A 119,366-nucleotide genomic window follows, 5' to 3' on the forward strand; every position below is an offset into this window, starting at 1 on the left:
CATCGGCAAGTGCATACACACTTGCCAATGCCGCCAGCGACGAAGTGACGGCAGGGGCCATGCTGCATTCTGCAGCATGGCCTTCGCTAACAATGTCACCCATTGGACATGCATGCATCGGAGCGCATATCGTCAGCGGGTACACACTGGTCGGTGTGCCTAATATGTTGCTCCAATACGCTTGATCGGACAACACATCGCTTAGTATGTACCTGGCATAACTCTTTTATAACATTGCCAATATATGTATAATGTTATTGATAGGGGCCCCCACAAGTTTGTTGCCCAGGGGCCCCCACAGATCTTAATCCGGCCCTGTATATATATATATATATATATATATATATATATAAAATCTCATAAACATACCAGAGGATTTGCAAAAATTAAAGTGTATTTTTAAAACATTACAATACAGCGTTCAAGTATAATCTCACCTAGAAGGAGGCTGACATTTCATGGGCACTGAGTGTAGTTATATCAAGACGTCATACAGCAGAGGAGATGCAGAGTAATATATAGCTGTGCGGCGGTGCCGGACCCTGGAGACTCTGAATGGATGCTGCGCGCATACGCGCGGCATCCATTCAGTGACGGGAGAGGGGCTGGGGAAAGCCCAGCTAGTGAGTCTCCCCCCAGCCTATGGTAATTAGGCCACACCCCAATTTGAAGCCATAGTGAAGGGCATAGTGAAGAGGGCCGGCACAGGGTGCTCCGATCCCTGGAGCCGGCCCTGCCTAAAGCTGCCTAATTGAGGGATCGCATTTCCCATGATTCATTAATACATATGGGGATACTAATTATGTGCAGTTATCCCCAGACAACGGGTGTTTTCGAGGAATATGCCATAAATAGTTAATGATAAATGGTCCCCCTAATGTTTTACTTCACAGTTTGGGAGAACAGAGAAAATTTCATAGCTACTGTGCCTATTCCGTGGATCTTTAAGGTGCCTACACAATAGACGATGTGGTCACGATGCGATATCATGAACGATTTCCCTTGAACTCTCCCCGGCAGCTCTTAAAAGTGTCCAATCTGAGTAACGATTGCGTCGTGTCCGAGATTGGCAGATCTTGCCTGCAGTAGGCAACATCTGAAGATACGACGTACGACCCATTGTATACCCGTCGTATAAAACATCTGAAGATATGACGTACGACCCATGGGTCCGTGCATCGGCATCACTATTGTGAGTGGAAACTTACGATTTGCACATATTTTGCACGATTTGTCTTTCCGATACGGCGAAATCGTGCGAATCGTGCAAAATATCGTCTAGTGTAGGCACCATTAGGTTAACATCTGTTTGAGCCATTTCTACACATTCTATAGTTTATCAGGAAGATCAGTATATAATAATTCTGTTACACTTGCTGAAGAGGCAACCCACCCTCCCCCCGCCCTCAACAATCTGCTGGATGCTCAAGACAACACACTCGAGCGAGGAAGACGCTAGACACAGGCCGAGACATGCAGCTTGGTGCAGTTTACTCCATTATTTAACATTTCTGATTAATTTTACCATAGTTTTCATAGTGTTGACACCATTGTTTTAATACTGCTGTTTTATGCCTTTGTGTTCAGCTTCTCATTTTATGATTTTTTTTTTCTTCTCTCCGTCTGGATGTTAAATTTCCGCTAATTGCACACCCTGCCTGATGTAACTTGTGCAGTTCGCCCCAGATGGCTGCCTTGGATGGTTCTTTCTTGGGCAGGATGAACAAGTGGATCAATTCAGTCAGTGCATATCATAGTTTTAGTCACCTGTATATGTTTTGGTTTCTTTTATGCCTTATCTCACATATTGTAACCTTTGTAGTGAACCCAAGTTGGTTGTCTTGACTAGTACACCCATGGGTGAGATGTAAAATACTTGGAACTGATGGTAATATAAGGCTTTGCTTCTACCTTTAGTACTCTGGAACTTCCCCATTTTTTTTCATAGGTGTTGCCTATTCCACCCAGGGTAACCTATGTAGTGTGCCAAAATGGCTGCCTCGCCTTGTATCTTTCGTGGGTTGGGTAATGTAACCAGTGAATTTATTAAGTTCATTGTTCCCATTATGTTCACTATGTACATTGGCCCTCATTCAGAGCCGTACGCTCTGAGCAGAGCGCACGCTCTGAATGAGGGCCGCCCTCCATAATTATGGAGCGTCCTCCTGGACGCTCGTATAGCTGTGGGTCACCACCCACAGCCTATACGAGCGTGCAGTTTGATGGCCGCGATGGTCTTGACCATCGCGACCATCGCCACTGCGAGCCGGAGCCTGCGGTTGAGTTTTTCAACCGCAAGGCCCGAGTGATTTTGGCTCTATCAGAGCCAAAATCACTCCCACTGACATCACTAGTGATGTCAGTGGGCCGGCTTCTGACGGTAGGCGTTCCCTTGGGAACGCCCCCGTCAGGGAGGCACGCCCCCGGCACGCCCACCAAAGGGGGCGTGCTGTCAATCAACATCGACAGCACGCCCCCTTTGATCAGACACAACGAGCGAAGGAAAGTCCTTCGCTCGTCGCGTCTGGCGCATGCGCACGACGGAGCTCCCGCCGTCGTGCGCATGCGCAGTGCACAACATCGACCCACTTGCGAGCGGACAGCCGCTTGCGAGTGGGTCTGAATCAGGCCCATTGTTTTTTGTTTTTTTCTTGCTGTTATATTAAACCTCTGTGGTATGCGTTCGATGCTTGTTAAGAGACTTTGAGACTTGCTGGAGAAAAGTGCTGTATAAATAAAATTATTATTATCAGGGCTGAAAGGAGGGTGGCGCAGCCAGAGCTGTCACCCAGGGTGGCATGATCCCGGGGCAGTACCAGTCGTATTCACCCAATGCTAAAGTATGTAAACCATTCTCAAGCTACACATTCTCACTACTGCCTTGCAATTCGGTCTCACTCAGATCAGCTGTTTTTTTTTTTTTTAAAGTATGTTAAGGCCCCCATACATCAGCAATTTCAAATTGCACAATTGCTGAAATCAATCGATTGAAAAAGGGAAACATTTTTATACACAATCAATTGCAGATTGCAAAATTGCCACAATCGATTGAAAAAGGGAAAGATTTTTATACACCATCGATTGCAAATTACACAATTGCTGCAATCAATTGCTGATGTATGGGGGCCTTAATGCATTTCCATCTAGCAAGCTACATATTGTAAATTACATTTCTGTCTCATGGAATTTATCTATGTTTGCAAAGATTGTGATGTAATGACTTTATTGTAATTGGTATTACCTGGGTGGGGGATGTTGTTCAGTGATGCCAAGCTTATTGTAGGATATTGCTTGTGTTTACTCAAACTCAGTGCTATATTTCTTCTTTGATTAGTGGGGCATTTGTGCTCAGCTGTAGCATGTCCCAATCAGACTGACTTTAAGTTTAGATTCAGTCTAGAGCAGAGGTTCTCAAACTCGGTCCTCAGGACCCCACACAGGTCACATTTTCCAGGTCACCCAGCAGGTGCACAGGTATATTCATTACTCACTGACACATTTTAAAAGATCCACAGGTGGAGCTAATTATTTCACTTGTGATACTGTGAGGAGACCTGAAAAACATGCATTGGTTTGGGGTCCTGAGGACCGAGTTTGAGAACCTGTGGTCTAGAGGTAGCCGTGTACTATAAGGACTAAGTGTAATTTATGTAACAGTTAAAAAAAAACAGTTGAACAAACGTTGAACAACATCTACAACCAGGTAAAATGAAAAAAAAACACATAATATTACAAATGTACTGTCTGAACATGCCTAAAACTAAGACAGTCATGGTACAATGAAAAACATGACTGGGACATAGCTACAGTCAGGTGCATAAATATTGGGACATTGACAGAATTTTCATATTTTGGCCTCTATTCACCACCACAATGGCTTTGAAATGAAACAAACAAGATGTGGTTTAACTGCAGACTTTCAGATTTAATTTGAGGGTAATTACATCCAAATCAGGTGAACGGTGTAGGAATTACAACGGTTTCTATATGTGCCTCCCACTTTTTAAGGGGCCAAAAGTAATGGGACTATCAACTCAAAAGCTATTTCATGGACAGGTGTGGGCTATTCCCTCGTTATTTCATTATAAATTAAGCAGGTAAAAGGTCTGGAGTTGATTCTAGGTGTGACATTAGCATTTTGAATCAGTTGCTGTCGACTCTCAATATGAGATCCAAAGAGCTGTCACTATCAGTGAAGCAAGCCATCATTAGCCTGAAAAATCAAAACGCCTGACTGTATACCGGGATATATTTTATTTAGAAAAGACAGAATGAGAAAGATTGGAGGAGGGGTAGCAATGTATTTGAAAAACAACATAAAAACTACTTTACAAAATATTGCAGAAAAAACTGAGGCCCTTTGGGTGACCATAGAAACAGGGGAGAAAAACATTATTCACACTGGGGTGATTTACAGACCACCAGGCCAGGGGGAGGAACTGGACAGGACAGGAACCTCTTGCAAGACGTCACTAAGATAATTTTAAAAGGAGAGGTAATAATCATGGGAGACTTTAATCTACGAGATGTAAATTGGGAGGGCTCTTTTGCAAGTTCCACTAGAAGTGGGGACTTTCTAAATGTCTTGCAGGGAGCATCCCTTAAGCAGCTGGTGAGGGAGCCCACTCGCAAAAATGCTATACTAGACATCATACTCACAAATGGCAATAGGATATCAGATGTAAGCAGGGCCGCCATCAGGGGGGGACTGCCGGGCCTAAAGTCCCAGGCCCAGGCAGAAAGGGGGCCCGGGTGGAAGGCTGGCAGCAGAAAGGATAAGCGCCGGTGACATATTTGATTGGCTGCCAGCCACGAGCCAATCGGAGCTCGCGGACCAGCAGCCAATCAAGAGCACCCACAGCGGCGGCTCATGATTGGCTGCCTGTCCGTGTCCTCCGATTAACTTGCAGCACCAAATTAGAAATGCCGCTGTTACCCGGGCCCCTTTCTCTGGCCGGGTGAGTGTCAGCGGCGTGCCTGGAGAAGGAGCCGCAGTCCAGCAGCCATCAGAAGAGGCCGAATAGAGAGCAGACGAGGAGACGAGAGTGAGGAGCCGCATCAGCGGGGGGAGAAGCTACATACATCCACTGCAGCATGATGGTGAAAGAGATGGGCAGGAGAGGGGGATCCCACTTCCCATGTAGTGGAGACAGACCAGGTACAGATATCCTGCTCTTCCATCCTCACCCTACTCTCCTACCCTCAGCCTGCTCTGCCACCCTCAGATTGCTCTGCCACCCTCAGCCTGCCCTGCCACCCTCAGCCTGCTGTCACACTTTCTCCCTCTTCTCCCACCCTCACCCTGTTCACCCACACCGACACACCTACTCTGCTTTCTCACCCTCACTTCTATATTACAGATTGACATGTTAGCACCCACCACAGCCCAAACTTTGATATTTTTTATTAAACTGGTTTATGCACAAATTAAAGCCCCACCTCTGCTGGAGCTCCACCCACATTATCCACAGCAATGCCCACTTCTGAAAATCTGCTCCCCCCCCCCACCCAAGACGAGGGGCCCTGCCTATTTTGTGAGTCCCGGGCCCCACAATCTCTGATGGCAGCCCTGGATGTAAGTGTTGGAGAGAACCTAGGATCCAGTGACCATCAAGCAGTATGGTTTAGTATAAAGACAGGATTTGGCTCATGCCACACAAAAAGGTGTTAGATTTTAGTAAAGCTGCTTTAGCAGAGATGGGGAGATGTGTAAGCGATTCATTGGCAGATTGGAGGAACTTGGAAGAAGTGCAGGAGAGGTGAGAAGAATTAAAAAGTGCAATAGAGAAAGCAACAGATCTTTGTATCAAAAGGGTTAGGAAAGGCACATGGAAAAGGAAGCCAGTATGGTTTACAGAAGAAGTATCAGCTAGTGTGAAAGCAAAAAAGAGGGCATTTAGGAAATATAAGCAGACTCAGAATAGTGAAGACAAAGAGGTGTATCTTGTCCGAAGGAAGGAGACCAAGAAGGTGATCAGACGTGCAAAGGCACAGGCTGAAGAGAAAATGGCCCAGTCAATATGTAAAGGGGCCAAATACTTTTTTTAAGTATATAAATGAAAGAAGAAAAGCAAATGGTGGAATAATAAGAATGAAGACAGACAGTGAGAGTCTTGTGGAGGGAGACAAGGCCATAGCAGATCATCTAAATGGTTATTTTTGCTCGGTTTTCACTACAGAAGGAGAGGGAAAGGGGCCACAGTTAAGTTGCAAGGATATACATGAGGTAGATACAAGTATATTTACAGAGGAAAAGGTCCTAACAGAACTTTCAAAACTGAAAGTGGACAAATCAATGGGACAGATGGGATACATGCAATGATACTAAAAGAGCTTAAAGGGGTCCTGGTAACACCATTAACTGAATTATTCAACCACGCTCTAGCTACAGGAGTGATTCCAGAGGACTAGAAAAGAGCAAATGTTGTCCCACTGCACAAAAATGGAAGCAAGGAAAAAGCAAGTAACTACCGACCAGTGAGCCTTACATCAGTAGTAGGGAAAGTAATGGAATCACTATTAAAAGAAAGACTTGTGAAACATCTCAAATCCAACAATTTACAGGATCAAACAGCATGCGTTTACTAGGGGGAGATCATGCTAAACAAATCTTATTGATTTTTTTGACTGGGTGACTAAAGTAATAGATCGGGGGGGGGGGTGTAGATGTAGCTTATCTAGACTTTAGTAAGGTTTTTGACACGATCCCACATTGGTACTGCATTTGGAGATGGTTAAATGGATAAAAACTTGGTGGCAGAATAGGAAACAGAGAGTTGTAGTAAATGGAGTGCAGTCTCAGGAAGGAATTGTGCCAAGCGGTATACCCCAAGGTTCTGTACTTGGACCAGTGCTTTTAATATATTTGTTGGTGACATTGCAAATTGTATTAAAGGGTAAGTATGCCTTTTTGCAGATGACACAAAAATATGCAACAGGTTAGACAGACCTGGAGGGGTAAGACAAATGATGGAGGATCTAGCTAGTCTAGAGGAATGGTCAAGAACATGGCAACTACAGTTTAATGCTAAAAAATTAAAAATTATGCACTTGGGTCTCAAGAACCCAAAAGCTAAATATAGTATTGAGGGTACTCTAATGGAAATTACAGAGGAGGAAAGGGATCTAGGAGTCACTATTTCAGGTGATTTAAAGGCAGGTAAGCATTGAAACAAAGCAATGAGGAAGGCAAGTCAGATGCTTGGTTGCATAGGGAGAGGAATCAGTAGCAGGAAAAAATAAGTAATAATCAGGCCCGCCAAGAGCCGTGGCGGGCCCGGGTAAGAGGGGGCGTGGCCTAATTGTGGGAGGTGTGGCCACGCCCCCTTCAGGAAAAAATGTTTGTGCGGCGCTGCATGCTGGCAAGGGCGACGCTCTGGGCCCCCTCAGCCCAGCGCAAAGCCAGGGGGCACGATCTGTGTGATCGCTCCCCCCCACAGGCATAGGAGACTGCTGTGGCTGCTGCTCAGCAGCCACGAGCAGTCTCCCACTGCAGCTCAGCACATGCTGTGTGCTGGGCTGCTGTGAGGGAGGGGGGTGGTGGCTTCGGACCCGGGCCCCTCAGGAAGCCCAGGCCCGGGTAATTTGTACCTGCTCCCCCCCCCCTCTTGGCACCCCTGGAAATAATGCCACTGTATAGGTCATTGGTACAGCCTCATCTAGAATACTGTGTTCAGTTCTGGAGGCCACATCTCCAGAAGGATATAAATACTTTAGAGACTGTACAAAGAAGGGCAACTAAAATGGTGCATGATCTACAGCATAAAACTTATCAGGAAAGACTAAGAGTTCTCAATATGTATAGTCTGGAACAGAGAATGGAAAGGGGGGACATGATAGAAACTTTCAAATATATCATGGGTTTTAACAAGGTGCAGGAGGGAGACATTCTTCAAAAGAAGAGAAGTACTAAAACACGAGGACATGCACTGACACTGGGGGGAGGTAGATTCAAAGGAAATTTGAGGAAAAATTACTTCACAGAAAGTTTAGTAGATAAGTGGAATAGCCTCCCATCAGAGGTGGTAGAGGCTAAGACAGTAGAACAATTTAAACATGCTTGGGATAGGCATAAGAATATCCTTACAAAGAACTGAGGATCACATAGGGTTGAGGTTACCAAAAGGTAAAAAAGGGCAGAGTAGATGGGCCAAGCGGTTCTTATCTACCGTCAAATTCTATGTTTCTATGCTGCAACCAGCACTCTCCGTGCTGACTCACAGTGCCCGCGCTGTGTTGGGAGAGACAGTGCCGTATGATATGGTCTGCCACTAGGAGCATCTATAGGATACTGCAAGCAGCATACGAGTGCGCTGAAGAAGGCGCTCCTGCTCACCCACGCCCAGGGGTTCTTAATTATGAGGGGCAGCTGTAGCACAGGGCACAGTGGCACTCTGTTACAGGGATGATTATTAATATTTCAATAGCAGCAGCCTGACACCCAAGGTGCATGTCTACTCTCCACTCTCAAAAGAGGCCTCTGTGAACTAGAATTATGCCTAGCCCTGCAGAGGAGGTAAAAATCTCAAAACCTCCTATCAGAAGACCAAACTCCTGTCACTTTATAATCAACACTTTCTTTGAGTAAAACTTTTCTCCTGAAGATGCTCAGGCAGGGGCAGAACTATGGGAGACAATGGAGGCACCTGCCGCCGGGCTGCAGCTCTGAAGGGGCACCTCCTCCATTGTCCACAACATATTCATCTCACTTAGGGCTGTAACTATGTACCCGGAGTGTACTGTCATGGCCGCCCAATACATGGCACCTCTTCCCGGCACCTGAGAAGCCACCATACACTAGTGAAGAGCTCCGTGTCAGACCATCAGCTGCTGCCTTCGTCTATCTATAGCCTGTCTGCATGCGAATTGCTACATTACAGTGTCAACAGCTGTGACGGGGGGTTCTGGGATGAACTTACGCCACTGTGCTCAGGTTAACATTATTCACTTAAATTAACTGTGAGAGTGTGTGGACATCAGAACTGACTTCAGTTCATGTGTTCAGCACCATAACTAGGGGTGAGTGAGTGGTGCCGCCACACAGAGTGCAGAGCCCTGTGGGTGGCTCGGTCGCTGCCCCACTGCCACTGCATCTGGCTGGTAAGGTGCTTGGAATGGCACCCTATAGCCAGAATCGCTGCTGCAGCGTCACCCGGAGCGTCCTCTGAATCCTCCAGACATGCACACTGAAGCAGGTACAGCCCCTGGAATATCCTGAGGATGCCCTGGGCTATAACTCCCAATGCTGGTGGCCCTGCCCCCCATTACATCATGTGCTCAGGTGGCAAGGCCGACACAGGGCGCAAAAAAGACCTGTTATGGCACTGAGTGTGTTATTTGGCCAAAGTCCGTCTAGAAATGTGCTTCTTCATCAAATTGAAACTGGAAGATGAGAAATGCTTTCCATTAAAAAAATATATGGTGAAACCCATTCAGTTATGTTCTAGTTCAGCGGTTCTCAACTGCAGTCCTCATGTACCACCAACTATCAGCATTTCCAGATTTCTTTAATCATGCACAGGTGAGTTGATCTATTTTGTTGGGTCAGTAAAACACAAAACCCCAAAACCATGGTGCTAGTGAGCAAATCTCAGACCAATCTTGCATGAAGTGCACCAGTCCTCCACAGTAGGAGAGGGGCAGCCCAACTTGTATACCAAGTTGTAGATGAAAAGATCTAAACAACAAACAGATGTCTCCTTGTGCAATATTTCCAAATTAACACCAATTTGATCAAAATATATATTAAGGTGATAAGCTTTATACAATTAATTTGGGGCCAATTTGGTTATCTTAATCAAAAATTCTAATGGACCACATGTTCTTTTCACTTCCTCCAGTAATATATTTAATGCTCAGAAGGAAAGATGAAAAGGAGACATCATAGCGCATCCATATTAAAAACATACATTTAGGGGCGCCACAAAGCTTTTAGTGGGGGGCAAAACATAATTTCATTTTGGCAATCCTGTGTGTGTGTGTGTATATATAAATATATATATAAATATATATATATATATATATATATATAGCACAGACCTCAGTGCTGGTTAGCAATACTGCCTCACAGCACTGAGGAGGTGGGTTCGATTCCCACCACGGACCTAACTGTGTGGGGTTTGTATATTCTCCCTGTGCTTGCCTGGGTTTCCGCTGGGTACTCATGTTTCCTCCCACATTCCAAAAATATCCTGATTGGTTAATTTGCTCCCAACAAAGGGTTGTGGAGAGGGAGGAGGTGGAGCAGCTGGAAAGGGGTATATCTCCTTGCCAGGCCCCATATGACCCAGTACAAATACTGGCGCCTCTTAAATTTGCCAACATTAAATTTCCAATAATACAATAATATCACCTCCCATTTAATTATGTAATATATAAACAGTATATATATATATACATACATACATACACATACACACACAGAAGATATCATGTTTTTGTGAGTCAATGTAAGGACTGGTCAGATGGGAAGACTTTCAAAGAGTTGGATGCTTAACAATTTATTGCAATTTATTTTTGAACCAATAATCCATGGATTGAAATGAAATACAGTCTGAGGTGTAATTAGCTGCATGAAAAGAATGTTTTATGTAACTGGTGTGGTCACATATCTCAGGCACTGTATATGGTTGGGTGCCGATACACATTTATAGCAGGTGTACGCTGATACACTGATTTGAACACCAATCATTTTATCCCTTATTTATGCACTAAACTTTTGAGCTATCAGAGTTAGTGAGATCTGTGAGCACCTTGTCATTCAGTTACATTACCCTCTATCTTAAATCACACATTTCTCAGCAGTCATACCTAGTACTTCAGTGGCGCACAAGGGTGTGTGTGTGGGGGGGGGGGGGGACAGAGGAGAGTCTGAGTCAGTGGCGTTACAAGGGGTGCTGGCCGCACCCGTGTGTCACCTGTCCAGGGGTGACACCAAAGTGCCGTCTCCTCCTCAGTGACATGCACTGTAGCATTATGTGCAGCACTCAACACGGTGAGGGAGTCGGCACTTCACACAGGCTGGTCCCCGGGGGCAGTCTGTACCTCCGAGACCCCTGATGTGACTAAAACGGGGGTTTGGGGTGCAAGGCCACGCCCCTACACGTGGCTTTGTCGCTCACAATACTATCTCCTTTCATGGGCCCGCACCAGGTGTCACCAAGGTGAGTGACGCCATTGGTCTGAATACCCAGATGCTTAAGTGTTTGTGCGTATGTATGTACATATTTGTATGTGTGTGTGTATATATATCTATATGTGTGTGTGTATATATATATATATATATATATATATATATATCTTATATAGATATACATTAGTAATTTATATTTTTTTGCAGGGTGGCTGGTTATTTCTATGTATATGTATATATATATACACACACACACACACACACACACACACTTTATATATGTGGAAACCCCACTTTACAAATCCTGTGTTTGCCACTTTACTTGTTACCACAACCTCACAAATTACAGTCAGACACCTAATGGAGCATACACACGGTCAGATTTGTCAGATGAACGATTTGACCAACGATTTGAACAATTTGAACTATGAATGATTTTTGACTGCATTAAAATGAATGGAATCGTCCAAATCTGACTGCAAACACATTAGATGTCAGATATCGTTATCTGACCATCGGGAACGCGCATCGTTCATCGTTCAGACATGTCAGATATGTAAGATTTTTCCTTCAGATATGAACGATTGAACAATTTTTTAAATCGTTATCATTCAGATCTGAAGAAAAATCTGACCATGTGTATGCACCATAAGGCTGGGTACACACCTAAACGACCGGCAATCGTGCCGATGTTCAGGGCGATTTGCCTTCATCCTGGACATCACATGATTGCCGGTACACACTGCACAATTTAATGAACTACGGAACGATTACTTGTTCCATCCTTCATTAATAAGTATGGCGCCGCATGCGATATCGTTTGAGTGACTGTGCAGCACAGCCAATCACCCGATAATACATGCGACCAGCAGGATCACGCAATTGTGCATACACACTAGGCGACATACACGATTTGTCGTGCCGATACGCCAAATTGTGCCTATATCGTCCTGGTGTTTATGCACCCTAAGTGTGGCTGCACACTACATAGATCTGTTTAGCTGTAATGGTTTTACAATGACCATTACAACTAGCTTTGTTTAATTAGAACTCCCAGGCTTTCTATGGAGGAGCAAATAGCTCCATGTGTAAGATGTCTGACTGCAATGTGTCAGGTCATGGGTGACCCTGACTGGAGATGAAGAACCACTGTTCTAGTGCAAAAATCAAGTTCTTTTGCGGTGTGGAAATAATTGTGCTCACTTCCAGATGCTATAGTCCCTAAAATTCTACCCTCTCCACCCTTTATCTAATTTCAACAATCTTGAACTACAAAATTAAATTGCTCTGTAAAAGCAATTATCTAGCTGTACTTTAGAAAAAACATGTAATTTGTTTATATAACAATTTATTTTGTTTTACTTATTTTAATGCATTGTATTAACAGCAACATGTCAACTATTTGAATAAAGGATTTATAGGGCATTTCAGCAAGAAAAGTTTTGTTTAAATAAATAAAAAAGTATCGGTTTGTATTGGAATGGCTGGTGAGAGTTACAGAGACAAAATTCCCATGGACTGCAATGGGATATAACATGTATTTCACCAAATCACTTGGAAAAATAACTTGTGCTGTACAATTTTAGTGTGTTTGTGTGCATCAGTGCAGTTACAGCCGTAAAGCCTTTATGTGAAGGGGGTACAAGGTAAAATATTCATGCACATAGAATACACAGATATGATAACATTGGACCATTAATGATACAGTTGGCACTGTTGGTTTCTTTAAAAACCAATCCATTAAATCAAGTAGAATACTGGATGGGTAAATGAACAAGTTCATCATAAGACATAAAACACATAAATACATATAAACTGTATTCAAAGTACCAGTATAATAGAAAGGTAAGTAGTGCAGGAGGAGGTATAACGGAACCACTAGGAGAACGAAACTCGGAAGTCATGTACAATATGTAACATGCATTTCCTTCTCTAATATAAGTGTCTGTAAGTATAATAGGGGTGACAAGCGTTCCTTGTTGCTCGCATACTGAAAAACAACTACCCTGAGAACTGTGGTTGATATATTAGTTATGTGAAGGGCCTGTTAAGACTGAAGGTTACACTCTGTTATGATCTCAAAAACCATTGAGAGAAGTGATATTGACTTGTTTGTCAAATAAAGTTGTTTTTGATGAATAATATTTAAAAATTCAGATTCTGGTTGTGAAAAAAGAACTTGTTGGGTTTACTCCGCTATAGTACCACCTTAGTTTGGGTGTTCTATTTATGACTGGTCTCCTAAGCTTACCAAGCACGTAAAACCATGTTATGCCCCCACCTAAAATATGTTCTACCCTTAGCAGGATTATTAATCACTCTATTAAATACCCGTCAACTGATAAATTGCTTATATTTCTTAGCTCATTAGACAGACAACACATATTGTATCAGGTGAATATTTGGTTGGATGTGAGTAGATAACCCCAGTGTATCGCTATCTCTGCTCATAGCTGTATTCTACACATCACAGTTTTCTTTCTTTGTTAGTCCACAAGAATAATTATTATTGACTATTTATTTAATATCTTGAAAATTCCGGGAAGAAACTTCTATTCTATTATTGCACAAATCCTCTATGAGATAAGTCACATGAAGGGTGCCAGTTCATGCACACACAGGTTTGTCTTTCACATCAGTCTGTAGGCTCCTTTATGCCTCCCAACAGTCACAAAGAAGCCCATCATGGTTGCCCCATGCAGGGTATCACATTTATAGGAGTGGGATGGCACATTATGAGTCAGAGCAGCAGGAGTAACTGGAAGAATGACCTGTGCTTTATCCCATAATAGAAATACTGAGAAGTGGCATGGGCACAGCACCTCCAGGATAGGGACAATATGGCAGATGTGGACACTGCCCTTCCAAGTCCATGACCTTGGGTGGATTCAGTCACAGCTTCACCAAAACGGTGCAGTCAGATGGGTGACGTGGATGCTACTTCCCCAGACGTCAGCGAGACATCATACGGACAAACTCTAGCAACAAAAAATAAATATGTCAGTTGAAACAACCCTCAGTATAACTAACCATCATGAGAGACAGAACATCTGACAAACTTATCTGTCTACCACAGGTACATTGAATTTTTTAAATAAACAAAATAAATCCTAATTTACCTTTCTAAATGGCCAGCGACACATCCAATACTACAATAGACTCCAACCATCATCACTGATATAAAGTTGTAATAACAGTGATGGGTATGCACATTATACTCACCTTCAAAGTCCACTTGTCCATCTCCATTCAGGTCGACATCACGTATAATATCCTCAATGTCCCTGTGACCAACCTGTTGTCCAAGCAGCTTTTTCATGGCCTCCCGTAATTCAGTTGTACTGATCTCTCCATCTCCATTGGTGTCAAACTGAATACAGATGTGCAGATATTTATTAATGTGATGACTAATTTATTCAGTAGTAAGACCTCAACATTTATAAATAATATAAAAAATAGCCACCATTTCTCTCTTTTTTTTTTTTTTATCCTAGTCAAAATAAACCCATACAGTCAGGTTGTGAGTTAGAAAGGATCCTCTCACCTCCTTGAAGGCATCTCGAAGCTCCTTCACTCCAATCATATCAGCTGTTTCCGCAAGAAGCTTGGGACCCATAAGCTCCACAAAATCATCAAAGTCCACATGTCCTCCAACTTTACATAAGAAGCATGAGAAAATAAAAGTGGTGAAGTATTAAATAATTATCTTTATAGCCCATATGGTATTTGACATATTGGTAATTCCTGGGATGTTAGAAAGCCATTGCAGACATTTGGAATAGGAATGGACATCGGAAACCAATGTTCTTGATCCAATGGAAGTACTTTCTTCTATCGAATTGCAGGTTTTCAATGATTGCTAGTCATCAAATGCTGCTTTCCAATGCCCATCTGATGGCTGACTTCTTTATTCCGCAGCAGACAGCTCAGCTAATGTGCGCATGTGCGAAGCTCTGACTGCTTCTGCGCGCAATATAACAATTGATCGTTATTCCAACAAATAGTTTTGATGCGATGACTAGTAACCTTTGCATTACTTCATTTGATGTTGGAAGCCCGGTATACATTCAATGCTGGGTTACCGATGTCCATCTCTAGTATGGATTTGTGAGCTGTGAGATATTACATATAATGGGCCTGATTCAGCAAGGATCGCAACTGCAATTACACACGCGATCGGACGATTGTTGTGTTCTGCTGATGCGTATGCATCGCAGTGCGTGTGTGCGAACCAGCCACTGCGATCGGGACTGCCGTTGCAGGGGTGTGCATAAATTAGCCACGGTGATGCCATACTCAAGCATGGGCTTTCACGGCGTGCGATGAGGTTAGCAATTTCTGTGTAAGATCTGAACTTGTGCAAGTGTGCGTGAGGCTCCGATGGTACTTGATGTTACCGATGGTTTTGCAGTCCTGCAAAGTATTACGGATGTGTGTGTAAGGTAAGGTGGGCGTCCTTATGTAATGGTGTGATGGCATAGAGATCGCAATGGATTAGCATATCATCGCAGTGAGACAGCGTGTGTAATCGCACCCGCAATCGCATTTGCGATCCTTACTTAATCAGGCCCTATATGTCATGTGACTGCTATAGGTTTAGAGGTAAGTTATAGGTTGGACATGACTCACGGTTCATATTTATTTGTTGAGACAGTTCTATTAACTCCATCTCTGTGGGCATGTATCCCATGGTCCTCATACAATCGCCTAGGTCCTTGCAGCTGATGTAGCCATCTTTGTCTTTGTCAAACTCTTTGAAGGCTTCCCTAAGTTCTGTAGAAAATAACTTATTTAGTACAATAGCTTTGAACGGACTGAAACTTAACGATTGTTAACATTATGAACTTTTCACATTAACCAATTTGATCTCTGGCTACAAATGTTAAAAGTGAGAAAATGTTAAATTTCTCACTTTTTAAAAGCATGTGCCCAAATGTAACAGCCTGCAAGTTGATGGCAGTGGTGAGATTTCCACAATGTGTCCTCAAGATTTAAATGCCAATTCTTTTAAAGGCAAAACCAGGTTGGTTTTACCCATTAGAAAAAATTGCTGCTTTAAATCTAGAGGACACATCGCTGTAATCTCACCACTGCCAGCCTCGGAGGCTGTCACATTTGTGCCGTAGTCTCTAAATGATTGTTATGCGCAACCAAAAATGTATAAAGTTTTAAGGAGGCAGGAAAATCTGCTGGGTAGGTGATGTATCTGCATTGTGTCATCAGCCAACTACAGTCCCTTTTACAGTCTGGTTATACTAAAATTGTAATTCTCCAGTATGTTTTCTAAACAGCTATAGTTCCTCACTGATTCACCCAATTTACCAGTTCAACCCATTGTGAATGGCAAAATGTGTTACCAACTATTATGATGATTTGGTCTATTTTATAGACACTTTAATCACGTTACTGTTGACACCATCTTTTTTTCATCCATATTTTTGCAGACTTCCTTAAACTTGCCAGTTTGTGTTCTATCATAAACAGGATCATAGAGGGTGCAGTGTGGCAATGGGCGCCAGCACCGTGTCCTCTGCAGCCTGTGCTAACTTCTGGCCCAGGCCGCTCAGACGCGGCCTGGGCCATGACCTATAAATGGATATGCGGTAGTGTAATGTCATTGGTCACGCAGCTGCACGCCTTCGCATTCGCACAGTGCACTGCAGTGACTGAGTCATTGAGGCTGCTCTGTGCTGCGGTGAGGGAGAGACTGGTAGCTCCTCTCTACTGTATCTGCAAGATGAAGTGCAACTAGTTCTGCTGTGCAACAATCCTGGCAATGCCAACAGTTACATGACCATGATGATTCCCGGCTTCCACCTTGAGACATAAAACTAGTCTAAGGTCAGTCTTCTGTGGGAGAAAAAGTATGTGTTTTTAATTTTTTTCCTGTTGTGGGAGCAATGAATGTGTGCTCTTTTTTTTCCTGTGGGGGACAATGTGTGTGTTTTTTTTCCTGTGTTGGCCAATGTATGCGTATTTTTTCCTGTGGTGGACAATGTGTATGTATTTTTCCCATTGGGGCCAATGTGTGTGGGGTTTTCTTTGTGTGGGGCAGGGGCGGAACTAGCAGCGGTGCAGCCGGTGGTTTGCACCAGAGGCCCAAAGCTGCCGCTGCACCCGCCGCTAGTGTAGGGCAGACCGCAGTGATAGCTGTCTGCACTACACAGTAATAAACACACAACCGGCAGCGGCTGCTGTGTGTTTGTTATAGCAGCCGATGAGTCAGAAAGACTCTCATTGGCTGCTGCGTCCATGGAGGGAGCCGGCTGGAGCTCACTCATAAACTCCGTCTTCCGGCTCCCCCCACAACGTGTGATGGGAGAGAAGTCATGACGTCTCTCCCTTAGTGCAGGAGAAGAGCGGGCCGGGACTCGGAGTGGACAGCTGCTGTCGCATCAGGAGCAGGGATTCAGGTTGTTGTTTTTTTTTTTTGTATGTTTGTGTGTAAGGGGCACTCGCACTGCATAGGGGGGTGCTACAAGGGGCACTGTATAGGGGGGTCGCTACTGGGGCTCTGTATGGGGGGGCGCTACTGGGGGCACTGTATAAGGGGGGCCGCTACTAGGGACAATGCATACGGGGGACTACTACTGGGGGCAATATATAGGGGGGACTACTACTGGGGGAAATGCATAGGGGGACTACTACTGGGGGCAATGCATAGGGGGGACTACTACTTGGGGCATTGCATAGGGGGGACTACTACTGGGGGCAATGCATAGGGGGGACTACTACTGTGAGCAATGCATAGGGGGGACTACTACTGGGGCAATGCATAGGGGGGAATACTACTGGGGCAATGCATAGGGGGACCACTACTGGGGGCACTGTAGATGGGGCACTACTGTGGGCACTGCATAGAAGGACCACTACTGGGGCACTGTATATGGGGGGCACTGCATAAGGGGCCCAAAGCATATTCTTGCACCTGGGCCCACCACTCTTTGTGTGGGGGCCAATGTGTGCATTTTATTTCCTGTAGGGGACAATGTGTGTGTTTTCTTTTACCTGTGGGGAAAATATAGTGAGGGTTCACTCCAAAATATCTTGGTGCTAGTAGACCTGGGGCTGGCCCTGATAAGAATTATCTACATTCAGCATATACACATTCACCAGAATCTTTACGACCCACCTACTGCATTCAATAATCTTGCACCTATAATATCTTACTCCCCAACCAATATATTATATATATATATATATATATATATATATATATATATATATAACACTTTAACAATTCTAGCAATCTTACACCAGGATTATGCATCCAAAATTCTTACACCTTACAGTATCCACCAAAATTACTCCAAACCCATTACAGGTTGAGTCTCCCATATCCAAAATGCTTGGGACCAGGGGTATTTTGGATAATGGAATATTCCGTATTTTGGAATATTTGCATTTAATAATGAAATGTCTTGGGAATGGGACCCAAATATACACACAGAATGCATTTATGTGTTATACACCGTATACACACAGCCTGCAGGTCATTTTATACAATATTTTCAATAATTTTGTGGCTCAAACAAAGTTTGAGTACAGAAATTAAATTCATTTATGTTTCATATACACCTTATACACAGAGCCTGAAGGTAATTTTATACTTTATTTTTAATAATTTGTGCCTTAGACAAAGTTTGTGTACATTGAACCATCAACAATCAAAGGTTTCATTATCTCAGACATGCCAAAAAATTCCGTATTTCGGAATATTCCGTATTTCTGTATATTTGGATATGGGAGACTCAACCTGTATATCCAATATATATTTTTTTATTATTATTCTTTATCAACTTCTAAATGCATTGTACAGAAGTAAAACACATGCCAAACCAGGTGGAAGCGATAAAGTTTCCTCCTAATCGTTCCTGAGTACGTTAATCTCTTCACCACACAGGATGAATCTAGCATTCTTATACTACAGTCAATATATTCATCATTCATGTAATCTTCCATGCGTCCAACATTCCTACATTTCATAAGCAGTATTTAGCATTCCTACTTCCTGTGACATCCAACATAATGCACACCACCCATTACTTTTAGCTTTCCTACACTGATAACACAGCATTCTGCATTATTAGTCTCCCCATTACATCCTACTTTCTTACACTAAAGACATAATATATTGAATTTTAACTTCTCCCACCTAAACATTGTTAAAAATCTCTGCCTCCCACCTTGTATCATATCTCCTGCATAAACATGTACACATCTCATATACTCCCAAAGCATGACATAATCCTCTGCAGTTTATACTGTATATACCTAAAGCATTAGATATTCCTCCAGACTGATTTGTTTTTGCATTAAACTGCACTTTATTTACCTTCGATCTCTTCTGGACGCAGCTCTCTGTCCTAAAAGAGAACATATTGAAACAAAGATTAGGGCATAAAGGAGGGAGCATTAGAGTCAGTGAATGAAAAGGATTACATGGTTGAACTACAATAATCTGTACAATAATCACGAAGAAACGTCTGTGGGTAAAGGAGTTATGTCTGTGTCAGCACTGTATGTTTGTCCATGTGCACTGTAGTCATTTGTATATTGTATTATCAGTCTACTTCCTTTGGCACACATTAATAAGATTATGGCAACTATTCATAGCATTTAAGTATACAAGGGAAGCCCACACTGTTATATTCAATGGTTACTGATTCCTGGTTTGGCTTCCACTAATGGCTTGTTTTGTTTATTTAAAGCTGGGTACACACTAGACGACATGTGTACACAGCAATGTGACCGCTGACGGACTGACATATAATGTAAGACATATTCTTGCCCTGAAAGAGTAGTAAATATTGAAAGACTGCAACTGTATACATAAGGAAGAGGATACAGGGCCTGATTCAGACCCGCTCGCGAGCGTAAAGCGCTCGCAAGCTGGTCGATGTTCCCCCGCTGCTCATGTGCCGCCTCTGGCGTGCGCATGCGCAAGCCCCAACGAGCGAGGGCAGCTCCGTCGCTCTGGGGCTCACTACAAGACGGGGCGGCTGTCGATGTTGATTGACAGCTCGCCCCGTTTTGTAGGCGGGGAGGAGGGGTGGCTGCACAAACGCAGGCGTTCCCTTAGGAACGCCTGCCGTTTGTGAGCGGCCCTACTGACATCACTCGTGATGTCAGTAGTGGACTTCCTGCTCTATTAGAGCAGGAAGTCCACTCAGGCTTGCTGAAGCCGAGACCCTCCTGCAGGGTCTCGATGCAAGCCCAATGGTCGCGATAATCGCGACCATCGCCAGGCCGCTCGCACTAGCTGTGTGTGGCCTGGAGGCCGAAAAAAACAAACAAAAAAACGTCCTGAATCAGAGCTGAGCGCTCGCAAACAGCGAGCGCCTCTGAATCAGGCCCACAGTCAGTATCCCGGCAGCTGCGATGCCGGCATTGATATTACCGGCGCCAGAATCCCGACACCTATCATAATCCTGGTGCCAACATCCCGAACGCCAAGATACCGAAGGTAAGCAGCAGTGTGGAGGGGATGGTTAGGGTGCGGGGTTAGGGCTAGGTACTAGGGGTAGGGTTATCGTTAGGCACTAAGGGAGGGAGGGTTAGGTTTAGGGTGCGGGGAAGGGGGTTCAGACACTAGGGGGGGGCAGATTAGGGTTAGGCACAAAGAGAGAGTGTTAGGGTTAGGGTAAGAAGAGGGGGAGGTGTCAGGATTCTGACAGCCGGGATCCAGACTGCCGTCATCCCATACCGATTCCTAAGGAAGAAAGTACCCAATAGCTAAAAACTATTAATAGATTATAAAACAATCACATCTTATACAAAATCAGTTATCGGATAGAGAGAGATACTGATGAGGATAGAAAGTGTGGAGGTGTCTCACATACAGGACCTGATTCAGAGATACACGGAGTCTCAATGCCGCAGGTGGCCAATGCCTTCAGTCTGCACGTGAGTCCGAGTCTCCCAAAGGTTACTGCCCTAAGACGCTGATAGAAATTGCACACAGATTGATGGAACTTCAGTGGGCGGTTCAGGGTGGAAACAGGGATACGGGCGTGTTGCGGTCAGCATCTAAAGACACAGTTGTACTGACACCGATGGCCATGTCAGAAGGAGAATCTGCGTCACCGTAGGGCTAGTGCAATCTTCAATGGTGGCACAGACGATGGGACCGATGGTGTGTCTAAATACGCACAGTGACGGATTAGCACCACAGGCGGTGGGCGTCCCACTAGGAAGACCATCGGCTGCAGCATTAGCATAAAGACGGCTGCAGCAAAAGGTGCAATCGCAGATGTAACTGCTTACTCCTCTGTATCAGGCCCATATTGTTGCTGTCAGGAAGTACATTGGCCCCCATGCACTGTTGGACTGGGGGGAGTAAAGTACAGTAATGGAACTAAGAAGTTTAAGTTTAGTTATTATAGGTGCAATAATTGGTTGGGCTCTGTATGTAATATGTGGCATATTCAATTTATCATTTAAATATATAAGAATATAATTTTATTTTAGCAATTTTTTTAAATGCACAAACAAAATACAGTCAAGTTTTCAGTGTTTGACCAGCACTGTGATAGAATCAACGTCTGTGAAACAATGCACTAAATATATTTGGTGTCTGCATGATGTGATGCAGAATAATGAATGCCTGACTCATCCTCACAATCACATAATAGAAGTCAATCTGCATTTGTACTGACATATTCAGTGACTCTGGTAAGCAGCACTGTCCTAACAGTCACATTTATAAATACTATGGGCCTGATTCAGACCCACTCGCGAGCGGCTGTCCGCTCGCAAGTGGGTCGATGTTATGCACTGAGCATGCGCACGATGGAGGGAGCTCCGTCGTGCGCATGCGCCAGACGCGACGAGCGAAGGAAAGTCCTTCGCTCGTTGTGTCCGATCAAAGGGGGCGTGCTGTCAATGTTGATTGACAGCACGCCCCCTTTGGTGGGCGTGCCGGGGGCGTGCCTCCCTGATGGGGGCGTTCCCACGGGAACGCCTCCCGTCAGAAGCCGGCCCACTGACATCACTAGTGATGTCAGTGGGAGTGATTTTGGCTCTGATAGAGCCAAAATCACTCCGGAGCTTGCGGTTGAAAACCTCAACCGCAGGCTCCGGCTCGCAATTTCGATGGTCGCGATGGTCTCGACCATCGCGGCCATCACAAAGCACGCTCGTATAGCCTGTGGGTGGTGACCCACAGCTATACGAGCGTCCAGGAGGACGCTCCATGAAAATGGAGCCCGGCCCTCATTCAGAGCGTGCGCTCTGCTCAGAGCGTACGGCTCTGAATGAGGGCCTATGTAAGGAGAACTCATTGCAGATTTGTAAAAGGAAATGTGAGCATCTCGTTACCAGGACCAATTTTCTGAGTAAGATAAATCTTTGTAAAGCTTTCCTAAAATGCTTACATCCAGCTGACACAATCAGACTTAGGGCCTGACACAATCAGACTTAGGGCCTCACAAGCGGGCCGATGTTTGCCCCCTGCGCATGCGCGGCCAGCGTGCGCGAGCCCCAGCGTGCGACTGAAGTTCAGTCGGTGCGGGGCTCGCTACAAGACGGGGCGGCTGTCGATGTTTATTGACAACTCGCTCCCTTCTATTAGAGCAGGAAGTCCACTCGGGCTTGCGGGAGCTGAGACCCTACTACAGGGTCTCTTCGCAAGCCCGATGGTCGTGATAATTGCGACCATCTCCAGCCCGCTCACACAAGCTGTGGGTGGGCACCCACAGCTTAACAAGCGGGCAGGAGAAAAAATTAATTTAAAAAATCCCCGCCCTGATTCAGAGCAAGCGCTCGCAAACAGCGAACGGCTCTGAATCAGGCCCTTAGACCATATTCAGCTCTCTGCAATCATGTCCTTAGCCAGAAATCCCAGTGTCATAGAATAAGGTAGACTGAGTATTTGTTCTGGGGGTAAGGAAATGCTACCCAGAAATTAGGTAATCAAATAGAGGAGAGACGTGCAAGGATGACCTGGTAGTTTACATTTTGCGCAGCTCTTGGGCAGAAATGATTCGGAGCGCAACACAAACTTACATTCCAGATTCCAGCAGAATGACTGCTTCAATAGCAAATACCATTCCCCCCCCATTTCTTTGTCAGGAATATCATGATAGATGAGTGAAGGGTCATGAGATTTATAAAAACATTTAAGGGTAGAAGCTGGTTCTGGTCACACAATAACGAGGAAGGCAGAGGGCACAGAACTCACGTACAGGCTGCCGATTCTCAGCGAATCCCTTTCGGAGAAAAATACAGGCTGGACCCAGCAGGTTGTGCATCACTGCGCAGTTCTGTGCCAGCAGCATGAGGGGCCCCTGAGCACCCTCTTCCCCTGTCTGCGCCGGTCTGAGACTGCTTCTCTCCTCCTGGTGCATCTTACAACATACAGAGTGTTACTAGCACACTAAGGGAAAGTAATGAAAAAGTGATTCTACCTGTCTTGTTACTTATGTATATGTGGCCTATGGATTTATTTTGTATTCTATGAAAGGCCTGTGTCTTTCCAGGTGGCTTATAGCTTTAGGCTTCACTCCGAAATTCTCCCACAGTGTACTACTACCATAGGGTCATGTTCCTGGATACTTCTGTAGCCCCTCATTCTAGCTTTTCCCAATCCCACCTCTCCCTTTCATTCTTTTCTCTGGCTATAGTTTGGGGAAGAAACACCTTCCAAGCCTCTCTATTCCATGTTATTTATTTTCCCTCCCTCCCTATATCTCTTCTCTAAATAAGGAACTGTTTTATCATTCTGGTCCTATCGTACCCTTCATTCCCACGCCTTTATAAATCATAGTTTCCAGTGCCATTTCTCTGAGCCCTTAGGGATTATACAAACAGGTTTGAAGGCCATATTACAAATTGTGGATATCATTCCAACTTTAAAAATAGAACTGATTTTAAAGAAAGCTATGTATGCAGAATATCCACATTTCACTGACATAGGAGAGAGAGAGCAACTGATGTATATCTACATTATGCCTAATCTAAGAGATAGAGACTCACTGAAAGGGTCTAGTGTAAAAAAAGGCATCAGGTGGATCAAACACCTCTACTTGCTCTCCTTAGGGTACCTGGGACGTATTTTATTTCTATTTAAACTAAAGGGCTTTAAAAACATTTATTTATGAATGATCTCTACTACACATCCTTTCCCTTACAACTACCTCCCCTCTGTGATTTCTGTTGAACCCATAAGCCCAGTGTTATCTGTTCCTGTAGGGTTACTCCATTGGGAGACATACCTTCTGTGAGAGGTTTCGAAGCGGAGACTTCACACAATTCCCCATAACACACAGTGCAAAGCAGAGGACGAGTTTTTCCAAGGGGAGAGAGATGGAGAGGGCAGCTGCCAGCGAGGCATCCCGCACAGTGAGCGCCTCAGAGCCTTGGGGGCAGTCAGCAGCGTCCCACAGATTAGACCCTTTGAGCCGCAGATTGTTTCTCTGATAGAGCCTCTGATTACAGCAGATAAACTGCAGCAGAAACTATTCCCTGATGAGCTCAGAGAATCCAGCTAATTTGGAGCTGGTCCCCCTTCCCCCATGAGCCTTACAGCTTTTCAATGCCCTGATGTGGGACAGATCAGCTGGAGGCGGACACAGGATTCATGACACTGACGTCGGCTCAGAACAGTACCAAGGACCTTCTGATTTTGGGATTTGGCTGGAAACCTTGTGCCTTTATTATACTAGCTATATTGCTGTCAAAGGAACAACAATATTCTTCTATCCCATGAAAGAGTTAAGTCCTTTTGATTTGCTATGTTTCCTGTGGTTGTGTCAAGGGATGTATGCTCACCAACAGGTATAAAGTAGAGCGACATGGGCTGTCAAAGGAAGGACAATGTGCTTTTCATAATAGACTTTGACTGAGCATGTCCCACTAATGACTACTCCAATACTACATATCTGCATGTAGAAAATATATTAGGAGACACTGTCTCAATCCACAATTCTGGAACCATTGGAAGCTGTGATTCTATTAAAGACCGGCTGCAGGCTCAGTTGCATTATATATAAAAAAGACAACTACAGGTCTATCTGAGCTGCAAGAGCTGAAAAAAGGATAACAACCATGGTGATCACCAAAAAAACAGCCTCTCACTTAACACAGAGGTAAATGTACAGGAATGTAAGCAAAGCCTATGTATGCAATATACAGACCCTCCAACATGACCCATTCCATTAGGTACAAAATACTCTGCTCCTGGACTTCCCTCTTAATTTATAATTGCAGCCACCTGTGTTGAAACACCTGTCTCATCAATTAACTAGTTCAACACAGGTGTCTGCAATCATAAATTAGGTGGGAAGTCCAGGAGCAGAGCATTTTATACCTAATGGAACGGGTCATGTTGGAGGGTAGGAATATATATATAACAAGGTCATCAAGAAACATAAGCAGAGCCGTTAGTCGTTGATTGTGCACCATTTAGCACTATTATACAACAGGTTAATTTAATTTCATACAGCAAAACAACAAATAACCTTGACAATGTGACTTGAAGACTTGTCACACAGAGATGTGACAAATGTTTTACAGCAACACAAATGTAATCTGCTATCATCAAATTAATGTTACACAATATTTTAGAATGCATAATTCTACACATGACCCCAGTCAATGTCAGACAAACCCTTTGGGGTTATAATGATGCTGATGAAAGTCTGCTAAATGGCATCCCAATTAAAATGGGTCTGTATTAGCTGTTATTAATAAGTCAGGCACATCAAATTCACATTATACTGTAGGCCAAAATGAGTTGGGGGATGTACACTGGAAGTAATGACGCATCCTACCGAGTTTATTTCAGGAGTTAGTAAACCTTGTTTCTATTTTTAAGATTATGTGATCAGCTACATTTCTATTTGTACATAAATGACATTTGTATTTCAGCAGTGTGATTATCTACCTCTTCTCTAACTCAAATTCTGAAAAAAACAACATTCTCTAGATCAGAATTTTCATCCCTGTGGGTAAATAACATAAGCCTCTACATCAATACCAGAAATCTAGTATATTGTTAAAAGGTGTTGGCAGTATTTAATCATACTTACCTAATTTTAAATTGTTCTCTGTGGAATATCTATATGGGGAAGAAGATGTGGGAAGGTAAAGGCTGTATGGTGCAACAAATGACATCATCACAGCCCAGTCACCTGGAATGCTGCAGCATCAGGCAGCTGGTGACAAGGTAATGATGACACAATTCATCACAAATCACATCATCAAGTCCCCGAAACAGCCACTTCACTGGGGATGTGGACAACTCTTTAATGCTACATATTGAAATATCCTTTATTTATATGGCGCCACAAGGGTTCTGCAGCGCCTTACAAAGTACATAAACAAATGAGCACACAAGAAGCACAGTTATTAACAGTACAAACAATGAAGGACAAATACATGATTTATAAACATTACTGCATAACACTTAAATAAGCAGCAGGGTGCCAGCAACCAATTGTTAGGTGCTGTTGTAAATTAAAATATAAGTAAGGGAAGGAGAAGCACATGAGGGAAGAGGGCCCTGTTCGTGAGAGCTTACATTCTAAAGGGGAGGGGCAGACAAACAGGGATGACACATATGGGCTGGATTGTGAGGAAGGAACATGGAGTAATGGGGTTAGGATGAGCGATGGAAAGCTTTGAGGAAGAAAGGGGTCTTGAGAGACCATTTGAAGATTAGGAGCCAGGAAGCAAAGTTATCAAGGAATATTGAGCTAAGACCAGGGGGACAAAAAAGGCAACTACTCAAAGAAGTTGGAAGAGGCGAATATCATGAGTATTGAATGGAAAGAATGAAATGGAGAGTATAGCATGTAAGAGTTGGCAGGAGTGACCAGACGATAGAAGTACCCCAACACCATGGCAACTTCCAAGCCAGGGAGTGTGAAAGAATGTGAAGCCCCCAAAGGAGATAGCTGCAGGAGAAGTGGTGTCAGATGGGTAAATCCAGGATTTGGTGATGGCTAGGAGATTCAAGGATTTGGAGATGAAGCTGTCATGGATGGGGACCAGTTGATTATAGACAGAATTGGCGTTCCAGAGAACACAGGAGAGAGGGACAGACTTAGGAGGAGAGAGAAGAAGGAGATTGTTAGGGTTGCTGTAGTCTTGGGTTGAGACAGATTTAGAGCAGGGAGATAAGGATAGTGTGGGTATGTGGTGGTGGGATTGAGATAGATCAAGAGCAGGGAGATAAGCATAGTGTGGGTATGTGGTGGGCTTCAGAATGAGGAAGGGTGACAGCCGGTGGTGGACAAGGTGGAGGTTTAGTGTGCTGTGGGTGGAGAAGAAGAGAGGTAACTTGGAGAAAAGGGAGGGTGCAGGGCTTAGTGGTGGTATAACAGGAACATGGTGGAATAGGAGTAAATAATAATGGAGATACGGTGGAGAGTACTAGATGGGATGAAGGGAGACAAAGGAGAGGATGGAGGGGGAGGAAAAGGTGGAGGAGGCTATGGAGTTAGGAAAGAGAAGGGAACTTGTTGTAGAGGAGAGAGTTATATAGCTGTTGAGTGAGGGGGGGAGAAGAAGAAAAGAGAGACATAGTGTAGATGAGAGAATTGGGAGAGAAACAGCACTAGTAGTGATGAGAGTGAAATACAGGAACAGTACAGTTAAAATGTCTATAAATCAGAGAAAAGGAAGAACAATGGTGGTAGATGTTAAGGCACAACTACAATAGTATCTAATAAACAAAATGAGTTAGGAGCTGTTAAAAGTTGGAGGACTTATGCTTAAAGATGTATAGGTGTTAAACAATGGTAGATACTACAGTGGTATAGAGATAAATTGACAGTGGTACAGGAATGAATTTAACAGTGTAGAGTCAAAAAACATACATACAAAAATGCATGTGTAGCAAACTTGTAGTTGCTTGCAATGCTTAAGCATTTCATTTTTAACACAAATCAAGTGTATGTAAATGCGTCACAATAAAAGTAATTGCACCTAATGCACCATTACACCCAGTGGCGTAACTATAAATTTTGCCTCCCCCCTTGCCAAAAAAGTTTCTGGTGCCCCCCCCCATTCCACCCCAAAAAAAAAATCCAAAGAAGATTTTTTCTGCACGAACCTCCGGCAAGCTCACTCCAGATAAGGATGTGTGGTTTCGTAATACGGTAATGCCCCTTACACATTATGCCACACTAAGTAATGCCCCTTATAACACATTGTGCCACATCGTAATGCCCTTATAACACATTGTGCCACACTGTAATGCCCCTACAACACCTTATGCCACACCATAATGCCCCTTACAACACATTATGGCACACCATAATGCCCCTTATAACACATTAGGCCACATAGTAATGCCCCTTATAACACATTAAGCCACACTAAGAAATACCCCTTATAGCACATTGTGCCACACAGTAATGCCCATTATAACACATTATGCCACATAGTAATGCCCCTTTTATACATTATGCCCCTCCCTCCCTCTCTTCCCCTATAGCAGCCTCTTACCCTCCCCCTCCCTCCTCCAGCAGCCTCTTACATTGTTCCTCTGTGTGCCTGCATCAGCAGGTATTGATTTAGCGTCGCATTGGCAGCCAGCTGCTTGCAGCAACCCTTGAGACTAGAGATACAGCACCACCATCATTCTAATACTGGACGTGAGCCAATCGGAGCTGCTGATTGGCTGCCAGTCCACAAGCTTTGATCGGCTTGCGACCGGCGCCACATTAGAAGATGGCAGTGCTGTGTCTACATTCTCAATGGTTGCTGCGAGCGGCTGGCTTCCAGTGCGACTCCAAATCAACACCTGCAGCCACCCAGGCCCCCATCTCCTCTGTGCCTCCCTCAATCCGGGGCACATGCCCCCTTAGCCCTTTCTTATTGTGGCCCTGCCGTGAGAATTGTAATGCAGAGGGGGGAAACCTCCCCCCCTCGGTGTTCCAATCTTCACAGTTGCCCCCGTGCTCCCCCTTAATCCGGCCCCCAACACTCCCAAGCCACAGCGGGGTCTGCAGGGGGCGTTGCTACACCACTGATTACGCCAAATATGCATTTTTACATGCATTTAATTAGCATTATGCTGCTTTAATTAAATGCATCTTGTTCAGTTACAGTGCATGTTATGCACATCTATGTAGTTAAAAACTATACATTCATCTCTAAAGGAGATGAACCAAGCCTTTGAGAGATATAAAGTACCCAGAGCAACCAATCAGCTTCTAACACTTATTTCAAACACTGTGCGAGATAAATGACCGTTAGAAGCTGATTAGTTGCTTTGGGCAACTTCTCCACTTTATCTCTCTCCAAGGCTTGGTACATCTCCCCCTATGTTTATAAAATCTGCACATAAACACAACATGAAACACAAAATGGTTTATATACATTTTCACTTGTGTTTTAACTTGCTCATAAAAAATGCATCTAAAACACTGGTCGGGGAACAGGGGTAAATTACCCCAAATGGGGTAAAAATGAAATTCCTGGGGGTAATGGATGGACAGCCGGGCATGCATATTAATCATTGCATACCCGGCTGTCCGTCCATTACCTCCAGGAATGGAGGTCACTGGCGCCGGGTACGGTGCCAGTGTCCTCCAGCCCGGCGCCGCAGGGAGGCTCTAAGCCGGATGCCCGCTGAGATGTTATTACCAACGGGCACCCGGCGCCTTCCATGCAGCACCGCATTAGCTGGAGGCTGGAGTTCTCTTCTGAACTCCAGCTTCCGGCTCTCCCCATGCACACTATTGGAGAGACGTCATGACGTTTCTCCCATAGTTCCGAGGAGCAGCCAGGCGGACAGGATGGCGGCGGATGCAGGAGCGGGGATTAAGGTAAGTGTTTTTTTTTTTAATTGTACAAGCGGCACTACAGGGGCACTATATGGGGGCACTACTAAAGGGGCATTATATGGGGGCACTGCTACAGCTGCATTATATGGGGGCACTACTACAGAGGCCCTATATGGGGGCACTACTACAGGGGCCCTATATGAGGGCACTACTACAGGGGCCTTATATGGGGGCACTACTACAGGGGCATAACTATGGGGGCACTACTACAGGGGCATAACTACGGGGGCACTTCTACAGGGGCATAACTACGGGGGCACTACTACAGGGGCATAACTATGGGGGCATTATATGAGGGCACTACTATATGATTTTCTTCCCTTCAAATCAAGGGGGTAACATCGGCGTATCTAAATATATTTTGGGGTAAAAGGTAAAAAAGTTCCCTGACCCCTGATCTAAAATGTTGTGTATGTAGCCTAATGCAATAACAAAAGTTGCTCAAGGCTAATGAGAGAGAGGGCAAATTCCCCAAACCCCATTTCAACAAGCATGGCTAAATTGGATATAAGAAACATAATTAATGATGTCTGGGGACAGCATATTCACAAAGGTTTTATTTTCTGAGCCAGGAAAGCAAATAACAGAAAAAAAGAACATTACAAATATGAATCCGCTGTTCAGAGATCAATGGTATCTAGCCTATACATGATATCAACTATTTACACTTCACCACCAGAAAGGAAGAAAACTAACACAACAAAGAAGTAAATATGTTGTGTGCAGTTTGTTTTCGGCACAGTAGAGGGCATGTCTATAATATGGCACAGACTTCGTGCAGTTTCTCTACGGGTGACACTACAAAGCTCTGCTGAGCTGATAGATAAAATGTGCAGAGACTGGCTGTACGCTAAAGGAAATGAGGACACTCAGGCTCTCTCTGGAGAGAATACATCAAAGTACATTTCATATATCACTAAGATATAGCTAGACAGATTCTACAGACTCTCACTGAAGTTACCTGTAATCTCTGTGCAGGTTGTGGGATGAATACATGCATGCACTGATGAGATGAGATACTCCATTATAACTAAGCATAAGGGGTATAAGCATTCGGGGATGTAGTTAGCAGACCGGCGGACGGCATGCTGCCGGTCTGAATCCCGACGGAGGAAGCCCAACATGGGTCTTAAGATAGGCGTCAAAATACAGACGGCTGTCTTCTTAGTCCCGATGCCGGAATACAGTCAGACGCCACCTCAAACGAGGTAAATCGGGGGCGCCTTAGCTATTAGCCGTGGGGGAGGGGAGTGTTAGGTTTATGCAGCATAGCGGGGTTAGAGTTAGGTTTTGGGGGGGTGGGATTAGGGTAGGAACCCCTAGGGTTGGTTAGGGTTAGGCACCACTCGGGGGGGGGGGGTTAGGAACCCCTAGGGTTGGTTAGGGCTAGGCACCACTGGGGGGGGTTTAGGGTTAGGGTTAGGCACTAAGGGGAGAGGGTTAGGTTTAGGCTTGAAGGGGGGGACACTTCAGTTTAGGCACGAACGGGGAGGGTTAAGCTACAAGAAGGGAGTGTTAGGGAGAGAAGGGGGAGGGTAAGTATAGTTACCCTACCTCTGTCAGGTTACCGACCATCGGAATGCTGCTGTCTGCATTTTGACAGGAGGCATCCCGACTGCCAGTATTACATGCCCATTCCAGCATTCAGAATCTCAGAAACATAACCATTTAAATCTCCAAGAACATGTCAGAATCCCAACAGTACATGTCTCATGCACTGTGCACTATCATTCAGCTCCATCCACCTTATAAGAATTACTAGTAAAATGTTTGACACATATTTTATATTCTGTTTTAGTTAGCATGTGGGCATTGATATGCCCGCCTCTGAGGGTAGCAGTATAGCTATATAAAGCCCTGTGCAAAGCCAGAATATATGCCTGGTTCATTGGGCAGCTAGAAATACCCAGTTGTTTGGGGACATCTCCAGTGAAGCTTTATGGAAAATGCTACAAATTTATCATACTGTACAGAAGTAAATGTTTTAATTGTTATTTTACTACATTTGTTCAGTGTACGAACATATAAAAAAAAGAATTATTATGTGAGATGTGTACAGTGAACACATACATTACAGAAGATACACAGTAGTATTAAAGGTCAAAATTTCCATTTTTAGAAGGTCACATAAATTGTTCAGTAAGTCTGATATTCTGCTCCAGCTTTCTTAAGAATAATGTGTAATCCCCACACTTCATTACTGAATGTCCTAACAGAATGTGATCTGGCCCTCTCAGTCAGAGGGCTGGGAGGAAAGTTATTGTGCTGGATAACTGTTTATGGACTAATCACTTTCTTTTAAAATAGTGTGTGTCATTTGCAGGGCCGGAGCTACCATTAGGGCTATTTCAAACCTGCCGGTTCTAGCCGGCCCGGCAAAAAAAACGGACGTTTTTCTGCCAGGTGTTAAATTTAGTTATACATGGAAGCAGGTGGGTCCTTTCACACGGCACGGGCACCATGTTACAGCCGGGAATATCCACTGAGAAGGACGGCTGCCGGTACGTCCCAGCAAGCCAGTGGTGTATAGGAAACAATGTTTCCTTTCACACACAGTGGCCAGCTTTTACAGCAGCTGCTGCTGTGCATGCCCAGAATATGAAGTAAAAAAAACCCCAAAAAAATAAAAACGGCTCTAAGCCATGTGAAAGGCACTGAGTACCTGAAAAAAACGGCAACACCGGCAGGTGTGAAATAGGCACGAGGCAGCTTTAGGCGGCTGCCTAGGGGTGGCGGCCACTGGAGGGCACTGTAGAGTACACACACAAAAAAAAAGCAAGGATGTCTCTTTCAGTCCTGTCTGGCTCTACTGATAACCAAGGCTGACGTGTGTGTGTTAGAATTTGGGGCATATGTACTAGGGGCATTGTATAGCATAATTCATGGCTATGTGGCATACAATACATTTTGTGCACAGCTGTGTGGCATATGTATTGGAGGCACAAATGTGTGGCATATTATGTAGACTGTGGGCCTGATTCAGACCCGCTCGCGGCTGGAGGCCGCTCGCTAAGCTGTGGGTGACCACCCACAGCTTTTGCGAGCGGCCTGGAACCCATCGCGATTATCGCGACCATCGGGCTTGCGAGGAGACCCTGTGGTAGGGTCTCAGCTCTCACAAGCCCGAGTGGACTCCCTGCTTTAATAGAGCAGGAAGTTCACTACTGACATCACTAGTGATGTCAGTAGGGCCCCCACAAATGCCAGGCGTTCCTAAGGGAACGCCTGTGTTTGTGCAGCCACCCCCCCTCCCCGCATACAAAACTGGGCGAGCAGTCAGTCAACATCGACAGCCACCCCGTCTTGTAGCGAGACCCATAGCGACGGAGCAGCCGTCGCTGGATGGGTCTTGTGCATGCGCACGCCGGAGGCAGAGCCGGCCCTAGCCAATTTGATGCCCTAGGCAAGATTTTGGTTGGTGCCCCCTAGCAGATATTCCCACCACATATATATATATATATATATATATATGAAGCCCGCTGCTGTCCGGCACTCAACTCCACTATATGATTATAGTGCCAGACCTGTAGTAATCATATCCAGACCGCAGTGGACGGCACTACAAATGATTTATTAATATGAAAAAACCCCACAGACTATGCTGCTTCTGCCAATGTTTCAGAGTGGTCACCTCTTTTATGTCTTGATAAAAGAGGTAACCCCTCTGAAACATTGGCAGAAGCAGCATAGTCTGTGTTTTTTTTTCACTTTAATAAATCCTTTGTAGTGCCGTCCACTGCGGACTATGTGTGTGTGTGTGTGTGTGTGTGTATATATGTGTATATATATATATATATAATATATATATATATATATATATATGCATGCTGCAATAAGACTGGCACTCCAGCACAGAAATAAACATGGACCCGGGTGCTTACCACGACGCGGACACGCCAACATGCACAGAGTTCAATACAACAGGTCACACTCCTGGGCTTTATACAACATGTAATCCGACCTCTCTTCCCTTTTATAATAAAAGGGAGAGCACAGAGTACTTGTTGAATCGAAATCTGTATATATATATATATATATATATATATATATATACATACACATATGAGACCAAATCGGAATGGCACTCACCCTAAGGGTTTTCCATAATCCACTATATCAGCACAAACAAGCGGCGGCACTTGGAGACTATGGTGTCACATGTATATATATTCCTAAATACACGTTTTCGCTTGTTTGTGCTGATATAGTGTATATATATATATATATATATATATATACACATACACACATATATATACACACATATACACACAGGCACACACACACAGGATGGAGGGAGGGTTAGGTACTAAGGGGGGAGTGTTAGGTTTAGGCTGCGGGGAGGGGGAGGTTAGGATCAGGCACTAAAGGGGGAGGTTAGGGTTAGGCAGCAAAGAGGGAGGCTTAGGGAGAGGATGAGGGTTAGCATGTGCTAACCCTGTCGGGCTTCTGACCATCAGGATCCCATACATAGTGCAATTAAAAACAACAGGTATGAAACTATTTGAGGCAACTCATCCACCCCCGCTTGACCTTATGCCACCCCAAGGGGGTGAACCCCTGTGCTATGCAGTACAAACAATAGTTCAACTTCTTACCGATAATAACATTAATAATTTTATTTTCCCATTTCAGTATTGCAGACAAAAAAAATTGTTTCAGTCTGTACCTTTCTGTAAAATTCATTTCCATAGGCTGCAACCATCACCCCATGACTGTTTGCACTGCCCTCACAAGAGGCACTATGGGCGATAGAGACTGCCAGGTGGACCCTGGCTCCAGGATGAAATCCCCATCAATGAGATAGGTGATCCCCTATCCAGATTGTGTTCCACGCGCTCCCAGCCTGCGGACCCTACAACTGCCGTGGATGGGCGGGCACCGACTGAGTCCTGGGGATGACACCTATTTTTGCCGTAGCTCAGGCTGGGAGATTTGCAGCCACTGCCCAGTCGCTGTGTGATCCCCGAGCCATCACTCGCGGCCATCTTAAATGCAGCAAGAATGAGCTTCTGCACATGTGCAGAAGCTCATTCTGACTGCTGCACTGCCCGATCGGAGCTCAGCTCCGATTGCGGTAGCTGCAGGCGGGCCGGCGTGGAACCTGTAGTCACTGCGCCGTCACTATGGCGCAGGCGCAGAGCCGTGGGTGCCCCTTAGGCATTCCAGATGCCCTAGGCATTGGCTTAGAATGCCTATGCCTAGGGCCGGCTCTGGCCGGAGGCAGCGCATGCGCAATGGGGGACCATCGATCCGCTTGCGAGCGGGTCTGAATCAGGCCCAGTGTCTTCTTGCGCTGTGTCAATGTATAATAAATTAATAAGTGTGTCAGTAAGGGTGTGTCAGTAAGTGGTGTTAGTAAGTGCATGTGTCAGTGCGTGTGTCAGTGTGCATGTCAGTAAGGGTTATCGGTCAGGAAGTGGTATCTGTGTCAGTAAGTTGTATCTGTGTCAGGAAGGGGTGTCTGTCATTAAATATGTATGATAATGTGCTAATAAGTGGTGTCACGGGTATCTTTCAGTATGTGGTGTCTGTGTCAATAAGTGTGTTTGTGTCAGTGTGTATTTGTCAGTAAGTGTTATCTGTCAGTAAGAGGTGTCTGTGTAAGTAAGTGTGTCTGTAAGCGGTTTCTGTCAGTAAGTGTGTTTGTGTCAGTAAGTGTGTCTGTATCAGTGTCAGTAAGGGGTCTGTGTCAGAAAGTGGTATCTGTCAGTAAGGGGTGTCCATATCAGTAAGGGGTGTCTGCGTCAGTAAGGCATTGTGTGTGTTTGTGCATTCAGCTAGGGGCAGTGTGTGTATGTATGTGGTTATGGGGGCAGTGTGTATGTGTGTGCAGTTATGGGGGCAATGTGTGTGTGCGACTATGGGGGCCATGTGTGTGTGGCTATGGGGCAGTGTGTGTGGCAATAGGGCAGTGTGCGTGTGTGTATGCGGTTATGGGGACAATGCGTGTGTGCGGCTATGGGGGCCATGTGTGTGTATGCGGCTATGGGGCAGTATGTGTGTGTGTGGCTATGGGGTAGTGTGTGTGTGTGCGGCAATAGGGCAATGTGTGTGTGTGCAGCAATAGGGCTGTGTGTGTGTGCGTGTGTATGCGGTTATGGGGACAATGCGTGTGTGCGGCTATGGGGGCCATGTGTGTGTATGCGGCTATGGGGCAGTGTGTGTGTGTGTGTGCGACTATGGGGCAGTGTGTGTGTGTGGCTATGGGGCAGTGTGTGTGTGTGCGGCAATAGGGCAGTGTGTGTGTGTGTGCGTGGCTATTTGGCAGTGTGTGTGTGTGCGGCTGTGGGGGCAGTGTGTATGTGTTAAATTGCATGCAGTTGAGGGAGTGGGGCCCCAACCTGATATCTTGCTTCAAGCCCCCTTAGGTCTAAATCCGCCTCTGATACACTATGTAGACAAAAGTGATTGGACACCCCTGCACAAGCGATATGCACACCATTGCACACGAGTTCCAGATGGCCACTACTGTGGCGGTTTGACAAGAACACTTCGTAGGGAGGCCCATGCACTTGCAGTTCTACGGAAACAACAACTGTTTTCTTCAGGATGGCAATGCCACCTGTCATGTATCATAGTGACGCTGGACCGATATACAGAAAATTCGGTAACCCAGATTGACTGGCCAGCTCATAGTCCAGATCTTAACCCCACTGAGAACCTCTGGGACAAATTGGAGTGAAGGGTGCATTCTAGGCCGACTTGACCTTCTTCAGTGTCACTGTACTTAGGACCTGATTCAGACCCGGTCGCTAAGTTGCGCTCGCTCGCTCTGAGTGATTTTCGCCAGTCTGCGCATGCGTATAATTCGCAGTGCGTGTTCGCCACTATCAGGTCGCTACTCTGAGTGACAGCTAGTGCCGTTTGTGGGTGGTAACAGGAAGGTGCTTGTAAAAGGGGGAGTGGTGTTGCGGACGCAGGCGTCAGGCCGTCAAAACGCTGTTTAAAGGGCATGTACTATTAGCAAAGTAACGTCATTGTACACGTCACCTGCATGTATTTCAGCCTGCTCTGATCGCTGTGCTTGTGGCGCGTTAAGGCAACCTCAAGGGCTGCGAGCAGCTCCGATGGCTCTCGATGTTCCCGATTAATCCTACATTTCCCGGAGATGACGTGTGTTGCGAGTGGCAAGGGGGCGTCTTTATACACTTGCAAGCGCACTTTGCCGTAGCTTGCAAAGACATAGAGGGCATCCTTACACGACGCAGTGCGAGCGCTTAATTTAAATATCCGGCTCCTTTTTGCTAGCGAGCGGCCGCAACTTGATGAGCTCCTTAATGTGGAATGGCAAAACTTACTGCCTGCTGTCGTCCAGGAACTTGTGAACAGTTTGCCAAGAAGAGTGTCTACAGTAATCACTGCACGTGGTGGACAAAGTACTGACATCAATAAAATCTTGTGATCTATTTGCTGTCAGTGTCCAATCACTTTTGTCTACATAGTGTACAAACAGAGTGAAGTAAAGTTGGACACAAACCCAGCTGGTGAGTGCAAAACCTACACCTGGTATAAATCATATTAGGGCCGATTCTGACGCATCTGCAGCTGCATTTCTATCCAGCTGCTACATGTGGAAGGTCAGCCCACCCATGTATGCTTAGTATCTGAGCATCTGTGTGTTTATGCCCGGCCTTCCCATGTTTTCTGGGAATCTGTGCATCTACGTGTTTAAGGCTGGCCTGCCCATGTATGCTGAGTATCCGTGTGCCTACATCTGGAAGGCCGGCCCACACATCTATGCTGAGTATCCATGCTCCTGTGTGTGGAAGGCTGGTCTGTCCATGTATGCTGGGTTTCAGTGCGCCTGTGTGTGGAAGGTCAGCCTGTCCTTGTATGCTGAGTACCTGTGTGTCTATGTGTGGAAGGCCGGGCCACTGGTGTATTCTAAGTATCTATGCGTCTGCATGTGGAAGGCCGGTCCGACCAATTATGAGTATCCGTGCGTCTGTGTGCTAATCTTGGGGGCGTGACCGTATGTCACACCCCCTGTTCTCTGCACACAGTGGGCTTACCCAGCGCTCCCTGTCCCTCTCTGCACAGCAGAGCAGCTCTGCTATTTTGGTGTCACCCCCTCGGATGGTGTCACCTGGTGCGGCCCGTAACCCCCGGACTCCTAGTGATGCCAGTGGTTTACACTCCCATGACACTGACACAAGACAGATCATTTCCGTGCGATTGCAAAGTCTCTGCCCAGTTACTGTCCACAAATGCTCATTTCAGGGAAAGATTTGTCTGTCAACAGACAGCTCAATCAGGGCCTGATTCAGAGCCGGACGCTATTTGCACTCGCTCGTTCAGAAAAAGGGGCCGGCTATTTAAATTGAGCGCTCGCTCTTTGCGGTCTGTTGACGCCTCTATGTCTGAGCGAGCGAACGAAACATGCGCTCGCTATTTTGTAAAGACGCCCCCTGGCCGCTCGCATCATACGTCATCTCCGCTATTTATTAGATTAATCGAGTACATCGAAAGGCGTCTGAACTGCTCGCAGTGCTTGTGGTTGGATTTTCCTACCGCAATCATGTGAACAGTTCAGGCTAAGAAACAACCAAGTGACGTGGTCGATGACACTGCTTTGTTAATTATGCACACCCTTAAAACGCCTGTTTTGACCGTTTGGCACGCCTGCGTTCGGATCTCCACTCCCCGTTTTCAAGCACCTTCCCCTGTTACTACCCACAAACGCCTCATCCTGTCACTCAAATTAGCAGGCACTCGCAATTTTGCGAACACACGTTTTCCAACCGCACTGACTGGTTGGCGCATGCGCATTACGACCCATACGCATGCGCAGATGTGCGAACATCGCTCGGAGCGAACGAGCGGCCGCTTACGAGCGGCTCTGAATCAGGCCCTCTGTCCGATCTTGCAATATCTTACCCCATGGGAATGCATGGTTTGGTGCACATTCAGTCAGGGATCATTTTCTAAAGCATATGAGCACTTTACAGATATCTGCGAGATCCCTGTGCATTTCCATTTGCGTCCAGGCCCGGCGATAAGGGGGTACCAGGGAGACACTAGTACTAGGAGTCTGCAGATTACCTGTAGTACCTGACTGCTGTCATCTGCCCAGTCTGCCTGTTCTGCTGCAGTGTATACTATCTGCAGGTCTCAGGCATCAAGAGAAAGTTCAGCCCCAGCACACAGAAGGCTTTTTTTTATTTTTGCAGCACAGCAGGCGTGATGTCATGATGTCATGTCAATCCGTAGATGGGAAGAGGAGCCACAAAGAAGAGAAGCAGAAGACAGACAAAATAAGTGTGGGTTCTGTAGAGACTTGGGGGGGGGGAGCTTTGTGCTAGTGCCAAATAAAGGGGGGAGGGTATGGGATGTCCTGATGCCGGCACATGGGGCAGTTGAGGGGGGTGTGAAGCCGGATAGGGCTTGCTGGTGCAGGATACCTACAGTGACGGGAGGGGGTTGGGTTTGTATCAATGGGCGACCAGCCTGTACCTTCAGGGATGGATGGGGGCCCCAAAACCATGAGAATACTTCCATTGCTGGCCCTGCTTGCGTCCAACTCAGAATCAGGCTCATTTAGCACAACCTGATTTAGCTCAACGAGGAAGGCCTGACCTACGAAGCTCTAAAATGCATTGCAAAAATAGAGCTGTCCATAATGTGTGCACAACATTAAACAGCATACAGTAATTGCCCTCCATGCATTTACAGAATTTGCAGTGTGCAATATGCTTTGCTCAGCTGGAAGTTCAGACCTCAGACAAAATATGAACCTAATGCTAGATCAGCCCCATTGTGTGTACGAAGACACAGACTGACATAACTTAAGTACATTCGTTCTACTGGATGCTGAATTAAGATCCAAAGTGGGCACAGGACACAAAACATTTGTCATGCATTTTATATTTTGGGATCCATTTAGGAATGAGTCATAATTCCTTTATCACAAGATAAATGAGTTATGACAGACATTCAGTAATTATGGCTGTACAGCTTGTGTCATCTATAGATGATGTTATCAGTACAGTCACCCAGCAAAACCTGTCTCCGGGTTGCAGTACGAAGCACATGTTGTGCATTAGTCAGCAACCCATTGCCAGCTGTGGTAGGCTGCTGTCAGCTCAGCAGAAGACACCACATAGGAGGAGGACACCGCAGGACCATGCCACACAGGTAAGTTATGGTAAATACCAGATGCATGTTTGTAAGTATCACAATCATAGGTCTGCACACCCCTTATGCAGCCCCAAACTCTACCTAAAGTGTATACATGCATCCCAGCTGGCTCCCAGGCAAGAGGAATCCAAGATGTCCGATGTTTTTCCATGGGAGCCGGCTGAGAATGGAGGTGTGCAAGGGCGGTAGTCTATGTCCCGGAGAAAGGGGGGGGGGCATTAGTCTATATTCCAAAGAGAGGGTCATACACCCCTTGCCCGACCTCTGCGCATGCCTATGTTCACAGTGAATCTAATCTAAATATGCAGCTGAGGCCGGGAATAAGTACCGTTGTTAAGTGCAGCCCAATAACATATAACAAGCCAGAAGACCCCGGCGGTTTGGTTGTGGTTTGGCTGCGGTTTTGCTATCCGCAGATTTACTAAGGCCAAAACCACTGCAAAACCACTGTCAAAACATATTTTAGAGTAGAATAGAACAGGGCTGTCATTTAGAAACCGCCACCAAACCCCTGGGGTTTAGAACCCACCGACGTGAGACTCCGGAGTGGTGAGTATAATATGGGTGTAAGGTGTGCAGTGCGGACCCCCCCCCCAGACCCAGGGGCCCCTGTGCACCCTGCACCCATTACTAATACGCCCCTGATCTTGACACCCCTTTATGTAGTAGTACAGCCTCAAATGCTGAGTGCTCAGTGGCCCAAATATTTTCATTTAGCATAAATGGGCATTGCTGGTGGTTTCCAATTTATGGTAATGATTTGTCTTAGCATAGAACAGCAAATAAGACAGTATGGTGTGCTCAGATACAAGTCTGTCATACCTCAAGCTCAATAGACACACAGCACTTTTCATAGGTACATCTGTGCTTAAACCAAGTGGATTTTTTAAATTATCTGTTGCCATAATTTGTTTGTATGGGGACAATTCCAAATCGTATGTATTAAAGTCTCCACCTCCACACAGCACCTACTAAGATAGCTGACCCCCCACCCATACATTTATATGTTTTTGTGTGGTTACATTTAATAATAATATGTATAATATTTATAATAATAAAGTTGTGGAATGTTTATAGTGATTGACTTTGGAACCTCCAAATTATCTTCCCAGTCCTCGCTGTTTATGGGCAAGGTGTGCAAGGAGAGGCTGAGACTAACCAGTTGTAGGCAAATGCAAATCACTACCACAATCTCTTATGGAATTCAGTTGCTAAAATATGCTAATGCCTGCCAAAGCACAGCTGACATAAAGACGCCCACTGCTGCCTTCTCATACCCGTCCAATGTCACACTGCTGCGTAAACATCATACCATCAACACACAACATGCAGTCACGCAGCATTTACAGCAGGTCTGACCTGTCTCAAACAGAGCAGCTCTCCTGATACACAGAGAGCTCTCATTCTGCGAATGCAATCGCAATGGATAACTTATGCACATCCATGAAATGGCGTTCAAACGGACAGACACACCTGCGTTTTTCAGACCACCCCCCATTACCTCTCCCAAACGCTGACCACCTGTCACTTTGCGAAGTATTCCACTGTGTGTCCGTAATTGCATTGCGATTGCTGTGTACGCACAGTGTGGCAAAAAAATCACTTGAACTGCGTAAAATTCGCCATTGCAATTGCTGCTGAATCAGGCCCTTATACTGCCTGTCTGTGTAAAATTTTGCTGATACTTATTAGCATTGAAAGTGGCAGGGTTAGAGATCACGGGACAGCTACTTTCAGAGCTGTTCTGCAACCGAAGCAATATTGAATTGCTAGGGTACATTTGTATCTGTTACCACAACTCGTATATTGGGGGGAGAAGAACTCTTAAATTATCCTTGGCTCACTGGTTTTACTTACCAACATTTAATCAAGCAAAAATGGTACAAAATGCCCCCCTTCCCCCAGCCCTGATACACCCAAAGTTTACCCATATCCAGCCAGAAACACCCACTTTTGGTCAAATTTTTACCCCTCTGAAGATCTGCGAATCTGAACTGTCCTGGTAAAATGGGGACAGTTGGAAGGTACCAAATTATGAAGGCTTATGTTATCCTACAGAGCAGTGGCAGGAAAATAGTCAGTCAGCCCCAACACCAGGGAATGTGATTTCCCCCCCCCTCTACATTGCCATTTTCACCAGCTCTGTTGTACTAAAAAAAAGAGTCAGCAACAAACAAATTGCCAAGTGAACCTGCTATTTGCACATCTACCAGAGCTATTCATTATAATGGTAACGCATGATATATCACGGATAACTCCTGTTTACCTTGTAGAACTGAAACAAACCACTGTCCCTACACTAGTATAGGGAAGCAAATTCAACAAACTCGAAAAACTGGTTTTAGGGCATGACTACGGGAACTGATGCCATCTTCAGATGGGGTTAGCCGGCTGAGTCCTCCCCCTTCCTATCCGGTTTGTAAAGCCGAGCTACACCACCAGTGTAAACCCGGCAATATAAACTTTTGCCATTACTAATTAGCAGTGAAAGTAGCAGTGGCAGTGCTCACTGGGACAGTTGCTTTTCGGAGCAGCAGTTCCTACATTGGAGAAATACGGAATTGGTCTGGTAAATTTGGATCTGACGCCATGACTCATGGCGAGTCAGATCCATAAATGTTGTGGGTCAATTAGAATTAGTAATGACTATGCCCTTATGATGGCTGTAGAATTAGTAGTGATCCATGGATAAATGCATACTTGCCGATCTTTGGGAAAGGGGAAGCCAGGTTAGCACTGTGGAAGGCGTGGCGCAACAGAAGTGGGCAGTGCTGGGGGCGTGATTGCATTATCATGGCCCTGCCCCTGCTATACAATGCTGCGATTGCTGGCATTGTGAAGCATGCAACGCCCACTCTTCCAGGTGGCCGGGAGCACCACCCGATTTTCGGGAGAGTAGGCAAGAATGGATAAATGTTCTGGAGTTGTGCGACAGGAAAGGTTAGGCCACTTAGCAGTCTATGTATTAAGCAGTGTTGACATTTGACACTTCACCATACTTGCCGACCCTTGTGCTGCCCCCTCCAGGAAGGGGCAACCAGGTCGACACTGCGAAGCGTGAGGAGCTGCATAAGTAGGTGGTGCTTGGGGTATGGTGACGTGATCACATAATATTGACCCCGGCCCCATTAGACAATGCCGCAATTACCAGCATTGTAAAGCAGAGGACGGGGCCAAGATGTCACGATTCAGCATGATTGGCATCATTGGTTGCCTGTACTGCCTACTTTACTCGGGGAGTGGGTGGCAACACCCGGTGGCGGCCTCCCAGAGACTTGGCCACTCTTTTGGGCGGCCTGGAGAGCCACTAGATTTTGGGGAGACTTCCGCCCGTTCCGGTGTTAACACAGTTATCAAAATGTTAACACCGCTGAAATTACATATTTCTACAGCTTTAACATAGTATTCATAAATTATAGCTGGACAATAAAATTACCACTATCTCTGGATAGCGTTATGCAGTACTTTTCATAGTCAGCAGCTTCACCAAAAAGGAGTAGCGCAGCTTGGTAACCACTACACTAGCCAATCACAGACTAGCTTGGTTACTAGGCTACTTGAGCCACTGATGCACAGTAGAGTGAAAGGGGCCGGACCGGAAAGCAAGCAGAGAAATATTGTACAAGTTGGTAAAGTGTTCGCCAGTACAGCCAGTTTTCAAAGGCACTGTCCCGACTAAGCTTTTTCTTGGCATTGTCTCGTGTTCCGACTAGACTTTTCAGTGGCACTGTCCCGACTAAACTTTTCAGTGCCACTGTCTAGACTTTTTGTTAAAAAACACCAATAGGTAATTACAGAGCCGTAGCTAGACTTTTTGGTGCCCTGTGCCAGAAAGAGCATTGGCGCCCCCTCATTTTTCAAAGGGACATAATGTACCCAAGAAAGGGGAATGGCCTCATGGGGAAGGGCCAGGGAAGAGATAGGGGCAGCCAGGAGATGCTGGGGGTGAAATTAGAGGAAGCTACAAGTGAGAATTATAATAAACAGAAATTTGACAGGCCCAAACAGCACCCCCTGACCTGTGGTGCCCTGTGTGATGGCACCGGCTGCACTACCCCAGCTACGGCCCTGGGTAATTATACTTTTTCCTAACATTTTTGCCTTATTAATAAAAAGAACACTTAATACTACAAAAATTTTGGACAATCTCATACCCAGATCTAACTATTTCTCTACATTCCAAATAAAGGTGGTTATCAACTTTTTTACATATTTTCTAAAATTGATGACTGTATAATAACTGTGGAATGACAAACATTTTATAAAGTATACCCCAGCATATATGGCTAGTAGCAATTCCCACAGAACACCAGTTTTTGCTTGATATGTCTGAACAATGATGGAACAGTAAGAGATTTAAGGGGAAGATTTTTCAAACCTTCTAAAGAGGACAAATGGAGGTGGTGCCCAAAGCAACCAATCAGCTTCTAGCTATTATTTATCTAGTGCATTCTATAAAATATAGTTAGAAGCTGATAGGTTGCTATGGGAAACACCTCCACTTGTCCTCTTTAGAAGGTTAGACAAATCTCTTCCTTAAATTCTCTGATTTCAAGGACATATGTATGTAAAACAGTCAACCCAGATTAACCCATAATCGTCAGAGTGGCTGTCTTTAGCTTCTTCAAGTGCAGAAATATTGGATTTATCTTGCTTTATAAGCAACCTGATGTACAGTATTAACAAAACTTGGTGACTTCTTGCAGCATACTCTGAACAGATGAATGGGCACTTGTTAAGTACAATAGCATATAATATGCCATATTGTTAGAAACATATCTAAATATGACCTAATAATACTAGACAAAAAGATCGAATCTGAATTATTTAAATTGATGCAAAATCACCGATGCTGCCTTTATATATGAATCTGCCAGTTCACACCATAAGATCCTGCTGTGCAGTCTACAAAACTATGGGTCACTGTCTGCCTGCACCTTCCTACTAACATGGCTACCTGCTGCAAAGGGGTGAAAAAAGAGCATGATAAACATATATAGCCAATTGGTTTTCTTGTCTAATTAATAGGTGCCCCTCATGCTACCGATTTATAACAAGCTCCCCATTATAGTCATTGTTTTGAGGTTTATAGTTACCTGGTTGGTGAAGACAACACTAATCAAGCAGCATACTGTATATACAGGGATTCCCAACCACAGTCCTCAAGGCACACTAACAGTCCAGGTTTTAAGGATAGCCATACTTGAGCAGAGGTGACTTAATTAGTACCTAAGTTATTTTGATTTAACTGCTTGTGCTCAAGCATGGATATCACTAAAACCAGAACTGTTAGTGTGCCTTGAGGACCGAGGTTGGGAATCACTGATATAGACACTAAATTACACCTAGCTGCTTGCCTCCACTTTGAGAAGAACTACCTGGACCACCAGACTCACTTTTCCATGCACCTGCTTAATTGCTGCAATATATTGTGCTATATATAATACCACATTGGACGATAACCTTTTACTAAACTGTGCTATAAATTATAGCAGCTCTGTCAAACTATTTTCTTGTCTGCTGTTAAGTGGTGTGCTCTGTCTACACCCAATACAGCAGCAATGTACTCATCAGCTGGGTAAGTACATAAACAAATTTGATCATTATAGTAAGGTGGGGATCATAAAATAAATTGTGTGGACAGCCCCGGGATTTTCAAGGTATATTGTTTGGATTAAAATTGCTCTGTCATAAATATATTAATGTAAACTATTGTATTTACTTGCTTTTCAAAATTCTGCCCCACCTCCCACACATTTAAGCTTCACAAAATGGGATGAAAAGTTAATTGCAATTATTTATTAGAGATTTATCACACAGTCAACTAAAAAAAAAATGATTTGATGTTTTCAAACAAACAAAGGTGTCTTAGCGTTTTAGCCTTGCGACAAGAAACATGAACTGGGAGAAGAAGAGGTTGTAGGCAGCTATCTATGATATAAGTGGAAAGACAAACAGAACTGTAGACAGAGGTCATGTGGAGCAACATTATGAGTTTTGTGGAGCAGTAGGAATCTTGTTTCAAAGAAATAACAAATGATGGATTGTTACTTGTGGTATAACTGAAGAGTTTACATAAACTACAGTAAGGCAATAAGGTGCACCGATCCACAAGAACATTATGTGCATCCTTTACACAAAACCAGCCCAATGTAAAAGTCATTTTCGGCACAAATGTTTTTGGGCTTGTTACACCTCTTTTTATGCTTAGATTTGTGCACTAACTTCGATCACTGTCCTTCTTCAATCCAGGCATATGTTCTAAAACATTTTCATATTGCTGCACATATAAACTAATGTACAATAAATTGGTCATATTAAGTGCTATGACTCTTGCAATGAAGGCGATCTGGTGTCTTATTTTCCTTTGTTATGTTATGCAGAAACTTAAATAAGGGTTAAATAACAATACTTCAGTTAAAATTAGAATCATTGAGGTTGGTGGTACAAATGTGCTAGTAGGTTCTGCTCTCAGGTGAAATTTCAACGTTTGCAAACCAAGTTTTTTAGTGGACGTACATATGCATTGGTTGTAGTAATGTTTGGGCAGAATGAGCAAGACATTGATGCCTTGGTTTGTGACCATATGCACTCTGTAAAACCAGGCACAACTGCTATAAGAATGCAATGCATCGTACTACTGTGGCAGTGTAAATGACCATTAATATATGTTATATCAGGGACACTAATCATAATTGTAGTGATCAACCCAAGGTCATTTGATAAAAATTTTTTTTTAAAGTTGTACAGTACCTATATAAAATATCTTGGGCAGCACAGACGGTGTAATGGTTAGCGTTACTGCCTCACAGCACTGAGGTCATGGGTTCGATTCCCACCACGGCCCTACCTGTGCGGAGTTTGTATATTCTCCCTGTGCTTGCGTGGGTTTCCTCCGGGTACTCCGGTTTCCTCCCACACTCCTAAAATATACTGGTAGGTTAATTGGTTCCTACCAAAAAAATTAACCCTAGTTTGTATGTGTGTGCGTATACATGTGATAGGGAATATAGAGTGTAAGCTCCACTGGGGCAGGGACTGATGTGAATGGCCAAATATGCTCTGTAAAGCGCTGCGGAATATGTGTGCGCTACATAAATAACTGGTAATAAATAATAAATAAAATAAATCTTACATTTGCTAACAAGGAATATTTATTTTGTTTATTTGATACTTTTATCTATTTGCAAACTATTCTTGCAGGCAGTTATATAAATAATGTATTACACCATGGCACAACTGGCTGACACCTTTATACAGAACTGCCGTATGTGGAGATACAGGGGCAGGATCAGAACTTCCTGGAGGGGGCAGCACAAGGGTCGGCAAGGATCAGAACATTAATGCGCCACAAAAAGCATCTAATTGACGAGTAGAAATAACAGCAGTAACCTTCCCAAGTAGGTGCGTATAAGCAGTAATGTCCATGTGGCCATGTGTGCAATATTATACATACTACTCTGCAAAATCACAGTCCTGTCATGTTTGGAAATCAGATTATTCTGAGACAGGTTGGGGACGCAGTGAGACATATCGTGCCAGAAAGGGTATAGTGGGGCCAATTAGTGCCATCACAGAGAGGCTATTACACAACAAAGGAGACAGGTGAGAGCACAGAAGAAAGAAAACAGGATTGGGTTATGTTGGGGCAAGATGAACAATCAACGAGTGAAAGACACTCACCTGCCCAAACACAGAGCTAAGGATGGGGTGCAGCTCCACAAACAGAGGCTCGGAGTCCGGCTCAGGGTCGCTGTCACTGCTTTTGGTCGGGGGAAGGTTATTGGCTGCAGGCTGCTGGGTGGAGGCAGCCTCTGGACCCTTCCCAGGCTCCTTCCTTCTTGCCCTCTGCTCGTGGTTGCTCTCTGGTTGCTCCCTGTGACTAGGAGAGATGATCTGTTTTGGGCTAGGTGTGTGCTCCCTGTGACTAGTTGGGTAGTCCCTATAGCTGGACTGGTGCTGCCTAGGGCTGTGAACATGGTGTCTGGGGCTAGGGGATTGCTGCTTGGGGCTGGGAGAGTGCCTGTAGCTGGGTGGCATCATGTGTCCAGGGACATTGGTGCTTTGAGTATGACCATGGTGAGGGTGGTGAGTGGGGGTATGCTGATGATGACTTTGGTAATTGGGGTGGTGCTGAATACGACTGTGGTGATCCAGAGGTGGGCTGCTGGACTGGTAGTTATTGGAAGGATACTGGGAGTAAATGGAAGAATGCCGGTGGTGACTATCGGGGTACTGGTGATAATGTGGGTTACTGGGGTGCCTAGTTCTTCTGCTTCCCTCCTGCTCAGGAAGTCTTCTCATTATGGGGGGGCTCTCGGTGGCCCGTGGGGACTGACGTCTCCTTCCCCCAGCAAGTCCAATATCCCGGGGATGACAAAGAGGCCTCCTGAAGCTGGGATCAGCCTCATGGGGCAGCTGGTATCTATGGTGAGGTCTCCGGGTCTCCCCCGCACTGAGCAGGGAGCTGCTGGGCTCGCTCATGCCTGTGCACCCTGCTCGCTTCCTGCCATAGGCTGCTTAGAGCACGGAGGGTCCGAGAGCTGCTGATGTTACACTGAGCCCGGCTGCTCAGCACCACAGTGCCGGGGACAGCTCCAGCACACAGCGTGAATGGGAAGAGGCGGTGGCTGTACTGAGGAGGGATGGGCGGGGCGGAGGAGGGAGAAGGTGGTGGGCAGCACACTAGCACAGTGGAGAGAACTGGTTGGAGACAGAGCCATAAACAAGGAGAGTAGCGTCACACGTAACTTTCTTTAAATAAGAGCTAAGCCCTCATATATGAAAGATCATCATTCTTGTCAAGGTACTACAAGAATCTGTTATCATCGATATAGCACAATTGTTCTGTTGTGTCCATTCTGTATACTCTGCAATCATCATTTCAGCCCTCTATAAAAGTGATGTCTGCTACATATTAGCAACCTGATTCTGAGTCGGATACATCTGCAGCCTCTTTTCCATTTGGCTGCAACAGCCTGCTTGCTATTTTATGCTAATGCAAGTATCTGCACATCTATGTCCATTATCCGTTTGTTAACGTGCAGTGGGCCGGCCCTACCACTGTTTTCTGCCCTCAGCTAGGACTGGTGCTAGGGTGTTCAGCGCCCCCCTGCAAACTATAAATTTGCTCCCTCCCTCCCATCTTTTATAAAGAAACAGCCTGTAAGAAGGGGCATGGTCTTACAAGAAAGGGGCGAAGGGGCGTGGCCACACAATAGTACCCCCAATTCAAATTGTGCCCCACAGTAGCACAATCTTATTCACATTATGCCGCACATAGTGCCCCTGATTAACATTACAGATTACACCACATACTAGTGTTCCTTATTCACGTTACAAGACACAGTAGTGCCCCTTACACGCAACGCCCACAGTAGTGCCCCCTATGCAATGCCCACAGTAGTAGTGCCCCTATACAATGCCCACAATAGTGCCCCTATACAATTCCCACCATAGTAGTGCCCCCAATACTATGCCCACAGTAACTGCCCATTATACAATGCCCACAGTAGTAGTGATCATTTACAATGCCCACAGTAGTAGTGCCCCTTACACATAAAGACACACAGTCACACAACACAACACAGTACTTACCTGAATCCCCGCTGCTGTCCGACAGCTCCTCACACTTGGCACTGTGGGAGAGACATCATGACACCTACATCTACTGCGGGAGCCAGAAGGCAGAGCTCAGGAGTGAGCTCCAGACCCCGGCTGCAGGGAGGGAGCTGCCGGGCACCCGCTGTTAACAAAATCTCAGCAGGTGCCCAGAAAATGGAGAAGGCGGTGGCACATCTCAAGCCATCATCATTAGTATCAGCACTTACACCCTGCTGGGTGCAATACAAAATAGTGGTTGCTCATATCACCGTAATGTTTTTCCACAGGTGCTTATAAAGGGGATTACTTTGTACTACAAAAAAGTTAAAAAAAAGTTACCCTCCAGCACACTGCAAATAAAACCGGCAGAAAGGCTTGACTACTACATGAATAGAAATTCAGCAATTTTTGTTGCATATATTTGCAAATACATGGTTAAGCACCGGGCCGTCTCAAGGCTCCTCTGTACCGGTGTCTCTAGCACCCACTCTGGGGGGGGCCTATTCATTATACCTAAAATACAGATGGAGGTAATTAGGTTTAGAACTGGCATGGAGTTCTACCTAATTACAGGAGGAATTCATAAATTTCTCCTCTCCATAAGTATCTATTCCGAAAAGCTGTCATTTTTGCGATGACAGCTTTTCGGGAAATAGATACTTTTCCCTCACTACACTAACTTATCGCAGCTGGAAAGAGTGCTGCGCATGCGCTGTTACATCTGTAAAACCAGCGCATGCGCAGCACTGCCTACAGATGCGGTGAGTTAGTAATTTTCGGAATTTGATGAATACCATAATTTCCATATCCCCATACTAATGTATGGGGAGTGTGGAAATTAACGCAGGGGGGCTTAGCAAGGAGATATCAGTGATATCTCCTGTGCTAAGTGTGTTCATGAATACCAAAATAACGTTATTTAAGGAAAATGTCCTTAAAAATGTTATTTTAGTGTTGATGAATAGGCCCCTGGGTCATAATTGCATACAGTTGTGCCATATGATAATAGCTCAGGAATAAATATATTTAAGTTGAGAGCCAACTCACCTAGGAGGTATCCCAGAAACCTCCAAATAGCACTACAGGAACCAGCACGCCCTCCCTATGGTGGTCCCATCTATGCCTCTCAGAACAGCAATACAAATAGTAGTTGCTTATATCAACTTAATGGTTTTTCACAGGTACTTGTAAAGGCTGACTCTGAAGTACAGAAAAAAAAAGACAAAAGTCTGCCTCCAGCACACGGCAAAAGAAACCATCAGAAAGACTTGAATACTACATGACAATAGAAATCCAGAGATCTTTGTTGCATATATTTGGTTAAGCACCGGGCCCCACAAGGTCCTCTACACCGACGTCCCTAACGCTACATAATAATAGCAATCACTCTGGGTCATAATTGCACAACACATGCAAAAGAGCCATCGTAAAAAGCACAGAAGTTGGCCTACAAGCCTATAACACTCCCATGACACTCCCACAATATGGACCAGTTCCGTGAAATTGCCCAGAAATTCCCATTTCATGAAAGGAGTAAGCCATAGAATTACACTCAGCTTATTCTGGCCGAGGGCATGACAGGAAAATGCAGGTCCTGGCTTCAACATAGAATAAATCCCCTAAATCTGCAAAAAAACCCCAAAAGGCCGCCATACCATTTATCTGCACACCCCCCCTAATGATGTAATGTCCCAGTCCCTGATGATGACTAATGAATTGTTAATTAAACCAGGAAACATACTGGGTCTGCCCATGTAACTTTTAACCTAAGTACAAATAACTGTACATAATTTCAGTTGTGAAATAGCTACACGAAATATGGTATGTTCACACTAATCTCTATTATTTAAGTTATAAAAATGAATGTAAACAACATTATTGGTTAGATACTCAATTTCTCCCAAATCACATGCCCTAGTGACACCCAAATCACACCAGACCAGTGTACAGGCTTTAGGTATATTTCTATGAGTTTGTTAGCTACTAGCTGTGGAGCAAATATACATTTTTAGTCAAACCAGTTAAAATATTATAAAGTTTTTGATCCCTTTTTATGTTTAGTCACACCATTTATTTGGTTAGATGGCTGTTTGAAATGAAATACCCCCTGCTGTGTTGGGAGACAGGTAAACATACTCACGTTCTCTAAATGCAGATAAAGATGAAAAAGCTTTTGTCTACCCATCCTGTCCAGGTAATTGCTTTTCCTGCTGACATGTTACCATAATTGATTGTACATTTTAATGAAACTACTCAATGATATACCTGCTAATGAACACCTCAATGATATACCTGCTAATGAACACCTTCCATGTGCTATACATTCAATCAACTTTGAAATTCCTATAACAAAATCTAACAAAAGGGCACTCAGATTACCAGCCCTCAATGACCTTACATTTACAAAAACTGGTTTAATATATACAGTTATCCAGTGGCGTCACTAGGGGGGTGCGGGGGGTGCGGCCCGCACTGGGTGTCACCCTTCAAGGGGGTGACACCAAGAAGAGCAGCATGTCACACCCACGGGCCGCACACCCACGGCACCACCGCCGACCATGCTATTGGAGCCGGAGGAGACACTTTTTAATGTGTATGCAGGTCCGTCCTGCCGCACGCTGGTCCTCTCTGCTCTGTGCGCCGCTGCCGGAGTGAGCTGCACATTCTCTCACCGCGGCTGGCGTCCAGAGCCACACACAGGCACAGAGAATCTCTCTGTGCCTGTGTGTGGTTCTGGATGCCGGCCGCGATGACGTCATCGCGCACGCCGGCTCCGCTTGTTCTTCTGGGAGCCGCTCAGCCTGTGGGGAGAAGGAGGAGGGACTAGGTGCCTCTGAGCGTGCTGCGTGTCAAGAACAGAAGAAGGACTCAAGACAAGTGAGCACCCCACCCGGGCACACCCAGAGGTAAGTACTGACTCACTGCACAGGGGTGGCACAGCATAAGGGGGATTACTGGGGACCGGGGCCACTGCATAAGGGGCGCTGGAAGCACAGCTTAAGGGACATTGCTGGGGGCACTGTATAAGGGCACTACTGGGAGCACACCGGGCACTGCATAAGAGGCGCTACAGGGGGCACAGCTTAAGGGGCATTGCTGGGGGCACTGCATAAGAGATGCAATACTGGGGGCACTGTATAAGGGAACTACTGGGGGCATAGCTTCATTGCTGGGGGCACCATATAAGGGCACCACTGGGGGCACACCAGGCACAGCTTAAGGGGCACTGCATAAGAGGTGCTACTGGGGACACAGCTGAAGGGGCATTTCTGGGGGCACTGCATAAGAGAGGCAATACTGGGGGCACTGTATAAGGGCACTGCTGGGGGCACAGCTTAAGGGGCAATGCTGGGGCACTGTATAAGAGGCGTTACTGGGGGCACAGCATAAGGGGTATTGCTGGGGGCACTGCATTAGAGGCGCTACTGGGGGAACAGTATAAGGTGCACTTCTGGGGGCACTGTATAAGGGGAAATGTATAAGACGCACTACTGGGGATGCTGTATAAGGGGCACTACTGGGGGCACAACATAAGGGGCATTACTGGGGCACGGCATCAGGGGCATTGCTGGGCCCACTGAATAAGGGGCACTAATGGGGCACTGCATAAGGAGTGCTACTGGTGGTAAAGTATAATGGGCGCTACTGGGGGAACTGTGTAAGGGGCACTACTGGGGGTACAGCATATGGGGCTCTAATACAGGGGGCATTGCATATTGGGCACATCTACAGAGGGCATTGCATAAAGGGGCACTACTACAGGGGGCATTGCATATTGGGCACATCTACAGAGGGCATTGCATAAGGGGCACTACTACTGGGGGGATTGAATAAGGGGCATTCCATAGAGGTAATGCGAGTGTTTGTCCATCTGCAAATGGAAACTCTTGCTGCCCATTGATTTAACATATATTTAGTGATAGTACAAAAACAGCACTAAGGATTCCGTGTGGTGTGATACAAGGCCAATGTGGGGGGGGTGGGGGGTGACAAATGAGCTACAACACCGGGTGACACCAACCCTAGTGATTCCTCGGCAGTTATCATTTGAGCAATATTTGAATTATTATTAATGACATATTTTTTCCTTTCTGCAATGACTTGATTGTCACAGTATATATAAAATTATAGATGTATGTAATATGTGTGATATATTTTTCATCAAACCTTTTAAACAAGATAGTGAGCTGAATGACTAAAACTACTCATTTCATACTGTTCCATAAATTGACAGTTGTATAATGTTGCATACATTAATAGCTGTAGCCAGATACGGAGCATGTGCGGAGCAACCAGAGCTCGGGCTCCTGGTGCCAGCCGATCTGTTGGGCGCTCCGCAGGCTCCTGCACAGCTGTGAGCCTAATTCAAAGCTGAGCAGATATAGCAATCCCAGCTTCAGTTACAGGGGTAGATTCAGTCTCCAGAGCCTCTCCCCGTGGCAACCGTGTGTGTGTGTGGTTGGAGAGGGGGTACTATGGGGTTTGAGACCCTGCCTATGCCACTGGCTATAGATAACGTGTGATTTCATGTTTTTCATCAAACTGTTTAAACAACGATAAGGAGCAGAATGATTAGATCTACACGTCATAATGAGCGTAGTGTTGCATGCATTAATAGTTGTAGGTAATATGTGTGATACTGTTTTTCATCAAACTGTTTAAACAACGATAAGGAGCTGAGGGCCTGATTCAGAGCCGGACGCTCAGCGCTCGCGAGCGGGTCTGAATCAGGCCCAGAATGACTAGATCTCTTACATGCAGCCTCATGTGAGTTTAACCTATGAACCTAAAACAGAATGCCATATAATGTCACATATAAAAGTACATGTCTGTGGGTGTGTGCATGTGACTAGTCAGGGATTTAATAATGATGTTTAAAGAATAGAACACGACTACAAACTAAACCAGTGTCACTGATATGTACAGAATTACAATGAACTGGTCAGCCTTTGAGATCAATAGACAAATACTCTAGGTTTGCACAGTACCCCTGATAATACATAACATATTCTAACAATTATGTGTACTCAACCTTTACACAAATTATGCATGCAATGCAGTGACTATGTATATATCCATAAACATACACATACTGTATAGAAAACTATTAGACATGAGTCTAGGATATGACTGCTAGGGGTAAATTTACTAAAGTGAGAGTTTTTAGAAGTGAGTTAGCAACCAATCAGATTCTACTTAACATTTAACTAGCACCTTCTAGAAGATAATAGCTAGAATCTGATTGGTTGCTATGGGCAACATCACTTTTAAAACTCACTTCTAAAAACTCTCACTTTAGTAAATTTACCCCCTAGTGTTATATGTTCCCCTTTACTCATTGCAGCTTGTGATTAGAAAATGGCACATAACAATAAAAGAGGATGAAGGGTTAGTGACAGCACAAATACAAACTAAATCATATAAGAGAAACAGAGAGAGGTAGAAATACAACACTGATATACAGAGTGAAGCCGGGTACCATTAGACAATGTGCAAACGACGCAATGGTTGTCACGATATCCCTTGAACTCTAGAACAAATTATATAGGGCCTGATTCAGCTCGATCACAATTGCGATCGCAGCTGCGTAATCACATGCAATGAAGCTGGGAAAATATGCTAATGCCTTCCACTGCTCAGCCAGCATAGAGACGCCTACTACTACCTTCTCACATCGTAATACCTCGCAGTCCTGCGTATACATCGGTAACATCGGAACACATCGGCCCCTCATGCACAATTACAGCAGGTCTGACCAGCTGCAGAAATTGCAAGTCTCGTCGCACGCAGTGAGTACTCGGCTGCGTAGGCAATCGCAGTGGCTAATTTATGCACGCCCATAAAATGGCGTTCAAACAGACATGCACGTCTGCGTTTCTTTGGCCCTTTCCCCCGTCACCACCCCCAAATGCTCACAGCCTGTCACTCACTCTGTGATGGATTCCTGTCTCCGTACGTAATTGCAGTGTGAACGCTACGCACACGCAATCTGGCTTATACGCATGTGCAATGGCTAACAATCACTCAATCTGTGTACACAGTTGCAATTGCGATCCATGCTCAATCAGGCCCATAGTGCATATACATTGTGCAATCCTTCAAATACCCGAACAATATATCTTGCATTGCTTGGTCGTTAGATCGTTAACTATATAACATTAACATACTGTCTGGTCAATCGATAGTGCGTACACACTGCACGATTTCCTCAAAATCGTTAACGATATCATCAGCTTGGCCTGCACTACAGGCAGATCTGAAGATGTGAAGAACAACTTATAGGAGCTCGCAATAGTGTGTACACACACTGGACGATTTGTCGTTCTGATTAATCGGAAATCGTGAAATCATCCAACATATGGTCTAATGTGTACCCAGCTTGAGAGATAAAGGAAGGGAGCAGACAGAGAATGGAAAGATTGGAAGTAACAGATAGAATGTGACTCTCTAGACTAGAGTAGAGTGCTGCCATCTGACACTAGAAATTGGAAGCCGGCTACACTTGTTCTGTTATGTCTATATTATGTTTCAGACACACATTAAAGAATAACAAATAAAAGGGTTATCTCTATCATCCTCTCCATCCTAATGACGCATACACACTAGACGATAAGTTGGACTTAATGAATGATAACGATATCATTATCAATCATCGCGTTCAATACCGTCCAGTGTGTATGCAAGACATCGTTAACGATACGCACTCCCGCGGATCGTTAATGATGTCTTTCATTGCTGTACTTGCAGGGCAACCTGACGATATAGTCAGGTTCTGCAAGTACGGGGATGAGGGAGGGTGCCGTCACTGAACGATATCATTATCGTTCAGTGTGTATGCCTAAAGTTGTTAACGACATTAAGCTAGGCAGTGCAGGGGAAACACTTAATGATATCGCTCATGGAGCATATCGCTAAGTGTGTATGAGCCTTTAGCTTTGTTACATATTTATCCTAATTCTATACCGTTATATCATCGTTATGTACTTGGGCATATTTGCATTGTGGCTCGCGGTGCATTAGCTCAATGTTGGAAGCAGCTTTTACCCCCCCTTTCCGATTATAAAAGTGTTTCATAAAATTCATTTTAATTTTTTGATGGAGACAGAATCTATGCCATATTCCACTTCTGCCTCTTCTCCATTGGTGAAATGGAGAGCTTGGCAGGAATATGTGATAGATGGAGAGGGCGCAGCTCTTTTATCTAAATCATCTTTGTCGGACCCTTCACAATTTAGTTTAAATGAATCTCCCATTTCCAACTAATATTTATCCATGACTGTATTTTGGAGGTCAAAAAAGTTAAAAGTTTAAAAAGTAAAATAAAAAAAATAAAATAATTTTTTGGTGCTGTATCCCACTGTGTATACAGGCACCGTGACTCCTTGGGCCTTAGACCTCTGGGCCTGATTCAGAGCCGCTCGCAAGCGGCCGCTCATTCGTTCAGAGCGATGTTTCCACAACTGCGCATGCGTACGGATCGTAATATGCATGCGCGAGCCAGTCAGTGCGGCCGAAAATCGTTTGTTCGCTAAATAGCGAATGCCTGCTATTTTGAGTGACAGGAGGAGGCGTATGTGGGTGGTAACAGGGGAAGGTGCTTGAAAACGGGGAGTGGAGATCAGAACGCAGGCGTGCTTAAAGGTAAAAAACGGGCGTTTTATGGGTGTGCATAATTAATACAGCAGCGTCATTGACCACGTCACTGGGTTATTTTATAGTCAGAACTGCTCGCATGATTGCGGTAGGAAAAACCAACCACAAGAATAGCGAGCAGTTCATACGCTGGTCGATGTACTTGATTAATCTAATAAATAACGGACATGACGTAGGATGCGAGCGGCATGGGGGCGTAGTTTTCCAAAAAACGACCGCAAGTTTTGTTCGCTCGTTCAGACTTAGAGGCGTGAACAGACCGCAAAGAGCGAATGGTTCATTTGAATAGCCACCCCTTTTTTCTGAACGAGCGAGCGCAAATAGCGTCCAGCTCTGAATCAGGCCCACTGTGTATTCAAGCACCGTAAGTCCTTGGATCTTAGCCGTCTGTGTATACAAGCACCGTGACTCCTTGGTCAGTAACCCTCTGTGTATAAATTTAAAGCACCGTGACTCCTTGGGCTTAGCCCTCTGTGTATACAAGCACCGTGACACATTGGGCCTTAGCCTTCTGTGTATACAGGCACCGTGACTCCTTGGGCAGTAGCCCTCTGTCTATAAAAGCACCATGACTCCTTGGGCAGTAGCCCTCTGTGTGTTAAAGCACTGTGACTCCTTGGGGAGTAACCCACTGTGTATAAAAGCACCGTAACTCCTTGGGCCTTAGCCCTCTGTGTATACAAGCCTTGTGACTCTTTGAGCCTTAGCCCTCTGTGTATACAAGCACCGTGACTCCTTGGGCAGTAGCCTTCTGTGTATAAAAAGCACCATGATTCCTTGGGTAGTAGTCCTCTTTGTATAAATTAAAAGCACTGTGACTTCTTGAGCAGTATCCCTCTGTGTATCAAAGCACCGTGACTCCTTGGCCCTTAGCCCTCTGTGTGTCCATAACACACAAGTACTGTGGCTTCACCAATAATGGCGAAAATAATATTATGAACTGTGAGGTGGTCTAAATTGACTGTAAATGACTGGAAATGAATGTTATTGAGGTTAATAATACTCTAGGAACAAAAAAAAGCCCAAATTATTAGCTTTTTTTGGCAATTTTTGTAAAAATTCCAAATCCAAATCAAAAACCAGTCACGGCAGGTTTGGCAAATTAAAATCCAAAGCCGGACGACGAATCAGAGCCAAATCCAAATCCAGCATAAATGGTCCGGTGCACATCCCTAGTTTAAACTTACCGGCTTCATGTGACACTGTGACTGCGGGTTGGTCCTAGTGCCCGACTGCTCATCGACTCAATCTAAACTGACGGAGACAACACCTGTGCTGTTGCTGCTCTACATAAAAAAAAAAAACGGAAACGACTGGGAGGGGGCGCGGTGCGAGCGGGTGGTAGAAGCGGGCCCCCCCCCTTTTGTGCTAAGTTTCTGGGCCTGGGACTCCAGTTCCTGCAGTCCCCCCCTGATGGCGGCCCTGACCTCTATCAAAATTTCTTTCAATAAAAAATTATTAAAGTTAAAAAATAAATAAACAAAAAAACAAGCTGTCAACACTAATAAGTGTATGTAGCACAAATGAGAGGAGAGGAAAGATCCTGCTTAATACAACCTGAAAGTGTGTGTGTGCGTGCATGTGTGTGGGGAGAAGGGGGGTGGGGGGTGCTGGTAAATGCACAGGTGCATGTGCTTAGGTATAGTGGGTGCAGGGAGTGCCATGGGGCCCAAAGGCTTAGGGGGCCCAAATCTGGAGCCTGACTGCACGCAGATCATAAAGTTGTCTTTATTGGCTGGAATTGCCCGCTATGCACTGTCTGGCATAATGTGTATTGGGGCACTGTGTGTCATGTGTAGTGGCAGCAGTACAATGTGGTATATTGTTAACTTTCGAGCGCTATAATAGGCATATGAACTGGGTGCACTGTATGGTATATGTGAATGGGTTTGGTATAAAAGATCTACAGTAAAAAGATAGACAATGTCTAGATATACCCCAAATGATAGGTAGACAAGGAAAAAAGGTTGACAGGGACAAAAGGTTGACACACAAAATGTCAACATGGATGAAGACAGGTACAAAAGGTTGACAGAGTCAAAATGTCGACACAAAAATAGTTGACACGTTTTTTTTTCTATCCCTAATCATCACCCTAACCCTGCCCCTAATGCCTAACCCTAGCCATCAGGGTAAGTGCCTAACCCTTACTGTCCCTCCTAGTGCCTAATCCAAACCCTCCGGTAAGTGCCTAAAGGTGCCTACAGACTAGGCGATCTGGTCACGATCCGATATCGTGTCTGATTTCTCCCTCGGCAGCTCCCCGGCAGTCGTGGGCACAATTTGGTGTTAAAAGCTATTCAATTTGGCCCACGATCTATCGTGCATCCTAATTATTCCAGTGCATTGTGACAGAGATTTACGACCAGCGGGTACGCGCATCGGCATCTTGATCGTGAGTGGACACTCACGATTAGGACATATTTTACACGATCTGTCGTTCTGATGCGTCGGAATTGGGCGGATTGTGTAAAAAATCGCCTAATGTGTAGGCACCTTAACTCTAACCGTCCCTCCTAGTGCGCAAACCTAACCAGCAGGGTAAGTGCCTAACCTTAACGGTCCCTCCTAGTGCGTAAACCTAACCAGCAGGGTAAGTGCCTAACCTTAACTGTCCCTACTAGAGCCGAATCCTAACCCTCCAGGCATAGGAGACTGCTGTAGCTGCTTCTTAGCAGCCACGAGCTGTCTCCCAGTGCAGCCCAGCACACAGCAGCGTGTGCTGGGCTGCTGTGATGGAAGAGGGAGTGGGAGCAGTGCCGCCGGGCCCCTCCAGCAAGCCCGGGTATTTAGTACCCGCTCCCCCTCCCCTCTCGGCACCCCTGACTAGAACTAGAACAAAAGGATTTCAGGGTTTCTCCATTTAACAATCCAGCTGGCCATTGATGTACTTTTCCTCCACCAATGCCCACTGTGCACTTCACTTCCTGGATGAAGAAACACAGAGGAGCTGTTAAAGGAGACACAATTAAAACAAGGACTGACAGATACATATGACAGATAACATGCATATTTGTGTCAGAGTACGGTAGGTCACTAGCTCTTAACCTGTGGGTTATGACCTATAAAAATGTGTGCAAGACACTATTATATACTTTAACATTTAAGTAAAACATATAAATCAAATTTTTATATTATTCATACTGTAACAAAAAGTTGTATTTTAACTAGGACTAGACAGAAACGTATTGCGCTACTATTCCAAGCTGTACCATACTTTCTGATGCTGACTCCCAAGTCCCAGGCTGAAAAAGGTTGGGAAGCCTTAGATTAGAGAGAAGACACAAGCATAGGGTATAGTTATGTGATTTGTGTGAGTATAATCACTGCTTCTTTAGCATGTTATTATCTGTATAAAGGCACAGACTGCCTGGCAACCCGCCAGTTCCAATTGCCAGAGGAAAAGACCAGGGAGCCTCAATGAGGACAAGGGAATGCGTGCTCACGCGGCTTGTGTCATCAATCATGTGATCATGCATTCAGGTGTGTGGAGCTATGTGCCTGCCGTGTAGACACTAAATGAACACATACACACACACATACAAACACACACACACACACACACACACACACACGAACATCGGTGTCTGCAACCTGTGCTCAGCTGTCTATAAATAGCTGCCTGCAGATTCTCCACCCCTTATAGAAAGCTCCGGAATTGTCACTCTATCTAAGGCCTTGGGGAATGAAGTGAGTTTAACGTATTCAGACCTGTAGAGACAGAGAAGAGGTAGGCAAGAGATAGCCACAGAGTTGTATGAAAATATACATTAAGAAAAGGGAAGAGAAGACAACAAGAGTCATTATGCTGCCACATTTTGTTTCTTAGATATTTTCTCACTGTCCCCATATTAGAAAAATGAATGCAATGGGGGCTGATATTCACCACTAACACTTACATAAAAAATGTAGGGACATGCCATCTTTAAAAAATTTTTGTAAAAGCAATAACACATCAACGTGAGACATTACCTCAAGCCAGCAGTGTGACCAGGTATTTCTCCCGAACAGGCCGCCACTTTTATTTTGGGGCTTTGGACACAGATAGACAATTTTGGGACTGATGCTGAGTTAGCTGCGGCTGATTCTTTTGCTGCAGTCACACCTGTGTCATTATACTATTGCTGCAGTCACACCTGTGTCATTATACTATTGCTGCAGTCACACCTGTGTCATTATACTATTGCTGCAGTCACACCTGTGTCATTATACTATTGCTGCAGTCACACCTGTGTCATTATACTATTGCTGCAGTCACACCTGTGTCATTATACTATTGCTGCAGTCACACCTGTGTCATTATACTATTGCTGCAGTCACACCTGTGTCATTATACTATTGCTGCAGTCACACCTGTGTCATTATACTATTGCTGCAGTCACACATGTGTCATTATACTATTGCTGCAGTCACACCTGTCATTATACTATTGCTGCAGTCACACCTGTGTCATTATACTATTGCTGCAGTCACACCTGTGTCATTATACTATTGCTGCAGTCACACCTGTGTCATTATACTATTGCTGCAGTCACACCTGTGTCATTATACTATTGCTGCAGTCACACCTGTGTCATTATACTATTGCTGCAGTCACACCTGTGTCATTATACTATTGCTGCAGTCACACCTGTCATTATACTATTGCTGCAGTCACACCTGTGTCATTATACTATTGCTGCAGTCACACCTGTGTCATTATACTATTGCTGCAGTCACACCTGTGTCATTATACTATTGCTGCAGTCACACCTGTCATTATACTATTGCTGCAGTCACACCTGTCATTATACTATTGCTGCAGTCACACCTGTGTCATTATACTATTGCTGCAGTCACACCTGTGTCATTATACTATTGCTGCAGTCACACCTGTGTCATTATACTATTGCTGCAGTCACACCTGTCATTATACTATTGCTGCAGTCACACCTGTGTCATTATACTATTGCTGCAGTCACACCTGTGTCATTATACTATTGCTGCAGTCACACCTGTGTCATTATACTATTGCTGCAGTCACACCTGTGTCATTATACTATTGCTGCAGTCACACCTGTGTCATTATACTATTGCTGCAGTCACACCTGTGTCATTATACTATTGCTGCAGTCACACCTGTGTCATTATACTATTGCTGCAGTCACACCTGTGTCATTATACTATTGCTGCAGTCACACCTGTCATTATACTATTGCTGCAGTCACACCTGTGTCATTATACTATTGCTGCAGTCACACCTGTGTCATTATACTATTGCTGCAGTCACACCTGTGTCATTATACTATTGCTGCAGTCACACCTGTGTCATTATACTATTGCTGCAGTCACACCTGTGTCATTATACTATTGCTGCAGTCACACCTGTGTCATTATACTATTGCTGCAGTCACACCTGTGTCATTATACTATTGCTGCAGTCACACCTGTGTCATTATACTATTGCTGCAGTCACACCTGTGTCATTATACTATTGCTGCAGTCACACCTGTGTCATTATACTATTGCTGCAGTCACACCTGTCATTATACTATTGCTGCAGTCACACATGTCATTATACTATTGCTGCAGTCACACATGTCATTATACTATTGCTGCAGTCACACCTGTGTCATTATACTATTGCTGCAGTCACACCTGTGTCATTATACTATTGCTGCAGTCACACATGTGTCATTATACTATTGCTGCAGTCACACCTGTGTCATTATACTATTGCTGCAGTCACACCTGTGTCATTATACTATTGCTGCAGTCACACCTGTGTCATTATACTATTGCTGCAGTCACACCTGTGTCATTATACTATTGCTGCAGTCACACCTGTGTCATTATACTATTGCTGCAGTCACACCTGTGTCATTATACTATTGCTGCAGTCACACCTGTGTCATTATACCATTGCTGCAGTCACACCTGTGTCATTATACTATTGCTGCAGTCACACCTGTCATTATACTATTGCTGCAGTCACACCTGTGTCATTATACTATTGCTGCAGTCACACCTGTGTCATTATACTATTGCTGCAGTCACACCTGTGTCATTATACTATTGCTGCAGTCACACCTGTGTCATTATACTATTGCTGCAGTCACACCTGTGTCATTATACTATTGCTGCAGTCACACATGTGTCATTATACTATTGCTGCAGTCACACCTGTGTCATTATACTATTGCTGCAGTCACACATGTGTCATTATACTATTGCTGCAGTCACACCTGTGTCATTATACTATTGCTGCAGTCACACCTGTGTCATTATACTATTGCTGCAGTCACACCTGTGTCATTATACTATTGCTGCAGTCACACCTGTGTCATTATACCATTGCTGCAGTCACACCTGTGTCATTATACCATTGCTGCAGTCACACCTGTGTCATTATACTATTGCTGCAGTCACACCTGTCATTATACTATTGCTGCAGTCACACCTGTGTCATTATACTATTGCTGCAGTCACACCTGTGTCATTATACTATTGCTGCAGTCACACCTGTGTCATTATACTATTGCTGCAGTCACACCTGTGTCATTATACTATTGCTGCAGTCACACCTGTGTCATTATACTATTGCTGCAGTCACACCTGTGTCATTATACTATTGCTGCAGTCACACCTGTGTCATTATACTATTGCTGCAGTCACACATGTGTCATTATACTATTGCTGCAGTCACACCTGTGTCATTATACTATTGCTGCAGTCACACCTGTGTCATTATACTATTGCTGCAGTCACACCTGTGTCATTATACTATTGCTGCTACACAGTTCTTCCCTGATGTACATCCATGCATCTGAATGTGCAAGAACTGAGACACCCACTGTCAGCATCCATAGACACTGGTGTGTCTTTAGAAGCACCATCCAAACTCCCTATGCAGTCTCTCCACCTGAGTATTGTGAGCGGTTACGCGTCTTTGTACGTAAACGCTTTCAACGACACTCCCATAAGGTGCAACATCTTTTTGGCCATCCCCTTTACTTCCCAATCACAAGGCACGCCCCTTACTACTGTGCATCCAAATCTGTACTGCGACTCTGTATGTACAATATAGGGACTAATGTGTGGTGCCTCCCAGATGCATGCACAGAAGAAAACACATTGGCCGGTTGTGTGAGCATAAGGCTCTATATGTATGTATTATTATTATTGCTGATTTGTAAGGTGCCACAATACTCCATAGCTTCAGACAGTGAGGACAGTACATAAAACATAGAGCCTGATTCAGAGCTGAACGCTCTGACCAGAGCGCTCGCTCTGAATCAGGGCCCTCCTCCATGAAAATGGAGCGGCCTCCTGGACGCTTGTATAGCTGTGGGTGATGATGTATAGCGTCTATGATGATGGTCGCGATGGTCTTGACCATCGCGACCATCGGACTTGCGACGGAGACCCTGCGGTAGGGTCTCCCTGCCACAAGCCCTGGAGTGATTTTGGCTCTATCAGAGCCAAAATCACTCCCACTGACATCACTAGTGATGTCAGTGGGGCCGGCTTCAGACGGTAGGCGTTCCCATGGGAACGCCTCCGTCTGGCAGGCACACCCCCGGCACGCCCACCAAAGGGGGCGTGCTGTCAATCAACATCAACAGCGAGACCCGGAGCGATGGAAAGCCCGTCGCTCCCCGGGTCTCGCGCATGCGCACGACGGAGCTCCCTCCGTCGTGCGCATGCGCAGTGGGGAACATCGACCCGCTTGCGAGCGTACTGCCGCTCGCGAGCGGGTCTGAATGACCCCCATAGACATAGAGGGCCTGATTAGACATAGAGGGCCTGATTCAGAGTCACATGTACATCTTATGCTAATGCCTCAGCCAATTTCTCCAAAACTGAGATGCTCACTTGCAGCTACTTGCGCTATTGAAAATCAGTCTCGGTGCTTCCTTACGATGCATCATCATGGAACCATCAGAAGCATCATTGAAAGTTTGACGGATGCCGGTACTCTGTGTATGGTGTCCTGTGTGAGCGGTTGTGCATCCTGAGATGCAGCAGCTGTCAGCGACAAGCCCACAACATGTGCACGTCTGCCTAGCCACCTGCCCTGTTACCTCCCAGGAACTCCCACTAAAAAAACACACTCCCTGCGTCAAAATTCATTCTTCATCTCGTAGTGCGGTAACAATCGGGAAAAAAATGCGCAGTGCGACTCCGATGCATGTAGCCAACTGCGCTCATATCGGCATAGAGTGTGACTCTGAATCAGGCCCATAAGGTAGACAAAATAAATGCAGACATGAGAACTAATGATTGGAAGAAGGGATTGAAATGGAAAGATGTGTCACTTGAACCATTGATGGTTTTCTGATGATCGTTGGGTAACCCTGCAATGATGAGGCGCCAGTGTTTCCTCACCAACACTGTTTTTTTCAGATGTTCGACCAATATTGGGGCAGGTTTGTTTGATTGGCTCCCGCATCCGGTGGTGTAGCACGTACATACAGGAGATATGTGCAATGCAATGCTGACGCCGGAAGCCCGAACAAGCAGAATCTTGAAGGCTAAAGTAAGTACCCTATCCCTACCCCTCTCCCTCCCCCTAACCCTTCCTTAGGGGTGCCTAACCCTAAGTCCCCCCGGGGGTGCCTAAACCTAACCCCCCCTTCCCACACCTTAAACCTAACCCTCCCAGGGGGGTGCCTAACCCTAACCTCCCCCTAGTGGTGCCTAACCCCAACTGCCCCTTCCCCTAGCCCCACAACTGTCATAGGAGCTTTTCCTCCCTTATGATGTTATTTTGGCCCTGTCACCTGTGTGTGTGTGTGTGTATATATATATATATATATATATATATATATATATATATATATACACTGTATAAGGAATACAGAAACACTCACACAGCACTGTGCAGATGGCATGTATATGCATACTTGCCTACTTCTTTGACTTTGGAATGTTAGCAGGCTCGTCATCACGTCTGCATGGGTCTGGAGCTGAAAATAATCCAGGGCCTTTACTAAAAAAGGGGAGGAGCAGTGACCAGTGTTATGTGGGTGTGGCGAGTGCCATGTGGGCGTATATACACCCTACACTATAAGCTCCAGTGTCTCCCTAAGTAAATGGAAAACTTTCATCATTTTGTGAGAAAACTAGATTTTATACTGATGATGATTTATAACTGAATGTGTAGGCAGCTAGTCATAATCATGTTGTCATGGTGATGCTCTGTCCACCCCATTGGTAATCTGGCCCTGCATGTAAGCTCTCACGAGCAGGGCCCTCTTCCCTCATGTGCTTTTCCTTTAACTTACTTATGCTATCATATACTACCTACAAAGGCACCTAACACTTGGTTGCTGTCGCTTATTTGAGTGTTATTATCGCGGATGCAGCAATTTTATAAACCATGTCCTTGTCCTGCATTGCTTTCTACTGTTTGTACTGTAAGTTTTGTTTTGCCTATTTGTAAGGTGCTGCAGAACACTTGAAGCACCATAAAAAAAGGATAATAATATTAACAACTTCTTTTTACTCCCCTCAGGAAGAGTTTCGGATGGGAAGATGCAGGTGGCACAATCAGCACATCACACAGATGTGGTAAAGCCATGCTGATACCATATGCTTAGAATCTCATCATTATACCCTGTTCTACCCATATGACTAGGAAGTGGGCAGGATGCAAAAGAGTAACCTGCACTCCCTGGAGTCCATGGGGGCAACATTGTAAGTAGTGTAAATGAGCATACTCTGCTCCATGTTCTGTTCCTCTACAACAGGGGTGGGGAACCTTTTTTCTGCCAAGGGCCATTTTGATATATATAACATTATTCGCGGGCCCAGGGCAGACCATGCCCCCTCTGTGTGATGTCACAGGGGCGGGCCACAATCAGCGGTGATTACAGCAACGCCCGGATCATCCTGAGGATGCTCCGGGGAGCTGTAAGGGCAGCGGTGTGACCATCTGAAGCGTTCTAAGGACGCTCCTGGCAGCACTGCTGCATAGATTCTGGCTGCAGGATGCCATTCTAGGCACCCTGCTAGCCAGATGATGCTAACAGAAAAAAGCTCAGAGGGCCCAGTGGCGTATCCAGGGGGGGGGGGGGGCGATTGGAGTGATTGCCCCCACCCCCCCCTCCTAGCACAGACAGTCTGCATCATGCACATCATGAGCAGTCTGTGTTCAGCCTGTGCTGTGATTGGAGCCTGTGTAATGCACGGAGAGCGCAGAGCGCATTACACAGGCTCCGATCACAGCACTGGCTGCACACAGACTGCTCAGCTCAGTGCACGATGCGGACTGTGCGGTAGCCGGAGGCTGGAGTTCTCCCCTGAAGTCCAGCTTCCGGCTCTCCCCACGGGCACTACAGGGGTATTACTAATGGGGCATTACATTATGGGTGCTGCAGGGGCATTACTATGGGGTCATTTCCATATGGGGACTACTACAGGGGCATTACTATGGGGGCGTTACCATATGGGCACAGGTGCATTACGATAGGGACATTGTTATATGGGCACTACTACAGGGGCATGGGGAAGGAGGGCACAGAGAGATGGCTGGGGAAGGGGGGAGCAGGGAATTGGTGGGGGGAGTGGAGAGCTGGGGGAGGGGGGAGCAGATAGATGGCTGCTGGTGCTCAAACTGTGTATTCACACATAGTGAATACATAAATATATACATTGTAATAATAAATGTGGCCACAAATAAAACTTGTAAAGGGGAGGCATTGGGAACAGAAAGGGGAGGTACCAATACAGGTAGAGGCAGGGTTGTCTTAACAGCAGTGTGGGCCCTGGGCAAAGCAATGCACTGGTGCCCCTACCCATCCATTCACGGGAAAAAAATTTAAATGGTCAATAAAATTAAACCCTCCAGCATGCTCATCAGAACTCCCAGAAACATGCAGAGAGACTCTGGGTCTCATTCAGACTCGCTCGCGAGCGCAGGACGCTCGCAAGCGGGTCGATGGTACTCAAATGTGCATGCCCGCGATGGAGGGAGCTCCGTCGTGCGCATGCGCGAGACCCGGATAGCGACAGCCAAGCTGTCGCTCCGGGTCTCGCACCAAAGGGGGCGTGCTGTCGATGGTGATTGACAGCACGCCCCCTTTGGTGGGCGTGCCGGGGGCGTGGCTGCCAGACATGCCATGGGAACGCCTACCGTCTGGGGCCGGCCCCACTGACTTCACTAGTGATGTCTGTGGGAGTGATTTTGGCTCTGATAGAAAGGGGGGGGGGTAAAAGCTGCTTCCAACATTGAGCTAATGCACCGCGAGCCACAATGCAAATATGCCCAAGTACATAACGATGATATAACGGTATAGAATTAGGATAAATATGTAACAAAGCTAAAGGCTCATACACACTTAGCGATATGCTCCATGAGCGATATCATTAAGTGTTTCCCCTGCACTGCCGAGCTTAATGTCGTTAACAACTTTAGGCATACACACTGAACGATAATGATATCGTTCAGTGACGGCACCCTCCCTCATCCCGGTACTTGCAGAAACTGACTATATCGTCAGGTTGCCCTGCAAGTACAGAGATGAAAGACATCATTAACGATCCGCGGGAGTGCGCATCGTTAACGATGTCTTGCATACACACTGGACGGTATTGAACGCGATGATCGATAATGATATCGTTATCATTCATAAAGTCCAACTTATCGTCTAGTGTGTATGCGTCATTAGGATGGAGAGGATGATAGAGATAACCCTTTTATTTGTTTAATGTGTGTCTGAAACATAATATAGACATAACAGAACAAGTGTAGCCGACTTCCAATTTCTAGTGTCAGATGGCAGCACTCTACTCTAGTCTAGAGAGTCACATTCTATCTGTTACTTCCAATCTTTCCATTCTCTGTCTGCTCCCTTCCTTTATCTCTCAAGCTGGGTACACATTAGACCATATGTTGGATGCTTTCACGATTTCCGATTAATCAGAACGACAAATCGTCCAGTGTGTGTACACACTATTGCGAGCTCCTATAAGTTGTTCATCACATCTTCAGATCTGCCTGTAGTGCAGGCCAAGCTGATGATATCGTTAACGATTTTGAGCAAATCGTGCAGTGTGTACGCACTATCGATTGACCAGGCAGTATGTTAATGTTATATAGTTAACGATCTAACGACCAAGCAATGCAAGATATATTGTTCGGGTATTTGAAGGATTGCACAATGTATATGCACTATGAGCCTGATTGAGCATGGATCGCAATTGCAACTGTGTACACAGATTGAGTGATTGTTAGCCATTGCACATGCGTATAAGCCAGATTGCGTGTGCGTAGCGTTCACACTGCGATTACGTACGGAGACAGGAATCCATCACAGAGTGAGTGACAGGCTGTGAGCTTTTGGGGGTGGTGACGGGGGAAAGGGCCAAAGAAACGCAGACGTGCATGTCTGTTTGAACGCCATTTTATGGGCGTGCATAAATTAGCCACTGCGATTGCCTACGCAGCCGAGTACTCACTGCGTGCGACGAAACTTGCAATTTCTGCAGCTGGTCAGACCTGCTGTAATTGTGCATGAGGGGCCGATGTGCTCCGATGTTACCGATGTATACGCAGGACTGCGAGGTATTACGATGTGAGAAGGTAGTAGTAGCCGTCTCTATGCTGGCTGAGCAGTGGAAGGCATTAGCATATTTTCCCAGCTTCATTGCATGTGATTACGCAGCTGCGATCGAGCTGAATCAGGCCCTATATAATTTGTTCTAGAGTTCAAGGGATATCGTGACAACCATTGCGTCGTTTGCACATTGTCTAATGGTACCCGGCTTCACTCTGTATATCAGTGTTGTATTTCTACCTCTCTCTGTTTTTCTTATATGATTTAGGCCCTGATTCAGAGCCGGACGCTCTGACAAGAGCGCTCGCTTTGAATCAGGGCCCAGCTCCATTAATATGGAGCGTCCTCCTGGACGCTCGTATAGCTGTGGGTCACCACCCACAGCATATACGAGCGTGCAGGATGATGGTCACGATGGTCTTGACCATCGCGACCATCGAAACTGCGAGCAAAAGCCTGCGGTTGGGTTTTTCAACCGCAAGGCCAGGAGTGATTTTGGCTCTATCAGAGCCAAAATCACTCCCACTGACATCACTAGTGATGTGAGTGGGGCCAGCTTCAGACGGTAGGCGTTCCTTTGGGAACGCCTACGTCTGGCAGGCACGCCCCCGGCACGCCCACCAAAGGGGGCGTGCTGTCAGTCACCATCGACAGCACGCCCCCTTTGATGAGACACTCCGAGCGAAGGAAAGTCCTTCGCTCGTCGAGTCTCGCGCATGCGCACGACGGAGCTCCCTCCGTCATGCGCAGTGGGGACCATCGACCCACTTGCGAGCGGACAGCCGCTCGCGAGTGTGTCTGAATGAGGGCCTTAGTTTGTATTTGTGCTGTCACTAACCCTTCAGCCTCTTTTATTGTTATGTGCCATTTTCTAATCACAAGCTGCAATGAGTAAAGGGGAACATATAACACTAGGGGGTAAATTTACTAAAGTGAGAGTTTTTAGAAGTGAGTTTTAAAAGTGATGTTGCCCATAGCAACCAATCAGATTCTAGCTATTATCTTCTAGAAGGTGCTAATTAAATGTTAAGTAGAATCTGATTGGTTGCTAACTCACTTCTAAAAACTCTCACTTTAGTAAATTTACCCCTAGCAGTCATATCCTAGACTCATGTCTAATAGTTTTCTATACAGTATGTGTATGTTTATGGATATATACATAATCACTGCATTGCATTTATAATTTGTGTAAAGGTTGAGTACACATAATTGTTAGAATATGTTATGTATTATCAGGGGTACTGTGCCAAACCTAGAGGATTTGTCTATTGATCTCAAAGGCTGACCAGTTCATTGTAATTCTGTACATATCAGTGACACTGGTTTAGTTTGTAGTCTTGTTCTATTCTTTAAACATCATTATTAAATCCCTGACTAGTCACATGCACACACCCACAGACATGTACTTTTATATGTGACATTATATGGCATTCTGTTTTATGGAGCGTACACACGGTCAGATTTGTCAGACTTGTCAGATTTGTCAGATGAACGACTAAACGATTTGAACGATTTGAACGATTTTTGACTGCATTAAAATGAATGGAATCGTCCAAGTCTGACTGCAAACCCATCAGATGTCAGATATCGTTATTATCTGACAAACGGGAACGCGCATCGTTGATCGTCCATCGTTCAGGCATGTCAGATATGAACGATTTTCCTTCAGATATGAACGACTGAACGATTTTTAAATCGTTATCGTCCATATCTGAAGAAAAAATCTGATCGTGTGTATGCACCATTAGGTTCATAGGTTAAACTCACATGAGGCTGCATGTAAGAGATCTAGTCATTCTGGGCCTGTTTCAGACCCGCTCACGAGCGCTGAGCGCTTGCAAGCGGGTCGATGGTGCCCTAGTGCGCATGCGCACGACGGAGGGAGCTCCGTCGTGCTCATGCGCGAGACCCGGGGAGCGACGGGGAAGCCGTCGCTCCAGGTCTCGCACCAAAGGGGGCGTGCTGTCGATGTTGATTGACAGCACGCCCCCTTAGGTGGGCGTGCCGGGGGAGTGGCTGCCAGACGGAGGCCACTAGTGATGTCAGTGGGAGTGATTTTGGCTCTGATAGAGCCAAAATCACTCCAGGGCTTGCGGTCACCGAGACCCTACCGCAGGGTCTCGTCGCAAGCCCGATGGTCGCTATGGTCTTGACCATCGCGACCATCATCATGGACGCTCGCATAAGCTGTTGGTGGTAACACACAGCTATGCGAGCGTCCAAAAGGCCGCTCCAAATTTAAATAGGATGTCCCTGATTCAGAGCGAGCGCTCTGGTCAGAGCGTCCGGCTCTGAATCAGGGCCTCTGTCTGACTGGTCTGAAGCCGGTGGATGAAGTGAAACTGGGACTGAAGTGAGTACTTGTCACTGGGGGGGGGTTAGATCAGAATACAGCGCACTGGCAGCCGGCTTATAAAAAAGATCACAAATTAACCAACTTTCCGCGGCTGCAGGGGCAGAGGCGGCGCTAACCAATTTGGTGCCCTAGGCAAGATTTTAGCTGGTGCCCCCTAGCAGATGATCCCACCACACTACACTCTACAGACACTCTCCCCCACATCTTCAAACATCAGTTTCCACTTACCTCTTAGGTGTTGCTTTTCTTTTTTTCTCTTTCTTTCTTTCTTTCTTTAGGAGTCTGGCAGAGGACATAAAATTGTGATTCATTTGCCCCCATTTTGACATATTTATTACATCTCCCTTTCTCTCTGTAGATAGATATATAGCTACATGTACACACACACAGGGGCGGATTGGCCTTTAAATTTAGCGGGCATATTCCCGGTGGGCCGACACACTGTGGGGCCGGCCGCCAGCCTGTTTTTATTAACTTTCTATTAAAAAACAAACAAACAGGTCAGTGGGGCCGCGGGTGACAGCGTGTGGGGGAGGGACCCGCGGGGACAGCGTAGAAGGCAGGGCCGCGGGTGACAGTGTGGGAGGCAGGTGGAGCCGGGCTACGAGAGCAGCAGCAATTGGTGGAGAACAGAGCAGTCCAGCTCCGACGGCAGTGAGAAGGAGGCTGGTGGTGGGCGGAGCCGAGTCAGCACGCAGCAGCAGCATCATGGCGGAGAAGGAGAAGAACCCTCCGCCATGTACAGCAGGAAGCCGGAGAGGACAAGGTAGTGCCCGGTGAAGCCGCACATGAAGCCGCTGTCTGCTCACAGTCAGCCCTGCCGCAAACTGACAGAGCCAACAGCTGGGACAAGTGACTCCTGTGAGAGGAGGTAAGGGCCTACTGAGGCCATGCTGATACAGGGGCAGGGGGGATTGCTCTTACCAGGGGGGCAATTATTGGTGGGGCATGGGGGCACTAATTGTGTGTCATACAGGGGAAGGGGGAGGGCTCTTACCAGGGGGGCCATTATTGGTGGGGCATGGGGGCACCAATTGTGTGTGATGCAGAGGGGAGGGCTCTTACCAGGGGGACAAGTATTGGTGGGGCATGGGGGCACTAATTGTGTGTCATACAGGGGAAGGGGGAGGGCTCTTACCAGGGGGGCAATTATTGGTGGGGCATGGGGACACCAATTGTGTGTGATGCAGAGGGGAGGGCTCTTACCAGGGGGCAAATATTGGTGGGGCATGGGGGCATTTATTGTGTGTGATACAGGGGCAGGGAGGGCACTAGCTGAGTGAAACGGGCAGGGAGGCACTTACTGTGGGTGATATATGGGCAGTAGGGCACTAATTGTGGGTGATGCAGGGGAACTTACTGTGGGTGATATAGGAGCAGGGGGCACTTTCTGTGGGTGATATAGGAGCAGGGAGCACATAATGTGGGTGATATAGGGCCAGGGAGCACTGAGGGTTATATAGGTGCAGGCGGGTGGCACTTACTGTGGGTGATACAGGTGCAAGTTACTGTGGGACACAGTGTACGAGTATACAGTGTAATATAATAGAGCACTGGGGCCCTGGGAAATGGCAGTGGGGGTCCTGGGTAGCTGGCGCTGGGGGCACAGAGAGGAGACCTGAGAATGGTGCAGGAGAGACACAGGGATGGTGGAAAGACACATGGGGAATGGTGCTGGAGACACAAAGGTAGGACCACTGGTAGGTTTAAAAGAAAAAGCTGGGAAACGGTAATCTTCAGTAAGACACAATTCTAAAGAAACCATATTATTGATATAAACTATACAAAATTAGCAAATATATTTTATATATAATTGCTTTATCAGGGAAACTCCTATTTTGCCCTGAACCAAAACTCATGTTACTATGTATTATCTGATTGAACCTCTGTTGCATGTTGATGACATTGGCTTTATTCCTATGCAAACAGGCGGCTTTCAGACCATGTGACTTCCTGCATGAATAGTGAATATGAATAAAGACACTGACTGACCAGGAAGGATCAATTTCTTCAGAGGTTCCCTGTTGCAGAGAAATCAAGGTAAGAGAATACTTAACCACATGCCCGCTGTGTTTATTCACTGCAGAGAAGGGCTGGGGGCATATCCATCTGCTCTTGGAGCGGTGGACATGCCCCCAGCATGATGAATACAAGGAAAGTAGCTTGCAGGCATGGCATTTCACACAAGACCACGCCCCTTGCATCAAGGCCACACCCACTTTTTTTGACCGCCCACCTTCGGCGCGCACATAGGGCCACTGTCAGGATTGTTTTCCAGGGCCACTTTGAATTCCCAATCCGCCCCTGCACACACATATATACAGCACACACACACATATATCCAGTTGCTGCAAACCTCACAGCACCACATACTTACCCCTTCACTGCCCGCCTCACAGAACAGCACCCCTCTCAACACAGCCGCCCTGGCCTCATCCAGTACCCCTTTCCCAGCATAGCACCCCTGGCATCATCCAGCACCCCACATCCAGAACAGCACCCCTGGCCTCATGCACCCCTTATCAAGCAGTCAGAACCCCTCATTCAGCATGGTAGTGGATGGCTCCCCTTTCAGTATTTGTACCCTGATGTTGTCAAGTACTGCCCAAAGTCATTCCCTACTATCCATGTGGGCATAAAGGGGGAAAACCTGTGGTGAGTAAAGCGAGCCACTATGCCCGAAGCGTGGCGAGCGAAACAAGCCCGCAAGTGGACAAATTTTTTATTTTTGTGGACTGTATGGGCATGGAACTTCCACTCTCACTGCATGTCATTTCCAGGTACAAATATTGAAGGAGATCTATACAGTACCCATTCAGCACAGCACCCCTGTGCTCATTAATTATGCACACCTTTCCCAGCACAGCACCCATCAGCCATCCAGCACAGTCAGCATCCCTGGCCAGGCTGGCCTCTATGCACCCTTTCCCAGCACAGTCCGCAGTTATCCAGCAGCACCCCTCTACCAGCTGAGAGCTCAGCTGACTTCTTAGGGCCCCATTTATCAATGATGAATAACCCCTACAGCGCTCGCTAAAAGGGTTATGTCATTCTTTCTGTATTTAACAAACAGTGGTAATCTAAGATTACTGCTGTTTGTCACAACATCGTTCACGCCATCTTTAGATGGCGAGAGTGATGTGGTCCCCATTGCCAGCAACGGGGATCCAGTGCTGCCTTTCCGGCTTCAGCGAAGCCTTCCAGGCACTACCGGGTCCCTTCTGGGTTAAGTGGCAAGCACATGTGCAGACAGACCGTCGTGCATACGCATTACACAGAAGCCCATCGCTGGCAGCCTAATGTGGAGCGGAAGACGTGGCCAACAAGGAGGACTTTGCTGCAACTCGCCGGAGGGACATTTTTGTTTGTGCCACTGCCACTCTAAATAAAAAAATGCTTTTGGTGTTTAGCTTTGTTAATAAATGGGGCCCTTATGCCGACTACACACTAGACGTTATGTCGTCCAATCTAGTGGATCGGACGACATATTGTCCACAATGGCCAGTGTGTACCCGCTACGTCACTGAAGATAGCACGTGCCAGCGCATCGATAGCAGCATCATCCATTGAACCTGCATGCAGGTCCGACAGCCGATATCATCAGCAGGGGCTATGCTGCGGAATGCAGCATGGAACCCTGCCGTCGCTCCCGCCACCGGCAAGTGTGTACGCACTTGCCGATACTGGGATCCCTCCTGGGTCTTGCTGGTAGCGATATCGTGCTGAGTACACATCGTTAAGTGTGTAACCAGCTTTAGACTCACTCTCTTTAGGGCTATTGAGGCAGTCGCGCCCCCGCCCCTGCTTGTTTTTCCAGCTGGCCTCTCCCTGCTGGACTTGGTGGGTGCTGGGCTATGGATGGAGGCGGAGCGCCATATATCAGTAGCACCATATAATGCAGAGTGCAACGCAGAGGTGCCATATAATGCAGAGAGTGTCGCAGTGAGTGGCATATAATGCAAAGGCGCCATATAATGCAGAGAGTGTCGCAGTGAGTGGCATATAATATAGAGCATTGCAGTGAGCGCCATATAACGCAGAGAGCTGCAATGAGTGCCATATAATATAGAGAGTGTCGCAGTGAGTGCCATATAATATAGAGAGTGTCGCAGTGAGCGGCATATAATATAGAGAGTGTCGCAGTGAGCGGCATATAATGTAGAGAGTGTCGCAATGAGTACTATATAACGCAGAGAGTTGCAATGAGCGCCATATAATACAGAGTGTCACAGTGAGTGGCATTTAATGTAGAGAGCGTCGCAGTGAGCGCCATGTAACGCAGAGAGCTGCAATGAGTGCCATATAATACAGAGAGTGTTCACAGTGAGCGGCATATAATGTAGAGAGTGTCGCAGTGAGCGCCATATAACGCAGAGAGCTGCAATGAGCGCCATATAATACAGAGAGTGTTCACAGTGAGCGGCATTTAATGTAGAGAGCGTCGCAGTGAGCACCATATAATGCAGAGAGCTGCAATGAGCACCATAAATGCAGAGAGTATCACAGTGAGCGGCATATAATGTAGAGAGCGTCGAAGTGAGCGCTATATAACACAATGAGTTACATATACTGCAGAGACCCGCAGTGAACACCATATAACAGAGAACATCACTGACCCTCATATAACTTATAGCACAGATAATATGAACAAACCCCTCACACACACACGCACATAGAATTAATACAGCACCCACCCCACACAGGCTACATTAATACACCCCCTCCCCCACACACACTACATTAATACACACACTACATTAATACACCCTCCCCCACTCACACATTACTACAACACCTCACCCACACACACACATTAATACACCCCCTACCCCACACACTACATTAATACACCCCCCCACTCACCCACTACACTACCACACCACCCCACACACTACATTAATACACCCCCTACCCCACACACACACTACATTAATACACCCTCCCCCACTCACACATTACTACAACACTTAAAACACTTTTTAAATGTGGCAGGTTTCTCTTTAAACTTATTGGTCTTAGATTTGATACATTGAATGGGAGAATGCATTATTGTCTGTTTTGAACCTCAATGATTGTGATATTCATTTATGTTAATTTTTAGAATCGGCTGGAATTATTTTAAATTTATTTAATATATGTTTTACATCGATTAAAATGGGATACTGGGCCTGATTCAGAGCCGTTCGCTATTTGCGGTCGTTCGTTCAAAAACAAGGGGTGGCTATTCAAATGATCCGTTCGCAAATTGCAGTCTGTTCACACCTCTAAGTCTGAACGAGCGTGCAAAACATACGCTCGTTTATTTGTTAAAAACGCCCCTGGCCGCTCGCACCATACGTCATGTCCGCTATTTATTAGATTAATCGAGTACATCGAACAGCGTATGAACTGCTTGCTATTCTTGTGGTTGTTTTTTTCAACCGCTATTTTGCGAGCAGTTCTGAGTTAAAAAAAACCAAGTGACGTGGTCAATGACGCTGCTGTATTAATTATGCACTCCCTTAAAACGCCCGTTTTGACCTTTAAGCACGCCTGCGTTCGAATTCCACTCCCCCGTTTACAAGCACCTTCCCCTGTTACCACCCACATACGCCTCATTCTGTCACTCAAAATAGCAGGCACTCGCTATATAGCATACAAACGATTTTCGGCCGCACTGACTGGTTCGCGCATGCGTACTAAAAACCGTACGCATGTGCAGATGTGCGAACATCGCTCAGAACGAGCGTACGGCCGCTTGCGAGCGGCTCTGAATGAGGGCCACTAACTGTTGGTTAGCGCTTCTTCGTTTTTTTAAACTATTGTTCATTTCCCTACATAAGGTCAGTTCCTTATGTGTAGTAGCAGCAACCGATTTTTTTTCAGTATCAGATATTAATTACATTATAAGTAAGTAAATTTGAGTCACATTAGCGCTTTGGTGAGATAATCCTCTGTGTATCTTGACTCATTATTAGTACTTCTGGCTGCGGGCCCTGCTGCCGAGTGGCAGGATGTCTCTAAGGCATTGCAAATGCCCTAGGCATTTGCCTGTAATGCCTATGCCTAGGGCCGGCTCTGTGCAGAGGGGCGGGTTGGCGGACCCCTACGAGCTTCGGGCCCTTGGGTCTGAGGTTCCCCATCCCTGCTGTACAACCAGATTTACTGAAGAAGCCCTCGCAAGACAAATAATATTAAAATATTAAATAAAATACACATTAATTTCTCCCAGAGAAGACTGACCTGATATGAAGAAGGTCTGTCAGAGTTGTCGTGTTGCAGAACTTGCAGCTCGGGCTGGCTCCTCATCCCCTCCATTGCCCTCAATGGCAGCCTAATCAAGTCAGTCTGCAATCAGTGTGCAGTGCACTGTGTAGTGTGTCACAGCCCGGACAGTGCCTGAGCTACCCGGAAGATGAGCCCAGTGCTGCCCAGGCCAGACGTTCGTTTATTTGGTGAAATAAACTGTAAAAAAAGCGCTCCGTGGTGTTTAAGGGAGATATAGTGGCCTAACACCTTAAATTAAATGTTCAAAAACCCGTAATTATATATAAGAACAGTCACATTGGGAGTAATAAGAAGCTGGTATGCAAAAACTTGAGGCCGGGTGTTCAGGACTCAAGTCCCTGGAGGCACAGATGAGTTTATATGACGGAGAGTGTTTCGTATTTAGGAGTCAGTATATAATATAACGATATAGAGGTCAATATCCAGGTGGGCAAGAACTGTCGGCCGGGTATTGATCTTATAAATAAATGATTAAATCAGTTGGGCAAAAACTGTTGGCCGAATCTTGCAAAATAACATGTGCTTTGTCCAGGATTTGGATAGAAATGGCCTCCTTCTCCACTGCTTGCAATACCTCAGAAAAGGAACGCAGTATCAGAGTGACAGGTACACTAGAATGCAGTGTTATGGGTAAGGAATGATTGCTTACCTGATCATGATGTCTGCTGGTCCTGCACGTATATGCGTCTGCAGATGCTGTATGCAAGTATCAGTGGGTGGCCTATAGTGGGTAATGAAAACTGGATATGCTGGACTTAATAGAAATTCAACTGTTTAATAAACAGTATATGGACAGGTATACCCTTCAAACAGGGATTGCGAATTTAAAAGTACATAGATAAGGAAAGTAATGTCCCAACACGTTTCATCTCCTTTAGAGACTTCTTCAAGGGCAAATGTCCTTTAGTGTAACTCTGTCTCCTTATATACTAATTGTGGTAAACCATCTATTACTCTCTGCTCTGTTAGCGCCGCACTTCCGGGTGTTACTTCCGGGTTGCGCGCGCACACTTGCAGCAGCTGGTTTGTCAGGGTGTCCCCTAGTGTGTGTAGCCTGTTTCAATTGGACTCTTGTGGCCGCGTGATGTCCGCGTCATTGTTTGTGATGATGGGTGGAAGCTTAGCAGCGTTTTAACCTGCTTCACTGTCCTCATCAGTGGCGGCGGCCATCTTTGGTGAGACCAGTGCTTTAATTATTCGCGAGATATCGCGATAACTCGAATGCACTCTCGTAATAGTAAATGAGAATGGCATGTTATTCTAACTTGCCTCTGTATCCTTATTCATGCTGGCAGCCTACTTAGGTGGAATATAGTGCATAAATTATAACAATCATATGCCAGAAAATTATAGTTGCAGCTAGGATCATAACTATGAGAATGTGATGCATGTCGGTAAATGCACTGAATCACACATAGCTAGAGTGACTATCCCTAATGGAATTCAAGACCCATATGTCGGCCTTACTGATGAAGATTAATGAAAATTAATAAAAATTAATAAAATTTACAAAAGAGAACCCAGACCTCAAAGATGTATAATAGAGTTAATTAATTAATTAGCCAATTACTCAATCAGTCAATCGGTCAAATGAGTAGTCCCCAATCCAAAAGGGGAAATATCAAGTAATGTCAAGGGTGAAGGGCTGCTTTAAAGATACATGGAAAATTCATGATAGTGCCCCCATATTTGGAAATCAATATGAGTGTTAATGCACCTATAAGTACCTTTACACATAGATAGGTGGGGACTACATATAGTTCTTAATATGGAATTTCCAGAGAAATGTCTTGTGTTGTGTTGTGATCACAAATCACGGATCTATATTAAGACCTTCCGAGTATAAGGTTTGTAGGTTATAAATCCATCGGCTCTCTGCACGATTTATGATGTCTAGTTTGTTACCTCCCCTCCAATTATAGTTTATTTTGTCAATACCCATGAATTTCAAACCCTTAGGGTTTCCTTGATGGACAGATTTGAAGTGTTCAGAAACGATGGTTCTCAAAGCCTATGCGGATGTTCCTACAATGTTCATAAATCCTTATTTTAAGGGGTCTTGTGGTTCGTCCTACATATTGAAGCCCACATGGGCATTCCAGAAGATATATTAGGTTATCGCTATCACATGACATATTGCCCCTAATTTTGTATTCCTTTTTTGTTTGATAAGATGTTATTGTGCTTATGGGTTTAGTACTAGTATAACCCAGTAGTTTGCAATTAGAGCATCTACCACAATGGTAGAACCCATCTCTGACAGCAGTCCCCTCAAATGTCCTCTTCTTACTTTATTTACTTGGAGATGATTGTGTACTATGTTTTTCTTTATATCGGGAGCTTTTTTAAAAACCACATCCGGTTTAGCCTGCACTATTGTCTTCAAACTATTGTCCATCTGAAGTATATGCCAGTGTTTTCTGAGGATGTTCTTTATTTTGTTTGAAGCACCTGTATATTCCGTCACAAAGTATACTTTATCATGTTTATTTGTCATAGTTGATGGCTCTTTCTCGCGATAATGTAGTAATTGTTCTCTGGGTCTAGTTTCAAGTTCTTTAAATGCAGCTTGTACTGACTTCATATTGTAATTTTTCTCTTTAAATTTATGTGTCAGGTCTAGACCCTGTTTAGTATAATCTTCTAATTTAGTACAGTTTCGTCTCAGACGGGTGAATTGACCTTTGGGGATCCCGTTTATCCAACTAGGATGGTGATTGCTCTGTGCCAGGATGTAGCTATTAACATCTACTGCCTTGTGGTGGGTCTTAGTATGAAGTCTAGTATCATGGATAAAAAGCTCCAAATCTAGGAAATTGATGCTTGTCTTACTGTACACTGAGGTAAACTTCAGGTTATTATCATTAACATTAATATAGGTCAGGAAGTCTTGTAACGATGTTTCGTCACCCCGCCAAATGCATTTCACATCGTCTATGTAACGTCTCCAGAGGACCAAGTTTGACCCGAGCTCCGCATTTAAAGAACTTTAAACTAGACCCAGAGAACAATTACTACATTATCGCGAGAAAGAGCCATCAACTACGACAAATAAACATGACAAAGTATACTTTGTGACGGAATATACAGGTGCTTCAAACAAAATAAAGAACATCCTCAGAAAACACTGGCATATACTTCAGATGGACAATAGTTTGAAGACAATAGTGCAGGCTAAACCGGATGTGGTTTTTAAAAAAGCTCCCGATATAAAGAAAAAAATAGTACACAATCATCTCCAAGTAAATAACAAAGTAAGACAGAGGACATTTGAGGGGACTGCTGTCAGAGATGGGTTCTACCATTGTGGTAGATGCTCTAATTGCAAACTACTGGGTTATACTAGTACTAAACCCATAAGCACAATAACATCTTATCAAACAAAAAAGGAATACAAAATTAGGGGCAATATGTCATGTGATAGCGATAACCTAATATATCTTCTGGAATGCCCATGTGGGCTTCAATATGTAGGACGAACCACAAGACCCCTTAAAATAAGGATTTATGAACATTGCAGGAACATCCGCATAGGCTTTGAGAACCATAGTGTTTCTGAACACTTCAAATCTGTCCATCAAGGAAACCCTAAGGGTTTGAAATTCATGGGTATTGACAAAATAAACTATAATTGGAGGGGAGGTAACAAACTAGACATCATAAATCGTGCAGAGAGCCGATGGATTTATAACCTACAAACCTTATACTCGGAAGGTCTTAATATAGATCCGTGATTTGTGATCACAACACAACACAAGACATTTCTCTGGAAATTCCATATTAAGAACTATATGTAGTCCCCACCTATCTATGTGTAAAGGTACTTATAGGTGCATTAACACTCATATTGATTTCCACATATGGGGGCACTATCATGAATTTTCCATGTATCTTTAAAGCAGCCCTTCACCCTTGACATTACTTGATATTTCCCCTTTTGGATTGGGGACTACTCATTTGACCGATTGACTGATAGAGTTAATTAATTAATTAGCCAATTACTCAATTATACATCTTTGAGGTCTGGGTTCTCTTTTGTAAATTTTATTAATTTTTATTAATTTTCATTAATCTTCTTCAGTAAGGCCGACATATGGGTCTTGAATTCCATTAGGGATAGTCACTCTAGCTATGTGTGATTCAGTGCATTTACCGACATGCATCACATTCTCATAGTTATGATCCTAGCTGCAACTATAATTTTCTGGCATATGATTGTTATAATTTATGCACTATATTCCACCTAAGTAGGCTGCCAGCATGAATAAGGATACAGAGGCAAGTTAGAATAACATGCCATTCTCATTTACTATTACGAGAGTGCATTCGAGTTATCGCGATATCTCGCGTATAATTAAAGCACTGGTCTCACCAAAGATGGCCGCCACCACTGATGAGGACAGTGAAGCAGGTTAAAACGCTGCTTAGCTTCCACCCATCATCACAAACAATGACGCGGACATCACGCGGCCACAATAGTCCAATTGAAACAGGCTACACACACTAGGGGACACCCTGACCCACCCGCTGCTGCAAGTGTGCGCGCGCAACCCGGAAGTAACACCCGGAAGTGCGGCACTAACAGAGCAGAGAGTAATAGATGGTTTACCACAATTAGTATATAAGGAGACAGAGTTACACTAAAGGACATTTGCCCTTGAAGAAGTCTCTAAAGGAGATGAAACGTGTTGGGACATTACTTTCCTTATCTATGTACTTTTAAATTTGCAATCCCTGTTTGAAGGGTATACCTGTCCATATACTGTTTATTAAACAGTTGAATTTCTATTAAGTCCAGCATATCCAGTTTTCATTACCCACTATAGGCCACCCACTGATACTTGCATACAGCATCTGCAGACGCAAATACGTGCAGGACCAGCAGACATCATGATCAGGTAAGCAATCATTCCTTACCCATAACACTGCATTCTAGTGTACCTGTCACTCTGATACTGCGTTCCTTTTCTGAGGTATTGCGAGCAGTGGAGAAGGAGGCCATTTCTATCCAAATCCTGGACAAAGCACATCTGTTATTTTGCAAGATTCAGCCAACAGTTTTTGCCCAACTGATTTAATCATTTATTTATAAGATCAATACCCGGCCGACAGTTCTTGCCCACCTGGATATTGACCTCTATATCGTTATATTATATACTGACTCCTAAATACGAAACACTCTCCGTCATATAAACTCATCTGTGCCTCCAGGGACTTGAGTCCTGAACACCCGGCCTCAAGTTTTTGCATACCAGCTTCTTATTACTCCCAATGTGACTGTTCTTATATATAATTACGGGTTTTTGAACATTTAATTTAAGGTGTTAGGCCACTATATCTCCCTTAAACACCACGGAGCGCTTTTTTTACAGTTTATTTCACCAATTAAGGAAGTAGGGATACTTCTTCTTAAGAGCTGCTAGTGGCGTTACACCCCTGCCCCTCCTATGAGCGCCGGCTGCGTCAGTTTGCCTTTATTCCATTTATAATTATCCTTAAGTTGGCAGCTCTAGAAGGGGTGTTATACATATACATATTCATTAATGGGATTATTAGACTCAAGACAATCCAGATTAGACAGGGCCTCCTCACTTTTTGACAATTTAGAGATAGGATTACCACTCAAACCCAATACTCATGTATTTTACAATACATTTACAGAATTAGAGACAACTTTAGGTAAAGAAACTAGAACATGGTGGGATGTCAATACTCTAAATTGGTATCTTGAACAAAATCTAATCCCTAAAGGTTTGTCCATCCACAAAACACCAACACACAACACTGAGAATACACCGTTTATGCAAGAATGGGAAGGAGTCTTACGAGATTGTTCATTTTCACTGATGAAATTGATCATTAAAGAGAGGAATCTAGAATTAGTCCGGTTAGGAGAACGGATTATACAGCTTGATCAAGATTTAGAACCTTTCAAAAACGAATTAGAATATAACAACTGGGAGAATTTAATCAAAAAAAGATTAGATAGGGAGGAACAGGAGGTTATCGCCACCAAGAGATCTAAAATATTAAGAGACAAATTTGGAATTGGCAATAATGAAAATAGAACCATCAAATCCACGAGACATCACAATGAGAAATTGACCAATAAAGCACGTACCAATAAGGTTTTCCCGACACAACTTCAAAAATATCTCCCAATAATCAAGTCTACCAAGTCTTTAAATAAGCACAAATCACAGAGTGATAGTTGGAAAATTGGAACACACACTCCGCTATATAAAAAACTTAATCTAACATATCAGCAATTTATGACCAGATTACATACTACTACAGCAAAACAAGATAATGATGTTAACCTTCTAGACTTAACAGTCCACAGTCAACTATCCAATGCGGATAGTGACATCGCAGGAGAGAGCTTTTCAGTTTATTCGATAGATGATTCAGAGGAAGACTATGAACATAAGTCCAATTTAGCCCGACAATCCTTTGAAAGAGGCTGGCAAGCCCTAATCAAAACAACAAATAGGCACCCTGCGTCTCACACTCAATCTAACCCCCATATAGCTTCACTGGTCACTCAGAACATACCCCCAATTCCATCAAATTCTGAAGAGTCACAATGGGGGGACTGTTTTTTAGAGTTAGGGAACACCTCGACAACATTGAAAAGGAAGCTAGACGAACCAGACGAGGATGCCGGGGAGGGGAAAAAAAGCAAGCTAGAAACAACCTAGCAACAAATATTGAACAACCGATTGGCATTTTCAATCTTAGTGAACATACCCTAACTAGATCTGAAATTTTACTCCTTAACAAGGGTTTAAAGTTTGCCCCGAATAATAAACTAGACAAGTTTCATACCTATTTAGATGTCAAAAATTTCACGAGGAAATTAAGCCTCAAAAAATATTTTTTGGGCAAAAATTTAGAATTACCCAGGTCCACAAATGATTCCTTGGATAAATTCAGACATACTGGACTAAGACCAAAATCCACATTCAACCCTACTCATTTGAAAGGATGTTTCATCCAAACATTTGAAAAAGCAGTTCTTGATGACATCAAGAAATTAGATCACAAGGTAGGCAGCCATAGACCAAACCTATCAAAAGAAGAATGGGAGGCTTTAAGATCATTAGAAAGGAACAAGGACATTGTGGTAAAGCCTGCTGACAAAGGTGGGGGAATAGTCATCTTAAACAGGTGGGACTATGATGAAGAGTCTTATCGGATTCTAAATGACACCACCACTTATCAGAGATTAAAGGGGGACCCCACAATCACATTCCAAAAAGAACTTCAGGCACTTTTAAATATAAGTAGGACTCAGGGTATTCTCAACAAGCGTGAATATGACTTTCTCAACACATCCAATCCGGTAATCCCCGTTTTTTATTATTTGCCCAAAGTGCATAAAAACACCACTAACCCCCCGGGAAGACCTATTACATCAGGGATTAATTCCTTAACTTCCCCCCTCTCCCAATATATTGACTACTTTCTACAATATTATGTTCAAAAACAACCTGCTTATCTCCGAGACATGGCTGAAGTGCTCCTGGCATTACAAGAAATAGAGTGGAGTAATGATCTCTGGTTAGTAACAAGCGACGTCACCTCACTCTATACTATTATTAATCACGAGCAAGGTTTATCCAGTATTAAACATTTCCTTCATCAAGATAGGGATATGGCTGAGGAACAACAAGAGTTCATACTTCAGGGTATAGAACATATTTTAACACATAATTACATGTGGTTTGGTGGTGAGTTTTACGTACAATGCAGAGGAACAGCGATGGGGACCAAGTTTGCCCCGAGCTACGCTAATCTCTTTATGAGTCACTGGGAAGAGAACAACATCTGGTCCAATGCGGAGCTCGGGTCAAACTTGGTCCTCTGGAGACGTTACATAGACGATGTGATATGCATTTGGCGGGGTGACGAAACATCGTTACAAGACTTCCTGACCTATATTAATGTTAATGATAATAACCTGAAGTTTACCTCAGTGTACAGTAAGACAAGCATCAATTTCCTAGATTTGGAGATTTTTATCCATGATACTAGACTTCATACTAAGACCCACCACAAGGCAGTAGATGTTAATAGCTACATCCTGGCACAGAGCAATCACCATCCTAGTTGGATAAATGGGATCCCCAAAGGTCAATTCACCCGTCTGAGACGAAATTGTACTAAATTAGAAGATTATACTAAACAGGGTCTAGACCTGACACATAAATTTAAAGAGAAAAATTACAATATGAAGTCAGTACAAGCTGCATTTAAAGAACTTGAAACTAGACCCAGAGAACAATTACTACATTATCGCGAGAAAGAGCCATCAACTATGACAAATAAACATGACAAAGTATACTTTGTGACGGAATATACAGGTGCTTCAAACAAAATAAAGAACATCCTCAGAAAACACTGGCATATACTTCAGATGGACAATAGTTTGAAGACAATAGTGCAGGCTAAACCGGATGTGGTTTTTAAAAAAGCTCCCGATATAAAGAAAAAAATAGTACACAATCATCTCCAAGTAAATAACAAAGTAAGACAGAGGACATTTGAGGGGACTGCTGTCAGAGATGGGTTCTACCATTGTGGTAGATGCTCTAATTGCAAACTACTGGGTTATACTAGTACTAAACCCATAAGCACAATAACATCTTATCAAACAAAAAAGGAATACAAAATTAGGGGCAATATGTCATGTGATAGCGATAACCTAATATATCTTCTGGAATGCCCATGTGGGCTTCAATATGTAGGACGAACCACAAGACCCCTTAAAATAAGGATTTATGAACATTGTAGGAACATCCGCATAGGCTTTGAGAACCACAGTGTTTCTGAACACTTCAAATCTGTCCATCAAGGAAACCCTAAGGGTTTGAAATTCATGGGTATTGACAAAATAAACTATAATTGGAGGGGAGGTAACAAACTAGACATCATAAATCGTGCAGAGAGCCGATGGATTTATATCCTACAAACCTTATACTCGGAAGGTCTTAATATAGATCCGTGATTTGTGATCACAACACAACACAAGACATTTCTCTGGAAATTCCATATTAAGAACTATATGTAGTCCCCACCTATCTATGTTAAAGGTACTTATAGGTGCATTAACACTCATATTGATTTCCACATATGGGGGCACTATCATGAATTTTCCATGTATCTTTAAAGCAGCCCTTCACCCTTGACATTACTTGATATTTCCCCTTTTGGATTGGGAACTACTCATTTGACCGATTGACTGATTGAGTAATTGGCTAATTAATTAATTAACTCTATTATACATCTTTGAGGTCTGGGTTCTCTTTTGTAAATTTTATTAATTTTTATAAATTTTCATTAATCTTCATCAGTAAGGCCGACATATGGGTCTTGAATTCCATTAGGGATAGTCACTCTAGCTATGTGTGATTCAGTGCATTTACCGACATGCATCACATTCTCATAGTTATGATCCTAGCTGCAACTATAATTTTCTGGCATATGATTGTTATAATTTATGCACTATATTCCACCTAAGTAGGCTGCCAGCATGAATAAGGATACAGAGGCAAGTTAGAATAACATGCCATTCTCATTTACTATTACGAGAGTGCATTCGAGTTATCGCGATATCTCGCGTATAATTAAAGCACTGGTCTCACCAAAGATGGCCGCCGCCACTGATGAGGACAGTGAAGCAGGTTAAAACGCTGCTTAGCTTCCACCCATCATCACAAACAATGACGCGGACATCACGCGGCCACAATAGTCCAATTGAAACAGGCTACACACACTAGGGGACACCCTGACAAACCAGCTGCTGCAAGTGTGCGCGCGCAACCCGGAAGTAACACCCGGAAGTGCGGCACTAACAGAGCAGAGAGTAATAGATGGTTTACCACAATTAGTATATAAGGAGACAGAGTTACACTAAAGGACATTTGCCCTTGAAGAATTCTCTAAAGGAGATGAAACGTGTTGGGACATTACTTTCCTTATCTATGTACTTTTAAATTTGCAATCCCTGTTTGAAGGGTATACCTGTCCATATACTGTTTATTAAACAGTTGAATTTCTATTAAGTCCAGCATATCCAGTTTTCATTACCCACTATAGGCCACCCACTGATAATTGCATACAGCATCTGCAGACGCATATACGTGCAGGACCAGCAGACATCATGATCAGGTAAGCAATCATTCCTTACCCATAACACTGCATTCTAGTGTACCTGTCACTCTGATACTGCGTTCCTTTTCTGAGGTATTGCGAGCAGTGGAGAAGGAGGCCATTTCTATCCAAATCCTGGACAAAGCACATCTGTTATTTTGCAAGATTCGGCCAACAGTTTTTGCCCACCTGGATATTGACCTCTATATCGTTATATTATATACTGACTCCTAAATACGTAACACTCTCCGTCATATAAACTCATCTGTGCCTCCAGGGACTTGAGTCCTGAACACCCGGCCTCAAGTTTTTGCATACCAGCTTCTTATTACTCCCAATGTGACTGTTCTTATATATAATTACGGGTTTTTGAACATTTAATTTAAGGTGTTAGGCCACTATATCTCCCTTAAACACCACGGAGCGCTTTTTTTACAGTTTATTTCACCAATTAAGGAAGTAGGGATACTTCTTCTTAAGAGCTGCTAGTGGCGTTACACCCCTGCCCCTCCTATGAGCGCCGGCTGCGTCAGTTTGCCGTTAGTTTATTTGGCACTGCAGATGTGGTGCTCCTGGTAGCTGCCAGTAGCTGCCAGTCATCGTTCCCTTTGAAGTGGCAGCTATGTGCGGCTCCTCCACTTGAACGGCCCTTGAGATTGTTCTGTGGGGCGGTGCTTTGCTATGTGAAGGGAGTACGGCCAGTGTGGTGCTCTGTGAATAGGAGATGGCTAGCACTGCTTTATCTGAAGGGGTAGAGTTCTCAGGCAGTGGAACCCACTGGGAAATACCCTGACAACCTGATGGGCCAGTCCGAGTCTATCAGTGAAAAAGAGTACATATGAAGACCCCACCCTGCAGCTGCATTGAGCTCCAGTGCAATACAGGACAAGGCAGTTACAGATAATGCAGCATTTTTGTAAAAGTGTCCTGAGTGCCCCTCTATCTGCTCTGTCTCAGAATTACTTTATAGAAACATAGAGAACCGCTAAGTGGGAAGCGCTCATTGGCTGAGAGAGGCGGAAGCCTGCCTCTCTCAGCCAATCAACGGTCAGCCACTGCATTTATATAGCAAATGCAACAGCTGAGCCCCTCGTTCAAAAGGTACCATCCTTAGAAAACGGTAACTGTCCGTGGTTTCGGTTAAATCATTTTATTATTTTCCAAAGACGTTGGATGCCTATAAGGACAGAAGAGGACCGGAACAAGGGGTAGGTGAGTATGTTTTTTTAATTTTGGGATGTGAATGGCTACAGGGATTCTAGTATGAGTATAAGTGAATGTGAGTGTGAGTGTGAATGTGTGCTTTAAAAAATTTTTTAGAAAGGAAAATAAATATTCAGGGTGCGCTGAACCGTACCTCAATTCAATTAGAAGTCAGGAGCATAAACAAATTGATATTTATTCCATAATAAAATACATGCTAATCTTAGCAATAGCTCTCATACAATAATTGAGAACAAACATGTAACATATAAAATCCCAAATGCCCTTAGTAGTGAATGCAACAGTATTACTAGTAGGTAGCTGTAACACACAGTCTTTGAACCAAAGTGTCCTATTATTCTTAATCAGAGTCTCCGGTCACAATCCCGGCGGCAGAATGCCGGCTAGGAATTATTGATAGGCATTAAAATACCGACGCCTATCATAAACCCGACGCCGGAATCTAGAACGACGCAGGACCGAATGAGGTAAGTACGGTCTGCACGTCCTCAGAGCCTCGGAGGGGGAGGAGAGGGTTAGATTTAGGGCACCCCAGGGGGATTTAGGGTTAGGCACCCCCTGGGAGTGTTAGGGTTAGGCTAGGGGAAGGGGGGTTAGGGTTAGGCACCCCCGGGGGAAGGTTAGGGTTGGGCACCCCATGGAGGTTTAGGTTGCGAGGAGGGGGGGTTAGGGTTAGGCACCCCTAAAGGAGGGTTAGGGGTGGAGTGGGGAGGGATAGGTAGTTAACTCACCTCCGTTGGGATCTCCGCTGTTCGACCTGCTGGCGTCGGGATTTTGACCGCTGGGCTCTTGTCCGGCAGTCATTCATACCGATCCCATCTAGTTAACTGTAGGTAATATCCATCCAGGCTGTGTCACAGCAGAAACTGTCACTGAATGGAGTGATACAATCCTCCAAATAATAAGTTTATTGGCAATTAAATAGTTAGGAAAAAAAAGGAGAGTTATGGTAAAACTTACCCTTGTTAACTCTTTTTCTTCGAAGTCCATAGGGTCCACAGGGAGACAATGGGGTGTAGGTGGGACCGGACACCGACAGCAAAGCTTTTCAATCCCTGGATGCTCCGGCCCTTCCCCCTATACCCCGCCCACAGCCTGAGGGCAACTCAGTTTTGTTAACAAGCCCAAGGCAGGAGCAGGATAGGAGAGAAGGATGACTGGTACACTGAAGAATCACACTCTCACACAGAGAAGGAAACAAGTGACCAAGAGAACAAACCTATAGAAGCCAGGTGTGTCAGGACGGGTGTCCTCTGGACCCTATGGACTTCAAAGAAAGAGAGTTAAGGGCAAGTTTTACTGTAAGTCTTCTTTTCTCCTTAAGGGTCCATACGGCTCCACAGCGAGACAATAGGGATGTCCCAAAGCAGTTGTTCAAGGGCAGGGACCCTCCTGAGCTGAGAGGAGAACCCTGCACCCAAAGGAAGCATCCTGAGAGGCAAATGTATCAAAGGCATAGAACCTAAGAAAGATGTGGACAAAAGACCACATAGCCGCCTTGCATAGTTATTCAGCAGAGGCGCCACGCCGGGCTTCCCATGAGGGACCTACAGAGTGGGTAGAATGAGCAGATACTGTAGCTGGAACAGGAAGGCCAGTCTGCATGTAAGCCTGTGAGATAGTCATGCAAAATCCATCTGGCCAAGGTCTGGTTGTTAGCTGGCCATCCCTTCTAATGGAATTCATATAAGATGAATAGGGAGTCTGATTTACTGATGGAACTAGTGCGGTCCACATAGATCTTTAGAGCACGGACCACATCCAAAGAGGCCTCAACAGCCAAAAGGTCTGACGATTGAAAGGCTGGAACCACAATGTCCTCATTAATATGGAAACGAGAAACAACTTTGGGAAGGAAGACCGGGGGCATTCTAAGAATAGCCCTGTCCTGATGGAAGATTAAAAAGGGGGAGCGACATGAAAGCGCCCCTAAATCTGATACCCTACTGGTAGATGCTATAGCCAGAAGAAAGAGTCTTTGCAGTGAGCCACTTGACATCCACTGATTCCAAGGGTTCGAATGGAGGTTCCTGAAGTGCGTGGAGAACCACTGACAAATCCCTTTTAGCCACAGGAGGGACAAAGGGAGGTTGTATATGTAGAACACCCTGCAGGAAGGTGTGAACATCCGCTAGAGAAGCAGTACTGCACTGGAACCAGATGGACAGAGCAGAGACGTGCACTTTCAGAGATGCTAGGCGGAGTGCAAGATCCAATCCAGCCAAAAAAAAGCAAGAATTCTAGAAACTTTAAAAACCTGAGGGTCATAGTTTATAGGTGCACACCACTGGAAATATGTATGCCATACCTGGTGATAAATCCTGGCAGAGGCCGGTTTATAAGCTCTGATCATGGTCTGGACCACAAAGCTAGAAAATCTCTTAGACCTTAGGAGGGATGTCTCAAGAGCCAAGCCGTTAAAGACAGACAGGCCAGGTCCAGATGTAGACAGGGACCCCGAGACAACAGTTCTGGTCATAGAGGAAGTTGAAGAGGAAAGCCTATGGAGACACTTTGAAGGTCAGAGTACCAATGGCGTCTGGGTCAAGCTAAACCTACCAACAGGACCGTGCACTCTTCCTGTTTGAACTTCCAAAGAACTCAAGGAAGAAAGGATATTGGAGGAAAGAGGTATGCCAACTCGAAGGTCCACCTCACAGATAATGCATCCACGAAGGCCACGCTGGGAGTCCCTTGTCCTGACTCCATACACTGGAAGTTTGTGGTTGTGTCTTGAGGCCTTGAGATTCACATCTGGTAGACCCCATTTTTTCACCAAAAGACTTCTGGATGTAGAGACCACTCTCCTGTACGCGCGTCATGATGGCTGAGGAAATCCGCTTCCCAAATGAGAATTCCCGGGATGAACACTATGGAGATGGCTGTGAGATGGCGTTTGGTCCATGTGAGAATGCGAGACACTTCTGACATTGCTGCCCGACTTCGAGTGCCTCCTTGGTGATTGAGGTAGGCCACTGATGTGGCGTTGTTGGACTGTACTTGTACTGGCCTGCTCTAAAGGATATCCTGAGCCAGAGTGAGAGCTCTGTAGATGACTTGGAGTTCTAGGACGTTGATTGGTAAGACTGCCTTGGCTGGAGTCCAGCAGCCCTGGAAGGAGTGCTGGCCGGTCACCGCACCCCACCCATGGAGGCTTGCGTCTGTGGTTAGGAGTACCCAGTCCGGGATCCAAAAGGTGCATCCCTTGTTCAAGTGGAATGTCTGTAGCCACCAGGATAGGGACAGGCGAACCTCTGGGGAGAGACTCATCATCTGGGATCTGAGCAGATGAGGCAACCCATTCAACCTGCAGAGGATCAAGTGTTGTAGGGGCCTAGAGTGAAACTGAGTGAATGCCACCATGTCAAAGGTGGACACCATGGATCCCAGGGTCTGCATTGCAGAGTGAATTGAGACTCAGCGACTGTGTAGTAGTCTGCGCACCCGGGGCTGTAATACTGAGATATTTTCTGTTAGGAAGATTCTCTGAAACTGAGTGTCCAGGAGGGCTTCCAGATCTACCATTCTTTGAGAAGGTGTCAAGGAAGACTTTTTTCAGATAATCAGCCAACCGTGCGTTTGTAGAAAGGCAAGGGTTATCTGTAGATGGTAGTGAAGAATTTCTGAGTAGCAGGCCAACAGCAAGAGATCATCTAAATATGGGAGTAGTCTGATCCCTTGACGATGAAGATAGGCCACCATAACTGCCATGATCTTGGTAAAGACCTGAGGAGCCAGTGAATGGCCAAAAAGCAGAGCCTGAAATTGGTAGTATAGCAAACCAGAGATATTGTTGATGAGAAGGTGCTATAGGTACATGTTGGTAAGCGTACTGAATTTCCAGAAACACCATAAAGTCCCCAGGCTCCATAGCCAGGATAATAGAGCAAAGGGTTTCCAGACGAAACCTGGGCACCCTGATAAACTTGTTCAGACACTTGAGTTTGAGGATTGGCCGGGCTTCTGAACTAAGAAAAGGGTAGAATAATAGCCCTTCCCTCGCTGTGCGGAGTGGACCAGAATTATTACTCCTGAGAGCAGTAAAGACTGATTGGCCTTTTGGAGCAGCAGGTCCTTGCATGGGTCTGATGGAAGGCCAGTGCAGAAGAACTGCTGGGGGGGGGGGTCATCTCAGGAGGGATAGGGCATATATCCATGGGTGACCACTTCTCCTACCCAGGCGTCTATTGTGGTGTGACGCCAGCACTGGGCGAATTGAATAGGCCCAACCTGTCAGGCTGAAGGCTTGTCCTCAGATTTGGTAGGTGGATGTCTAGTAGCCCAGATCTGTTTGGTCCTAGGCTTAGTTGATGCTTGATGCCTTGAAAGAGCTGACCTTTAGCTTTTCCTTGATGACGAAAGGATGATGCCCGTGGTTTCGCATTATATGCTGAGGGCAGGAACATCGTCTTGAAAGCTGCCAAGGTAGTCACAATTTTGTCCAATTCTGGGCCAAACAAGATATCCCCTAATAAGGCTGAGACTCCAAAGCCTCTTTAGAGTCTGCATCTGCCTTCCATGAGCAGAGCCAAACAATACGGTGGGCTACTACAGAAGTTGGAGATGTCTTGGAGGCTAGAAGAGCTGTATCCATAGCTGCTTCACCCAAATAGGAGGATGCATCTTTAATGTGAGATATGTAGGACAGCTGTTCCCTTGAAGCATCAGAGGGAAATGTCTCTTCTAGGGCCTCTGCACAACTCTCAATGGTCTTAGCCACCCAGGCTGTAGCCCTTGCAGGATGAGCAATAGCTCCTATAAGTGAGTATATAGATTTTAGACAAGCTTCCATACTTCTATCCGTAGTCTTCTTCAAGGAGGTTGCAGTATGGATAGGAAAGGTAGCATTTTTGACCAGACATGTCACGTGGGAATCCACAGATTGGGGAACTTCCGATGTAGTGCAATCAGTAGCAGTAAGAGGGTAAAAGCAACTTAAACGCTTAGGCAACTGAAATCTTTTATTGGGCATATGTCATGCTTCACTCATATGATCAGATAGCTGATCAGAGTGAGGAAATTCTGGTATAATTACCTTTTGTCATTTAAAAGATGGCTGTTTTGCCTTATTAGCAGGTTCTGTCTCTTCTATTTGAAGAATAGATTTTACAGCTCTTACAAGTGCAGGTATATTCAGTTTAGAGGGGGGTTCCTCATTTGCCGAAGGGGAGTCAGAGTGAGAGAGGTCTGCATCTTCTGCCTCCCCAGATGCTAAATCAGAATCTGATAGCTGGGTGGACTGGGAAGATAACAGCACGCTTAGTAGGTTTACTAGGTAAGGGTCTCTCTTTTTGCAGCATTTGCTGAAAAGCTGTAGAGGTATCCGCCAGACTCTGCACTGAGGTAGAAAGTAAGTCTACCCATGGGGGAGGCAAAAGGTTTGCAGGGAGTACCTGCTGTGGCCATCCCAAAGGGGGAGCTACCACTGGGACCATTGAATGGTCCGCATTTTTTGCCAGCACCTATGAAAAAGTAGCCAAGGGTGGGTCTTGAGGAGAGGACACCGGGGCTGATGGGCCCAGGGCAGTATATGCACAAAGACCATCCTGAATGAGGTCCTCTGAAGCTAAGCCTGCTGACCAGGACTTACAAGACACCAGAGTGGGAGGAGCAGGCTGCTTGTCATTCTTGCCTCTGCCAGACATAGCTGCAAGAATAATGCAACACACAATCTGGCACAGTTCAGTGAGCAACCCAGCTGTATGTGTAATATGGCACAGTGTAGTGCGCAACAGCGATATATGGTATGTTATAGTACTCACAAATATATGGAGATGTGAGGTAAAATGAACCCCCTATACTTTTAGTATGCCAGGTTTATAGTAGAAGAAAGGGAAAGGTATAAGATAAGTCATATGAAAAAGAAACAGACAGCAGCGCTAGCATAAGTCAGCGCAGTCGCTGGTAGACTATAGCGCTGTATAACCTGGCCCTTGGGAGAGGTATACACGGAGACTGGGCCCAGCGTTACAGGAGACCTGGATGCAGAAAATGGCTGCCGGGAGTCTCAGATGGGTGAAGGGTGAGGGAGGAGCAGCTCATTGAGCAGCAAAACCGCAATGGAATGGCGCCCTGAGCTGGGGGAGGGGATGCAGGGAGAGCGCCTTCTCCCCTATGCTGATTTTAACTACCGGGTCCCCTGGCCTTACATATGCCCTGCACCAGTACTTATAATGCCCTGGTCGTCTAGTGGCGTCCCGGATGAATCGGTGTCCACATCAGCGCCTCCGGTCTGTCTTCTAAGACCGGAGGTAAGACTGCGCATACACGCAGGTCCCCGCGAGCGGGAATCCGCCTTACCTGACCCCTTGAGTCCTGGCTGCAGTCTAGGGTCTGGGGAGCCTTACTAGCTAGGTCCCCCTCAGAGCCCTGCCGAGAGTACCTACCGAGGGTTGGTGTCACTGCGCCGCGGAGGGGTGATGGAGCAGCAGTGCAGATGTCCAAAGGACTGTCTTCTGCTGCTGCTCATTAGTAGAATTAATTAAACTAAAAATTAAATCGGAAAAATAAGCTTGGGCTGCTTAATAGCAGCCCGATGTTAAAACGGTGATCCAGCTCCTGCCGGACACCAACGAAACTGGGTTGCCCTCAGGCTGTGGGTGGGGAATAGGGGGAAGGACTGGAGCATCCTGGGATTGAAAAGCTTTGCTGTTGGTGTCCGGTCCTCCAAGTCCCACCTACACCCCATTGTCTCCCTGTGGAGCCCTATGGACCCAGAAGAAGAAACAAGTTTTTTCATTCAATAAATTATTCCAATTATATGTGCACTGATAGACCAATCCACAGTCTTAATCAAGTATATGTACAGCGTTTTTAATAACCTATGCCACAATAGACTGTATTAAGGCAGCACGAGTGTGATGGAGGTCAGCGTCCTAGGTGCCCACCACTCCTAATGTGTTTCCCCTTACAGCGTGAGGGTTCATCAGAGGATTGTAATAAAATTTTACTGTCTACGGTGTGTGTTGTGGTTATATTCATATCTCTTTTGCAGGTGAACTACAGGTACCAGCAAGCCCTTAGTCCCTTGCATGCTGGTACTTGTGGTTCTCAAAGTGGTGCAACTAGCCTGAAGCAGGTCTGTTTTCAGGCAGTAATAGTTAGATACTCGCATTCTGTTACATTGCCCCACTTGTATTCTCACAGTGGCAAAACATCTGGATGCGTGTTTTGCCATTACGAGTTGCGGGGGTGTGAGAAACATGCGAGTTTACATGTTCTCAGACTCTATTACATTGGCCGAGTTTTAAAAGTGTGAGAATTTACTGCTAAACCCTCACATTTTCTAATCTCTCACCCTATTACATTTGGCCCCAATCTGACTTTTTGGCTTTATGTATTCATTATGGGCCTGATTCAGAGATGTACGCTACTGCCATTGCATCTACTGTGTGAAAATATGCAAATGTCGCAGATGCTGCAGATTGTACAAAGATCTGACGCAGCATCAGTCGCAGATCATTTGATTATCGCGATTCTGAGAATAGCCACAGAAACTGAGATCCCGGAGGCATTTTTATCCCGTACAATATCGCAGGCATGTCCCAAAAACAGGATACGACTGAGTTTTTTGTCACCACTCCCTGTTACCACACCTATACTCTGCCTGATTGTCAATGGCAATGTGAGAAAAAGTCACTGTGAGCGACTACGGTAATGTACTTTAACACATGCGCAGTGAGACTTAGGGCCTCATTCAGACCCACTCGCAAGCGGCTGTCCGCTCGCAAGTAGGTCGATGGTGTGCACTTCGTATGCGCACGACGGAGGGAGCTCCGTCGTGCGCATGCGCCAGACGCGACGAGCGAAGGACTTTCCTTCGCTCGTTGTGTCTGATCAAAGGGGGCGTGCTGTCGATGTTGATTGACAGCACGCCCCCTTTGGTGGGCGTGCCCGGGGCGTGCCTCCCAGACGGAGGCGTTCCCAAGGGAACGCCTACCGTCAGAAGCCGGCCCCACTGACATCACTAGTGATGTCAGTGGGAGTGATTTTGGCTCTGATAGAGCCAAAATCACTCCAGGGCTTGTGGTCGAAAACCCCGACCACAGGCTTCTGGTCGCACTGGCGATGGTCAAGACCATCGCGACCATCATCCTGCACGCTCGTATGTGCTGTGGGTGGTGACCCACAGCTATACGAGCGTCCAGGAGGACGCTCCACTTTTATGGAGGACGGCCCTCATTCAGAGCGAGCGCTCTGCTCAGAGCGTCCGGCTCTGAATGAGGGCCTTAGACTGCATAAATATCGGCATTGGGTACATCTCAGAATCAGACCCTACAAGCTTACCCAACTTTTTAATCATTACAACGTTGTTCTGGAATTTTGATATGTTTATCTATCTATCTATCTATCTATCTATCTATCCATCTATCTATCTATCTCATAACTATCAATCTATCTATCTACACAGACACACACAAGCACATTACTTCTGTTATGCACAAGAGACAGACAGACACATGGACACTTTGCAACTATATGTATATATTATTATTATTATTATTATTATTATTATTTATCCAGGCTACTTGCTCTGTGGGTACAATTTAGGACTAGCTGTGTGACTGGTGATGGCAGATATCCATCTGGATTATGTTTGCTTTAGAAGCCTCAAGGGGATGAATCAAATTTCATTGCCACCTTGTCTGATTTAAGTCTAACACGGAAACCTGTGCCCTCAGGGAGCTAATATAAAAGTCCAGAGTCTACTTAACTGCAGAACACGGGCTGCTTAGTCTCAATTCTGACATTAATTTTTCAGGTGGGAAGAATTGGCAGAAGAACAAGTATTATGCTTCCCCAGGGTATCAGCAATTCAGGCCTCAGTCTGTAGGTGAGCGTTTGCACACTCTGAACTTTATTATCTACCCACCCCAAGAAGATATGTGAACACGTCATTTCAAATGGCATCATACTAACAGGTTCTGTGCCCCCAGTGTTAAGCTGCTGTTGCTGATCTTGTGCTTCCTGCTGCTACTGCTCATGTTGTTGATGCAGTCTGTCACTGACAAAGGCTCTGATGACCTTCAAAACTAGTAACATTGTTTTAAGTCATGACTTCTGGTTAAAACAATTATATGCTTTTAATAGGTAAACATTAAATGGATAACGATATGTTAATTAATATATTTATCTATTACATTTCATATATTTATTGTAAATGTAAACAAATATACATTATATAACATTTTGATTAAAATGTATAACTGTGCCAATTAGCAGTAACAACAAAAGCAAATGTCTGATTGGTTATTAAGTCTAATTTACAATAAAGATTATATATTCTATGTAAGTGAAAGGAGCAGATTTAATTAGCTGCGGAGTCTGATTGGAGCCTTAGGTGATTTGCGCATACTTCAGGTATTATGGAAGGTAAGATCTTCCCATCAGAACAAATTACTAAAACCCATTAGGGCAGATTAAATTAGTTGTGGGGTTTACCAAGTGGCTAATTGTCAGCCCTGCGCTATTTAATTAGTGCCGTATACCTGCACATTAAGCCCCAGACAGTGCACTTAACACAATTTTTTCCTCGCAGCCTCAGAAGCTACGGGGGAAAAGTCAATGTTAAATACTCCCTCTGGGGCTTAATGCAAGCGGAAACCCATAGATTCCAACACTTAACGCAGAATGTATGGATTAACATGCGCTACCCGTGGTTTTACCACGTGGGAAAATTGACTAATAATTACTGAATAGCTCCGGGCATTACACCCAGAGCTGTACCCGCATGGTAAACACTGTGTGCAACTGAATCTGCCCCATTGTCTTGGCTGCTACCTGCTAACTAGCGGTGGATTGGAAATGGCACATGCCTATCTCCTTCATAGTGGCCGTGAGCATATGTTGCCATGTAATCAACTGGAATTCACAACATGCATCCTCAAAAATTGGGCTGCCCATTATAGTAAGATGTTTTCTTTTTCAAATTTAAAAATGTAAAATAGAAATGTTAAATACTTAGAGCAATGAGGTTAATTTTAGTTTAAGCTCAATTTATTCTGCAAAGTCCTGGGACACTAGACTTCCTTCCCACCAACCCGTTTTAGCCTCCTTGTCTTATCTCCTGCCCCTTCTCGCTCTTTTCTCTAACAAAGTAAGGAACTGTGGAGCTCATTCAGATCCGCTCGCACCCTGCGTATGCAAATCTAGCGCACGCCCAGCAAGGCACGTTGATCGCACAGCAAGGCATTAGCACGCCCACTATGTCTTAGCGTGTGATCACTTAGTATATGCAGATGCCCATCAGCCATTCATAAGGTGCCCACTTGTGCACGTCATCTCCTGGAAATGCATGAAAACATCGGTACATCGAGCACCATCGGATGCGATCGCAGCACTTGAGGTTGACTATATCCTGCCGCAAGCACTGCGATCACTTCAGTGTGATTTTCAACCAAGTGCTGTGTACTATGATGCTGCCTGTTAATTATGTACGCCTCTGAAATGGCGTTGAAGCACTGAAGCACACCTGCGTTCGGACCTCCACTCCCCCGTTTCTAGTGGCCTGCCCCTGTCAACACCCACAAACGGCTTCTCCTGTCACTCACTCTGCTGGGCTGTCTAGGCGCAGCGAGCGATTGCTTCCCGAACATTCTCAATAGTTCACGCACACACACTGTGATGCGTATGCATGCGCAGATTGCAACTATCGGCTAGCTACGCGCGATTGCATCCTAGTGAGAGGGTCTGAATCAGCTCCTGTAATCCTTCGTTTTTGGTGCAACAGTGCATCTGACATGAAGATCTCATATTTACCGGTAGCAACTGTTATCGTACCTGTATACATTTCAGCTGAACTAAATTAACAGTTTTTTTAATCTTGTCTTGTCTTTTTTTTTTATATAGAATCTGTTCAGTTGTTATATAATATTAACATTACCTAGAGGTCAAAAATGTTAGTTATAAGTAAAAGTATATTTATACAAAACTAAAGAAGAAACCCTAAGCTTAGCTTATAGCTTCTTATGTGCAGAGCTGCAGATACACTACATGGACAAAAGTATGTGCAGTGGCGTATCTACAATGGGTGCAGTGTGCACGGGGCACATGGGCCCCCGGGTCCAGGGGGGCCCCGTACTGCACACCCTGCACCCATATTATTTTAAACTTACCTGTCCGTGGTCCCGTGGCAGGTGTCAGCGCTGCTCAGAACGCCAGAAAATGGCCACCAACGGACATTTTTCTGGTGTTCTGTGTATGTGCAGTAGACTCCGGGCACACTCTAGTGCCCAGAGTCTACTAATGCTCCGGTAGCTGGCCAGCCGCGTCAGTCGGCTGCCGGCCACTGGAAAGAGAGGAGGGGGCCCCGCAAGGGGAGTGCACACGGGCCCCCACCTCTCTTAAGACCCCCCTGAGTATGTGGACACCTGAACATCACACCCATATGTACTTGATGCACAATCTCATTTTGACAATGCATTACAGTCGATTCTGAATCGATTTAATTCAATTTAGATCTAAATAAAAATCAACCCTTGGTAAATATACCCCCTACTCTCCAGTCCCGAGTATTTGTGCCCATGGATTCCGCCTGAGCATGTTCGGCACCTCCTGCATTTGTTTTTTTATATATGTTTATTAAGGAACAACACAATGCACTGTTTCCAAAGTAAAGGTTAGACAATAGAATATAAATACAGAGAGAAACAATCAGACAGCTAAGTTATATGTAGCTCAAACCAAGTGATACTGTGAGATCCATTTTAATAAAATATAAATAGAGAAAAGAACATATGGGGAAGGAAAAGAAGAGAGGAGGTGTGGCTAGAGCCGCCAATGAGAGAAAAAAAAGGAGGAATGGAGAAAGAGAGGTAGAGGAAGAGTTAAGTAAAAGGGGAACAAACATTAAAAAAGGACAACCATGGGCCCCAGACCTCATTAAAGGACTTAGAAGAGTAATTAAGAATACTGCTCATAAACTTATATGAACTAACCAGACTCTATTTATTACCAACTGCAGGGAGGGAGGGGGATGCTTGCTTCCAGTCAGCAGCCAATTGACAAGTAGCCGCTGACGTAATGTGCCTGATTCATTTATTTTTATGATAGGTGGCAGCAGGGGTGGCAAGGGGTAAGAGAAAAAAATTAGGATCCAGAGAGACTGAGATCTGAAGAATTGTAAATATCAAATTCTTAACTTCTGATCCGGAAACTGGCAAGTGTAGGGCAACTCCACCAGATGTGAAGAAACGTACCCTCAAAAGTACAGTCATGCCAACATCTGTCAGATGCATCAGGGAGCATCTTTTTCAGCCGAGAGGGGTCCAGGTACCATCTATAGAGGATTTATTTTCTTTTATCTTAAGGCAGATTGAGCTAGAGGCAGCACCCTGGATAATCTCAACCCAGTCATCAGGATCTATGGACTCACCCATGTCTCGCTCCCAAGCCAGCTCATGAAAATCACGAGTAGGCAGTGATGGTAAGGAAAGTTCAAAATATAGTTTTGAGATCAAACCGGCAGTGGAAGACTGATGAAGACATATAACTTCAATAGGAGTCAGGGGGCGAAGAGCAAGGCAGTGTTTAACTTTGTCATGAAAATTTTGGAGTTGCAGATACTGGAAAAAGTTTTTTGAGGGGATGCCAAATTTAGACTGAATAGCAGAAAATAGGGGAAAGGAGGTGTCTGTAGTCAAATAATTTAGAAATCTAATACCACCTTTTAGCCAGGGAGAGAAAGCTAGAGGGAGCAGTGCAGGGGGGAAATCCGGGGAGTTAAACAGAGGAATAACTATGGTGGGAGATGGAGAGAGGCTGAATGAACAAACAGCGGAGTCCCATAATGATAGGGAATGGGAGACAATAAAGTGGTCACAAACCTTTTTCGGGCGACAAGCGCGAGGGAGCCAGAGAAGGGAAGCAGGAAAAATCAGTTTGAGAGCCGCTGCCTCCAGTTGGACCCACACTCTAGGGGAACCAGAGCCATTCCATAAGACACATTGAGCAAGCTGAGCAGAAAGATAATTGCGTTTAAAACCAGGGATGCCCAGACCACCCTCCAGAGTAGATTTTTGGAGAACTCGAAAGCTCAAACGAGAATGCTTACCCACCCAGATAAATTGTGAGGTGTGGACAAGAAATTTGAAGACATGGGGGGGGAAATGGATAGGAAGGGTCTGAAAGAGGTATAGCAGTCTAGGCAAAATATTCATTTTAATAGCGTTAATTTGGCCTATCCAGGATATAAAGTGGTGGGACCACAAAGCAAGATCTGACTTAATTTGGGAGAGTTAGCTTAGGAAGTTAGCCTGAAAGAGCTGGTGGTAACGATTGGTTATGAAAACATCCAGGTACTTAATCTTCTGAAGATACCAATTGGAAGGGAAATATCATTCTAATGAAGCCTTATCTACTTGAGAAATTTAGAAGTCAAGGACTTCTGTTTTATTAAGATTAATTTTATTTCCGGAGAAGTGACCATACATTTCGAGTTCAGTTAGGGTAGAAGGAAGTGAGATGAGTGGATTTGTTACAGACAATAGAACATCAGCTGCATATAATGCTAACTTATGCTCCATGGATCCAACACAAACCCCAGATATCTCTAGATTAGCCCAAATTCTAGCAGCCATAGGTTCTATAATGAGGGCAAAAATAAGCAGTGAGAGTGGGCAACCCTGACATGTACCATTAGAGATTCCAAATGGATCTGAGGTCTAACCATTAGCAGAGACAGTGGCTGAGGGAGAATGATACAGAGCTGAGATACCCTGAAGGAATTTGCCAGAGAAACCCATCGACCCAAGAACCCCATATGTGAACGGCCATAAAATTCGATCGAATGCCTTTTCGGCTTCTAATGACATAATCAGAGAAGGAATTTTGCCATCAAGGATGGAGTGTATCAGGTCGATAGTCCTCCTCCTAGTGTTGTCAGGGGCTTGACATCCAGGGATGAAACCCACCTGGTCAGGATGAATTAAGGATGAAAGGAGGGGATATTGGCAAAAATTTTGGCATTAGCTTTAAATCTACATTCAGTAGGGAAATCGGCCTATAACTAAAGCAAAGCGAATGGTCTTTCCTGGGCTTCAGTATTACGATAATGTTTGCACGTGTTGTGGCAGAATCAAAGGAAGCCCCTTCCAACACTCTATTAAAGAAGACTGTTAGGTGAGTAACTAGGATCTCCACAATCTGTTTATATTAATGGCCAGAAAAAACGTCAGGTCCAGGGGCAGAAGATACTTTGATAGATTTAATAGCTGCTCGGGCTTCTTCCTTTGTAATATCCTCATTTAGTGAGCAAAGTTGGGCAGAAGTAAGTTTGGGGAGAGGAGTATTAGCCAAATATGATTCCAGATCGCCAAAATGAGGGGAAGCCTGATGAGAAGAGGTCAGGAGATTATATAATGAGGAGTAGAATTCTTTATATTCATGAACAATGTTAGCAGGGTCATACGTGAGAGAGTTAGTAAGTTGTGATTTGATTTCATCGATCAAGTTGAGGGCACGTTTCTGCCACAACTTTCTGGCAAACATAGAATCCGCCTTGTCGGATTTGTCATAAAAAGTGCTGCTGGAGTTTTTGTAAAATGGACACTGCAATCCGGGAAAGCAGAGTATTAAACTGGCCCCGGATCAATTCAATCTGAGCTAACAAATCAGGGGTTGGGTTATGCTTATAACAATCTAAGAGCACAGAGAGTTGCTGTTCAAGGGCAGTTACTTCTGCAGTTGCGCGCAGCCGATGCTGAAATAATGAATTGGCCACGAATGGTGGCCTTCTGGGCCTCCCACACTACCCCAGGCGCAACCTCTAACAAAGATTTCTCAACAAAATCATCAGAGATTGCCTGTTTGGTGGTAGCAAAAGTTGTTGGATTGGTTAAAAGTGAGTCATCTAGACGCCACCTACGAGGGTGAGGGTACTGTTGAAGTAAGTTGTGGAGGATGAAAACACCTGCATGATCTGTCCATGAAAAGGGACATATCCCAGCTTGGGTAGTCACGGATGTCAGCGAGTGGAAACAAAAATCATGTTGGTGCATGTATATATTTGGTGGGGGCAGAGTAGTGGGTATAATCCCTAGACTTGGAATTTTTGAGGCACCATGAGTATAGGTTATACTATTTGAGCAGGGAAGTTAAAACCAGGGCGTTTTTGGATGAAGGAGTATTGGACTTTTTGTCAGGACGTGAGAACCGGTCAAGATCCGAAGTAAGGGTCATATTAAAGTCCCCTGCTATAATAAGATGTCCCTGCACCAGTCACTCAATGCTCCCAAATAATTTAGTAAAAAAGGTGTTGATTCGGGGTATATACGGAAGCTAAGGTGACCATAATGGAGTGCAGGGAGCCAACCACTATAAGAAAATGACCTTCTGGATCAGAGTGGGTGACTGAATGCAGGAAAGGGGTTTTATTGTGAATTAATATTGCAACACCACGTATCTTGCAATCCGTCGATGCAAAAAAGGTTTGGGAAAACTGTTTCACCTGTAATTGAGTATGGGTACCTGTAAGATGAGTTTCCTGAAGAAACATAATATTCGCCTTTTTCCCTCCTGCAGGCTCCCAGTACCACAGTACATTTATGCTGTGAGTTGAGGCCGTTCACCTTGATAAATAGTAGTTTCAGAGACATGGCACTAAAGGCGTAACTGCTTCTAAAAAGAGATATTTAAGAAAATACAGACTCCAAACACAGAGCTGAGAGGGGAGAAAGAAATAGAAAGAGAATAGTCACAAAATAAAAGGGAAATGGAAAAGAGAGACAGGAGTCCAAGCGGGCGAAAACCCTGAAACAAAGGAACCCTTAAAGAGTTCAAAATAGTGACAAACATGGTAAGTGAAATAAAGTACAATAGGTACAAGGAGCAAAGGGGGTGGGCCATTTGTAATTTGAGAGGAGAAACCCCTTATGGGGACTTAGGGCCTTAGCAAATGATACATAAATGTAAGGAATTGTTGTAAGAGCAAACATGCAGAACAACAAACAACACATTTTGAGAACAAATTATCAAAATAATGATAGCATATCAATGATAACCAGACATAATCTAGAAGAGGCAGGGAAAAACAGAAATAAAAAACATGGGTAAATAAGAGCCACAAGGAGTGTCATCCAAGGAGAAGGCTCGGGTGGAAACAATCAGGAAATAGCATAACTATAAGGAGCAAGGGCCTCAATCACGGAGGAGCGGTATCACGATCACGATGACGGGTGACAGTAGATCACTCTGGCGCTGGAGGGCAGGAACTCTGGGGTTTGGTTGACGTTGGTGATGGGAGTGATGGCACTGGAAGTAGATCTAATTTTGCTAGGAGATCTTGGCCTTGTTGCAGAGACTTAACAGAAAATTATGAATCAGCTGCAAACACCTGAAGTTGGAAGGGAAAGCCCCAACGATATCTGATCTTATGTTGACGAAGGATTCGAGTGATAGGTTGATTGTCTTGTTGTTTCTGGATGGTGGAGGGGGCCAAATACTGGAACATTTGGATATCCATATCCCGAAAGATGATAACAGGTGTGTCTCAAGTACTCCGAAGTAACCGTTCCTTGGTTCAGTAATAATGCAGTCTTAAGCTGGGTACACACTTTTTCGATTGCAGGCTGATCGGGTAAAACTGTCCCGATCAGCAGTGCAGTTTGTCCCCAGTGTGACCCCCTGTCAGCCGCATTCACACTGTGCAGACATAGCACAGTGTGTACGGGCTTCTATGGGATCGGGAGGTCGAACCGATAAATATTAAACAGTACATAAGATGCGACCTCCCGATCCCGACCTTTGTAGGAGCGTTAAAAGCTATTTATAGGCTTACCTGCCTGCATCGGGACATCGTACACACCTATACAATCGAACAGTCGTTCTCTTGATATTGGATAGGGCCCGATGATTGTGTAGGTCTGTACCCAGCTTAACAATGATATCATAGGGAGGTTGGACTGAGGACGGTCTAGTCCTGAGGGCCTGATGAGCTCTGTCCATTAAGCAATCAGCTGCTGAGAGATTTGGGAGGATATGCTAAAAAAGACTGCACAGGAAAGACTACAGGCCTAAAGCAGAGAGTGTTTCCGGCACATTACAGATTCTGAGGTTGTTACGACGTGAGCAATTCGAGGAGTCCTCTTGTTTTTCCTTGAGAGATTCGACCTCGGTATGTAAGTGTGAGAGCTCCTTATCGAGAACTGCATGAGAACGACAGAGATCATCTGTCTTCAATTCCACTGTGTCTGTTCTAGCACCAAGGCAGGAAATCTCTGATTTAAAGTCATTACCAGCTTTGGCAACTCTTGTTGAAAAGCGACTTTAACATCCTCTAGGAGATTTGTTATTACTGCCTGTATTTCAGGGTCAATTTCAATATCCGGTGATGAATGGGGGCTGGAGGTATCAAGGCGATCTGCTGACGGCGTAGTTGGTTTACTTTTGATGCCAAAGAATTTGGCTGTTGGCATTTGAGACAATTTTTTGTTTCTGAGACATCGTCAAGGTGGGAGGGATGTAGGACAGAGCTTTAAGTTTCCTCAATACTTCAGCACTTTCTGGGTCTATATGCATTTTGTCTTGTTTTGTATTGGTATCCCTGACTTAGATCATCAACTAGAAAAGTGATTGTTTAGCATTTGTTGTTCGTATAGGTTGTCATGAGGGCTTGGAAGAGGCCACCAGGTCCCAGGGGTCCAAAGAATGACTCACATTAGACAGACATATTAGGTTGGCTAGAAGAAAATAGGCAAAATAGTCTAGGAGTGTAACTCACTGGACAGCTACCAAGTGGCAGCAGCAAAACGCAGATAAGTCACAAAGGTAAATCCAAATGCAATGGGGGAATTGTGCTGGAGAGGATAAAGTGAGCAACCCAATATGACCCAAGCAGTAGCAAGGCTACATAGAATGGAAGGAACCAGGATGAATAGTCCCTCTATTTTTTATATTATTTTATTTGATCCCACAGTGTCACTCACAACACCTGCATGAATCCCACACTGCGCTATGATGAACCCACAGCGTCACTCACAACACCTGCATGAATCCCACACTGCGCTATGATGAACCCACAGCGTCACTCACAATACTGTATGAATCCCACACTGTGCTATGATGAACCCACAGTGTCACTCACAATACTGTATGAATCCCACACTGCGCTATGATGAACCCACAGTGTCACTCACAATACTGTATGAATCCCACACTGCGCTATGATGAACCAACAGTGTCACTCACAATACTGTATGAATTCTACACTGCGCTATGATGAACCCACAGCGTCACTCACAACACCTGCATGAATCCCACACTGCGCTATGATGAACCCACAGCGTCACTCACAATACTGTATGAATCCCACACTGTGCTATGATGAACCCACAGTGTCACTCACAATACTGTATGAATCCCACACTGCGCTATGATGAACCTACAGTGTCACTCACAATACTGTATGAATCCCACACTGCGCTATGATGAACCAACAGTGTCACTCACAATACTGTATGAATTCTACACTGCGCTATGATGAACCCACAGTGTCACTCACAATACTGCATGAATCCCACACTGCGCTATGATGAGCTCACAGTGTCACTCACAATACTGTATGAATCCTACACTGTGCTATGATGAACCAACAGTGTCACTCACAATACTGTATGAATTCTACACTACGCTATGATGAACCCACAGCGTCACTCACAATACTGTATGAATCCCACACTGTGCTATGATGAACGCGCTATGATGAACCCACAGTGTCACTCACAATACTGCATGAATCCCACACTGCGCTATGATGAGCTCACAGTGTCACTCACAATACTGTATGAATCCTACACTGTGCTATGATGAACCAACAGTGTCACTCACAATACTGTATGAATTCTACACTACGCTATGATGAACCCACAGCGTCACTCACAATACTGTATGAATCCCACACTGTGCTATGATGAACCCACAGTGTCACTCACAATACTGTATGAATCCCACACTGTGCTATGATGAACCCACAGTGTCACTCACAATACTGTATGAATCCCACACTGCGCTATGATGAACCAACAGTGTCACTCACAATACTGTATGAATTCTACACTGCGCTATGATGAACCCACAGTGTCACTCACAATACTGCATGAATTCTACACTGCGCTATGATGAACCCACAGCGACACTCACAATACTGTATGAATTCTACACTGCGCTATGATGAACCAACAGCGTCACTCACAATACTGTATGAATCCTACACTGCGCTATGATGAACCCACAGCGTCACTCACAATACTGTATGAATCCCACACTGTGCTATGATGAACCCACAGTGTCACTCACAATACTGTATGAATCCCACACTGCGCTATGATGAACCAACAGTGTCACTCACAATACTGTATGAATTCTACACTGCGCTATGATGAACCCACAGTGTCACTCACAATACTGCATGAATTCTACACTGCGCTATGATGAACCCACAGCGACACTCACAATACTGTATGAATTCTACACTGCGCTATGATGAACCAACAGTGTCACTCACAATACTGTATGAATCCTACACTGCGCTATGATGAACCCACAGCGTCACTCACAATACTGTATGAATTCTACACTGCGCTATGATGAACCCACAGCGACACTCACAATACTGTATGAATTCTACACTGCGCTATGATGAACCAACAGTGTCACTCACAATACTGTATGAATTCTACACTGCGCTATGATGAACCAACAGTGTCACTCACAATACTGTATGAATTCTACACTGCGCTATGATGAACCAACAGTGTCACTCACAATACTGTATGAATTCTACACTGCGCTATGATGAACCAACAGCGTCACTCACAATACTGTATGAATTCTACACTGCGCTATGATGAACCAACAGCGTCACTCACAATACTGTATGAATTCTACACTGCGCTATGATGAACCCACAGCGTCACTGACAATACTGTATGAATTCTACACTGCGCTATGATGAACCCATAGCGTCACTCACAATACTGTATGAATTCTACACTGCGCTATGATGAACCCACAGCGACACTCACAATACTGCATGAATTCTACACTGCGCTATGATGAACCCACAGCGACACTCACAATACTGCATGAATTCTACACTGCGCTATGATGAACCCATAGCGTCACTCACAATACTGTATGAATCCTACACTGCGCTATGATGAACCAACAGTGTCACTCACAATACTGTATGAATTCTACACTGCGCTATGATGAACCAACAGTGTCACTCACAATACTGTATGAATTCTACACTGCGCTATGATGAACCAACAGCGTCACTCACAATACTGTATGAATTCTACACTGCGCTATGATGAACCAACAGCGTCACTCACAATACTGTATGAATTCTACACTGCGCTATGATGAACCCACAGCGTCACTCACAATACTGTATGAATTCTACACTGCGCTATGATGAACCCATAGCGTCACTCACAATACTGTATGAATTCTACACTGCGCTATGATGAACCCACAGCGTCACTCACAATACTGTATGAATTCTACACTGCGCTATGATGAACCCATAGCGTCACTCACAATACTGTATGAATTCTACACTGCGCTATGATGAACCCACAGCGTCACTCACAATACTGCATGAATTCTACACTGCGCTATGATGAACCCATAGCGTCACTCACAATACTGTATGAATCCTACACTGCGCTATGATGAACCCACAGTGTCACTCACAATACTGTATGAATTCTACACTGCGCTATGATGAACCCACAGCGACACTCACAATACTGTATGAATTCTACACTGCGCTATGATGAACCAACAGTGTCACTCACAATACTGTATGAATTCTACACTGCGCTATGATGAACCAACAGTGTCACTCACAATACTGTATGAATTCTACACTGCGCTATGATGAACCAACAGTGTCACTCACAATACTGTATGAATTCTACACTGCGCTATGATGAACCAACAGCGTCACTCACAATACTGTATGAATTCTACACTGCGCTATGATGAACCAACAGCGTCACTCACAATACTGTATGAATTCTACACTGCGCTATGATGAACCCACAGCGTCACTCACAATACTGTATGAATTCTACACTGCGCTATGATGAACCCATAGCGTCACTCACAATACTGTATGAATTCTACACTGCGCTATGATGAACCCACAGCGACACTCACAATACTGCATGAATTCTACACTGCGCTATGATGAACCCACAGCGACACTCACAATACTGCATGAATTCTACACTGCGCTATGATGAACCCATAGCGTCACTCACAATACTGTATGAATCCTACACTGCGCTATGATGAACCAACAGTGTCACTCACAATACTGTATGAATTCTACACTGCGCTATGATGAACCAACAGTGTCACTCACAATACTGTATGAATTCTACACTGCGCTATGATGAACCAACAGCGTCACTCACAATACTGTATGAATTCTACACTGCGCTATGATGAACCAACAGCGTCACTCACAATACTGTATGAATTCTACACTGCGCTATGATGAACCCACAGCGTCACTCACAATACTGTATGAATTCTACACTGCGCTATGATGAACCCATAGCGTCACTCACAATACTGTATGAATTCTACACTGCGCTATGATGAACCCAGAGCGTCACTCACAATACTGTATGAATTCTACACTGCGCTATGATGAACCCATAGCGTCACTCACAATACTGTATGAATTCTACACTGCGCTATGATGAACCCACAGCGTCACTCACAATACTGCATGAATTCTACACTGCGCTATGATGAACCCATAGCGTCACTCACAATACTGTATGAATCCTACACTGCGCTATGATGAACCAACAGCGTCACTCACAATACTGTATGAATCCCACACTGCGCTATGATGAACCCACAGCGACACTCACAATACTGTATGAATTCTACACTGCGCTATGATGAACCAACAGTGTCACTCACAATACTGTATGAATCCTACACTGCGCTATGATGAACCCACAGCGTCACTCACAATACTGTATGAATTCTACACTGCGCTAATATGAACCCACAGCGACACTCACAATACTGTATGAATTCTACACTGCGCTATGATGAACCAACAGTGTCACTCACAATACTGTATGAATTCTACACTGCGCTATGATGAACCAACAGTGTCACTCACAATACTGTATGAATTCTACACTGCGCTATGATGAACCAACAGTGTCACTCACAATACTGTATGAATTCTACACTGCGCTATGATGAACCAACAGCGTCACTCACAATACTGTATGAATTCTACACTGCGCTATGATGAACCAACAGCGTCACTCACAATACTGTATGAATTCTACACTGCGCTATGATGAACCCACAGCGTCACTCACAATACTGTATGAATTCTACACTGCGCTATGATGAACCCATAGCGTCACTCACAATACTGTATGAATTCTACACTGCGCTATGATGAACCCACAGCGACACTCACAATACTGCATGAATTCTACACTGCGCTATGATGAACCCACAGCGACACTCACAATACTGCATGAATTCTACACTGCGCTATGATGAACCCATAGCGTCACTCACAATACTGTATGAATCCTACACTGCGCTATGATGAACCAACAGTGTCACTCACAATACTGTATGAATTCTACACTGCGCTATGATGAACCAACAGTGTCACTCACAATACTGTATGAATTCTACACTGCGCTATGATGAACCAACAGCGTCACTCACAATACTGTATGAATTCTACACTGCGCTATGATGAACCAACAGCGTCACTCACAATACTGTATGAATTCTACACTGCGCTATGATGAACCCACAGCGTCACTCACAATACTGTATGAATTCTACACTGCGCTATGATGAACCCATAGCGTCACTCACAATACTGTATGAATTCTACACTGCGCTATGATGAACCCACAGCGTCACTCACAATACTGTATGAATTCTACACTGCGCTATGATGAACCCATAGCGTCACTCACAATACTGTATGAATTCTACACTGCGCTATGATGAACCCACAGCGTCACTCACAATACTGCATGAATTCTACACTGCGCTATGATGAACCCATAGCGTCACTCACAATACTGTATGAATCCTACACTGCGCTATGATGAACCCACAGTGTCACTCACAATACTGTATGAATTCTACACTGCGCTATGATGAACCCACAGCGACACTCACAATACTGTATGAATTCTACACTGCGCTATGATGAACCAACAGTGTCACTCACAATACTGTATGAATTCTACACTGCGCTATGAACCAACAGTGTCACTCACAATACTGTATGAATTCTACACTGCGCTATGATGAACCAACAGTGTCACTCACAATACTGTATGAATTCTACACTGCGCTATGATGAACCAACAGCGTCACTCACAATACTGTATGAATTCTACACTGCGCTATGATGAACCAACAGCGTCACTCACAATACTGTATGAATTCTACACTGCGCTATGATGAACCCACAGCGTCACTCACAATACTGTATGAATTCTACACTGCGCTATGATGAACCCATAGCGTCACTCACAATACTGTATGAATTCTACACTGCGCTATGATGAACCCACAGCGACACTCACAATACTGCATGAATTCTACACTGCGCTATGATGAACCCACAGCGACACTCACAATACTGCATGAATTCTACACTGCGCTATGATGAACCCATAGCGTCACTCACAATACTGTATGAATCCTACACTGCGCTATGATGAACCCAACAGTGTCACTCACAATACTGTATGAATTCTACACTGCGCTATGATGAACCAACAGTGTCACTCACAATACTGTATGAATTCTACACTGCGCTATGATGAACCAACAGCGTCACTCACAATACTGTATGAATTCTACACTGCGCTATGATGAACCAACAGCGTCACTCACAATACTGTATGAATTCTACACTGCGCTATGATGAACCACAGCAGTCACTCACAATACTGTATGAATTCTACACTGCGCTATGATGAACCCACTAGCGTCACTCACAATACTGTATGAATTCTACACTGCGCTATGATGAACCACAGCGTCACTCACAATACTGCATGAATTCTACACTGCGCTATGATGAACCAAAGCGTCACTCACAATACTGTATGAATTCTACACTGCGCTATGATGAACCCACAGCGTCACTCACAATACTGTATGAATTCTACACTGCGCTATGATGAACCCATAGCGTCACTCACAATACTGTATGAATCTACACTGCGCTATGATGAACCCACAGCGTCACTCACAATACTGTATGAATTCCTACACTGCGCTATGATGAACCCACAGCGACACTCACAATACTGTATGAATTCTACACTGCGCTATGATGAACCAAGTGTCACTCACAATACTGTATGAATTCTACACTGCGCTATGATGAACCCACAGCGTCACTCACAATACTGTATGAATTCTACACTGCGCTATGATGAACCCACAGCGACACTCACAATACTGTATGAATTCTACACTGCGCTATGATGAACCAACAGTGTCACTCACAATACTGTATGAATTCTACACTGCGCTATGATGAACCAACAGTGTCACTCACAATACTGTATGAATTCTACACTGCGCTATGATGAACCAACAGTGTCACTCACAATACTGTATGAATTCTACACTGCGCTATGATGAACCAACAGCGTCACTCACAATACTGTATGAATTCTACACTGCGCTATGATGAACCCAACAGCGTCACTCACAATACTGTATGAATTCTACACTGCGCTATGATGAACCCACAGCGTCACTCACAATACTGTATGAATTCTACACTGCGCTATGATGAACCCATAGCGTCACTCACAATACTGTATGAATTCTACACTGCGCTATGATGAACCCACAGCGTCACTCACAATACTGCATGAATTCTACACTGCGCTATGATGAACCCACAGCGACACTCACAATACTGCATGAATTCTACACTGCGCTATGATGAACCCATAGCGTCACTCACAATACTGTATGAATCCTACACTGCGCTATGATGAACCAACAGTCGTCACTCACAATACTGTATGAATTCTACACTGCGCTATGATGAACCAACAGTGTCACTCACAATACTGTATGAATTCTACACTGCGCTATGATGAACCCACAGCGTCACTCACAATACTGTATGAATTCTACACTGCGCTATGATGAACCCACAGCGTCACTCACAATACTGTATGAATTCTACACTGCGCTATGATGAACCAACAGCGTCACTCACAATACTGTATGAATTCTACACTGCGCTATGATGAACCAACAGTGTCACTCACAATACTATATGAATTCTACACTGCGCTATGATGAACCAACAGTGTCACTCACAATACTGTATGAATTCTACACTGCGCTATGATGAACCAACAGCGTCACTCACAATACTGTATGAATTCTACACTGCGCTATGATGAACCAACAGCGTCACTCACAATACTGTATGAATTCTACACTGCGCTATGATGAACCCACAGCGTCACTCACAATACTGTATGAATTCTACACTGCGCTATGATGAACCCATAGCGTCACTCACAATACTGTATGAATTCTACACTGCGCTATGATGAACCCACAGCGACACTCACAATACTGCATGAATTCTACACTGCGCTATGATGAACCCACAGCGACACTCACAATACTGCATGAATTCTACACTGCGCTATGATGAACCCATAGCGTCACTCACAATACTGTATGAATCCTACACTGCGCTATGATGAACCAACAGTGTCACTCACAATACTGTATGAATTCTACACTGCGCTATGATGAACCAACAGCGTCACTCACAATACTGTATGAATTCTACACTGCGCTATGATGAACCAACAGCGTCACTCACAATACTGTATGAATTCTACACTGCGCTATGATGAACCAACAGCGTCACTCACAATACTGTATGAATTCTACACTGCGCTATGATGAACCCACAGCGTCACTCACAATACTGTATGAATTCTACACTGCGCTATGATGAACCCATAGCGTCACTCACAATACTGTATGAATTCTACACTGCGCTATGATGAACCCACAGCGTCACTCACAATACTGTATGAATTCTACACTGCGCTATGATGAACCCATAGCGTCACTCACAATACTGTATGAATTCTACACTGCGCTATGATGAACCCACAGCGTCACTCACAATACTGCATGAATTCTACACTGCGCTATGATGAACCCATAGCAGTCACTCACAATACTGTATGAATCCTACACTGCGCTATGATGAACCAACAGCGTCACTCACAATACTGTATGAATTCCACACTGCGCTATGATGAACCCACAGCGACACTCACAATACTGTATGAATTCTACACTGCGCTATGATGAACCAACAGTGTCACTCACAATACTGTATGAATTCTACACTGCGCTATGATGAACCCACAGCGTCACTCACAATACTGTATGAATTCTACACTGCGCTATGATGAACCACAGCTGTCACTCACAATACTGTATGAATTCTACACTGCGCTATGATGAACCAACAGTGTCACTCACAATACTGTATGAATTCTACACTGCGCTATGATGAACCAACAGTGTCACTCACAATACTGTATGAATTCTACACTGCGCTATGATGAACCAACAGCGTCACTCACAATACTGTATGAATTCTACACTGCGCTATGATGAACCAACAGCGTCACTCACAATACTGTATGAATTCTACACTGCGCTATGATGAACCACAGCGTCACTCACAATACTGTATGAATTCTACACTGCGCTATGATGAACCACTAGCGTCACTCACAATACTGTATGAATTCTACACTGCGCTATGATGAACCACAGCGTCTCACAATACTGTATGAATTCTACACTGCGCTATGATGAACCCACAGCGTCACTCACAATACTGCATGAATTCTACACTGCGCTATGATGAACCCACAGCGTCACTCACAATACTGCATGAATTCTACACTGCGCTATGATGAACCCACTAGCGTCACTCACAATACTGTATGAATCTACACTGCGCTATGATGAACCAACAGCGTCACTCACAATACTGTATGAATTCTACACTGCGCTATGATGAACCAACAGTGTCACTCACAATACTGTATGAATTCTACACTGCGCTATGATGAACCCACAGCGTCACTCACAATACTGTATGAATTCTACACTGCGCTATGATGAACCAACAGCGTCACTCACAATACTGTATGAATTCTACACTGCGCTATGATGAACCCACAGCGTCACTCACAATACTGTATGAATTCTACACTGCGCTATGATGAACCCATAGCGTCACTCACAATACTGTATGAATTCTACACTGCGCTATGATGAACCAACAGCGTCACTCACAATACTGTATGAATTCTACACTGCGCTATGATGAACCCATAGCGTCACTCACAATACTGTATGAATTCTACACTGCGCTGTGATGAACCACAGCTGTCACTCACAATACTGCATGAATTCTACACTGCGCTATGATGAACCCATAGCATCACTCACAATACTGTATGAATCCTACACTGCGCTATGATGAACCCACAGTGACACTCACAATACTGTATGAATTCTACACTGCGCTATGATGAACCCACAGCGTCACTCACAATACTGTATGAATTCTACACTGCGCTATGATGAACCAACAGTGTCACTCACAATACTGTATGAATTCTACACTGCGCTATGATGAACCAACAGTGTCACTCACAATACTGTATGAATTCTACACTGCGCTATGATGAACCAACAGTGTCACTCACAATACTGTATGAATTCTACACTGCGCTATGATGAACCAACAGCGTCACTCACAATACTGTATGAATTCTACACTGCGCTATGATGAACCAACAGCGTCACTCACAATACTGTATGAATTCTACACTGCGCTATGATGAACCCACAGCGTCACTCACAATACTGTATGAATTCTACACTGCGCTATGATGAACCCATAGCGTCACTCACAATACTGTATGAATTCTACACTGCGCTATGATGAACCCACAGCGACACTCACAATACTGCATGAATTCTACACTGCGCTATGATGAACCCACAGCGACACTCACAATACTGCATGAATTCTACACTGCGCTATGATGAACCCATAGCGTCACTCACAATACTGTATGAATCCTACACTGCGCTATGATGAACCAACAGGTGTCACTCACAATACTGTATGAATTCTACACTGCGCTATGATGAACCAACAGTGTCACTCACAATACTGTATGAATTCTACACTGCGCTATGATGAACCAACAGCGTCACTCACAATACTGTATGAATTCTACACTGCGCTATGATGAACCAACAGCGTCACTCACAATACTGTATGAATTCTACACTGCGCTATGATGAACCCACAGCGTCACTCACAATACTGTATGAATTCTACACTGCGCTATGATGAACCCATAGCGTCACTCACAATACTGTATGAATTCTACACTGCGCTATGATGAACCCACAGCGTCACTCACAATACTGCATGAATTCTACACTGCGCTATGATGAACCACTAGCGTCACTCACAATACTGTATGAATTCTACACTGCGCTATGATGAACCCACAGCGTCACTCACAATACTGATGAATTCTACACTGCCGCTATGATGAACCCATAGCGTCACTCACAATACTGTATGAATCTACACTGCGCTATGATGAACCAACAGCGTCACTCACAATACTGTATGAATCCCACACTGCGCTATGATGAACCCACAGCGACACTCACAATACTGTATGAATTCTACACTGCGCTATGATGAACCAACAGCTGTCACTCACAATACTGTATGAATTCCTACACTGCGCTATGATGAACCCACAGCGGTCACTCACAATACTGTATGAATTCTACACTGCGCTATGATGAACCCACAGCGACACTCACAATACTGTATGAATTCTACACTGCGCTATGATGAACCCAACAGTGTCACTCACAATACTGTATGAATTCTACACTGCGCTATGATGAACCAACAGTGTCACTCACAATACTGTATGAATTCTACACTGCGCTATGATGAACCAACAGCTGTCACTCACAATACTGTATGAATTCTACACTGCGCTATGATGAACCAACAGTGTCACTCACAATACTGTATGAATTCTACACTGCGCTATGATGAACAACAGCGTCACTCACAATACTGTATGAATTCTACACTGCGCTATGATGAACCAACAGCGTCACTCACAATACTGTATGAATTCTACACTGCGCTATGATGAACCACAGCGTCACTCACAATACTGTATGAATTCTACACTGCGCTATGATGAACCATAGCGTCACTCCACAATACTGTATGAATTCTACACTGCGCTATGATGAACCCACAGCGACACTCACAATACTGCATGAATTCTACACTGCGCTATGATGAACCCACAGCGACACTCACAATACTGCATGAATTCTACACTGCG

General features: G+C 44.8%; 1 protein-coding gene across 2 annotated transcripts; it reads right to left on the reverse strand.

Annotated features, from left to right (window-relative positions):
* Positions 1-10,489: 10,489 nt before the first annotated feature.
* On the reverse strand, positions 10,490-48,657 carry CABP1 (calcium binding protein 1). Of its 2 annotated transcripts, XM_088477933.1 has the most exons (7): positions 24,346-24,468; positions 23,317-23,478; positions 19,467-19,497; positions 15,761-15,904; positions 14,676-14,785; positions 14,354-14,501; positions 10,490-14,109 (listed from the first exon to the last, which is right to left on the reverse strand). In XM_088477933.1, the coding sequence occupies exons 1-7, from the start codon at positions 24,388-24,390 to the stop codon at positions 14,084-14,086; spliced, it is 666 nt and encodes a 221-aa protein (XP_088334059.1). In that variant the 5' UTR covers positions 24,391-24,468; the 3' UTR covers positions 10,490-14,083. The 2 variants fall into 2 exon arrangements, with proteins under 2 accessions (XP_088334059.1, XP_088334058.1); XM_088477932.1 differs by lacking the exons at positions 23,317-23,478; positions 24,346-24,468 and adding an exon at positions 47,749-48,657.
* Positions 48,658-119,366: the final 70,709 nt, after the last annotated feature.

Source organism: Taudactylus pleione, unplaced genomic scaffold (assembly GCF_031769625.1).
Source record: "Taudactylus pleione unplaced genomic scaffold, aTauple2 ptg000205l, whole genome shotgun sequence".
Classification (NCBI taxonomy): Eukaryota; Metazoa; Chordata; class Amphibia; order Anura; family Myobatrachidae; genus Taudactylus; species Taudactylus pleione.

Bases quoted from the DNA above. Each gene is read 5' to 3' on its own strand.
- CABP1 (XM_088477932.1), bottom strand. From the start codon at position 48,549: ATGAGCGAGCCCAGCAGCTCCCTGCTCAGTGCGGGGGAGACCCGGAGA. The intron at 19,498-47,748 runs GTGAGTGTCTTT...GTTCTCTTTTAG, and splicing joins TTAGCTCTGTGTTTGGGCAG to GACAGAGAGCTGCGTCCAGA. The intron at 14,502-14,675 runs GTGAGAGGATCC...ATCTGTATTCAG, and splicing joins TTCGAGATGCCTTCAAGGAG to TTTGACACCAATGGAGATGG.